The sequence below is a fragment of the Carex rostrata genome, chromosome 8 (genome assembly GCF_964058835.1).
Source record: "Carex rostrata chromosome 8, lpCarRost1.2, whole genome shotgun sequence".
NCBI classification, from domain to species: domain Eukaryota; kingdom Viridiplantae; phylum Streptophyta; class Magnoliopsida; order Poales; family Cyperaceae; genus Carex; species Carex rostrata.
The window spans coordinates 9,529,786-9,671,499 of NC_135925.1; the positions used below are offsets into that span (position 1 = coordinate 9,529,786).

Consider the following 141,714-nt stretch of genomic DNA (forward strand, 5'->3'; position numbering starts at 1 on the left):
TTAATGAAAATCGTAAGATGACAAGAAAAATACAAGTCTTGAAAATATCTCTTTAGATACATTTTTTAATTCTGGCGAGTAAATTTGAGAAACCTTCGGTTAAGAAATTTGACATATAAGATGCATGTGGGTAAAAACCGAAATTTTTATAAATATCCAAATCAAATAACAAATTACGGAGTCTACCCTGTTTTGAAATGAAATTTGAAAAATACCCAATCCGGTTATCCAATAACCGGATTTAATACAAATGTCCGGTTACCCACTCTCCGGACTCAGCAAAACAAATCCGGTTATTGGTTAACCGGATTTGTGCATTTTTTTTTTTTTTGAAAACAGAAATTTTTTATTATTTTTTATTTTTTGTATTAAAATATTAGAAATGTTGAATATACTTCTTTGAAAATAGATGGAATACAATATAATTTGATTTATTAGAAAGACTGCAACAAATAACTCGGATCAATATTTTTCAGATCGGATTTTTCGCGGCTGTAAGAAAAATTAATATATTTCTTTATGTGTTATTGGAAAAAAATAAAAATAATTAGATTCTGAGTTATTGATCCCGTTCAAAAGTCACTTCTAGGTAATTCAGAAAATATTGTGATCCTTCTAGTACATTTAATTTATAAAAAGTTGTATCTATTTTTGAAAAAAATCAAAAACTTTAATTTATTTAATGATTGTTTTTCAAAAAGAATTCTCAAAATAGATACAACTTTTTATAAATTAAATATACTAGAAAAGTCACAATATTTTCTGGATTACCTAGAAATGACTTTTGAACCGGGATCAATAACTCATAATCTAATTATTTTTATTTTTTTCCAATAACACATAAAGAAATATATTAATTTTTCTTACAGCCGCGAAAAATCCGATCTGAAAAATATTGATCCGGGTTATTTGTTGCAGTCTTTCTAATAAATCAAATTATATTGTATTTCATCTATTTTCAAAGAAATATATTCAACATTTCTAATATTTTAATACAAAAAATAAAAAATTTCTGTTTTCAAAAAAAAAAATGCACAAATCCGGTTAACCAATAACCGGATTTGTTTTGTTGAGTCCAGGGAGTGGGTAACCGGACATTTGTATTAAATCCGGTTATTGGATAACCGGATTGGGTATTTTTTGAATTTCATTGCAAAACAGGGTAGATTTCGTAATTTGTTATTTGATTTGGATATTTATAAAAATTTCGGGGGTAAAAATGGTAGGGTACTTAATTATAAAAGAGAAATACATTTGAGTGTGCGTTAATAATTCAGCCTCAAAAGCTTGTTTAAGTTTAATATATTCTTAATTTATGAACTGATAAGCTATACTCAACAGTCATGTCAAGTTCTATATGATCAACTTTTACATGGTAATATTTGAGATATTTGAGTTGATGCTGAATTAATTATGTCCTCCACGGAGTCTAGTCGAGGTCTGGAACATGCATGCATGAAATTAGCCAATCGTGTACGTAGTTGTTAAATGAGTCGGACTAGCATCGACATTGACATATTGAAGACGTACCATATGCATGCATTCAACTAGATGTCTTTGGTTTGATATATATATTCATCGTATGGTTGTGTGCACAATTTTCACATATTGGTCTTGGCATGGTCGGAGCATGTGTTTGACGCATGGGCTTGATTTCGATATAAGCTAGCTAGACGTTCGATCTGGCACGTCGTCTCCGACTTGACTTGATTTTTAACAGGAAGCTAGTACTTTAAGTTGACTAGTCGTGTTGGATAAATTTTTTAAAATAATTCAAGTTGAAAATATAATATCAAGATTTTGTGTCTTTAAGTGTATTTTATGTAATCGTGTAAGATAGAACCATAATTAAGATAATTCAAAATTGTCGCTCATTAGACACGACTATAGAAACCACTGAGATAATTTTGCAATATTCAATATAAGTCAGAATTTAATCAATTAAAATAAAAGGAAAATATTTTGTGAAAGTGAAATAAGAAAATAAAATAATATTGTCATACTCGGATACAATCAGAGAGGAAAGAGAGAGATTTTATTATTATTATTATTATTCTATCTCGGTGATTATTCTATCAATTAAAATAAAAGGAAATTTTTTTGTGAAAGTGAAATAAGAAAAAAAAATATTATTGTCATACTCGGAGTCTCGGATACAAACAAAGAGGAAAGACCGAAAGAGAGAGATTTTATTATTATTATTATTATTATTATTATTATTATTATTATTTTCTCGGTGAATCGAATCAACCAGTAGAGGAGAGAGAATATTTCATACAGAGGATTGCGCAAAAAAAAAAAAAGTTAATAGCGCCTCTTCGTTTTTTTTCCTTTATTTATTTAGTTTATTTATTAGTACTCAAGGATGAAGACGGTGATTAATGAAGAGATGCAATTTCTGTTTAATTTTTTTTCAATGGAATGAATTAAATGGATAATAACGGAAACAAAACTAAGTAACATAATTTTAGAATAAACCTCCAAACTTCAAATATCACAATTGATCCAAGATTTATATATCAATGATCATATTTTGTCTTTAAGGAAAAATAAGGATCTAGTTCATATTTGATTGATAATCACAAATTACAAAAAAAATTGTAGTTGCCTAAAGAGAAAGTAAGAAACAGAAAATCTCAAACATGCTTGACTTTAGAAAAAAAAAAAATCTAACGAAAGAAATGTCCATGGAAAAGTTGCCCAAAGACCAAAAGTAGAAAAGTTAAAAAAAGAAGAAGGAAAAAACAATATCAGATTTATTATTTAATCAAACTTCTTTCATTGGTTGGTCATGGCGATGCATCAGCTTTGACACTTCCTCTATTAACTATGCCTTTCTGCAGTCTTTGAAGATTCGTGTACACCTTTCTCTCCAAATTACAAACATTGCCACCAATAGAGTTCCCAATGCTCTTTTGTTGTTGTCCAACCGTAGTATGGCATGTATCCAGGGCAGAACTAGGAAATTTTAATAGGGGTGACTGAAAATTAAAATGCATAATTATAGTGAGTGAGATTTGAACTCAAGACCCCTTAACCACAAAATAGAACTTCAACCACTAGACTACAACTAAACATTTGTTATCTATTTAGGGTGACCAAACTATATAAAGAGTTAAAAAAAATCAAATTAAATTTATATACATATAATTAAAATTTTAAAATCATAGGGGTGGCTTAGGTACCTTTGACTAAGCCTTAGTTCTGCTCCTGCCTGTATCGGATTTTACCTCATTTGTGTTTCCATGTCCATCATTATGTACATCTCTACCGTAAACAGACACTTACCTACCATGTAGTTAGGGGTGCAAACGGATCGGATAGTGCTCAACCCATATCCGTATCCGTATTTTTTTTCGGATACGGATACGGATCAGATAGTAATCGGATACGGATCAGATATTAAACAGATACAGATACGGATCGGATATTTTCGGATACGAATACAGATACGGATATAATTCGGATTTCTAATTCAAAATATATATCTAATTAACTTGTTATACCATTACAAAATATATATCTGATTAACTAAAATTCATCAACATAACTATAACTTTAATTAAAAATACCAACACAAAATATACTCTTTAAAGATATTATAATACAAAAGATAAATAGACACAAAAAAATTCTTTCAAATCTTAACATATCCGAATATCCGAAAAATTAAAATATTCGGATCCGTATCCGATTCCGAAACTCAACCCGTATCCGTATCCGAATCCGCAACTATCTGTATTCGAATCCGCAAAAATTCGAATACGGATCCGGATTCGGACGAGTAATATCCGACCCGTTTGCACCCCTACATGTAGTCCACATTTCTGCGTCCCAGCAACACATAAAATGATAAAATACATGTTTGTGATGAGCAATTAATCATTTTTTTCTTAGATTGTCAATGGTCAGTAGTGTGTTGTTCACCAAAAGACAACCAAAGAATTTTGTTCTTGATGGTACTGTAGCTTGATATCAAACGAGGATAATTAATACTTGATATATACTGATCAATCAATCGAATATTATGAGCAAACATATTAAATTGAAAATTTTGAGCTTTCGAATTTAAGTTTCAACAAATCACTCAAACAAGTCGAGTCAGCATCGAAGTTTTATTCTAGCCGGAGTGCATATATCTCACTGAGGGTCTTCGAAAAGTATGAATTGGATACGCGTGTGAAATTATGGTTTTAGTCTCCATTGAAATCGAAATGTACATATTCGATTTATGTGATTTATGTTTTGATTTGGTTTGACATAGATCGGATCATTTTTGTTCTATCAGTATAGTTTTATTTGAATTTGATTAGAGTTATGGTTGGTTGTGCTTAATAATGATATTCTGATAAATAAAGAGATTTTGATAAATGTACTTATTACAAATTATTCTTACTTGTATTTCCTTCAAATAATTTTTATATTGCATTATCATCCTTTAATATTAACAAAAAGTTGCATAAATAATATTATACAGAATAATTTACATATTTTAAGAACCACGTCTAGCTCCTATGTTTGAAATTTCCGATTTTTTAATATCCTCCAATAATTAAACCTTGGTTGTCCTTAACAGAATAACCAAGAATCCTAGTGGTTCTTAAAGAATAGAACTGTCTAGAATTATGACAGTTCTGAATTTTTTCATTTTTTTTTTGAAAAAACTCAAAATAAAAATACTAAATTAAATTTTTGATAAAACACTAAATTATATCTCAGCAATTGTCTTTTTCTTTAATAGCATACTCTAGATTTGAAAAAGTATCAACATATTATTAGTTACAAAAATAACATTCTAATTAAAAAAAAAAAAATACAACAAAAACTCCTATATCTGAGACTCTATACATTTCTATGAACAATACCTAAGAAAAGGTAGTATAAAATCGAAAATTAGAAAGAATTAATTAGAAACTTCAACTCAATTTTTGAGACTCTTCCCTTTGTTACTTGGATAATTGTTGTAGATCTCCACGCAAGTTTTCTGAAAAGTGGTCATATGCTGAAATCAGACATTTGAGCCTCGAAATATGTTTGTTTGAAGTTTCTTTATCAGAGATCGTCTTCTCGGTGAAGATATCGTCTCTCTTGTCTTATCGCTTTCCCTAGTCTCGTTTGTTTACAATAGAGATTAATTCAGAGAAATACATGTACAACCTACATACGCTTTAGAAATGAGAGAAATGACTTAGAAAAAAATAGATAGATATGCATTATAGCAAGAAGACACAGATTGATAACATAAAAAGTTTGTATTTCATTTATCACACACGAATCATACAGTAAAACTGTGTACAATCGTTGGAGCATTCATATACGCTCGTCCGAAAGAAGGATGCTCATTTTTTTAATTGAACTAATACGGTATTTCTGTTTTGTTATGTCATTTAGCGATTTTTTTATTGTGAGATTGATATTAATTATTAAAAATAATAATTGATAAACAATTTTACTACTCAATTACTCGTCAATTTTAAAAAAAAATCTAAAACCGCTAGAAGTTTGGACGGTTCTATTCTTTAAGAACAAGAATCGTCAGGAATCCAAGAATCCTGTTGGTTGGGGTTCCTTTAATAAAAAAAAAATTGAAGGTATATTTGGAATTTTTAATTACTGGAGGATATTAAAAAAAATCGGTTGAAATTTGGTTGTGAAATTCTTGTGCATATTTAAAATTGAGTCTTTATTAAGAAAAATAATAATATACGAAAGAGCGGTGCTATTTTTAAGTTTCAAAACACTATATTAAGACCGGATATTACCTAGTTCTTAACAAATTTATTGTTTCTTTTTATTTTCTTTTTTGAAAGATTCGTATAATCATAATTTTAGATTATTTTCTTCTAACCAATTGTGCTATCGTTCTATCTCTATTGCTTCTTTGTATATTTTATATATCTTTCTTGCTCCTCCAAAGCTCAATAAATTTTAAAAATAATCTTTCCTCTCTTTACAAAATCTAAAAGTCATAATTAAGAAATTATGGTGAGTGATCAAACAATCCCAAATTCTATTCAAAATATGCTCAAAGCTTGATGAGAAATACCAATTTCCCTCAAAATTAAGATATTTATGTGGCTAGTAATGCATATATAACATGATTCTAACCAAAAACAATCTACACAAAAGAGGATGGCAAGGAGATTTAACATGTCTATTATGTCACAAAAAAAAGATACCGTTACTCATCTATTTCTTAAATGTTAGCTAAGCAAATTTGGTTCTGATTAGAGGAAAGTCAACAATTTTTTTGACAATGGAAAATATCTGGTAATATCTTTGACACTGCAGGGACTAGAGATAAAAAAAATAGCAAATTGTATTCTTAATTAGTAGTATTCAATGCCATGTGTTGGACACTGTAGAATCATAGAAATGCATTTATTTTTCGAAATACTACTGTTAAGACAGTTAGATCTCTCATTCTACTCATTATCTCTTTGTTTGAATATTGATCAGGACATATGGACAAAATGATGAAAAAAAGCTGTAGCTACCTGGCTCCTTGGTGACATCAATGCAATCCCCTTGAGGGTTTGGGACCCAGGTGACAACCATATGTTATTTACCAAGGAGAACCTGAGGAAGCACACATAGGAGGAGAAACTGGATCACCAGCAAATTAAAAACTCCATGAAATTCTCAGTTTTTTTGTATAAAAAATCCACTGTTAGAATTACATCTCAGCTCCAAAACTGTTGGTGGCTTAGAACTAGTTTTATTACTTTTTGTTAGAGAATTTTAATCGTAGAACTCATCTTTTATTTTGTGTTGGATATACAGCTAATATGGATTAGACACTAGTAGTATGTAAGTTACATATTATGTTTCATATACGAAACGAGCTTTATGCCTTTTTTCAAAAATATGCTCAAAGCTTCATATAACAAGCGACCAGTGGCGAAGCCAAATTTTATTTTTCAGAGGATCTGAATCTGATTAAGGACTTGTCTACTCTTAGAAAATGGTCTTGCTTATTTCTGAACCAGTTCTAACGATTTGTGGCGATTCTCTTCTGGCTAGGCAGAATCTACCATTTTTTTCATGGTGAGTCGATTGAATTTGGGAGAAAATATAAGTGTGAAAATGGTGAGCTGAAGGAATTTGAGGAAGAAGATAGTACGGCTCAGAAAAAAGAAAAAAAAGCTTTGAGCATTATAAATATTAAATGGACCCGGTGTATGTATGGTGTAGTGTTTTGCCTGAAAATATGAATTGATTCATAATGAACCATATCCGGCCGAATGTATAAATATTAATGTACATATCCTAACATACAAAAGAACAATTGTACAATTGTCCGTCCTGGTGTATCAATTAGGAAGTAGATTTTTGCTAGTTTAGGCTGATGTCCTTCTTATTCCTTTCTTTTATGAAATAATTTCATATTTGCACAATTCTTCCTTTACTTATCTTCATACTCATATAGTATTAATTTTGTAACAATAATAAACCAAAACTTTTACCTTTTATGTAAATTGTATGTTATTAAAACTTGAACCCGTCAATTTATTCGGAACTTGGACTTGATTTCTGTCTACCCCTGACTCAAATCTTAACTTCACCACTGCAAGCGACAATATCTCTTGTGCTGTCCTGTTCCCTCAACTTACAATTTATAGATCTACTTATTCGAAAATCTTTGCAGAGGTACTATGAAATCGCGAGGAGATATCAAACTCTCAGTTTTTGAGTAACTAATAATTCTAGAACTTTTTTTTCTATTCAATTATACTATCTTCCTTTCCTCTGGATCTACATTTTCACCAGACAATTAACACGATAAACGGAACTTGCAACGAAAACAACTGTATCGTATAACTAGACTACCAGAGAACACATTTGACTAAATGAAGAAGAGAAGCCGTCGCCGTAATTATAAACATCAAAATCAATGAGCATTCAGTCTGTCTATCATAAGAAAGTTTGTCTTTCCAAATCAATCGTTTCCGATTGGCTTATGTATATCATGCTTGATAATGAACTTATTAATTATTAACAGTGATATCAATATCACCTTAATTAATGTATAATCAATGTTGAAACGGTACGATGTTTCAAGTAGTAGGCAATATATACACGACATATATAGCTGAAATTTAAGTCCAGACACTATACGTAGTCTCAGTTAGATTTTTAATTTTTTGGGGCATTCGAAACCTAATTAATTTGTCGAAAACTTAACAGAAAAATGTTGATCAATTATATGAAAGTTTTTTAAATTCGTTTAATATTTATTAGTAGTTGGAATGAAAAGCTGGGAAGGAGTCTCATGTCCATCTTTTTTTTTCTTTTTCTTTTTTTAAAATTCATAGGCGATTGTATTGATAGAAAGAGTTACAAATGAACTATTATAAAATATGAGACAACGAGTGTCTGTGAAAGTATACAACTGTAAACAAACTAAAAACACACAAAGGCATGTGTATTCTGTGGACACATCATTGCTAGATTGTAATAGTAAGAGTCTAGAGATTGTTTCCGTTGTGTGCATATGGCAGCCGGAAAGACACTGAATTCAAATCGGACCAAGAATTGAATCAACCGGACCAGAACAGTCACCAGACAGCCGAGAAGTACTGAATCATCAAACCAGACCGAGAACTAATGTCCATCTAACTAGATAAAACCTCATCAGGTGTGCGTTAATTGTTCTAGCCGTCTCAATAACAGCCCGCTTAGATCGAAAGGATATTTCATGATAACTGTGAATTAATTTTCATTATTATCCAATTCCTGCCTTTTATTTTGGACTTGATATTATATTCTGTAATTAAGCTTTCAAACTTTTTTTTGCCTAAAATTCGTATACATCCAGCTCGTTGATCTTATTAGGAAATTTCTGAATTCACACGTCTATGATATCTTATAGGAAATTTATTAATTCGAATTCGCACCTCTGATATCTTATAGAAAATTTTAATTCTGGAGGATCTACGAAAATTGGATCCAGAATCCTGATCGGATGATTCAAATTGGACAGTCGAAAATTCATTATTCTGCTATTTATGAGATTAATATTTAATAGTAGTATGCACCGTAATTAGCAACCGCTGCAGAAACGACACGCGCGCCTTACTCCTGCTTACTAAATAATGAACTATATGGGAAAAAATGAGGACAAAACATCGTTTTTAATTTAACATATAGATTGCTAATACAATTTTTGTTGGCCCTTCACCTGGCGGATAGATATCTTTTGCTTTTCTTGTATTATAATTTACTTTTTAAGTAAAATGAAGAGGTGTCTGATTTTGAATTGTATAAATTATTTCGTACATGTATAAATACTTCGTAATCTTCAGTATGAATATTGTTCATGTCAAGTATGAATACTTCCTATATTACTAAGCTGTTGGGAATACTTCCTGGTCCCCAATCTGGGCAGGTGTGAATATTATTAGTGTTATATAGGGCTGTATAAAAAGCTCGCGACTCGTGAGTTACTCAAACTCAGCTCGGTAACGAACTCGCTAACAACTCGTTCGTTTAAAATTCGAGTTATTCTGACTCGAGTTGAGTAACTCGTGAGTTAAACGAGTTGAGTTTGAGTTGGACTGAACTCGCTCGTTACAACTCGTGACTCGTTTGATTGATGATTTTCTTCATAATTTTTGACCTATTTTATTTTCCCAACTAGATGTGACTGACTCAAGTTGACCCAATTCATTTCATTTAATCATTTTGTTGTGAATTGTTTGTTAATTCAATATTTACTTCTCATATTATTACATAACAACAATCATAAGTTCAAATGTTCAACATTTCAACACCTTAAACGAGTTGACTCACGAGTCACGAGCCAACTCGAGTTACTCGCGAGTTGAATTCGAGTCAGCGAGCCAGCTCGGCTCAATAATCTCAACTCGAGTCAACTCGACTCACTATCTTCCGAGTTGAATTCGAGTTGTCCATAACTCGAGCTAACTCGGCTCGTTAGCAGCCCTAGTGTTAGATGTGAATATTTGTTAGTGTCAGGTGTGAATATTTTACTAATTAGATATGAATACTTATATATATGAATATTCATTAGTTAAATATTAATATTTCATTTGTTAGATATTAATACTTTATTATTTAGATATGAATACTTCATTGTATAGATTCGCTGTAGTGGTCTCCAATCTTGGCAAATGTCGCTTTCAGACGGTTGTGATCCCCAATCTAGGCTGTCAGATGTCGTCAGCGGTCCCCCTGATCGTTACTGGTCCCCAAAATTAATGGTCTCCTCCAGTTTGTATTTACATATGACGAATATTATAGATAATAAGTATAAATACTATAAATTCGTAGGTATTAATACTATACGTTTTGATGATGAATAAAATTGTATTAATTCTGCTTATTAGCGGTAGTTATCACGTGCGCATCAGTTAGTGATCTCCCATTGTATTTATTTTTTATCTTTTAGCGCGGGAGACAGATAGAGATCTGTATAAAGTTACTGTTAGTCGTTCCCTGTTAATATATATCCGACAACATTCAGAAAATTAGTTGACACGGCTGCCTTTCCTCAACAGAAGTGAAGTTACCGGATCCCATCATGACATGCGCATCTTCTAATCTTTCCTATTTTCTTTTATAATTTTTTGTTTGCGTAAGAAATCTGTGACAGGTCCATATTAATTTATGAGTGAGTCTATGGTACTATGCATATTACAATTTGTTACTGTGTTACGGTTCTATATTTGAGTTTTCAAATTCTAACAGTTGATTCGAACCGTTCATCTTGTTCTCCATATTAATATGTGTTTGGAGACCAAATTTTATATTTTTTGAAATTTTTTACTATTTTTTAGATTTATTGAAAATCACTGTTTTTGGATGGCCCAGAATTTTCAGATCAAGTGATTTTCTAAATATTTAAAAAAATAGTAAAAATTTTTCAAAAAAGTAAAATTTGGTCTCCAAACACATATTAATATGGAGAACAAGATGAACGGTTCGGATCGACCGTTAAAATTTGAAAACTCGAATATAGAGCCGTAGCACGGTAACAACCCGTGATATGCATAGTACCATAGACTCACTCTTAATTTATTGTTAATTTAGATATCTGTTCTTTTCAGTTCGGAAACACGCACACTTCACTGATTCCTTGACATTATTTAAAATAAAATTTTGACAACGTCGACAGATTAATTAATCATATATTAATTTTAGATTATCAAATCAAGATATATATTGTGTTCTGACTTCCGACCAAAAAATAATAAGAGAGAACGAAAAATGAACAACTGAAAAAGCGCGTGCATGTTAAGGAATAGCTAGAATAGTGATATTTAAGAATAACAAATGAGAATAGAAAATAAATAGTAATTTTTAAATTAGTATAAAAATAGTGCTATTCGGATTAATAAAAATGTTGTTTGGATTGTAAGTTTGAAATAGTAAATAGTTGTAACTAATAAATAATAGTGTTAACAATGTGCTAATTAAGAGAAAAGATAAGCAAGTGGGGTCTCAAATGAATTGTCACGATATGAAAATAATAGAAGTGTCAATTTTATCTCTATTCTATTATTAAGCACGTTGGGTGTCCGATCCGCCAACGGCTACGATTGAGAGATGAAACTTCAGATTTGATCTCAGCTCTCTAATTACATATTTTGTCTTCTTTTGATTAAATGCATCTGTTTTATGTATAGAAGTCTAAATTTAGTTAAAAACATACCCACCACATATGCTGCCAACGTTCCAATTAAAATTGAATAAATTATGAAATTTAGCGATATATTTATTTGTTTCCTTATTTTTTTTGTTTCCATATTTCTCCTCTTCAATTGAGAAGACTACACCTTCTATTTTCTTATTTATTGTTTCCTTACTTCTTCGTTTCTATACGGATCACAATGAAAATCATTTTTTTTTATTTCCTTATTTCTCTTTCTTTGTTTCTATACATATTGGTGTGGGCAATTTATAATATATTTTCGATATAAAATATATCAATGTGTGTGTGTGTGTTCTAAATTGGAAACAAAGAAGAATATAAATTGGAATGTGTGTGTGAATATATATTTTTCTTATAATATGTGTGTGTGTGTATTTATGTTTTTTGACATTAGATTCGAAATAGAGCTATTATTTGATATCATTGGTACTTAAAAATAAAAAATCATCACATCATCAAATTGTTATCAGAGATCACGATTAAAGTTAATTAAAAATACAGAATCATATAAATTTTCTATTAACATGTGTTTTAATTTTTAGATAATTATTATTTTCATTGATATATTTGTTTCTTATAATATGTCCCCGTTGAAACGCACGAGTATAATACTAGTAATTTTGAAACTGTGTTAATGGAAATCTAAAAAGGAAGCATTTTTTTTTCTCTCTCTCTTCACACTTTTGAATAGTAACTATTTCAACATTTACAATAAGGAATAGTAGTTATTCCAACAAAGAAAAAAAAAAATAGCAGTTATTCTAACTATTCCAAATAACAAAAATATTATTTGAATGCACATTGCTATTCCGAATAACCCTTTATTCCCGCTATTTTCATTTCATCCAAACATACCGACAGTTGTTGTAACCACACAAATGCATCGAATAAATTAAAGTTCTTGTAACCACACAAATGTATCCACGAATCGCTTTCGCCAATTTTGTTTCTCGTAACCCTCCCTCTTATAGTAATGAACTTCTTTTACTTTTCTGTATGATGCCTCTGTCAATCCATTTCAAAAAAAAAAAAAAAAGAAAAAAAAAGAAAGACTTTTCTGTATGATATTTTTACATCAGGAGTCATGCTGAATTGCTGATACATATGTTAAATGTGTTGATTGTTTTGAATTTCTAATTGTGCGGTTCAGGTTGAAAGAATTTTGTTATCCATTAGTCCCTTTTATAATTATTTTTATTTATTTTTATATGCATAAAAATATATTAAAGCTACAGCATAATAATCATGTATTTTTTTCAGTCCAGAATAAACATACTCTTATGTGGTCTGTATATAATCTATTTTTTTAATATTTATCTTTTTAATTGTATAAATTAAAATATTTGGCTCTAAGACAATGTATTTTCTTATTTTGAACTAATGTTCTCTAAAATTAACAGAATAACAGGTACTAGTTCGCAAATTTCCAACCTTTTTCTTTAAATATGGATCGTCATATACATACGATAAAATCATATTTGAAAATACTGACCTGTTCGTTATAATATATTTTTAATCTAGTAATTAGTTTATATTTTAATATATTTTTCTTGTTTAAAATATTACTTTTTCCACGGCCTGGATTTTGAGTTTTAGTGGTGATCTATCGGTATTGATTGACTTTGCCCTGCTGGAATTTTTTTTGCCCCATCTGAATGTTTGATTTGTAATTCGGATTAAATTTAATATTAAAATCAAAATAAATTTCTTAAATTATGATTGGTAATTAGAATTATACGTTAAAACATCAGACATTACAAGTCAGAGCATTGAAAAATATAAGTTAAAGTATTATTTTTTTATCGAATATCAAATTAATTAATAGATTTAAATTCGATAAGTTATTTATTTTTTTGCATCCTAATGAAAATCCTGATCCGTCCATGTTACCGATGGTGGCGGCTTTGAACAAGCGGCGGCATTCATAGTTTAAAAATTGAAGGGAAGCCATATCTCAATCTGCATGGTGGTTTTTGGTCCCAAGTCAGTCAAGCGGCATATCAAATCAGACAGGTGTTACCCGTGAAATGTATTTCCAAGTTTCATATCAAATCAAGGACAATATATAACGATAGGTTGACAAAATTAGAAGAGCGGAGAAAACGGACATGTAATTAATTGAAATGATAAGAAAAGTTTACAGAAAATAGTGTTAGCTATAGTTACAGAAAGTTGAATAAAACAGCAAATCAAAATCATCATTTTGTCAAAGCTATGTTTGATAAATTAGAATGCTGATAAGACATCTATTGAAAATTTCTTAGTGAAGATGCATGTATCGTTTATGATGTGAATAACGTTGTGTACGTTTCTTTGAATTACATCTGAACTGTCGTCACTATCAAATAATTTGCAAATGCAAATTTGTTCGCCATTTTGTTAACTGTTGCATGTGAAATCCATGCTAGTTGTTGGTACTGATTTAAATCATTATAACTTTTATGACCGTTGATGGTAGGACTGTTCATGAGCCGAGTTGAGTCTGAGTTGTTAATTCAGTTTTGAGACAGAAACTTCAATTTGGAGACACTGAATTACACTCTCCATTTTCAAAGTTTTCAAATTCCAAACAGTTGATCCAAGCCGTTCAACATAATGTATATGTTAAAATGTGCTTGCAGATCAAATTTTACATTTTTTTGAATTTTTTTACTATTTATTAAGTATTTAACAAAATCGCTATATTCAGACCGTTGAATTTTTGTAACCATCTTAATAAATAGTAAAAAAATTCCAAAAAATGTAAAATTTGATCTGCAAGCACATTTTAACATATACATTATGTTGAACGGTTTGGATCAACTGTTTAGAATTTGAAAACTTTGAAAATGGAGAGTGTAATTCAGTGTCACCAAAAAAGAGTGTAATTGGATCCCTCCTCATATATTATAGTTATTATTAATATATTAATATTATGTAATTAGTATCTTATTAACCATATATAACTATATAATTAATATGTTATATTGTTAATATATTAAATAATTATTATAATAATATTATAATATTTTATAGTTATTATTAATATATTAATCTTATATGATTAGTATCTTATTATTAATAATTATTATGAATATATAATTATATAATTAATATCCTATATTATCATTATTATTAAATCATTATCATGTTAATATAGTAAATCATTATTATATTAATCTTATATGATTAGTATCTTATTATTAATAATTATTATGAATATATAATTATATAATTAATATCCTATATTGTTAATATAGTAATTATTATTAATCTTATATAATTAGTATATTATTATAAATATTTAACTAATTTAGGCTTTCAAAATTTTAGCCCTCCACCAACTCTAACCAAATAAGAAATACTTTAAGTTATAATTTAACTTTAGATCTCAACCAAACATGAATAATTTAAATCGGCCTAAGTTGAAATAATCAATTTTGATCTTCTTTAGATCACAATAAAACATGGGTAATTTTACTAATTTGACAAAAATTTCCTTCGCCATACCTTGTCATAAAGCGTATCTCCCAACTAATGCCTACTTTCAGTTTTTCTTTGGTACGGTGTCATTCAGTGTGTATCCAGAGGCATGTAGCTCATTGCGAAGCTAAATCTAGCGCAAGACGCCCATGTGTTTGTCTTTTTTTTTTTTTTTTTTTGGAATACTTGACTGATGCAGTCAAGTTGCCCATGCGTTTGTCGCTCTTGTTTCTTTGCTCAGTTCATTCATTGTTCCCAAAACATGCACATGTTGTTAGAGTTTTCTTAATGTCAATAATTTATTGTAGATAATAATTGATGGATAATTCTAGCTAGACTACATTAGTTTTTATAGTACATTTATTTAACATCTAGAAGACTGTGATTTAAATTAAATTAATTTAAATTAAATTATAAAAATAAAATGTATAAGAAACTTGGGTTAATTTGAAAATTGTTTAGCTTTCTATCAGATATTTACGATTGTATTTAAACAACTTTTGATACCTTACTAATTAAATTATAAATTAATTTAAAATCAATGCAAGCCTTAGATAATAGAGAATACATTTGAATTTTTTTTTAAACAATTTTTGTAAGAAGTAAGATGTATTTATATTATTTAGCTCGGATGTATGTATGCTAGAATTATATATTCATAATTAATATGACTCCGGAACAAAAAAGTTTGAATTTTTTTTTCTAATGATTTAATTAGCCAAACCTAAAATCGAATGGAAGTAAAGAAAACAGATACTGAAGATCCACGAATTTTCAAATATATATCTACAAAACCGATATCGTGTTGAAGGATAAATGCTTATTTAGTTTTATGACTAGCATGTGATTTCTGGAGGAGCAATGTCTGAACTCGATCTAAAAGGTCATCCATCACTTATTATGTACCATATACATATGCATGGTGATGGAGATCAGCACATGTGAAGTACAATGGACTTGGAGAGAAGAAGGGGGTGGTGCTTGCTATCTCTAGCACTAGCACGTCGAGTTTGGCCATGCTGATCGATGGAGACGTTTTGGTTTCTATTGACTAATTGGATAATTATAATCTTATCCGTTAGGATTCTATTGACATATTGGCATGCGTATCTTCCTTTGTTCTTCCTCTTTGTATTGCCAAATCACCAAATATGTTTAGGATACACTTATTATGGGCAACGAGGGCTGTATGTCTATAGTCACCTATAAGTCATGCGTGCGGTTCCCTACTATTTATTGATACTGTTGACTCAACCTAAATCTCTGTTGAATTTTCTCTTTTAATTTTCTTGTTCTGGTTTGGGGTTGGGAGATTGATGGAACATAAATGCCTAATCTTATCCTGTGCTAATTGTTGCATGTATCTGCAACAGCAACAGCAACAGCAACAGCAACAGAAACAGCAACAGCAACAGCAACTTGCTAACTATTCTTCGATTCTCAAAGTAATATAGCATTTTTAACCTATTCAATTGAAGATTGACGAATTATCTAATATGTTCACTCGTCAATGGATAAAAAGATGCCATTTCTATCCTGCCGTTATTCTCAGATTATTGTGAAAAAGTATTTCAAATTCCACCTTTTTAATCTTAGAATGATAATCTCGATCTTTGAAACATATATAGGAGAATAAGAATATTTTTAGGAGAGCACTAGCCTTAACTATGAATACCGTTCACTTCTCAGTATGCCTGTATGGATCTTGTTATTACATTAGTACTGAACCATGATTAAATTACCAAAATTATTTGTAAGCTTCCATAGTAGTTCTTGTTATATTAAATGCATGTCATCTTCATTCTTCTGTTGATGAGCAAAAGGAACTCATAATTCATTCTTACATAACCGAGCACTTGTGTGTATTTTAAGTATCCTGACCATCAAATGATCCAAGGTATAGAGCAGGTTCGATACCAATAGCAGCAGCTACAGTACTTTACTGGTCCCGGCTATCAAGAATGAAAACTAAATTGGAATAAGGAATATATACAAGCCAACAGTCAGACGGATTGTGGAATTTTCAAAAGAGCCCAATACAAGATATCACTAAGCCACCTTTTGTTTTAAGCATTTGAAGAGACAGACATACAACTTTTACTAAATTAAGTCTTCATTTATAAAGATTCATTGACATAAAATTTTCCAAGTACAATATGCAAATTAAACAGAGAGTTCTAGTGCTGGGAAGAAGTCAGGACTCAGGACTGTAGGTCATTTGAGCTATGAGCAAATTGTTCTTGTCTAATGCTGAATTATTTTGATTAATGCAAAACACAGCTTGATGGTCCTTTTTCTTCTTTCTCCAACAGTATATGCACTTTTCCAAATACTGAAAAAAGAAGGGGCCTTTCTGCAATTTTAATATCAAAGGCGTGAGTGAGCAAGGGAAGATGATAAACTCATACTGGTCAGCATGTCTGTGACTTGCTCCATGGCACTGAGTGCTGCTTTCAACACATCCTGTGAACCTCCAGACTTCACAATGTTATTGATCTATGATTTGAAATCATAAAAAAAAAAAAAAAAAAATCAAATTATGCAAACAGAATTAAGCAAGAACAAAAGGCTTAACACATACCTTGTCAAGATAATCCTGCACTAAATTTATGCTGCCAATGTAATCTTGCTCTTCTATGCATACATTAATGTGTTTAGGGGATCCCAACCTAGACTCCAATGAGTACCACTATTAGTTCTATGAAATTCTCAGCATGTCTAAATTGCAATATCTTCAGAATGAACATCCTTCTTATTTCAAGTAATAAAAACAAGAATGAATGGTATAATGCTTTGAGCATGACAACTAAAAATAATTGAAAAATTTGATGCTTTCAATTGAACAGTAGGAGGATACCCGGTTGCTTTCAAGAAATAGCATGAGGCATCATTTGATGGTCCATTCATAGACTCCATTCCCTAGCAAAACAAATCCAATATGAATAAGTTAGGTTGAAAAATAAACTGTGAGCCTCAGTTTAATTAAAAACTGGTGTTTGTGTCATGACTGGCATGGAAATTAATATGTTACCAGTCTTTTACATGTAGATTAGTAAGATTACTTCAGCTAATAATTTCCATGCTAGCAAATTAAATGTTACCTTCATTTTGATCAAATAAAGTGTTCCTCCTAATTTGTAAAAAGTTAAAACCAACCCAACAGTTGTACTCATAAGTATAGCCTTAAGTATAGAACAAAAGGACTAAAATAATGGAATACACTTAACAGAGTGCATTGCGACCAGTACTTGAACAAAATGATTTGGAGGTACTAGCTTTCTTTATTTCATTTTTAACGCATATGCCAAATAGATTAGATTGTTTAGTCACTGCTCTGCAATTAAATAATCAAAATTTTAAGAAGGTTCAAATCTGACAACGGATGGAAACTTATCAGTACCTTAGAATGAAAATCAATACTAGCAGAAGTGTCTGTAAGCTCATCAGCATCGGAGCCTACAGGCAGAAATCATAATTGCATACTTTAAATTTTTAATAAACAAGTAATAAATTCACTTTGAAATATAACTGCAAGTATTCTAGCTAGCTTGTTCTGACAGGTTAAAGCAACTAAAAATGCAAACTTATGTATCACTTAGCCTTCAAGAATAAATTATTTTATTAAGAACAAAAACAATCCAATAATTTTAGAAATTTTCATCCTTGACTCTTTCCATTAAATGGGAAAAGTACAGAAATAAAATCTATCAATATGAAAAGTAATAATTATTTGCAACTCCAGATGACAAATGAAAATAACATGCCATGCATATTAATTGCTCAACCTTTAGAATTTGAGAAATTCTAGGGCGCCTTGTTTTTCATGTACATACTTCAAATTGTACTACAACTGTGTTTCATCCAAATGTGCTTTAACAAGCTTCCAATTTAACAGCATTTTTTACTTAGGAACCTAACAATAATCTGAGCTAGTATACAAGTTCTTATTCAAATTAATTTCAACACAAATTCCTTTTTGCTATGACTTCCAACCTTACTACTCTTCACTCTGCGGTCAAGCATTTCTCCAAAAATCTACTAACCTTTCTGAAAGCAAACCAAGTTTTCTTCAAATTCAAGAGATGGGAACCAAACTAGCTTCAGTACATGAGCAGTGAAATCAATAATGAAAAGCAAGAGAAGGATGAAGCAAGCTTTTTTAAAAAATGTTTAACAGAACTTAATGGCAAGATGATTATTTAACGATTTAGCAATTGAGTGGGATGAAATGGCCGATACATTATGCTACCAGCATTTTTTACAAAGTTTTTTTTTTTTTTTCTAGTTTTATGTAAGTCCAAATTTTAAAAACACATTCTTGTTCTCAATAACATAACACCACCAAATTTAGATACAAAACATTTTACAAAATAACTTTTCAAAAATTGTGAGACCTCAAAATTGCATTTTAACCCTTGAGTAGCCTTGAAAAACCATAAAGAATAGTTTTTCAAATAAATCCAGCTTTTTGACACTTAATAGAGCCCTTGTTTCAATGCTTAATCTGATAAATTGTCCAAAATCCGGTAAATCCGTCTTTTTCAAAATTTTAAACCCAAAAGGTCCAAAATCCAATTTAACTGTTTAATCGGCATCTTTTAAAAATTTAGGATAAAGTAAGCAATTCTATGTTATTACACACAAAAGTATTGAGAAATTGGAACAATTAATTAGTGGGAAATGATGGACTCTAATATAATTATTGGATGCATATATCAATGAACAAAGAAAGAAGGGGACTTAAGGGAAGTAGATCACTTATCCGTCCTATTTTTTATACTTCGGCTTAATGATTGGAACAAATTATTAAGATGTGGATGAGGGGGGTGAGGGATCAGGGATTATGCTGTCAATCTACAGTTTCCAATAATACTGCACCTTTCTTACATGCTAAGGAAATAGTGGTACAAGCTCTAAAATAAGCCTTAGAAAGGTTTGATGGCATTTCAGGACTAAAAATATACTGTTCAAAGAGTGAAATAGTATCTTAAACTTATCCGTAAAGAGAGTGAGTGAGTTGGAGAATTAACCAAGAAATATCTTGGCATTATTAATTCATGGGAAAAAAACCTGAAAGAGAGGAATGCAGACTGACAAGCATACAAACGAAATTTGAAGGACACAAGGGAATTTTTTTTTTTTTTTTTTTTTTGGGGGGGGTGGGGGGAGGGGAGGGTTGGTAGGGGTGTAAACAGAATGAATATTATGTGTTCTGTCTGTGTTCGTATCAGCATAGTTAACTGTGCATATATTATCTATATCCATAATAAATCGACGATTAATGCTAACCATATTCACATCAATGCATATATGGATTAAGATTATGGTCCTTTTCAATGATGCTTTTTATTTGCAAAGAATTTGCCAAATAATCAAAATTTCAATCAGTGCATCTCAAATTTTAGTTCTTTCTTTTATTAACTGTATTAGATGATTGCAATAGTTCAAAAAGGAGAAGGGCACATCCAGAAAGAGACTTAAAATCAAATTCAACGCACCAAAACTCAAACACAATGCATCAAAAGACAATACTTACCAGCAGATCTGAGAAATGTACCCTCTCCAGGGGATTCTTTCCCACCAAGTGCCAGTCGAATCCTGCAACAAGATGGTTTAAATAGAAAATATGCAAGTTGCATATATAGGTGCTTGACTATTTGCATGAAGAAATGGATACTGATTAAAATTTCTTTACTACAAAAGTATCAATTTACATTTTTAGAACTGATCAGATGACATAAATTTGTATTTAATAGATTGTCTATTATGAGTTTTTGGTGTTAAGTTGCAATATAGACAAAATGCTCACACTAATTGGTCTTTAAACATCATAATTAACAATATAAAGTGGACAGACAGATCATGCTTCTCTTCTAGTTACGGAAAGGACTGGTACAGACCAGCACATAACTATACTGTAATCCTTGATCTAAGCACACTAACATGATAGAAAAGGCTAATTTGATTGCTAGGATCTAGTTTTATCTTATTGTAACATTTTATGTAACAGAAATTACAAGTACCTTTTTCGTGGATAATATCCATCAATATGTTCATCTGGCATAGTATTTAACACACCAATGAATCGAGGAAACTTGTGACCTATCTCCTCTGCTGTCTTACTGAATTCCTAAATTTGATTCAAAATGCATAAATAAGAACGGTAAAGATCTTGGTACAACTAATATCAACTATTTTGCATGGCACATTATAATAACCGATTTTCACTGGAAGTTAAAAATAAGAATTTACTGAGAACTCATTAACTGGCACTACAAATTTGGTCTCCATGCTAAGTATATCAGAGTAAATAACATCCCAACCTAGTACAATAGTTACTGGGATAATCTCCCAAAATTTGGTGTTGATCTAAAATATATTAAAGCAAATGGACAAAATTAAAGGTTCAACCAATGGATCAAATCAAACTAAATGAAATAATAGGAAGATTCTTTTGACGATCGGGGGTATGGACCTGAATGCACGCAGAAAGTTGTGGCTGATAGACCCCCTCCTCTCTACGAGAGAGGTCAAAGTCCATATCCATTTCTCCCGTTGATCTTTACCTGCTGATATTCTCTTTTCGAACCTCCACTTCAACACACTTTGCACCAGGTTATTAAACATTATATAAATAAAAATTAACTAAAACAATTAATATCAAATGGTGAGATGGCCGAGTTGGTCTAAGGCGCCAGATTAAGGTTCTGGTCCGAAAGGGCGTGGGTTCAAATCCCACTCTCGCCATATTTAATTTTTTCATTTTTTTTAATCAGTTAGTCCAAAAGTTTACAATCTGGCCCATTAAACTCATTTTCAGTCTGGCAGCACAACATGTGAATTTTTCTTTTTTGAGTATATTTTACAGATCAGGTTAGCCCAAAAGTTTAGAATCTGGCCCATAAAACTTATTTTCAGTCTGGCAGCACAATATGTGAATCAATTTTACGTCAATCTGGTCCATCAAACTTACTTTCAATCAAGCCCAACAATGTATAGATCAGGTTTAACGGAAAAAATGCCGATATAGGAAAGCAACCAATGCTGACCTCTAGAACTTTCTAGCGGTGCCGAGACAGGACAAGAAGCCTGCTGACATCAGAGTAATTCGGGACCTTGCTTGCCAAGCTTTTTTTTTTTTTTTTTTGAGGGGACTTGTTGCCAAGTTCTTCTGTCACTGCAGCGGTGAACCTTTTCTCCTTGTGGAAGCACTGTCGCACTGAACGAACAAACATTTGCTGGAGTGATGAGACAGGAACCCGTTACACAAATAATTCCTACTGTTAGATATATGAAATTAGGAAAATAAACCACCCAAACTATTTCGAATTCGTATCCTCTGAGATATCTCAAACTTTGCGTGACTTTCTGGAAAATCCCAACCGTTTAAATACGTTCTGCACGAATCTCAAAGCACACAGACCCCTACGTCACTCCCGAATAGACACCGGACACGTCGGTCACGCAAAAGTTGAGATATCTCAGAGGAGACGCACTCAACTATTTCCCCTTTCCCAAGCAATAAAACCCGTGCAGTCAACTGTGTTATATAAATACAATACAGCTAGGGTTTTAGATCTGTTCACTCGACCTCTTTCCAATAAAACCCAAGACCCATCCGGTTGTACCATTTCGATTTTGCCACCATTAGCAGCCTCCATTGATCGATAATGGCGATCGCTTCACTTCTTGCCACCAAGCTCGCTAGGTCGAGGTCCTTAGTTTCTGCTCTTTCTCAGGTCTCTCTTTCTACATCTCTTTTGTGCGTGGGCGAGTTTTTGTCCGTGTGTTATAATCTGGTATTTGCCTTCGGACGAGACAAGAGATTAGTTCGAACTCTCTAATGGAAACAATCCATAAATTCTATTTTGATCTAAAATGGAACATTTTGTAAATTCAAGTCTGTGTACTTTGTTGATATATGTTCATTCCAACTCCTTTTACTCAAGTCATAAACTAATCAGTTATCCATTTTTATGTATGGTTTAAATAAAATAGCTGCTTAGTTTTTGTATTCCATGACTAATGCGGTTGCCTCTTAAATTCTTCAGGCTAGCGGCCAGATTAAGGCAGTGAACGAGGCATCTCATTTTCCATATGGATTGTCACTTGCAAGAGCGTTGTGGTATTCTTTTTATTTTTATTTTTTATAACTATTAATGTTTCTTTTTGATTGATTGCCTTTAATACCTGTGTGATTTGTCTCATATTGTAGCTCAAAGCCGGTTGCCACTGATGTCATTGGTATTGACTTGGGTACCACGAATTCTTGTGTGTCTATTATGGAGGGAAAGGTAAAGCTTTGATTTGCTTTTCATTCTCAGAAATAATTTTGTTGCATCCATTTCTCCTTGGATTAAGTTATGTTAGTGACTTTGTAGCATTGATGTATCATTACAAGTCCTTTTTTATCCCTCGGACTGACTATCTAGAAGGAAATTTCGTTAAAGTCGTCTTGCTTCAATTAAACAGATATACTAGAATCAATGCATTCAAGAGGCAAAAGGTGCAATTAAGGCGCAAAGTGCATGAAAACATATGTGCGCGAGTAACAAGAGGCTTATAGTTTTTATTAGTATATTTCTGGATAATGAAAGCTCCATAATTATAAAATTGATAACAGAATTGACTTAGATTCCAAATAACTTTTTGGTTAACAAAAATCATATTTTAGATTAAAAATAATAATAATACGCATGAATTTGTTCAGAAAATGAATAATTTAATCAAAGGTTTGTTAGTATCTACTTATTTTCCAAAGGATTTGATCCCTCCCACATTAGTACCATCATTATCTAGACTTTAATAAGCATCTTGTTGTCTACAAAGGGGCCAGATATGAAACTGTTCATGGAGACTGGTTTTTTCTTCTCCCTTCTTTTCTGTGACTTTTCTTGTTAAGTTCATGTCAGCTCTCCTCCTCAGTTGCATATGAGTTTATAATTTGGATAGGTGAAAGATTTTTATCATAGGCTATAGTGGGTTTAGAATTGGGGCCAGCAGGTTTTGTATGTACTGGTGATCATCAGACGTGGGCTTTTTTTCACCTTGTCACTCATTGCTTTTTGAAAAAATGCACCAAGCGTGTGCTAGTTGAACTGTGCTCGCTTCACCATTTAAAAAGCGAGTAGGGCCTGGTGCGCATCTGACTGCACTGAATAGAATGATAATGGAATTAGTCCTATTTTAGGCCTCTGGCTGAGTATTTAGATGGAAGTTTTGTTATGGGCATCTTTGCTTCCTATCAAACAGATGTACTTCAATGGTGATGGAATTTGTTAACTATCCTTTTATTGCCTTGACGTAATTGATTTTAAATGTTTCTTTACTCTTTTCTAATTTATTTTTGTAAAAACTTGTTTGAAGCAGACACCAAAAGTAATTGAGAATGCTGAAGGTGCAAGAACTACCCCTTCCGTTGTAGCCATAAACCAAAAGAGTGAACTCCTTGTCGGTACACCTGCTAAGCGCCAGGCAGTCACTAACCCAACAAACACCCTCTTTGGCACGAAGCGTCTTATTGGGCGTAAGTTTGATGATCAACAAACCCAAAAGGAGCTGAAAATGGTACCATACAAAATTGTTAAAGCCTCGAATGGAGATGCTTGGGTTGAGATGAATGGCCAGCAATACTCACCTAGTCAGATTGGTGCATTTGTTCTTACAAAAATGAAGGAAACTGCCGAGGCCTACCTTGGTAAAACTGTGACTAAGGCAGTTATCACCGTGCCGGCATACTTTAATGATGCACAGAGGCAAGCTACAAAGGATGCAGGAAGAATTGCTGGTTTGGATGTTCAGAGGATTATTAATGAACCCACAGCCGCGGCTTTATCATATGGGATGAACAACAAAGAAGGATTGATTGCGGTATTTGATTTGGGTGGTGGCACCTTTGATGTTTCCATCCTTGAGATTTCCAATGGAGTTTTTGAGGTAATAATTATTTTTTGACACTTGAAATTTCTGATTTGTGGCAGTATGTTTGCACTTGTGCTAGTTCACGAATATCAATTGCATTTTTACATCTTGTATTGGTGGGTTGTAGACTAAAGTAATTTTGATTAATGTCCTATAGTTCACCTTAATGGGGAGATAGAAATGTTTGCTTTGAACTAAAAAACCTTGGTAATTTGTTGAGAAAAGTTGTAGATCGTAGTTTTTTGGAGAGATGTTGTTGTTCAGCTCTGATTTTTATCATATTTTATATGTATTAGGTCAAGGCTACAAATGGAGATACCTTCCTTGGTGGAGAGGATTTTGATAGTGCATTGCTTGACTACCTCGTCAGTGAATTCAAGCGTTCAGATGGCATTGATCTAACAAAGGACAAGCTGGCACTCCAGCGTCTCAGGGAAGCTGCTGAGAAAGCCAAGGTTGAGCTATCCTCCACCAACCAAACTGAGATCAACCTTCCGTTCATCACTGCTGATGCATCAGGTGCGAAGCATTTCAATCTAACCCTGACTCGATCCAAGTTGGAGACCCTTGTCGGCCACTTGATTGAGCGAACCCGCATCCCGTGCCAGAATTGTCTGAAAGATGCAGGCATAACAGCAAAGGAGGTTGACGAAGTTTTACTTGTTGGTGGCATGACACGTGTGCCGAAGGTGCAACAGATAGTTCAAGAGATTTTCAACAAGACCCCTAGCAAGGGTGTGAATCCTGATGAGGCTGTAGCCATGGGGGCTGCCCTTCAGGGAGGCATTCTAAGAGGTGATGTCAAGGAACTGCTCTTGCTTGATGTCACACCTCTTTCCCTTGGTATTGAGACACTTGGTGGCATCTTCACAAGGCTTATTAACCGTAACACAACAATCCCGACCAAGAAAAGCCAGGTCTTTTCCACTGCGTCTGATAATCAGACACAAGTCGGCATCAAGGTGTTGCAAGGAGAGAGGGAAATGGCGGCAGATAACAAGCTTCTTGGCGAATTCAATTTGGAGGGTATTCCCCCTGCTCCAAGAGGCATGCCCCAAATTGAGGTTGCCTTTGACATTGATGCCAATGGCATAGTCAAGGTCTCGGCCAAGGACAAACAAACTGGCAAGGAGCAAAACATCACTATCAAGTCCTCTGGTGGTTTGTCAGAGCACGAAATAGAGAAGATGGTGAAGGAGGCTGAGCTTCATGCACAGAAGGATCAGGAGAGGAAGGCCTTGATTGACATAAGGAATTCAGCTGATACAACAGCATATAGCATTGAGAAGAGCTTGGGTGAGTACAAGGACAAGATCCCAGCTGAGGTGGCAAAGGAGATAGAAGATGCAGTTGCAGATCTAAGAGCAGCCATGGGAGAAGAGAACGTGGATAAGATAAAGGAAAAGATTGATGCTGCAAACAAAGCTGTGTCGAAGATTGGGCAACACATGAACCAAGGTGGTGGCGGAAGTAGCAACAGCAGTGGCGGTGCTGCGGGAGATGAGACACCGGAGGCTGAATACAAGGAAGCTTCAAAGTAGAGTGGTCACATAACTTAATTTAGGGCTCTAGGATTAGATGTTGTATAATTTTTGAGTGAGGGGCAACCCATAATTTTGATAAGCAAACTATAATTGCAGTGGATTCTGCAGTGAAGAAACTATTATTACGGTTATCATTTATTTTTTATTTCTATTGATTGTATGACCCCCAGGCATATGTGGGAATTTGAAGATCATTTTTTGCTGAGGATCTGAGAGTAACTGCTGTTGAATTTGGATAACTCGTGGTTAATGTCGAAGATGCATACAATTAGAGGTGCTATCGGGTCGGGTCCGGGTACTATTATATTTGTACCCGGACCCTAAAAGTGTTCGGGTCCAAATTTCGATCCATATACTTATTTGTTTCAAATCGGGCCGGGTCCGGATCCGGATACCTATCTACCCGTAGATATTTCGGGTCCAGTCTTTCGGTTCCGGGTAGATAGATACCCGTAACTTGTTTGTGGATTATCGGGTCCGGTTCGGATACGGGGCGGTTCTGGATCTAGAGCGGGTATAGGTCACAACTCCAAAGTATTCGAGAAATTATTTACATTTAAATATAGTTATAATTTCTTAAACATCTCATATAATAAATCATTACAATATAAATTAAAAACTACTGCAAAATAAAAATTATACTATAAATCATGTTTATAAATAATAAAATATATCATGCTACATAGCAAAATAAAAATAATAACTCTAAATTATTAGTTGGTTGTTAGTTGTTTGGAGTACTCATGGTGTAACAAAAAATATTAAATTTAATTTTTTGTTAATAGCTTTTGAATTCAGGAGGATGGATGAGAGATAATTTTTAGAAAGTAAAATATTAGAGATGATGATTTCCTTTTCTATAATTAAAAAAAATCTATGAATTGAATGTAATAGAAGAAAAAAAGTATAAAATAAGTTGGTTATAGAAGAATAAATTTGACAATCATGTGTCATGTGTCACATGTGTATAATATAGAACAAAAATTAAAAGACGTAATTAAAGGGTAGTGTAAAACAGTAGTATAAATTTGGTTAAGTTTTATCAAATTATAGCTCAGCTGAAATATATTATCTAACACAAAAACTTGATGCAGAGTTATTAATATATATTTTATCGGGTATTTATACGGGTATCGGGTCGGTTCCGGTTATGGGTCGAATAATTAAATGATACCCATATCCTACCCATTACAGTATCGGATCCGAGTCGGATATTAAATTATTAATTTTGTACTCATACCCATAATTTAATCGGTTATATTTTTTAAATCATACTCTATTCAAATTAATCGGATCCGGGTCGGTTCCGGGTCGGATCCGGGTAATCGGGTAAAGGTAGCACCTCTACATACAATAAGACGCTGTTAAAATCTGCAGATGTTTGTAATGAGTCGTCTGCTGGTTGTTCTACGGTCATTTGGATCCACCTAATCTGCAGATGTGACGTAAAAGTTATTCACAGATATAAATATTTTTATGTACAGGTATAATACTTTCGTATATTTGTATTAATATCATAGAAAAAAAAAAATAGCGCTATAGTTTTTACAGTCCCTCAAACAGTCCGTTTTTTTTTTTTTTCAATCGCCACAAAATATGACTGTTTCAACGTCGTCTCACCTCTGTTTCAAATTTCCACTGCTCAGCAAGCAGGATTCTCTGCACTAAAATTTGTTAATCCAAAACACAATTTTTGTTTGTTTATCGTTGGGCTTATGGGCTATGGCATTTGAAATCTGTCTTCATTCTCTGACTTTAAAAAGCCTTTATTAACTAAGCATACTAACAGCTGAGAATTCTTATATGAAGTCAGGATCCGATTATGATGCTCTTCTGATCTGAGGCCTAATTTGTTAATCAAGGAGCAGCCATTAACCCACCAGTCCACCAAAGTGCAGTCCTGGGCTGATGTGTGCTTCTTTTATCTGAAGGAGCGAGTTGATCCTAATGGAAGATTCCTTCGTCCTAGAGATGAGTGGAGGGTGTCAGCCAACAGGTACAAAACAGGTCAAATGAAAACATTTTCATACTCTTCCCTATTATGTTAATGGAAATTTTTTTTTTTTACTTTTATCCATACCTGATATGTCTTGTCGGATACGGTTCCGATCAGATAAAAAGATAAAAGAGTGTTGATATCAATGGTTTAAATAGCGATTATAGCGGTATAGCGGAACGGTTAAAAAAATAAACAATTGCATTTATTAGCTAGCTATATATTGCCCATAGCGCCGATAGCTAGCTATATATCACCCATGGCACCATAGCTTTTAGAGTCCGAAAAAACTATAGCTAACTATTTAGAACACTGGTTGATATACATGAGTCATGAATAAAACTATATTTATTATTCATCATTTCCATATGAGTACCTTGCCCGTATCTGTCTAATCAATATGAATTGGGTAATAGAGTAATAGAGTGCCATTGATACCCCTAGTTTCAGGGAACAGAATCAGCTGTTTGCTGGTTGTTCTACGGTCGTTTGGATCTCCCTTATGCAGTAATGCTGAGAGCAATCTCATTTTTTTAGTTTAATGATCAGCAGATACGAACAATGTTCTTGTAGAGGAAATGTTTCACTAAAATTTCTTGAACTTCAATCTGTATATTTGATTTCATCGATTGTAATGATTCAGCAATTTCATTGACTCTATATAATATCTGGACGTCTTGACTCTTGCCCAGGCCACATACACCCGCATATCTGAACGAAAACAAATCCAACCGCATATCATGTTTCACTATAATTCTGCACATTCTAAAAAATCCAACCGCTCAAAAGGATTAGCAAATAATTAACAAATTAAACTACCCAACACAAATTACCAGTAAAATAGTTAGTTATCATTGATGTAAAAGTAGATGTTGTGATTCGATAAGACGGTTTCGATAAGATTACCCATACCATATTTCGAATACCTGATAGGTTATCATTGATGTAAAAAATCTCATCTTTCCGTATCCGCATGTCTTGTTTTCTTTTCGCCGGTTTCGTTCTAGTTTAACCTGATAGTATATGTTGTGATTTTCTTTTCCTTTTCCTAGATCTCATACAAGTATGGTAAGAACAGATATTTAATCAAACTTTAGCAGGACGTTCACCTAGTGACTAACTTTAATAAATAAAAATTAAATTAACGAGAAAGCTCAAATGAAAACCAGAATATAAAAGAACTCTACAATTTAAGACAAAAATCTACGAATATGTATCTAATCCTCAAATACAAATTAGTTTGAATTGTTTAACCACAATAAATTTTAAATCGAATTGGTTTGATACTGGATGCAACATGTTAAGATGCCTCAACCACATGTAACTCACAAGCAAAACCCAATGACATGATATTAGTCCTAATATCCTAATATTTTACCAATTAAGGACTACATAAACCACAACTAAAATACACTCAATGCAAGACCCAACACAAACCATGCCTCAGCTATTCCTGCTTTTGCTCTCTCTCCTCTCTCTCACGATTCCACTGCTCAATCTTAGCCCTCCGTTCCTCACTGCTCTCCCTAACCGGGCTTCTAGACCGTCCTTCGCTCCTTGACCTCTTCTCAGACCTCCTTTCATGCCTTTCCCGATCTCTGTCCCGCTCACTGCTCCTCCTATGATCACCTCTTTCGTGCGACCTCTCTCTACTCTCTCTATCCCTCCTGTAACTAGGGCTCCTGCTCCTGCTCCGACTTCGGCTATACCTTGACCTCCTAGACCTTCCATACAACAGCCGCCTAAGGTCACGACTTATCTCCTTCACGTGCATGAAATTGCAATACCCACCCCTATTACAGCTGTTCTCCTCATATTGCCGGCACGTCGCCTCACGAAAATCAGTGACTGGTGAGAAATCAATTATAATAGGTCGCCCTGAGTAAAACCTCCCTTGCAGACCTCGCATGGCAGCTGCTGCCTGCTCTTCTTCACGGAATTGTACGTATACATTGCCGATCATGTGGTCAGCAAGGTTATCACACACATTTAATCTCTCAATTTCACCATATTTACTCAACTCTTCAAAGATGTCTTCATAGAAGTCTTCAAAGTGTTCCTGGATCTGGTCCGGATCAATGGGATTGCCCTGGGCATCAATGCCAGGAGTGATCATGTCGGGACGTTGGTACATGTTGGAAAGGAGTAGTGTGGGCGAGATGGTGGGACGGTTATGAAGCCGCGAGCAACGATCCCCATGACGGCAAGCCCCGATTTTAAAGTAGAATGGGCAGTTCACACGGTCCTTCTCAGTGCCAAAAATTGATGCCAAATGCTCTGCCATTTGTTATGGAGATTCAAGACCTGAAATAGATAGATTAGAAAAGATAGATTATTAGTGTTTTAAGAAAAAGATGTAGAATAAAAAAAATTAACATGGATTTACATTGACAACCGACAAGACAGACAAAATTAAAATATGACTTCTGTATAGTTTAAATATTTTGTGTATCACACTTAATGCAATTTGGGAACAGTTTGGTTTGCTGACTACATGCAAACAAAACTGGACTGTTAATTTTTCAAAATGCTCGATGAATAACCAAAAAAATGTTTACAAATTACATCAAATTTGACACACAACCATATAAAAAATATATGTGTGTGTAATTTTACTCATTTATTTTAACAATTGATCATTGGTCAAATAAATTTATTATCAAATTTGATAGTGATCGTAATTGTTTACATGCATCATGCTAATTTACATATGCCCTGGCCAAAATAAAAGTTAAAAACCAGAAGTAAAACCAACAGGAACCGAACATGAAACTTCTTTAACCAGCAAGGCCAATTGGTTCAGTAATCTAACGGAATTACAAACAACAGATAAACGCATTTGGTGGAGCCAAGAAGTTCGGCTTCATTGTACCTTATGGCCACCTGACCTCATACAGAGAATTGGAGCACAGAACTAGAATGATCGACGTCATACAAATTTTAGTTTCTCACTCTGTTATGAAATAATATGAGATAAGTAAAAGATCAGTTCCTTGGACCTCAACAGGACTACAGGAGTGATGGACTAAAACATCATGTATTAATATGGATGTTGTTAAATGCACAAAATATAGCATCAATTCCTAAAAATATAACGGAATCGCATACTACTGTTATGATAGAAATAATCAAAAAGGAAATAGAGAGCATAAGCTGGAAGGATTTGTGTGAAATCTTACCTTGTCGCCGCGATGGAGCAAGAGAGAAGAGAAACCTCTAGAAGCGCAATTGGGAAAAGAGGTGAACGCCGAAGGCAAGCCAGAGATGGGATTAGTTGTCGTTTTTAAGAAACCAATTTAACGGCCGGATTTCTTTGATCTGAAGATCCGCAACTTCTTCTGCAAATTGAACGGCCATAGATATATTAAAAAACTTCGGATCCGGTCAGGTTTCAAACCGAACTCGATTTCTAGAACCATCTGTCCAAAGTATAAAAGTTTCCTGGAACAGTTTCACGTAGACCGTGAGAAGTGTGGATGGGCCTTCGCGGAGAAAGAAGCATTCATCGTAGTACAGCATTTCAGAAGAATTGAAAAAGAAGTTAGTTTTTATTGATAGTACAGTATATCTTTTCTACCCCGGCCACTATGAAGGTGTAATATTATACAAAATATTACATAAACCATTTAACTCATTTTTATATTATATTTATATGAGTAGAACTGGAGTGTTCTTAAATTTATTATGTATTTTTGTAAATTTAACTCTAAAATTTATCGAATTAGTTTTAAACGACGAATTTAAATTATTAAAACTTATCTACTTACTAGTGATGTGTCTACATGTGAAAAATTTTAACTTTCGAATTAACGTCATTTTTTTATGTTATTTTACCACTTGTCTCTATTCAAATGGGAATGGACGCAGGCACGGGATTTGAACTGAAAAACACTGTTCCCGTGAGAAAAAAAAAATTCAATTGAACTAAATTTTTTTTTTCCCACTTGAATAGTGATCTGGCCGAACAGGCCCTTATAGTTCCACGTCCATGATTGGCTGCAAACTCGTGGATCCCACCTGTCGGATTATATGAAAGACAGAGGGGGAGAAGTGCCTTGCTTTAGTGGACATGGATCCGGATCACGGATGCTGTGTGCATGTTCCGCGGTACCCACAGTGTTTTACTGGAAAACCAAAACGCTGCACCCCTTTTCCTCCATTTAATATTTCTCTCCATTCTATACGTCATTGGACACCTCCATATTTCTTCAATTTTTTTGTTTTCTCACTGTTTTTCAACTGTTTACTTCCTCTTCTTTTCTCCATATTTAACTCTTTATCTTTTTCCCTTCTTTTCTTCATTTCTCCTTTTTAAGGGATCAACACTACCTAAAACTTATCAATTCAATTACACTAAATTTGAATTTCCACTTAAAGGGAAATAAAAAATTAGAAAAGTTCAATAAAAATGAAAAGCAAGAAAACAAAAACAGTAACAAAGACACCCTGAATATATATTGACTTCGTTTTTTTTTTTTTTAATCAGACTCTGTTTCAACGTTTCCACCTCCGTTTTTGTATGTGCCACCGACGTCAGGTGCTAATTAAGCTATCCCTATCCTGCCTTTCGGATTCAGATCTCCATCGCTCAACAAACAGGATTCTCTGCACTCCAAAGTCTATGTATCCAAACTCCAAAGCACGGTTTTTCTTTGCTAATCCGCTTATGGCATGTGAGGCTATTATCGATTTTAAATAACTTAAAATATTGCATGGTATATATATGAAAAGAATAAAAAAATACACATTTATGTCTGTACTCTATACTTGAGATGACATCGAGTTGGTCAGCGAGACTGCTAGATAGCAAAGAAATATAGTGACAAGTGAATAGTTTGAATTCGGTTCAACGGGATAAAAAATTCGTAATTTGAATATAATTCGGAAATTATTCAGTACAATAAAGAAGCAACCCCCCCCCCCCCCCCCCCCCAACCCCAATAAAAAAAATTGCATTCTTATCGCGAATAATTTGTGACTAGCATTTTTCGAAATTCAGTTCAAAAATATAAAATAAAAAACAAATAAATGTAAATTATTTGTATATATTATTACTAAAATACACAACTGTATGTGCATCGCCACATAATGTTGCACGTGTTTGTGGCCACATGCAAACAGACGTTTCAATAGACAGCCCCACACAATAAAGGATCCCAATCTGCTGCTATTCATTTCCTCTCTATCTCTCTTCAAAGAAAAGAAGAGAGAGAGAAGATTACAGGGTAGAGAGAGTAAGAGGAGAGAGAGAGAAGAGTATGGAAAGAATAACACCGAATCTCATTCCCACAATAAAATCATGCCACATGTTCAACATGCTTGCACATATTAAGTCACATTTCCATTATGACCGTTGCTGAATTTTCCACCAGCATTTATATCTGACGGAGATCAGATGAATCCGACACTGATTAGACCAAAAATTAAGTGGATGGATACATTTCAACTTGGGTGAGTTGGTCCGATGCCATTTGGACCATATATCGTTCAAAGCGCTAGATAAACATGAAAATCACAATCATGAAAATTATCCTAATATGAAAAACAGGAACCTTTGAATTAGGTATAGTTCAAATATAAGAGTAATTTTCGAGTACTTCCACACTCAAATAATCTATTACTTGGAAAATTGTTTTTGTACTTTTAATATGCTTATAGATAGGGATAATATTAATAGGATAATTTTTTTTTTGACAAAAAAAAAATCCAATGGGATAATATTTTCAGAAGAGATAAACATATAATTTGAGTTAAAAATTGATAGGATAATATTTTTTTTTTTTATGGTTGACGGCAAGTTGCCGTCAACAAATTTTATAAATAAGAAAAGGTTATGATTACAGATAGCTATTTGTTATTTACCCTCCTACAAGCAAAAGAAAAAAATAAGCAAAATAAATGTATAAATATAAGCAATTAGAAATTTGTCATCCACAAATTAACTTCCAAGACCGTGTTTGCCACCAGTCTCTCCTCCTGTTGTCGGTTTCCCGCAAAGGTTCTCCTATTTCTCTCCCTCCATAGTGCCTATGATCCCGCCGCCCAAATAGTTGAGTTAAAATTCAATGGAAACACAAATAATTAAATGTTTGCAACAGAGTTAAATTTTCTTTGAATAGATGCACTAGATATGTCCAATATTTTAAGTAGTGGTGGACAATTAACAAACATAAAAAAGTTGCCTCTTCTATACGAAGAGTATAAATTAAATTGCATTTCTTTTCACCTGTCAAGTCGCTGAATTGAACCATTTAAAATATCATTTGGACACGAGATCTGTTCAAAGGGCATCGGGATCAACTCCCAACCCTTTCAACTTTTGATTAGCATATTTCAACATTTCATTCATACCATATCTATCAAAACACGTTAATCAAATTTAATTCATTAATTGGATAACTGGAGTGGCCATAGAACTCTTTAATTCATATCAAGGACCACAAGAATCTGTCACAATATGTGAGAGTAAAAGATAACTATCATTAATTAAAGATAAGTTGACATATATAAATTATTATTTCTGAGAGGAGCTATTACTAACTGGAGTGGCCATAAGGCCCATAACACTTTTTCATTCATACGATATCTATATTGACAGTAAAAAAAACACTTTTATCGAATAGTGAGAGATTCTTGTTATAACATATGCTTCAAATCTTACTACGATGAATGAACTCTGGTTTGTGCATACGAGACCCACATAACCACGTACTAAAGAGAGCGGATTATTAATTTAGATCTAATGTCCATCTGATCCAATTCAGATTTGATAGACAGTACTTTTGTCCGATTCGTTTCAATATACATGTGTGTCCGCTTCAACATTCATACAGATTAAATGCACACGCATCTTGAAACAGATCAAATATAACTATTATTCATATTCTAAATTTGAGTCCAATAGACATTGAACTTGTAATTTTCTCCATTCTAAAACACTGCTCCGATCCTCTCTACAACAGTGATAAATCAGCCATCCTAGCTTGAATAAAACGAAACCTAATAGATGGGAAACAAATCTGCTGTGATTCTTGAGAATTACAGGACCCTGCTTTTCCAAATCTACCCATTTATTTGTTTTGAGATTTGTGTATATAAAACAACAGATTTTGAGATTTGTGTATTTAAAAAAATAGAGAGGTGAATTTGGAAAAGCAGGGCGCTGTGATTCTTTTGAGAATCGCAGCAGATTTATTTCCAGAGATGATCTCATTAGCTCTTTTTACTTCACTGTGCAATGTCTCCATGGTGAATTGGTCTAGCTCTCTCTCTCCCTCAAGCGGTTATTTGGTCCTTGTGCAAAAATTGCAAAAATTGCATTGTATTTGGTCCTTGTGCAAAAATTGCATTGTTACGTTACCACTTGCCACTTATTAGCATATATCACTATTGCTTGACAGTTTCTATCTTACGTGAGCTTCTTTATATTCTTTATTTTTAAGTACCCAACGGCAACTGTGGTCTAAAAGTTTTTTTTTTCCTGTGCTTTTCTTCAAGGTAAGGGAAAAAGTTGAAATGCAAAAAGGGAGGAAAATAATAGTTCAAAAATGCAAAGATTTTCTGCTGCAATATTCTAAACTAGTGATATTTAGAGTGGAGAAAATGTGCCATGTCGTGTCGTGCTATGATTAACACATCGTGATTTTGATCTCGTGTTGTGTTGTGCTATGACCAAATTAATTTTTCATGTGCTGTGGCATGCCGTTCCATGAACCAAAATGTCAATGGATGGTCACGGCACGCGAATGGTCACGCCACATGAGTCACGCCGTGACCAAACGTGGCTCAAGTGACTCGCGTGACAATTTGATCATAATTTAGGGTAGTTTATTCAAGATTCACCATTTGGTCAAGATTTAACAGTTCTAATTGCACGTGACTCGCGTGACTACGTGTCGTGCCTTGCCATGTTAAATTTTCTAAAGATAGTCGTGGTGCGAACGGACACAACAACATGCGAATCATGACATATAACTGACACGCATGTTGTGACATTCTGTGTCATTCTGTAACGGAACCTGCTCCACCATGCCATCTTTCCACTCTAGTGGGATGATAATAAATTTTCGAATAATACTAATATTATATTTATATTAATTATTTGCTTTCAGCACATGCATCTTCTAACATTTATATGTATGGCTTGTGAATTTTACAAATATATGATTTATATATATACCTATAATATTTGTAAAATTGACAAAAAGTTTGTTTACTTCCAATACATATATATTAGTATTTGGTAGATTATTTGCATTATGAAAAATAAAAAGGATAATACTTTCACAACGTCTATTTGCTTTTAACACATCTCCTAACAACTATTGTTTGCATATATATATATATATATATATATATATATATATATAGAGTACGGCTAACGCGCTTCCTCTAGCATATGGGCCGAAATGCTTCCGGTGGAAATTTGAAATTTCAAAATCCAAAAAGTCGATCTGAACCGTTCATCTTCTTCTCCATATTAATATCTGCTTGGAGACCAAATTTTACATTTTTCTGAAATTTTTTACTATTTATTAAGCCACTTTGAAAATTGCTGATCCAACGGTGGCTTACCAAACAGTAAAAATCAGAAGCTACCGTTGGATCAGCGATTTTCAAAATGGCTTAATAAATAGTAAAAAAATTCAGAAAAATGTAAAATTTGGTCTCCAAGCAGATATTAATATGGAGAAGAAGATGAACGGTTCAGATCGACTTTTTGGATTTTGAAATTTCAAATTTCCACCGGAAGCATTTCGGCCCATATGCTAGAGGAAGCGCGTTAGCCGTACTCTATATATATATATATATATATATAATTAATTCATCTAATATCCATATCGCTTGCGAACTTAACAAGTTTCACAAACGATATATGATTTTGAATAATCATTTTAGTACCCGTGCTACAGTAATCGTGCTACAGTATCTATAGAGAAATAATATTTTATGGTCCCACTAATTATATAGTCTCAACTAATTATTATTCTAAAATTCCAATAGCATCATTTCTCTATAGTCTCCACTAATTATATAGTTTCCCTTTTACAATCCCCACACTCGTTTTCGCGTCAACCTTTCTCTAACAAAAATAGTTGACTTCATAGGAATAAAATACTTCAATGCATAGATATAAGATGAGGGAACGAGTTACAACACTTTTGAGTTACAACATCTATTTTTTTTATTTTCAAAGTCCAAATCATCGATCCAAACCGTTAGATATTCAATATATATTAAAATGTGCTTGGAGACCAAATTTTACATTTTTTGGAATTTTTTTGCTATTTATTAAGATGGATACAAAATCGTTGTTTTTTAATGGTGCAAAATTTTAATAAAAACAACGATTTTGTACCCATCTTAATAAATAGCAAAAAAATTCCAAAAAATATAAAATTTGGTCTCCAAGCACATTTTAATATAGATTGAATATCTAACGGTTTGGATCGACGATTTGGACTTTAAAAATGAAAAAAAAAATGTTGTAACTTTGTTGTAACTCGATCCCTCCTCATATAAATACTTTTAGTACTTAAATATTAATACTTTCAGTGTCATATGTAAAAAATACTTAAATATGTGTACCTTCGTAGTTGTAAAATATTTTCAGTGTCATATGTAAAAAATACTTAGATATGTATATCTTCGTAGTTATAAATACTTAGAAGATAAGATATTAACACTTAAAAAAATATTAATACTTTGATGCGTAACTTGTTAAGATTATTCTTTTTGGAGTTCTCTAATCATCCCCGTGTCAACCTTCCTCTAACAAAAATAGTTGACATCATACATATAAATACTTCAATGTATAAGTATAAATACTTTCAATACTTAGATATTAATACTTTCAGTGTCATATGTAAAAAATAATTGCAAGTATAGGTATAAATACTTGTACAGCGAGGTATAAATACTTGTGCGACAACGAGTCAGAAAGTCGTCATCATGAATCTCATTTGAAAGAAAATATTACGTAGATATTAATAATATAGAAAAAAAATTAAAACTGTGGAGATTTTGCAGTCCCAGCAGGATATCTTTCTGTATTTAATTTTCGGTGGTCCCCCCGCAGGTACAGTGATGCGGGTACTATTATCTTCACGTTACAGTACCCGCACAATAAATAATTGTTCACCTCATAGCTATAAATACTTCCGTGCATAGATATTAATATTTTAGGAAAAAAACTTGAATTGTGGAGTTTTTGCAATCCCCACGAAAGTTACTTTTTCACATTTAATTTTTGGTAGTCCCCCCCTTCGGATACAATACGGGTACTGTTATCAGCTTCCTATGATTTTTACCTATAATATTTGAAAAATTGACAATTTTTTTTATTTACTTTCAAAATGTATTTGGTAGATATTTGCATTTTGAAAAAAAAAAAAATCAAAATTATACCCGCATCATACTTAAATTACGAATTTGAATGTCACTTAATTATTTTCTAATTCCAAACTTATTATTATATACCTGCTAGCAAAAGCGAATTAAGTCAAAAGGCTTTTCGATGACATTAGTACAACGGTTATATTAAAAGTATAAAATTACAATTACCGAGGTCACAATGAAACAGCTTTTACATATTTAAAAGATCAAAATTGATTTTGGAAATAATTATTTATGTAACATGCATGAAAATAACCACAGACATGTACGTGTATAAGATATAACCAGAAAGAAAATGGAAAGCACTTTGATTACCTTGCATCCTCCAATAGCTACTAGATCTGATTAGGACTTAGGAGTGTTCATCAGTCCACATTAAATGGTTTAAATCAAACAGTTGAGTGTTCATCAGTCGGCATTAAATTGTTTGATTAATGGTTTTAAATCAAAAGGTTGAGTGTTCATCAGTCCGCATTAAATGGTTTTAAATCAAACAAAAAGAGTTCGGATTAAACGGTACGGTTTTCTGATTAAATGAATTGGTTTGGTCTATTTAATTTGAAAACCGATTTGATTCGTTGGTTCGGTTCAGTTTAGAAAATTTTAAAAACGAATAAACAAATCGAGAACAAAGAGAGGTATAATTTTTTTATCCTATAAAAAATTAACTATGAACGTTTTCTTTTTTAGTTTTCTTTTGTAGTATGAAAATCACTACACAGACACGTATATCAATTTAGTGTATTGAAATAAATAATTTTTTTTAGTCCATAAAAAAAATTAACATAAACACTTAATTATTTTTATTAATCTTTTTATTTCGGCTCAACCAAACAAACTGAAATTTGAATCGGTTTTAATTCAGTTAACAATTTTATTTTGATTGCTTAAGTTGTATTTTTGAAAATTGAATAAAATTTTAATTTATCTATTTATTTGAGTTCTAATTGAATTGAACCGATGAACATTTCTAGATAAGTAGATCCGATAACGGAATTCTCAAAAATAAACAACCTGTTAAAGCAACCTGGCGCCAGTGCTTTCGATATGTTCTTCTCCAAAAAAAAAAAAAATGGAAAATCGGGACTAATAACACGACCAGGGGCAGAATCAAATCTTCAAACTATAAGGGTCAAATATAAATGGGAGACAATCATATAAAAGTTTTATATCGTAAATGAGAATCAATTTACAGTATCTACAACAATTTATTGTAAATTATATAAAAAATTACATATAAATATGAAAAAAAAAATAGGGGTGAATTGCCTTGCTCCCTCCGTCTCTGAACACGACCCCTTCGGATGTTGAGGGATTTCACTAAGCAACGCAACAGGGACACGTACAGAGATTATTTTATAATTATATAATTTCACTAAGCAAGGCAGCAGGGCCACATACGTTTGATTAATCTATATTTTAGACTCCCTGGTCCCCAGTGAACCTGTTGTTTTCTTGAGTTGCGGCGGATATGCTCTGTCAATAATAAACGGGATGCCTACGTGAATCCAACGTGCGTGAAACATGCCCAAGAAAAAAATTAATAATAAACGGGCCAATAACTCCATAAATTCGTCTCTCAAATATTCTCCATGCGGCTGCGTCTTTATTATATTTATTTTAGCTATAAAAAAATATTTGTCTATTTTAATTTATTAAAAAATATTGATAACTATCTCTAAAATTTTAAATCATAATTATTGCTTCAGTTGTTACGAGACTTACAAATAAACTATTACGGATATTACATAAACTAGCTATTATCTTATACACTGAAAAAATACTATACGAATATTGCGAAAACTCATACAAAGAAGCTATTAATTTTTAACATTGTATAGGTAATATAGAATTAATAAAAGATAACAAAACTCAAACAAATTGAGTTTCTCAGATTTAGTTAATATTAAGAAAAATTTGAGAAAACCATTGGATACTTATCTTGATAACTACAAAGAGGAGTTGACAATGCGATGATTTTAAAGGAGATAAAACAAGAAAAAGAGCCATGGTGATTCAACAGAAAATAATAGATACTTAAAACTTGATAAAGTTCCACTAAGACTAGACTTTATTAGTTACACTTCTCTGCTGATCATTTTAACTATAAAAATGTGTTGATTTTTTCAGATTGTGAAGTATAAATACTTAATCTGAACTTAGCTCTAAAAATAAAAAAATAATCAAAATTATATTTAGTGTAATTATCAGTTATTCCAACTACGATTTTTTTACTGCAATGATAAAATAGGTCAACTATAGTGGTTGTAATTGTGTTTGTACAATTGTGAAGGATATTTTTGAGGTATGAAAAGAGAAAGCTATCTATAGCTAACTATTTAAAATACTAATTATTATGCAATTTGACCGAGTCAAAAAAGAATTTTACAACCGTCGTTAGCCACATTGAATTTTCAAGCGTATTTTTAGGTACCTCATAATGCACACTTGACTTTTATAAAATAGACATATGTAGAATTCACACGTTATTAATTATCAATGATAATACACTTGTTGTTAACTTTACAATTAAAATTGTCAATTGATATTGGGTTGGGACATGGGAGATATCTGGTGAAATTTTGATAGTTCGCTATAATAATGTAATAATAAAATTACAAAATAAAAACAGCTCTCTAGTACTTGACTGAGTACAATTGGCTCCTAGCCGATCGATTGAAATTATATATCTATTGAGATATAATATAGTAGGTTAGTTTTGAGATTCGTGTCAGATTAAAACTGACAACTCAGATCTCATTTCATTGTACTCAGTCTGGATCTGAATTCGGAGGAAATCAGAATTGGATTTTTTTTTTTTTTTATTGAAAATTGGATATTTTCAGAGCAGCGTTAAATTGGACAGCCAGGTCGGTACCGGATTCCCGATCCCATCCCTTTCTAAATATATCGAGGTAGATATCACGCACGCTTTTGTCGCTACGCCTCTCTTCGAGGATTCACTGACCCGTTCCTAAATTTCGCTCTCTTCAGAAAGACAGAGTAACCTTCTCACGCATCTCCGCCAGTTAGTTTTGAAGAAAAGCCCCACAAGTTTAGTGCATTGTAAGGGAAAAAAACAAAAAAAGGTATATAGAAAGTAATTGAAGGAAGAAAGAAGGTTTATGCCATTCTAGAAAGCAGAAGCTGCAAGCTGTACGTTATGTTTTCTTTCTTGCATTGCATGTCCGCCTCTATATTGCTCCTAGAATTGTGAGAAACAAGATGATTTTTTTTCTTTTTTGTCTCCTTTGTAGTTTTCTCTATGTAAGAGTTAAACGAACAGTCTTTAACTCTTATTTCTAATTAGTGCCTCAATTTTCAGGAGCCAAGTTTGTTATACTCTTTGTTGTTATATGTATGCAACTGTTGTTTGTTTTATTATATTATTTTATTTTTATGTACTATTTTTGTTGTTTCGAGAAAAGAGAAAATAGGCATTTGGTTTCAATCAAATCAATAGTTAAGGAATTGTGGACAAAGCTTTGAATGGTAGATATGTTTAAGTCTCCAAATAGAAAATGTACCAAAATAGCTACCTTTTATATGATTTTATCATTTAGAGTTTCCTTATGTTGAGTTATTTTTATGGGTAGTTGAGACCAGAATGTTAAGTTGTTAGCTAGATAAGGATCTTTACTTCCGAAGTCAGTTTATTTGTTCTATCAAAATTTAAATGAATTTTTATTATACAATTGGTTTGGTTTTCCTTCTCTTTTTCCTTTCTTCCTTCTGACACCCATACACGCATAATCTCTTGTACACATTGCATCAAACAACTAGTATACACCTCATGAGATGCAATACTGATCACTAAATTGCATTCAAATGCATCCAGAAAACAAATTAACCACAGATTATCAAACTGTCCAAAACAAATTAAACCCATTTCTTACACTTGCTTTGGGCGACTGAGTTGTTTTTGTTTTGGATGCAGAAACTTTGTTCTTTTGCACTAGCTTTCAGAGAGAAGTGCAGTAGTAAAAATTAATGGGTTTACTTCAACTATTTATTACGGCATCGATGCCGGTGCTTAACGTGTTATTGGTGACTGGTGTCGGGTCATTTCTTGCGATAGATAGCATCGGGATTCTGAGCAAAGAATGCAGCAAGCATCTCAACAATGTAGGTTAATTTCTTCTCAGTCTTTTCTTTTTTTATTGGCTTATACAATTTATTATTATTTTTTGCTGAAATAAAATAAGTCTTTTATATTGACCAAGAAAAACAATTTCCTGCGCAGGTGGTATTTTACGTGTTTAATCCCGCACTTGTTGCGACCAATTTATCGAAGACAATCACCATGGAAAGCATGGCCCTTTTGTTAGTCCCAAATCAGTCTTTCAATCCTACTATTGTGAAACAAAAGGAAATATAACCATTTAACAATGTAAATGTTGTCAAATGAGCAGGTGGTTCATGCCAGTAAATGTGCTTTTGACATTTGTCATTGGTTCAATTCTCGGATGGGCTGTTATTCAAATAACACGAGCCCCTAAGAAACTCAGAGGTCTAATTTTGGGTTGTTGTGCTGCTGGTAATTTAATCCTGTATCTGCCTAGTTTATAATTAATCAAGCATGTTGAATTAAGCATGCTAATTGATTTTATTCCTCAGAATAAACTTGCAGAAAACAATTGAACAGGTAATTTAGGGAATCTACTTCTGATTATAATCCCAGCCATATGCAAGGAACAAGGAAGCCCCTTTGGAGATCATGATGTGTGCCACACATACGGACTGGGATATGCCTCTCTCTCTATGGCTGTGAGTACTGAGCACTGTATACAAACCAAGTGAAAGTTATTCTATTTTTCATTTAAATTGTTTCCAGAAAATAGCTGATGCAATCTTTCTTTTGACAAAATTGCAAGTTGCTTTTTTATTTTCCTTATTTATTCCCAAAATGCATGTGTTTGATAATTACATTTTTATCTTTTTCTGTAGCTAGGTGCAATCTTTTTGTGGTCAATTGTGTACAACATTGTTAGAATATCTTCAAAAGACATAGAAGAAAATAATAAAAATGATCACATGCAATCAGAAGGTCATCCAATTTTGGGGGAAACCGACAAGTTTATTAATGCAGTGTACAGTGCTATACCTATACCTGATGCGGAGTCACCATCCTCATCATCTGAGATAAAGGTTCATTCATTTTACCCATGTTATATCATTTTCTTTATGATTTGACAAAATAACAACTTTTAACCTTTGTTCTGTATGCAATCTGGCTGTGTGAGAATTTTATCAATTGTGAGCATTGAGCATTCAGATCAAACAATGCTGTTCTTGTTAGTTCCCCTTGTTCATTTCTAAGGTCGCAAAACCTTTTGTAGGTTTCAGTATGGAAGAAAATAAGAGAAGTCGTCTCATCAGTTTGTAAATCAATAGACTTAAAGAAACTGCTAGCGCCTTCCACAATTGGAGTGGTAATATGCTCACAAGTTAACTTTTGGAACAAAGGGAGCCAAAGAACTTTCTCAGTGCTGACCTCTCAATTGTTTTTAGATAGTTGGTTTTTCTATTGGATTAATTTCTCCAATCCGAAAAGCACTGATAGGAGAAGGTGCTCCTCTTCGCATGATTCAAGAATCAGCTACGTTGTTAGGGTAAGTCAGCTATGGCACTATTTTTTGTACTTTTTCATGATTTAAACCCAGCTAAAATAAAATTTTAATGTTGTTTTGCACCTTGTATTGTAATCCAGTAATGGAGCAATTCCTTCTTTGACTCTTATCATGGGAGGAAATCTGCTCAGAGGTTTTTCATCTTCACCTTCGCTCTCCAAACCGTTGGTTACGTTACACAAGCAATTATAATGTAAAATAAATAATTGACTTGGTTAAATAATAATCTGTCCAGGATTAAGAAGATCAAGCATAAGTGGCTGGATTATTGCCGGAGTTATATTGGTGCGCTATGTAATCCTACCCTTGTTGGGTGTAGTAATAGTAAAAGGTGCGGTGCACCTAGGCCTGATTCATCCAGATCCACTGTACCAATTTGTTCTTCTATTGCAGTATGCACTTCCCCCAGCAATGAATATCGGTACATACTGATTATCCACCAACTCTTTCTAATCATATTATCTAAAAAAAGGATATTTTAGTAACCATGTTGCCTATTAGTCTTTAAATTATGCACTCAAGTTTCTGGCTGATTGAACATGCAAAAAATTAAGCACTGGTAACCAAATAAGTAGTTATCCTCAGGTAATTTATTTTAGATAATTGATTCTTACTAGTTGAATAATTTGCCTAATTGGCTCAGTTTTGCTAAATTTTATTGGCAGGCACCATGACACAACTATTTGGAGCTGGTGAAACAGAATGCTCAGTTATCTTTATATGGCTTTATGCCCTTGCTTCAGTCGCACTCACTTTGTGGTCGGCCTTTTTTATGTGGTCTGTTTCATAATTTTACACTCAATTGTAGAAGAATTCATTGATTGCTCTCAGCTAGTTAATAAGTTGAGTGATCTACAGTGTAGTTGACTTAAAAGTACTGTGTAGCTGGAAATTTTGGAAGAATCATAAGAGTGATTAGTGTCGAAGACTTTGATCCAATTGATTTTCAATTTTTAGAGAAAGAAGTAATAAAAAATATCAAACACTTTTATGAATAGCACTAAAAATAGATAGGTTCAATTATTTCAGTTGTTTTAGCTTTCAAATTAGGCTAATTAGCTACTACTATAATGGAGTAACAGAAGTTTGATTTTAATACATTTACAGTCCCAAACTCCGATTTAACCGTTTGTTTAATCGTCGTTATTTTTAAAAGCTTGAGATCTCACTTCTATGTTAAGATGCACGTACAGAAAAATGAGAGGCCTACAGGCAATTTGGTGGATTTATGGACTAATCGTGTTCAGGCCTAATGATTCCAACAAATGAAACGAGGAAGTTTGTTACCTATTTCCTCTGCTGTTTCGGTGAATTCCTAAATTTAATTCAAAATGCATAAATTAATAAATAAAAGATGGTAAAGATCTAGGTACTGCAAGTTAAAATAATTGATTTTCACTCGAAATCAAAAGTATAAATTTACAGGGAAGTCAATAACTGGCACAACCAATATGCTTTCCGTAGTTAAGTATATCAGGGTAAATAACATCTCAGCCTAATTTAATAGTTACTGGGATATTCCCCCAAACTTGATAACTATCTAAAATGAATTAAAGCAAACCTTCAAAAAAAAAAATGAATTAAAGCAATTCGACAATTAAAGGTTCGGTTCATTTGTAAGGAAACAAACGATAACAAACAGCTTATTCCAAAAAACAATTACGCTAAATAATATGACGATTATTTTGAGGTTCGGGGTATGGAGGACAGAGGTCAAATCCATTTCTTCATTCTACTGTAATATAATATTAATATAAATATAACTATTTCGGAAAATAAATATCAAATGGTGAGATGGCCGAGTTGGTCTAAGGCGCCAGATTAAGGTTCTGGTCCGAAAGGGCGTGGGTTCAAATCCCACTCTCGCCATTCACATTTTTTTTTTTTTTTGCAGTATATTTTATGTTTTAAGCAGCCCAAAATTTAACAATCTTCCCCAAAATTTAACAATCTTGCCCATCAAACTTACTTCAATCTGCCAGCACTGTGAATCTATTTTACGTCAATCTGGCCCATCAAACTTATTTCAACCCAGCCCAACAATGTATGGATCAAATATTTATAGGTCAGGTTTTACCGCTATTCTGTTCATTTACAATTTAAGGTTCTACAAAAATCTTCACGAATTTTGAGATCATATATTGGTATGCTGTGCGTATCAAGAATATTAATTAATCTTTTATTTTTCTAATACAACGCAGCAAGCATCTCAACAACATTCATTAGTCTTTTTGATATTGACCAATAAAAACTGATTCCTGTGCAGGTGGTTTTTCAAGAAGTTGATGGAGAGCTTGTCACGATCAATTTGTAACAATCAGTATCAGAAGAAACGGTGCTTCTTTTAGTCCCAAAATTAGTATTTCAAACCTACTATTATGAAAAAAAAAGGAAATATAACCATTGAAACAATGTAAATGTTGTTTAATGAGCAGGTGGTTCATTTTGACCAATAAAAACTGATTCCTGTGCAGGTGGTTTTTCAATTTGTAACAATCAGTATCAGAAGAAACGGTGCTTCTTTTAGTCCCAAAATTAGTATTTCAAACCTACTATTATGAAAAAAAAAAAAAAGGAAATATAACCATTGAAACAATGTAAATGTTGTTTAATGAGCAGGTGGTTCATTTTGACCAATAAAAACTGATTCCTGTGCAGGTGGTTTTTCAATTTGTAACAATCAGTATCAGAAGAAACGGTGCTTCTTTTAGTCCCAAAATTAGTATTTCAAACCTACTATTATGAAAAAAAAAAAAAAGGAAATATAACCATTGAAACAATGTAAATGTTGTTTAATGAGCAGGTGGTTCATTTTGCCAGTAAATGTGCTTCTGACATTCCTCCTTGGTTCAACTCCCAAATGAGCTGTTTTTTTTCCAAACAGAGCAGCCCAATTCAGGGCGGTTGTGATGCCCATAATTTAACCCTATATCCACCAAGCTGATAAGCATGTTTTATTAAGCAAGTTAATTGATGTTGTGCCACACAATAACACAACAGTTTGGAGATGGTGAAACAGAATGCTCAGTTAGCCCTTCAGTCTCGCTCACTTCATAGACAACCATTTTTACGTGGTCCTGTTTCAAGAATTCATTATACTCTGAACTAGTTAATGAATTTAGCTTTTTGGAAGATTGATTATAGCTTCCAGTACTTTGATAATTGATTTTCAATTTTTAGAGAAGCAATCAACTCTATCAGGCATACTTTTATGTACATAAGCACTTTGTGTCACGATTAACCACAAGGAGAGAAGTGAGAAAAAAACATCACACGTGCGATTGACAAGATATCCAAACAGTAAGATAATTAACAAAGCACCCACAACAGTACAAATTTCACACATAAATCCACAAAAACTAAGCAAAAGAGATGCTTGAAAAGATAAATGAAAACAACATCAGACAAACTAAACTAAAAAGAAGTGAGGATCTTCTTGCACTAGATGATGACTCTGAGGTCCAACTCTCTCAATAGGCAGCTTTGTTAAGATCATTGAAATACTGGTGATCCAGAGCATTCTTGGCTGATATCCTTTTGCTAGGATCATACTGTAGCATTTTCTGCATTAATTAAAAAACTGTATTTAATACCAGTGAAATGATAGGTACAGAAAGTAAACTGTAATAAAAACACTCAAGTAAGAGGCACTTACAGAAAGCAAGTCAATACCCTCTGGATCAAGACCTGGCACAACAGTGGCAATGTTTCTGGGGCTCCACTGAGGGTATTCATGCCAATTTGGTAATTTGCCCACACCAGGCCACACAGTCTCGTTTGGTGTACCCAGCAGCCTGAAATTGTTTACAATTTAAGAACTCGCCAGAATATAAATTAAAAAATAGATGGATTTAGGCCAATTTTTCAGTCATATCAAAAGGAGGAAACTTGCCTGAAAATATGAAGCAGCTGCTGGAGTTCAGAGTCTCCCTGAAACAGTGCTTGTGTTGTCACCAGTTCAGCTGTCCAAAGCAACCATGTTAAAAATATAATAGAAAAATAGGTTTTTATAGAGGTGGAAAACAGGCTAGATGAGTCCAGTCAAATTTGGGTTTGAATCATTTCAGTTTGGTGTTGTTCCGGATAATAGGCCAACAAGATTTATGTTCAGTTAGGTTTCATGTCACTCGAAATTAACAGACTCAGGTCTGATTAAGGTTCCATTGTGTCAAATCTAGGACATAGGACATCTTTCCTGTTATACAGCCAGTTTACCTTGAGGTTGTTACAGTTCAGGTCAAGTCATGTCTGGTCCAGCTAGAGACCGGTGGATTTTGGTTGTTTGACTTTTCGAAGCTCTGGCATGAGGTCAGGTTAAATTTCTTTCCCACTATAATTGTCATGAGAGAAAAGATAGGTCAATAACAAAGTTGCTTACCGAATATGCAACCAACAGACCATATATCAACTGGAGTAGAGTAGCGTGTGTCACCAAGGAGCACTTCAGGAGCTCTATACCAGAGGGTAAGAATCTACAAATAAGAACTGAGTTAGTTGTGTTAAAACATAGTCAAAACTAAAACAAATTTAAGTTAGATAAAATATACCTCATGGGTGTACTTCTTGAGGGGACAAATATAGGCCCGGCTGAGACCCAAATCTGCAATCTTTAGCATCATAGTCTTGCGATCCATTAACAAATTGTGTGGTTTCAAATCCCTGTTAATAAATAAAGTAAGACAAGGGAATTCTAAAATTAAACCAATAACAACTGAAAGAACAAGTATATGATCATACCTGTGGAGCACCCCATGGCTGTGGCAGAATGCTAGTCCCTTGCAAAGTTGATACATCAAGATCTGAATTTAAAGAGACAATTGTATAGTATGAGATAAAGAGTCAAAAGTTTTAAAACTCTTCAATATATAATTTGTTAGAAATGGAACCTTAGTGGTACGCGGTGGGATGACATCTTGGGTCTGGCGAAAGCTACGAATGAATTTCTTCAGATCCAAATCCATGTATTCAAATACCAGGTACAGTATGCTCTGGCCCTGCTTGTTCGTCCCTTGCTTCAGATCTAACAGCCTGGTCAAAGCTCAATTCAAGAACACAAATCAACATCTGTTTAGTTTTTATCTATTTTACTGAAAACCCTGAATTAAAGTTTTTTTTTTTTAAGGTTGAAAACCCTGAACTGAAGTTTCAAAAGATATCGTTCAATCTGCCCAAAAATGGGTCAAAGCAGAAAACCCTCAAAATCAAGATCCCTTTAATTTTTTCAATTTAACCTGCTAAGATATAGAGAACAAAACCTAGTCTTTAAAAGTACAAAACCTCTATAAGATAGAAAAGATCTCCTTTTTTAGTAGGTGGTTTTCCTTACTAACAAATAGATAGAAAAATCAAAGAAAGATTCAAGAAATAATGAAATATTTTAAAGAAATCGCAAAACATAAGAAAATAAAATGAGGTGGCAATTTCTCAAACACCTGACGACGTGTGGATCAGTAGAGAGCATGCGGAGAAGGGAGACCTCACGTAGAGTGGTGGGAGGAACCCCCTCATCATCCTCTGGAAGCCTAGTCTTCTTCAAAGCCACGATCTTCCCAGTGGATTTCTCTCTGGCCTTGTAAACCTTTCCATAGGTTCCCTCTCCAACCTTCTCCAATTTCTCGTACAGATCCATTGCCCGGGACATTTTTACTCTTTTTATCCTGTTTTATTTTTTTTTCTCTTGTTCTCTTTCTTTATCTTGTTCTTTTCTCTCTCTGTCTATGGTACTAAATGGTGAGATTGTATATATGGGAAGGGTTTGGCCTTTGGGGAAGAAAGCCGTTGGGAAATTTGGGGAAACGGCGAGATGGTTTGAAATTCGAATTTTCGAAGCACAAGCTTTCCGGATCCTCTCCATTAGTATTACATTAATTAGACCATCCTAGTATATCTTATCTGTTCATTTATAATCGAACGGTACAAGTAAAATACTGATTTTTATGATCTGGACAGTTCAATTAGAAACAGACGGTAAAGATTTTCTAGAACCTCTAACGAAATCCTTTTGATTGGAGAGGAGACCAACTCAAGTACACGGAGGAGCGCTCCTCAAAAACCTAGCCCATTTAGATTTGGGCTTGGGCTAGGCCTTCAATCTACTACAGATGGAAAACTTATATTAAAGAAAAAAATTACGAAGAAATTAGAAATATTTGTGAATGCCCCTGCAATAGTGATAAAAAAAATTAATAACTTCCGCACAGTATATGCCTGATTAATTTTGCTTTCATATCTACTTATCTAGTTACCTCCTTTTTGTCAGATATTTCTTTCTAATTCTAGATAATGATAAAGACCGAATGCAGTTTTGATACATTTTTCCCCTTTTAATATTTCAATGTTTATCCGAGGTATCAGGAATAACGACAGTCTGTTCAGTTGTACAATAAAATTCTAATAGATAATTTGATTTATATTAATTTTAATTGTTTACAAAAACAGTGAACTTCTTATTAATATTTTTATATGAAATGAGAACAAAAATTCTAGTAACTTTTTACATTGCGAAGTACCGTAACAAAACTCATTTTTTGAGAATACTATTTTTATCTAATTGCAGATTTTCGTTACTCAGGTTCCCGATTTTTTTATTAATATCCAACATTAAATAGAAAATTACACAAATATTCACGTTTTTTAAAAAAGTTTAAAAATTCCCAAACCACCAAGATTCTCGGCGGTCCAATTTTTTTCAGAACTGCCAAAATTCCTAATAGTTCGAGGTAATTTATATGATATTCTTATTCTATAAACCTTCAAATTGAACAGGTAATTATTGATAGTGTAGGTGGTTGGAACCTTTGCCTCATAAGAAGAGGTCCCTGGTTCAAACCGAGTCCACATCATCTGCATTAACTCAAAAAAAAAAAACCAGGAATAGCTTGGGCATTTTAACACAAATATATTAAAAGTGAACTGCCGAGAATCTCAACAGTTTGGGCATTTAAAAAAATAAAAAATAAAAAAAACGTGGACATTGTGTAATTTTCTATTTCATGTTGGATATTAATAAAAAAAATCGGCTCAGGTTCTAAGCAAAAGGAAAAATAAATAAATATTTTGAGAAATGTTTACAACTTGTCAATTTGTGGCATGCGTTGAGTCTCAAACTGATTATTAGGAATTTAATATATATAACACATATATTAAATACAGTCCAACAATACTTGTCCTTAATTTTTAAATTTATATTATTTATTGCCATTCCAACTTTGTTCGAATGGTTAATAGATTTTAAACACATCTCCAATTTTTGTAATTTTTTATACGTGTACTGAGCAATGAATGCCTTGATTACATTAAACACATTATTAGCAATATGCAGTCAGCAACTTAGTTGCATGAAACAATTTGATCTTATCAATTTCGATTAGCAGAAATCAGAACATTTGCATCAAGTTAAATAGTTAATTACATTTGAACCACATCTGCAACTTCTTTGTAATTTGATATTACCTTTCGAGGCATGAGCTGATTACTAAAACTAGAATATAATACGTAGAATACCGAAAATGCATTTTTAAAACTTTGTAGGATCAGATTTGGTCAAGTTCTGACCTGTATCAACGAGTACAAATCAGATTTTCTGCAAATAATAAAAATGCCTCACGCATCTATGGATTTTTTGTTTTATTGTTAGATTAAATTTTAATGTGTTCTCGGACAACATGTCTGCAGCAATTCATCACGGGAAAAAAAAAATTCTACAGCAAATTTGATCGAAGCAGTACAACTAGCTAAAATAATAGGAAACAAAACTTCTACACATTCTAAAAACCTGTGCCCTAAAATAAGACGTTATAGGTTACCCAAAACAACTTTATAGATTCTTAATCTATGCAAAACAAACCTGAGCAAAACAAGAAATATAAAATCCAAATAATAATAACCTAATTGCTCATTGTACCAGTACAACTTGCACTGAAATATATTACCTCGTAAGTCCAAACCATAATACTAAAAAATAAACTAACCTGAGTAGCTCATCAATTACACATATACAATTATATCCATAACAAAACATATCAAAATTATGCTCAATTTTGAGTAAAGCAAAAAAGAAGTCAAAGCTTCATTTCTATTCAATCCCATTTCAAACCCATTTGACCTAACTCCTAAGAGTATTCAAACAAAGTAAGATTACATAAGCACTTGGAATCAGCTACAGAATTTGATATATCTAATGAGATATGCAAATAAGAGATGAGATTTGCCAGTATCAAACTGGAATTATGCTCAATTTTGGAGGTACATTAATTGGATGGGAGTTGACAGTACTAAACCTTTTTGAAAAAATATCAAATTAAAAGGCTGTAAAACAAGTTACCCACAAACTGTTTGTCAGAAAAAATCAAGACACAAAGGATATAAGTGAATTTCTGACATGGAAAACCATAATGGGTTGCATTCAAATCCTATCAGTTTCCACAACAAATCCTATCAGTTCATGGTATAACCTTGATGGGTTGCATTCAAATCAAGTAGGCATTCCTTATTAAGCTCAAAAGATCCGAGTTTGTATTATTATCTTGATCCGTTGTTAAAACTAAGACCGGAACACAGCACTAAGCTGAAAACATCCTGTGAGGTCTCTAATTCTCTCCAAAAATATTATGAACTTGTGATGTTTCTATGCTTGTCAAAACTTTTCCAAATACCAAACTATTACAAAATTAAACCAAACAAATTAAATTATCTCAGATTTAATCTGAGTTCGCACCATCCTCACTGGAATCTCCAAGCTTCGTGCTGTGTTTTGGGTAGCTTTTGTGTAAAACTAAGATCCGAGTTTTTATTATCAGCTTAGAAACGAAGCAGCGAGACCGTCGACGATTGGCAATCTGACAAGGAGGCAAGCAGCTTGGGAATGATTCGACTCAATGGGCAACTCGGCTTGGATTGGATCAACTCAGTTAGGGATGAATAATTTTGGGTTGGGGCCCAGTTTGGGCTCGACTCGAATTGCACTCAGCTCAGTTTGCCTCATTCAAGAACCTAACTCGTTTGTCCATGAGCCAGCCCCGCTCATTAGTAGGGCTACCTGGGCATAGGTCAGGGTTGTTTTTCTCTTCCTCGTCTTCTAGAGAGTTGGGTGTTGTAAAATGGCACTGTGGGTATGAATTGGGTAAGGGCTGTGGTGGGATAAATAGCTTTTGAGGTTGGGGACTGGGGCGGTGATGTGTAGTTAGTATTTGGGGCCTGAGGGAACATGATGTCAAGGTAGATTGATGGGTCGTTCGAGTGTCATTGCTTAAGGTATCTATCGGTACACTGATCGGCGCCTTGCACGCCTCTCAACGTAAGTCATCCATCTGCCCCCTATTGGGATAGCAGTTCACCTTCTCATCGTCCCTCAAGGACCTTTTTCAGTCCTCATTAATGTTCTCGAGACAATCTCTTCAAGTGACATAATTTCTTCAGATGAATACCGAGGAATTCTTCTGACAACTAATCTCATAATTTCACGAGCATTTATATCTTTTGAGACCGCTATTAGTCCTTTCAGCAACTTCCTTATCGTAACCACACTGGGGTACCAATTCCTCTCCATACTCTTCTTGCAAAGTCTAAAAGCCAAACCAAAATCTCTCTCTTCACAAAGGTAATGTACCATTGTCTGATAAATCTTCCTATTCGGTTCACAGCCCCTTCTACTCATTGAATAAAACACATTGTTAGCCATTTTAACTTCACCCATTATAAAAAAACCCTTTATTATGAGATTATATGTCACCTCATCTGGCTTTATCCCTGATTTATGCATGCTGCGCACCAAATAATTTGCTTCAAAAGTTCTATGCCGATTAATCAAAAATTGTATTCTAACATTATATGTGGCAAGAGTAGGGTTACAACCTCTTAGCCTCATTAAATTCCATAAACCATCACCGATCTTGCGCAGGCTTTTCTTATAAAAAGCCGAAATCAAAGTAGTGTAAGTTACAACATCGGGTTTGACACCTGATTTACCCATTTCCAACATGACCCCGTAAGCTGAATCCAAACTACCCATCTCACACATGACCTTGATAACTGTATTGTAAGATATCTCATCCAATTGAATTCCATAAATCTGAGGGGCATTATCGAAAAGTTGGCACAACTCATGAAACTGACTGGCTTGAGAGAGAACCTTAAGTGTTGCATTGAAAGATTTTACAGTTCTTTTACAACCAAACAAATGCATCTCCTGAAAAGTTTTGACAGCATGGTCTGGCAAGTTGGCCCTGCCATACAGTGCAATAATCCTCATTACAAAACCCTCTCTTCGACCTTGGGGTAAACCTTTCTGGCACTCCAAAATCTGCTCAATTAGGTCCAACCGTTTGGCACCGGCTAGGCGGGATACCATATCCTCAAATATAAAACGATTTTCTACCACGATTCTGTTTTGGGCATTTGATTGGAACAAGGAAAATAGTTTTTCTGGGTCCCTTTCTTTCTTCATTCGTATAATTGCGGGCTCATTGGAGTGATCTTGGGGACCCAGATCATTGTTGGTTTTGAGTTTTGGGGCCTGAATCTTGCCCTTCTTTAAGAGGGCAGCTCTGCAAGATTCAATTGTGGGGAAGTTTTCGGGATGGTGATTTGCAGAGTGAGCGTAGTTGGCAATATCTCTTTTTTTCACTGATTTGGAGATCCCAGCAGCAATGCAAGTAATGGCAACTGCATCAATAGCTGCACAAATTCTTCGAACTGTGCCAAGGGAAAGCATCGTCTTGGTGACAACACCCTCACTACTCGTTCGTACCTAGAAAAATGTATTCAATAAATGGATCAGCATAGAGAGTTTGGGGCAATCAGGCTAATTTTGGTGAATGCACCAATGTCGAAATACAAAAACAAGATTAGCTCAAAAGTTAAAACAGAGAATGGAAATAGCGCAAGAACCTAGATGATAGATCCTCGGAGAAAAGGCGCTGCAGCGGGTTATAGCTAGTCGCTCAAATCAGAACTAAATTCCGGTTTTGACATTTTACTTTTCTTCTAATTTATTTCATTCGGATTCGATATCAGTAACGATTTGGGGTTCTCAGGTGGTTGCCATGCGGAGATTTTCCCAAAATGGAGGCTTGAAAGAAGAAGGAAGTAAAAGCTGCTGCGTAAGAGAAGCACCAGCCGAGAGAGAGGCGGAAACAAGAAACAGGCGGTCGTCCGTTTTACACATCGTAGCCGATCTCCTTGTGAGTCCATCTCTCAGGTACTGGATGGATAGAATGAAAAATAGAACGGCCCAAATTAATCCAACGGAGCCAAACTCAATCTGGTGCCAAAGGGTTCTGTTTTGAGATTTGTTCCAGATTAAAATAACGGTTCAGATCTACTCATTGCATCTCAGGTATTGCATTGGATTGGAATTCTCTCCGTGTAGCATCCCTGGCCGAGAAAAACAAGTGGCCCGATTAATGGGCCTTAATGGGCTGATATAAGGCACGGAATGTTTTTAGTGGGCTGCAAAAATATTAAACTACTTGTTAATATTTTTAGAGTGAGTCTATGGTACTATGCATATTATGATTTGGCACTGTGCTACGGCTCTATATTCAATTTTTCAAATCCTAACAGTCGATCTGAACCATTCATCTTGTTCTCCATATTAATGTGTTTGGAGACCAAATTTACAATTTTTGAAATTTTTTTACTATTTTTTTAGATTTATTGAAAATCACTGTTTTTTTATGGTTCCGAATTTTCAGATCAAGTGATTTTCTAAATATCAAAAAAAGTAGTAAAAAAATTTCAAAAAATGTAAAATTTGGTCTCCAAACACATATTAATATGGAGAACAAGATGAACGGTTCAGATCAGCCGTTAGGATTTAAAAACTCAAATATAGAGCCGTAGCACGGTAACAACCCATGATATGCATAGTACCATAGACTCACTCTTTTTTTTATATTAGATGAGGTCAAAATTCTCATTGTTCTTTTAATTTCTTTCAACTTCTTGTTATGCGATAGCTATGGATCATTGTTCTTTTGACTGATACACGAGTCAACACAAGACAAGTTAAAACTTAGTATTACAACTGTTTCCTTTAACTTCGGTATCTATTATACAGCGCATAGACTCATTCTCAAATCAACTACATTTGAAATAGTTCAACAAATGTTATTAAAACAAGTACAAAGAAAGACGACTACAGAGAAAAGAAAACCCTACCTAGAATGCCAAAACAAAGATACCACAACAAGCCTCTTACATTCAATTCTGATGTAAAAAATAATAAAATAAAACCTAAAATTCACGAAAACCAACTCCTTCAGTGAACCGCAGATGCAACCGACTCAGGCTGTGCTTCTGGCTCTTTGTTCAATGAATCCCAATCAACCTCCTTAAGGATTTTGAATCTCTCATCTAAAGAAACAAAACCCGATTGCAAATTTACTGCACCACATTGACCTGCTTTGTATATAAGAGATATACTGCCTCCCATGTCAGGACCATGGAGCTTTCCCGTCAATAAAACCCGAAGCGGCATAAATAGACCTTTTCCCTAAAAAAAAAATAAAACAGATTTACAAATGCTGCCAAAACAAAGATAAGGGGAACAATGCTGACAAAACAAGAACCAACCTTGCGTTTGAGAGATTTACCAAAGCTTTTGACCCATTTTTGCCAACCTGAATGCCCTTCATTTAATGCTTCTAAGAGTTCCCCACTATCGTACGCAGCAATAAGAGAAGCTGCCACCTCAGAAAGCTTATCTTGTACAATAGATTTGCCTTCGGCACTGCACATTAAATGCATGTTTAGGTCATATGTGGACACATTATGGGTAACCTATTAATAAATCCAAAACATTTTTCAAGGTATAATACCTATTAAGAGTAGAATGGAGTGGATAAGAAAGCATATTTGAGAGTGCCATGTCAGCCTCAGGTATCAGGTCAATCCCATCCATTAACAGTTCCGTTGCTTCCTGCACATGCATATAATTTGAGATAAAAAAAAGGAGAAAAAAAAAACATAAAGACACAAAAACATGTTCCAAATAGATAACAGCAATCTCATCTTTCAATGAACAGCTGCACAGATTAACTGCAATATTAAGTATACCTTTGCAAAAGTACCATCAGAATCAACAAGAATGCCAACAGATTTCCACCTATCTTCAAAAACCTGGACCAATTCATCCTGGGAAAGAGATCTCAGATGTAGCCCATTCATCCATCTAATCAATGAATTAAAAGGTTTCTAAATCATCACTCAAAATAAGTGGGCTTAAGATGAAGTTATCATGAGATAGAAGGTTTGTAGATCTTTTATTAGGTGGTTTGATCTATTACTTTAGCTTTACAATGTCGAAGACAGCGCCACTTTTGTTGACTCTTTCTAATGTGAACTTCTCTACAAGCTGATCAACAGTGAAGAATTCATTTTCTGTGCCATCACCCCATCCCAACAATGCCAAGTAATTAATCATGGCTTGAGGCAGATACCCCATTTCTTTGAACTGCGTGCCACATTACAACCAAAGATTTCAATAAGAATCAATTAAAGAAATTAAAGGTACCTGTAAAATCATGTGGAATTTTTTTAAATTACCAGGTACCTGACCAACTGATGTTGCACCATGGCGTTTTGATAATTTACTTTTATCAGGGGCTAGAATTAGAGAAACATGAGCAAAAGTTGGCATTGGAAACCCTAGCGCCTGAAAAGATATTTCAAATAGATTTAAGTATTTAAACAATGAAATGAAGCTAATAAGAATTGTGTGGATTTGAAAGGTCTGTTCTACTCGGGTATTGAAAATAATAAACTTCACTTTAATTGGTACTGACAGATTTGCACTATGCTGTTATAGGAGATTGGGACTGAATCAGTTAAGAGTAGAACTAGGGTGCTCTTAAGCTCACCAAAGTTTTGGTGAGCTTAACTCTAAAACTCATCAAATCGATTTCAAATGACAAATCCGAACCGTTGAAACCCGCCTACCTTACGTGTGATGCATCTACATGTGAAATTTTTAAACATTCGAATTAATTTAGTATAAAGTCAAGCGGTCAAAATTAGAAGGTTAATAAATTAATTTTAGTGCATTCATTTTTTTAACATTTTTGACCGCTTGACTTTATACTAAATTAATTCGAATGTTTAAAAATTTCACATGTAGATGCATCACACGTAAGGTAGACGGGTTTTAACGGTTCGGATTCGTCATTTGAAATTGATTTGATGAGTTTTAGAGTTAAGCTCACCAAAACTTTGGTAAGCTTAAGAGCACCCTAGTTCTACTCATCAGTTAAAGCTTCTTCTTTTTAGCTTTGTACTTGGTTATTTATTTACTGGCTGCTTATTTTCACCAGGTTTCGTCCATACTGGTTTTCTACAAGAGGTCACATCCACTGACACTATAATACACAAGCTTTCTTGTTCTTTATTAGATTAGTATTATTTCACATCCACTGACACTGCAAAATCAAAATTTATTGTCTACACTAGATTGACCAGATCGCTCTAATTCCTGCTAATTATTAACTACAGGCTAAGTGTTATTTGCAAACCAGTAAGAAAAATAAATACAATATATTTCAACTCAAAGAACTTTGCTTGCATTTGGAGCAACAATGGGGACAATGTTGGGGGAATAATATGAGAAATCTTACAAAATTGTGGAAAGTAAGATTCTTGCAACTAACATTATGTCCATATGGGACAGAGTTAAAAAAAAATTATTTAATCAGAATCTACCATACATCTCCAATTCCATAATCATCTGTGTTCTACTAACCATGTGTAAGTTAAATCAAAATGCAGGATTTCATGGGTTAACTTTAATATGTGACATCTGGTCATTCAAGAAGAGTGATTCATCCAGAAATGTGTTGTCAAACCTTCCAAAGAAAAAGAAAAAATCCTAGACATCTAAGTTTTTAATTTCAGATCTAGAAAGCTATACTTTTGGATATCAAATTCCCAAACTAAAAAATTTATTTATCTATTAGGAAACAAACAAAAAAAATTGACCTTGTAAATAAGTGCCTGTCGCAAGGTGTTAGGCAAATGCTCCTCAGCTCTAAGATAAAACAATCAACAGATAATATTAATAAGCACAATAATGGAGCTGAATTATATAAGCACATGCAAGTAAGCAGAGTATAGAAATTACTACCTTATAACGTGAGATATGTGCATGGTGGCATCATCAACTGTGACGCAAAAATTGTACACAGGCTGACCATTGCTTCGCATTATGACAAAATCCCCTAGTGTGTTCAAATTCCAGTTGACCTTCACGAAACTATCAACATTATCAGCTATTACTATAAATAAAGAGACATTCACCAGCAATACATCCTATCAAGTCATATTAAACAAGCTTTTGGACCTTAAAAATAGCACCCTTTCATCAAAACCGAGTTAAAGTCAAACAGAAGACAGTAATTTGCTGCTAATTTGCAAATCGAGTCAGTTCAACTAACTCTGTGTAAACTTATATTAAAATCTGAAAAAAAAAAATTGCATATGTCAATTTAATTTGTGCTAAGGGCAAAAGATTCAACAGAGTTAGCCAAATGGTCAATAATTAGCACCACAGTTATAGAACTGTCACAGTTAGTTTGGTAGAACCTATATGAGAACAATAAAGCTAACAGTTGCATGACATATACAAAATCTCAAATTACTTAATTTGTGAGCAAGATTAAATAATTGGCGTTACCTGCAAAAGACCATAATTACAAATAATATCATAATGCATATTTCTGGACTTTGAACGTTAAATCACAACAAAAACCAACTGCAAAAGGCCCTTGCAGGGTGGTTAGTTCTTAACTTGTGACTGTTTTATTGATATCAGAGGAAAAAAAAATAAGCATTATATGTTGTGGAATTGAAAGAAGAAAAATATACCTCTCCACGTATTAGGTCATTAATCTTGAGGAAGCCATCCGTCGGAACACGAAAGCGATACGTAAAAGGGGTCCCCTTTGCCAACTCAGCCTCTATTTCTGCCTCAGATGCTGTGGCCCACTTTCCCATGTATACAGGTGGCAGTTGCATCTGCTTTGCTCTTTCCTTCATTTCTTCCAGTTCCTTCACAAAAAATGGTTGTCATTTTAGGCAAAGATATTCAACACAGGCATCACGATTTGGAAAAGAAAATATGTCAACAGATAATCTCCAGAGAAACTCCCTGCTCTAACTTGCCAGTAACTTGAAATAGAAAAGTAAGACTAACTAATAACTGGAGGATGCCATTGACAACTTGAGCATTTTATAAGAAATCCTATACAAGAAAAAATCACCTCATTGGAACAAAAGCAGCGGTAAACAGCACCAGATTCCAAAAGCTTCTCAGCATATTGTTTGTACAGTGAATTCCTTTCTGACTGACGGTAGGGACCGTAATCTCCACCCACATCTGGGCCTAAAATAGAAAATGGTTCTTTATCTCTAATTCAATAGGCATCAATTTCAGTGTATATCTTGGCGCTAAACATAAAACTGTTCTAAAGAAGGAAGGAGCGTGTCATGATAAAATAATGAAAGTAAAGAGATCACCTTCATCCCAATTGAGACCCAGCCAAGTAAGATCGCTCAGCACTGCTTCCTCTGACTTCTTAGTAGACCTCTCCAAATCGGTATCTTCTATTCTAAGTATAAATTTCCCACCTTTGGACCTAAAGCACCCGTAATTGAATTAATTACATAAGACTGAAGTTCAATTAAATGTTGTCTGTAGAAGCTAGAGCAAATAAACAGACCTGGCAAAGAGGTAATTAAACAGAGCAGTCCTGGCGCCACCTACGTGGAGGTTTCCAGTCGGGGAAGGAGCAAATCGAACTCGGACCTCGCTGCTGGAGGGAGAGGCCGCCGCCACAGCGAAGCATCTCCGGCGAAAGGAGACGAAGCGAGAACGGAGGCAGAGAGACGGCGGCTGGGGAAATGTCCGGATCCTAAGCCCGACGAGACTTGCCATCTTTGTCAAAATCTCCCCGTTTCGAATTTTCTTAAACGACCGCGGGCCTAGTCTGAAGAGGTTAATCTATCTAGAATTCCAGACGGTGTAGTGAAACTGTGAAAGAGAAGCTATAAGACTATAAGAGGAAGGAAATTTAATGTTTGGACCCGGAGCATCGCCAGATGGGTGTATTGGTGCGCAAGTGCGCAACTGTGCACAGACCTAGTTCGCGCGTGGATTCGTATCCTCCCAGGTACTGGAGACTGGAGAGGATTACCCTCACTTTATGCTTTGAGATTAAATCTTAGCCGGTTTGAGATTCGGGCTAGCGCAGGAGGCATTATTATTGTGTTTTGAGATTCGTGCTAAGTTAAAATGAACGGTCCAGATCTACTGATTGTAAAAGGTTCCCGAACTGAAGTCTATACAGACTTGAGTCTACATTTCTTAAAGATCTAAAATTTAATCCGTGAAGTGCTAATTCTGAAAATTTCTTTCGAGGATCCAGATCCTAACTAAAAAAATTTGGTCTCTCTATAAATGCTTCAACAGTATTAGAGCGTCACTGCGTCAGTGCTGTCAATTAAACGGTAATTCAACAGCACTAGGTGCATCATGTTGCAGCTACGCCGCAGCCGTTATGGTGCTGCAGTGTGTGGATGTCAGTTTGATATTGATACTTTTCTTAATGGATGAGTACATATATGTAGAATAGATTATAGTGGAATAATTTGCATCTAACATTTATCGAAAGAGAAAGTATAGAAGAAATTGTGTATGTTTTTACAGTAACAACACAATTTGGAATTCCATAAAGCAGATGTGAAATTTTCCATGTAAACTCTATGACATCTATTTGTGTGTGTGTGTGTATATATATATATATATGTGTGTAAGAAAGAGCATTCTCAGGTTTGACTATTATGTGAGACTCATCAGATTAAATTTTGATCTTAAATAATATTTTTAGTTGTAATAACAAGAGTATAACTGGATGGCACTATAATCAGTTACAAATTATATCCCCTAGTCCCATGAAAAAGTGAAATAATGAATAGACCAGGCTTTTCCTCTTTCTTCTGGCTTTACCAGTTCCTCCTTCAATCTGTGTTTCCCTACATAGCATCAGATGAGATCAGCCAAGGCATACCATTTACACAAAATACTTACTCTGCGTTCTTGGAGTCGATGAAAGCTTCGGACAACGGAAATCTGCAAAAATATTTCAGAAAATTAGATGAAAATATTAAATTAATTTTTAAAAAATTGTAGTTTATATATCAGTTCATTGTCATTTATTTTTCACATAATTAAATTATTTCGCTGCATATAGGACCCACATTAACGGTACTATTCTTTATAATGTAGGTGAATAGTACCCTCGGATCAGAAAATAGATAAATTTGGAACTCATATTTATGCTAAAATTCCAAACGAAAAAAGTATAAAATTAGCTAAATTACATAGGATTGCTTCGACAAAACACATCTGACCACAGTCATTCCTTGAATTCACCTCCGCTCTCTTATAAAGCAAAAGCGACACAACCTGACACCAAAGATAACAAATTCACCAACATGAAAATTCAACGAAACAAAAGGTGAAAATAGAAAAGGCTCAATCTTTATAGGCACCTTAGTATGCCCCTTAGTTGAAGCGAAGTGCAGAGGAGGCTAGTTGAGACCAACAAAATTCAGTTCAATTCAGACCTCGTGAGATTGATATAATTGCCAATAAAGGTTGTTCTAATTTTAAGAAAATCATGTCGTAGGTTGTTATTTTTGGTGTCGTTTCCTTTTTAACTGAAGACACAGCGAATTCAATCTATTCAGTATATTGACATCCATATATGCAATAATCCCATAATTATTCAAAATAAAACTATAATCATTTAAGCTTCGGTACATACCTTTGTTGCAAGAAATATTTCTGTTTGAACAAATAAAATATAACAACAAAGAATGTGAACCAAGTTTAGTTCATTAAGAAGCCTATTTTCAGCCATTTGTCAAATCTAATTATAAATCAATAGAGAGATAATATTAAATCTGACATCAAGTTTTGTATCGATAGATGAAACTAAAATCTCACGAAATGTTGGACAGATATCAGTAATTATCATTGATAGTCGGAACTTTTTAAATACAAGGGCAAATCTAACTGGATTGAACTATATTTCAAGAAAGTACATTTCATAAAATCTTAGTTCAGTCAAACATAATAAAATAAGTACAAATATTATTGACTAAAAGATCTCAGCAAAACTTGTCATCAAATTGTTGGTTTCATTTGTTTTTAAGGGCCTAATTTGTATCTGTTTCTCTTTGATTAGATCGCTGAAGTGGAAAATTGGAATTTCAATCACATTTATTTAGAAAACAAACTCATGTTTTGCCTAGCAAGTTTCTTTGAGGCTTCCTTCTTCGACCAAGGGGGGAATTCCTACGCATCCACTGAAAGAGGCACACCGCTGGGCTCTCTTATCTCTCAGGTGCTGATGAACTTCCATCTAGTTTGGATTGGGGTTAGACGCAGGTGAAGGGGAAGAGGAATTAGTGTTGGGGTTGAGGGAAGGAGAAGGGAGAGTACTGGATACCGGGGCTGCTGGGGTCGATCGGATATGTTTAACAAGGACTTGAATACAGGGGTAGGCTCGTAAAAAAGTGCAGAATTAAGCACTTCTTGTATTTTTCACACAATTAACTTCAGGAGTCCATATCAAATGATGTTAATAACTGGAAAAAAAATTAAAAATATTGGTCTATGTGGTGTATTTTGAAGTCCTCTATGTAATCACAGTTTTACTTTTTCTAAATGTCTAGTCCAGATGTACCAGTGGAGTGAATGGTGTATTTGTTTCTCATCAGGGTGTTGTGTAGGTCTGTTGTCATGTTTGAGTGTTGGTTTAGAGGTATTTACGCCTAAGGTTAGTATTTGACAATAGCCAAGTCAGGTTTTAAGGTTTACATCTGGTTATTCATGTCAGGAAGCAATAGAAGATCTAAGAGAGTTATCAAAGAGGTGCAAGAAAATATATATCAAAGCTGAATCATAAGAGTTCACTGTCAGATAGGTAAGTAATTTTATGAAAATACCGTGTGTTTTATTGTATTTGGATGTTTTGTTGTATTTACATGAGGGACGGGACAGGTAGCGACAACAATATGAAAAGTAATTTTATGTGTTCACAGTTGCACGATTTTTTTTCTTTTTGTAAATAGCATTGTACAGCTTATATCTTATTCAATGTAATTCTTCAAGGATTTGACAATGTAGCATGTAATATAAGATGGAGAAAAATATTCAGGTGTAAGCTTTGGTACCCTTTTCCTGGTACCCTTCTATTGTTACCCTTCATCGAAAATGCATTTTTAGGCTATTTGCGACTAAAATGCGTTCACACTATGCTTCTCAAGTTGTAGATCTTCTTGCTAGCTTTTCAAAAAGTGGTCATATGCTCAAAACAGAGTTACGAGTCAAAAGTTATAACTATTTTAAGTACAGGCTCCAATTCTGCGTGTGCGTCCGCACTAGGCTCGCACTTTGCAACCAGAGTGCGGCTGCATCAAGATCCATGCGTCTGCATGAATTTTGATGCATAGCTCATTATACCTTTTTAAAATTGGCGCACATTAATAAGCATAAATTATATATGTTAGTGTAATAATTTAGAAGTCAATAATACGATAATTGATTATATATAAAGCTTTGTTCATGAATTGGATGATTAATATCATTTTGTTGCATTGAGTATTATTGTATTTATGAATCATTTCGAGTTCGTGACTGAAATTGTGAAACTCCATAATATAGATGATGGTTAGTATGTGGATTAAATGATGGTCAAGTTTTACAGACCATAGACAAGGAGTTGTCATTTTAATCACATAGATATATGTTCCAGGAACATGGTATCTGACAGACCCCGAATGAAACATTATACGGAATTGTGTTCGTGTTATTAATGTTTTCATTCAGTGTTAAGTTCTAAAGTATGAGGTATTCATCTTTCCTACTAAGAAATGTATATGTGTGATTGTTATCAAACGCTGTCGGTAAAATGCAGTTATAACGGTAGCTCTTCGGTATACACGGCTGATGTGATTTTTACTACACAAGTAATAAATCCTAATTTACACTCAATTCGGTTGCAAGTGTACAACCTTGTCAAGTAGTACTTAGGGATCATCTCCACAGGGACAAGTCGGAATATCAAATCTAACCTAACAATTTAATTTAGTAAAAGAAAGTAAAAAAGGTTTTTGTTTGTTCAAAGGTTGATTTGGTTTCGATTAAAATGAATTAAACTAAAGTCTTAAAGCAAAATCTGAGTTTTTAACAAGTATGAGAAATTAGGGTTTCTTAGGGTTCCTATCCACTAGTGTTATGACTAATTGGTTTATTAAATTTGTTCTTTTAGTTATGAAGGCACAGTTGGGTGTTGTAGGTACAAAGGGATATCTCTATATTAATACCATCTTTAAATTAGAATAAACGTCACCTCTCGGTACTTGGCTACCCTAATCTAAAGTCATTAAGTTCTTACTGTCCCAATAAATCTAGAAAACTATCTTTCACCTCTCGGTACTTGGCACAATTTTCTAAACTATTAGGTAAAGCCCGTATAAGACAAGCGTCACCTCTCGGTACTTAGCCTATCAAATACCCTATTCCTTATGGTCTGGACCTAATATTCAATTTCTCAATTGCAAATACCAAATCCCAGGGTTTCATGTGATTTCGATTAAGTCCTCACAATCAATTAAAATAAAGAATAGATCATAACAAAGAACAAGAATATATAAAATAAAACCAACTAAATTATAACAAAAGTTTCAAGTACAACCCTAATCAACCCTAGAAAAGCCTTTAGCCAGTCATGGCTAAAGCACAAATCAAATCAAGAGAATAAAAGAGTTCCAAAGGAAAGAAAATAATAAAACCGATTGATCAATGATCGCTTCTTCCTTCTTCTCTCTTCTAGCTTTTCTTTGCTTTTCCTTGTTGAAACCCTAGAAATTCTGCCTAAAAAACGTACTCAATCTGTTCTACAGGTCCCCCTTTTATACCCCTAGCAAAACCTAAAAATAACTCCCTAAAAATAGCAAATTCAGGCTCTGAACCGCCTTATTGCGGGCCGCAATGAGTGGAGGCAGTTAACATACTGCGCAGAAAAAATCTGGAGGTCATTGCGGACCGCAATGGATTTGGTTGCGGACCACAATGAAAGTGCTGGAATGAAGATGCTGTGCTGAGAAGTCATTGCGGGCCGCAATGGATGTGCAGAAATGCTCTGGCTTGCTTGGTTCTGGCTTGCTTGGTTGCGGACCGCAATGGATCCATTCCGGGCCGCAATGAATGTTGGCAGAAGCTCCATTCTTCGTGCTAACTCACCCGTTTTGCTTCGTTTAGCTCCAAACACTTGATTACCTGTAGAACAAACATAACTAGGGCAGTAACTTGAACTTTTGGACATTTCTAACCTAATTAAACCTAATTTAATCAAAACTTGGCTTAATTTACATAACAAACCCTAGGTTTCAATAGATACAATTTCAGCTTATCAATGGCTTAGCTGAGGTAGTGATGGTTTACCAAAAGTACTATTGTCCCTCGTATCTCTATACGAGCTATAGCATCACTGGGCCCCTTGATAGAGTAAGATTATCAGCGCGCGGTATGATTACAAGAGTAATCATATTTGATAATCTGCTCAAGATCAAGAAAAGATTAAGTTTACAAGGATGACACACACCTACCTTGAAACTAATCTGATAGCTATGAGACAGAAGAACAGACACAAGTAAATTGTTTACTGGATCATGATATTGTACTGTACAGCATCATCTGTGTAATTGGATGGTCATGATGTATACTGCCAGATACCGCTCATGATTATAGAAGTTAAAACAGTTTTAACTCTATTTACCAACATAACACAGATCCTATTGGGTCACACAATATAGGAGTTAATCGGAGAATTTTATTGTGATTGATTATAAATTGGTTATGATCAATAGTAAGATGGTTATAATTAATTATACGTGTTATAATTAAATTATACGTGTTATAATTAAATTATAAATGTTATGTAAAAATAACAAGCAAAAAACATTGGTTAATTTATAAACGTGTGTGACACGTTGTATAAAAGTTAACCAGTTAATTTATAAATGTGCAGGACACGTTGTATAAATTACCGAAACAATAACCGCAAGAAATATAATTGTTCAGAATAATTATACGAATATTATTTGTATTAGGGCCGAGGGCATTTTGGTCTTTTCACATGTCATCCTTATCCACATGACACGTCATCGATCTTATCCACATGACACGTCATCGATCTTATCCACATGACATGTCATCATCCTTATCCATTCAATGTCATATCTTGTAAATAGGCATATGTTGAGGGGTATTTCGGTCTTTTGCAAACCTCCTCAAAAACCTATAAATAGAGGGGTGCATGTAGAGAGAAAAACCACTAATTCACTCGTATCGTTTCGTGTCGAAACGAATCGGTATTTTCTCTCTTTCTCGGTTTCTCTCCTAAATAGTATTTCGGTTGAGAAAAGAAAGTTATACGTAGTTGACGTATAATATTGCGGGTTGTTGTGAAGTATATTTACGGGATTGGTGAATAGTGTTTTCCCGAATTTCGCGGTATGTCAGTTTTGCTTATTTGTGAAACTGAGTAGCTGAAAATTCGTGTTTACGGGTTTTCATCTTTTCCCCGTGAATAGTATTTTTACATAATTCCGCGGTTTACGGTATTTCTGGCAAAAGAAATAAACCGCTCTTTGGTTAGTCCTGGTGGATAACCTATAGAGGCACCATACGTTTGGTGCTCCGAGGAGAATCATTCCCGTGATGTAGCTCTACTCGCTCGGTCTGCATTCCAACTGTGATTTGGAAACAAGGTATAAATATGTTATATTAATCTATTTAATTGGTAAGTAGATTAAAGTTTTAGAAATCAATCATGGAGTAGATCTGTAAAATGATTAAATTGGGTTTTGATGCCAAAGGAATACTGAAGGTGGACCGCCTTGGAAAGTTTCCTGACATACCCTGTTTAATCCTTGGCTTAAGTTAGAAGTAAAATTTTTGTTTTACGTTCTTTCCGCAGCTTAAGCCTAAACGGGTTTTGGTTACCCCGAAACCCAACAATATACACATTCGATCTAGATTTTGGCAAATTCTAACACCAAATATCATGTATTTTAAATATTAATTGATTAAAATATACCTAGAATCAAGTTACTGCGGTTGTTTGACTTTAAATGCAGGAAAAGGTGAAAAACTGAAGAAAATGACCTCCAGTGCGGACGCACTCAGCACTTAGCCGCATTTCCAACATCACAGCAAACCCAGGAATTTTTCCTGAGCATAATGCGTCCGCACTTAGACACCAGTGCGGGTCAACCACTCGCACTCAACACTTAGCCGATTTTTTTCAAGCTTCAGAACAACACATAAATTTCACCAGTGCGGGTCGACCACCCGCACCCATATCCAGTGCAGATGCACTGAGGAGATTTCGCAGGATTTTTCCAAGTTAAATATGGAAACTCAGAATCCAGTGCGGGTCAGCCACCCGCACTCACCACCAATGCGGACGCACTGGAGCCGCAGAAAGCCAAAATTGCACATTTTCAACACGGTTTCTATTTTTGGCACTTCATGGACGCGTTTTACAGCCAATTATGGACAAGGCAACCTGAGAAATAATCCGAATATAGCACCCACTCACCTCACAACTATGCTTCTTAATTGGGCATAGTCCTTGGCTATAAATGGAGGAGTTGATTTCTCATTCAAGCATCATCCATTTTCATCTCTCTCTCCCTTAGTGCATATCAATTTTCATAAAATATAGCGATAAATCTGCGGTAATTCCTGGAGTTCCTGAAGCTTTTCTAAGAAGGAGAAGAAGGTTCAAGCAAGATTTCAGCAAGTTTGAGGTTCTTGATTCAATAAAGGGTGTAATCATTTCTTTATTTCATTTCTTCTTATTTTTGTCAATTTTTGTAATGGATCTCTACATGAGGGAGTAGATCTCTCTCTAGAGGTTTAGGTCAATGCATGAACTTGTTTAATTGTATCTTATTCGATTATTTGTTTTTGTTATGATTATTTTTATGGGATTTGATGTTAATTTCTGTGATTTATTATTTGTGTTAATTACATAATTAGTACTTGAATTGTAGTTATCCCGTTTTGGATTTGAAAGAACCAAAATTGACTAGGATCAATAGGATAGTACCAAATTATGAATGCAAATACCCTATATTTTGATTAGGATCTAACCAATTTGTAATCTAAGCCAGAACTACAGAAATTAAGGTTAGGAACTTGGTGAATGACCTAACCGTGAAGCCAAACCCTAATTAGGACATCTCAATTCGAATCGGGTATTGGTATGATGGACTTAAGTGTGAAGTACCAATATTTGAGGAGAGGAGATACTAACAAGAGCTCAATGGGTCTAGGTAGCTAGGGTGAAGGACCTAATCGTGAAGTCCAAATTACTTAGACACATCATTAATTCACGAAAGTGACTCTTAATGATACATTAGGTTAGAAACCTCATCAAATCATACATGAACTTAAACAAATACCGAATAGATAGAGTTAGCAAGGGATTGTAGACCGAATACCCCTAGATCTCCTCAACTAGAAAGCAAACTAATCTTTATTTCCTTTATTTACTTTAATTGTTTTAAATTCCTCTCTCTCGGGTATTGAACCCAAAACTTAGGAATTGTTAGAACAACCCCTCCCCCCCCCCAATTTACTTTTATTGCACTTTACTTTATTTCATTTTCTGAAATTAATTGTTAAAGTTTAAGCATAGTATTTAAACGTACTCCTTGTGGTTCGACACCCTAAGTACTACATCGATAGGTTGTGCGCTTGCAACAAACCTTTCTTTGGGTATTGAAGGTAATAAATTTAAAGGCATAAAAGAGTATAATCAAAGCATATTTCTATAGCCCCAAAATACTCATCACGCGTCCAGAAATTCATCTAAGTACTTAGTGCGGCCGTATCGAAAACCATGCGTTTGCACTGGATATTTTTCTTCATTTCCTGCAAATTAAAACCAAACAAACGCAGTAACTTGATTATAGGTGTATTATATTCTTTTCATATTCAAAATACAAGATATTTGGTATTATTTCGTGATAAAAATGAGATCGAATATGTATATAATTTAGACCTATCAACCGGTTGCTAGCTAGAAAAACATAGTACAACACGTAAATCGTCTTAATCATGACACAATACGAGAAACAACACATGTAGTAACGGCATGTTTTTTATAACATTAGTTCTTCATTTTAATATTTCAAACAATTCCACATTTTTTTAATTTTTTAATTTTTTTTTCAATAATTAAGTTTAAATTACTATGAAATAGTTAAATGTGATATAATATAACTAAAGTGATCAGTTACAATACATTTGATCACGTCACATTGGAACACAATATGTTTGATCACGAAGTGACTCATGCAGTGTAATCTCCGCTCAACATTTTGATCACATCACAGTACGATTTTTCAACTCCAGTGCATTTTTCAACTATAGCACTAGCAGCAGTGTAACATTCAGCATGTTAAAATGGGCTAGCGCATCAGGAATATTGTACCATGGCTTCGGGGATCAGTCTGTTACGGCGGCCTATATAAACCCAACTACCAGTCAAGCTCTCCTGTCTTGGCATGTCGGGTCGGGTCGGGTCGGATCGGATCGGATCTCAATAGGGAGTTCAAATAGAACTTCTCTAATATATGTCAAGTCAACGTACTTCGACCGCATAGAAACCCCGTCTTAAGGCCCAAGGACACCATTACTGCCTTCCACGTGGATTTGAACAGATCCAATCCGTTCACTGCGCTCTTATTAGTAATTACTAATTAGTAAAGAGGAAAGACATCAGCATGAACCGAATCGACTATCATATCAACCCGTTTAACTGAGTACGTTTCCGTCTGGCTTCGTCTCCTCCCCTCTTTTGTCGAATCCGACGAGCTTTCTCCGATTGATTGCGCGATCCCGGTGTCTTTGAGACTACTCCCGATCTAGGGTTTTTCCAAACCGGTTTTACATTGGATCGGATTCAGGTATGTTTGCGTCATCACTTCGATTCGTCCGTTTGGTCATCCAGCTATAATTTCTTCGCACCTAGAGAACAATTGTTGTGATCTGTATTTTTCTCTATTTCAGAAAATTCGTACTGACGCTCTGGTTAAGATTACGATTCAATCATGGTATGTACCGTCCTATTTCTTGCCGTGCATTAGCAATTTTAGATGTGATCTGTTTAGTAATTTTTGTGACCGCTGGTTGCCATATCGTTTTCTCTTTAATTAAGTAATTTGATGCAAATTGAACTTATTCAGACCAGGAAAATAATAAATGATTTAAGCCTTTTGCATAGAGTAAGACCATTCAGGCTACAGCGTAGATCCTATCTTTTAACTGTTTAGGATTGAGTTGAGGTGTATAGCATTTTAAATGATATGTTCATTTTTTGAGAAGTTTTACAAAGCGTCTCTTGTTGATGCATAATTGCTAAGCAGAATTATCTTATTGGAGCGTTCAAGCCACCATGCAACATCACCATCACATTTTCAGATGGGAAAAATCGAAAACAGGTAGATTGTTTATATCCGGGAGTGAAGTGTCAAACTTTAATTTTTGCTTTCATCGGCTTACCTTTCTGATATATCATAGGTATCAATTAAGAAAGAAAATGGCAAGACAACCATGGTCCCGGTTTTCCAAAGCTTGGAAAATGTATCTGGAGAGGTACTATCTGCTATTTTTGTGTTTCCTAATTTTTTTGGCGTTGTTTTTTGTGTGTGTGTTATTTACCAGTCAATTATTTCAGGTTTCTATTGAACCTGTTCAAGGCAAGAAGGTTGAACACACTGGTGTGAAGATTGAATTACTTGGCCAGATAGGTATGGCATTAATTACGTGCTAATTGTGAATCATTACTGTCTGCATTTGTTTATTCAGTTTTATTCTCAGTGAAGGTTTATTTGTTTTCTGGCTTATTTCTGAATTCTAAACTTCTCTATAGACGAATTAATCTCTAACTTTATTCTTTATACTGCAGAGCTCTACTTTGATAGAGGGAACTTTTATGACTTCACATCCTTAGGTAAATTATCTATATAGATCTTTAGTCTAGTAACTGGTCCAACTAAAATAACGAGTCAAAAGTACAATAGTTTTGCTTCATTCTGAATGTTATAAGTTATTTTATGACTTACCTAAGGGGTAATTGCGTATGCCCATCAAAATGTCCATAATTTGAAATTTGCTTCATCAAAGCTTAAATATAAGATACTCGTCGGTTAAAAGTTCATATTCTTTCACGTTTACCCTTTTGATAAAAAATGCAATTAAGTTATGATGGAAATTTCATTAAAGATGAAAATTGTAACTGTGCCTTCAGCCCCTAATCACTATAAAACTAGAAAATTCATATAGATACCGAGATCTCCTGCTTTTTCTGAGTACCACAAGTCCAGTAACTGTATTAGTTTCAACATTGACATAGGTGAAAGATTTCGTTAGTTCATAGGCAGGGGCGGAACATAATACTCTTCAGGGGGTGTTAAGCCACCCTTTCAAATTTTTTTTTTTAATCAAGTATATAGAAGTTTAAGTAAATGTCATTTTTTTGTACATAGCAGCCCACCCTATGTATAATTATAAACTTACAGGGTCTAAAAATAAAATTTAAGAAGCAAATTCTGTCTTTTTTATTTCCCATTTGCAATCTTGACTCCTAGATTTGCGTACCATTAATATTAAAAAATAGGTAACTTTTTGACTTCTTGCTAGAATTTGGATAGTTTACCGTATAGAGAAAATAAAAAAGGAAATGTCATTGAATGCTTAAAAGAAAGAAATCCCATAGCAATTGAGCATCTCTTTGGCTCTTCTAGCTCATCACCAAAAAAAAACACAAATTAATTAATTTTTTAAGAGGGCGGGCGAAATCCAACAGCATATGAAGAAATTCAGAAAACAAAAACAAAGTTAAAGAAGAGCTGTGAAATTTAATTTTAATTGAGGTTTGTATTTTGTTGATGTTAGTTATTTATTGCATCTTTTTATGAACTCAAATAGTGAAAGATTTTGCGTTATAATTTTTTTTTTTTTTTTGATATCTGGATAGAGACTATCCAGTGTACAAAAGGAGATTTGTTTACAACTTCAAAAAATCTAAATCACCACACCCTCCCGTTATAATTTTTTTTAATTGATGTTTAGCCCACCCTATATTCAAATCCTAGTTCCGCCCCTGTTCATAGGATATATGGTGATTTTGGTATTTAATCAAACTTTACTCTTAGATTAATTGTATTTTAACTAGGATCGATCTTTTTTGAACTAAAATATGTGTAAGCATGAGTATCTTAATTTTTGCTGGGGAGAATCATATTTTCAAGCTTTGGTGGATCAATTTGAAATTACAAAATTTCGCAAGAGTATACCAACTATTTAGCTTATAATTCAGTGATCATTGTTTGAATGCCTTTACGATCTACAATTTTTGTATACTATGGGACAATTTGTATTGGAAATCTTAAAGCCAACTATCGGTACAGATGTAATGTAGCCAAGGGTGTTCAGATTTTAACAACGATTGACAGCCTATCTTTAATTCTGTTTGTATAATATGATGTTCCAGTTCGTGAGTTGGATGTGCCTGGTGACATTTATGAAAAGAAAACATACCCCTTTGAGTTCTCATCTGTTGAAATGCCATATGAGTCATACAACGGGACCAATGTCAGACTGAGGTTTGTTTCTTTCTTTCTTTTTTTGGCTAGGGTATTCAACAGCACCTTGATTTGTTATATCCTTATAAGTCAATATTCTTTACTTTATGGTAGGTACATCTTGCGGGTGACGATAAGTCGCAATTATGTCAGCAATATAACAGAACACCGTGATTTTTGTGTAAGTATAGTGTCTTTTATATACTGAATAATACAAAAGCTGGTTTATGAAATTTGGTTAGTTCATATGCCAATGAGAAAAACATTATATTGTCATAAAATGGTGGAGTCGATTTGACTAAAATAGTTGGAATTTTTCTGTTGTTTTAATCAGGTGAGGAACTACTCTCCTGTGCCTACAATGAACAACAGCATCAAGGTCAGTTCTACATTTTAAGATAATCTTATAAATAGAATCTTAGTATTGCACGGGTATTGTGTTCCAGTGTGATGCAAATCTCTGTACTATATTGCTGTAATGCAATTATTTTTATGAACCTTTCAGTGCATTGCTCTTAATATATTGCTTAAACTTTTGATTGGTGATTGGATGACAAAAGTAATTGTTTATTTTGGTGGAAGCTTTGTTTCAAACTACATTTTCCATGGGATGGAAGAGTATGGACTTACTTTTGTTCAATTCTTTTTTTATTTAAAAAATGGTTAAACTATGCAGATGGAAGTTGGATGCAAAATTAATTGTTTATTTTGGTGGAAACTTTGTTTCAAACTACATTTTCCATGGGATGGAAGAGTATGGACTTACTTTTGTTCAATTCCTTTTTCATTTAAAAAATGGTTAAACTATGCAGATGGAAGTTGGAATAGAAGATTGCCTCCATATTGAGTTTGAGTACAGCAAAAGCAAGTACGGTTCTTCCCCATCTAGACTCTCTCTCTCTATTTTCAGAGCCAGCCATATTTTTCTCATATGTTTTACATAATGTTCTTGCAGGTATCACTTGAAAGATGTTATAATAGGGAAGATATATTTTCTACTGGTTAGGATTAAGATAAAGAATATGGAGCTTGAGATTAGACGGAGGGAGTCTACCGGCTCTGGTCCAAACACTTATGTTGAGACTGAAACCCTAGCAAAATTTGAACTAATGGATGGAGCTCCTGTTAGAGGTAAACCGGAAATTTAATTCTGATTATTCTATTATGTTTTTGCACTATTTGAATAGTGTATCTTGGAGATGATTAGCACTCTTTCGAAGAATATTTCTTTATTTTGCAATTACCTAATATGCCTCCTCATTAGTTAATATGAGCTGACATTTTTCATGCATGAAACGACTCGAAGTCTTTTGGAGTTGTTTACAATTAATACCTGTCTGTTAGGTTAAGTCAATGTAATGTACCAGAGTAAGGCTATTTTTCATTTTCATCAGGCTCTAATAAGAAGCATACTCTCAATGTTATTTACAGGAGAGTCGATTCCCATTAGGCTATTCCTTAGCCCATATGAACTTACACCAACTTATCGCAACATCAACAACAAATTCAGTGTGAAGTACTACCTCAACTTAGTTCTTGTTGATGAAGAAGACAGACGGTATTTTAAGCAACAAGAGATCTCCATGTACCGCCTTCTAGAAACTCCAGCCTCGTCATAAAGGAGAAAAGGAAAAGAAAAAAAAAGGTATGGTAGAAGCAGTTTGATTTTGAGGTTTTTATTCGGAAGCATCATTTTTCTGTTTTTTGTTTCGCCTGTTTGTGGAAATTCATCTTACTCTAGGCGGCTTCTGGGAAGATATTATTGAAGCCAGGCATCGTACTTGAGATGGATTGTTATGTTTTGCATGTACATATAAGCTGGAGGCCTCTCTTAGAAAGCTTATAATTCGTTGTGTTGTCTGGAAGTGATTTATTTCCTTTCCCAATTGAGTACTATCGTGCTGTACCTTCTTCTGTTCCCCTTCTGTTGTTTGAAATTGAGTTTTTTTTTTTTTTTTATGTAATTGTGTACTTCAAGCGTGACTGAACCATTCTTGTTTCTGTTGGTTATGCTTTAGCAAGTGTAGCCTAAACTAGTGTGGTGAATCATCTATGGAGAATGTCAAGCTTTCTTATCTTTGCAGAGATCAATGCTTGATAAGAGCATGTCAATACATATACAGAAAAGTCAAGATCCTAAACATGATCAGGCCATCAGGAGTACTATTTATTGTATTGTTATCGTTTAGATAGAAATCATCCTTTCTCTTTTGCATTGGTTGGGGAAAAAAATTGAATATGGTTGCTGTAATTTGCTTTATGTAAAATACAAATTGAATGCCCGATATTCCCTAGAAAAATCTCATGTCAATCTGAATGAAGAGACGGCCTGAAACAAAATAGAAATGCAATTAAAAAATTAATAAACATAAAGAAGAAACTTGATGCCAAAAACAAGTTACAGAACAACTTCCCAACATGAGATGGTAGCATATTAACACGAGTAACAGTATATTCAGGTGCCTGACCACACTATGACAAAAAAAAGGAAAATGGTATACCAATGCTATCCTACCGTTTAAAGAGGGTTACAATGTTTGTTTTGCTTGGGTCCTCATTTAAATTTTTAATGATTGGAAAATAAACAGCCAACAGAGAAAACAAATAATTGGTAAAACAGGGATCAAAGTAGGATTTTTTTTAAATAAAATTGATTTTTTGTGATTTTAACGGAATAAGCACAAAGCAACTGGATTTTACAAAAACAGCTTCACAAAGTAGTTGGATTCTCTCTTTTTTTTTTGGTTTCTACCTCCACCGATCTGTTTTTGTGCTTATTTCGTTAGAATCATTTAAATTAGTTCTATTTTAAAAAAAATCTAAAAGTAGGGCCTGCGTCTGCAGCCATAGTTGTCACCGTGGCAGAGCTATGGCATGCTATCCGAACAAGTTATTTTGATTCTACAGCACGCCAGATCACGATGTGGCATTTTCAGGAGATTGCTTTTATATTGTGCTATTCGAATTCAGTGGTTCGGTTCACATTGCAAGTCATAGTCAATAGTTATGCTATAGTTGCTACTGTGGCGTTAGAAAATTGATCCAAGTAGTCGGTGAATTTAAGTATACTAAAAGGCCCAACACTCACTTTTTCTATTTGAGATTGGTATTTCTCTGATTCAGCTTCAGTAAACTGCAATGAAAACAGCAAGTTAAATTTCAAGTTCATCTTGTCAACTAAAGATGAAATAAGCTATTAGAAAACCAAAGAAAAAAAATGAAGAAAATTAAAATTGAGGCCAGGTGAAAAGGGTGTACTTGTCCTGTAACTGTATAGAGCCTGTTATACCAGACATCTTTTGCCAATCCAACAACAGAGAGAATGTGTCTTTTCTTCTCACCAGGATCTTGTAGTGTGTATTCCAAGTAGTACAAACCTAGGCATATAAGAAAGATAAGATAAGAACTAGTAGTAATAGATATACTCAACAAGAGAACAGTTTATACTATAAATTACATTATGAAAAATTATTAGGAACAACTGAGCGGGTAATTAGAAAGAGACCGTTTGCTGCTTTTGTGTCGATTAGCTTTGCTGCAAGCCCTGGAGGCCTTTGCCAGCTCCTATCCAATCCACTTACCTAGCATACCAAAATTGTTCCCAGTTCAAGGATCCATTATTTCGAGTCTATAGGGTAAAAATTTCAGGTCTGGGTCTGTTTTGAAGCAAAAGCTTCTAATCATCAAAATAGTAAAATAGAAAGAAAAGGAAAGGGCAAAAAAAATTAAAGAAGATTGTCACCAGATTTTCTGCAAAATCATCGACAGAGCCGAAAGACTGCAGTCTGGTAAAATCAGGGCTGAGACTTGTTATCACAACACTCACTGCATATAAAAAAAAATTGGGCAAGTATATAACAAAAATGGAATAGTAAATTTATACCAGATATTTTATGAGAAGGGAAACTGGTACCATTTGAATCCGAGGCTTCTTCTGGATAGAATGCAGTAATTGACCTCACACCATCAGATTGACCAGCACCTACAGACCAGTCTGATTTTGAAAAGATAAAATCAATGCTAAAGATTATCTCAGCGCAAGCTTAAAATTTAGTGATATGAATGGTAGTAGTACAAGCTCAGCATTAAGCTATAAATTCAAATCACCTTGAGGGATCATAATGCTAAACTTAAATGTCTCATCTGCATACGGCTTGAAATTTCCCTGCACATCTAATTACCATTTATCGTTACATGATAAATCAATAAAAAGAATTAATCTACTCAGAGTATTGATAACTAAAGATGAAAAAAAAAGAGGAGCATATCAATTCGAACGAGTGATGTATACCAGTATCAGCAGAAGCTTCTTTAGTTAAAAATAACGAAGCAAAAGAAGCACCAGAGAGAAGAACTTGAAACAATGCCTCTCTTCTTTGAATTACAACGGACGACACGCCCCTGTATTATTTTCAGAAAGTAACAATTTGAATAGTCAGCAACCCCCGCCCAACTCTAACAAAAACAAACACACATGCGCACGCATCAAATGAGGTGGAGAGCTGTACCGGAGTGTAGCATTGGAGGCCACATTTCGGACTGAGGAGTGATCGTACCGGAGCCCTCTGGCCGAGGAATTGAGAGAAGAGGCGCGAGGAGGTAGAAAGGCGGGAGAGCGAAGAGAAGCGACAGTAGCCATTTCTTTTTCTAAATTTCCTTGATATTTTTCTTTTCTTTTCTCCCCATTTTTCAGTGAAAACTGTCCATTGGATAATCAGTGGTTACTGGTTACTGGTTAGAGATGGGAAAATTTCAGATTCTCTGTGTACGGATTCGGTGTGCAAGACCCATTCTCTGGGGCGTCACTGTCAGGTGGTCCCTACAGATCAAGAAAGTAGCCTTATTTCCTAGTACTGGTTAGGGCGTTCTTGACCGTCGACAATTATGTCTGTGAAACAATGAAATGAAAATATCTCTCCCAAATCATACGAATTGTTTACAAATTAGGACAGATCAATACATATTTTTCATTTATAATGCAATGTTGATTACCAAATGTAGCCAAACGTGCTTCGTATTTTGGGAAATGAGATTGACCGTGAGGAGAAAATCACCTATAAATTATCATACAAATATTAATATGGTGTACAAATTTCGATGCGGCAGAGGTGGTGTTTCTCTAGCACGAATATTCATGTGTCGAAAATCGAAAATGTAAAAGTATGTACATACATGATTTATCTTTTTGTGCGCATTCATATTTGTGAGCATGGATAAAAATTAGGAAAGCATATTTGTGATTTTCTCTTAATAAACGTTACAGTTTATAACATTTACCGACTAGCATAAATGTAAATCATGTACGAATTTAAATTTATACAAAGTTTAACGTTTCCTGTATCAAATTTGTGCACACGAGTAACAAAACGCGCTTTGTCGGAATTCGGGTGATTTTCTCTCGACGATGGTTATAATTTGTAGGTAAATATTAAGTATGAACCCTGTACACATTGATAGATTAGATTAAACTTGAATCATGTACAAATTTAAATTTGTATCTGTCTAATTCGAGTGTGTGCATCAATACGCATGCCGTTGATTCTTGTGCGATTATCTTCTGACCATAGTTGCAATCTCAATGTAATCAATATAAAACATTTCCATCCCACTTGCTGAGGAAATACAAAAGTTGATGCGATAGATGCAATTTTTAATCTAGAATATTTTACTAATACATTTTGAAATAGTCCTTGTGATCATTGACCTTGCTATCGATGATATCAAAACATTCACTCATGATCGAACTTTTTTAATGTAGATAAACGGTTAAACATGTACATGAAATCATCATTCTATCCTTAAGAGGACATGCGAATCCATCGTTTTGCCTATCAAAATTATCAAAGCTTGTCTTACACAATATTTTTTGAGTGAGTCTATAGTACTATGTATATTACGATTTGTTACTATGCTATGGTTCTATATTCGAGTTTTCAAATTCTAACGGTCGATCCGAACCGTTCATCTTGTTCTCCATATTAATATGTGTTTGGAGACCAAATTTTACATTTTTTGAAAATTTTGTACTATTTTTTTAGATTTATTGAAAGTCACTGTTTTTGAATGGTCCAGAATTTTCAGATCAAGGTATTTTCTAAATATCTAAAAAAAATAGTAAAAAATTTTCAAAAAATTTAAAATTTGGTCTCCAAACACATATTAATATGGACAACAAGATGAACGATTCGGATCGACCGTTAGGATTTGAAAACTCGAATATAGAGCCGTAGCACGGTGCCAAATCATAATATGCATAGTACCATAGACTCACTCATATTTTTTTATTTATTAATTTATTAAAGAGTCCAATACACTACAAGTCTACAACATCTCTTATATGTTATTTTTTTATAATTGAACCTGCATCTTTTGAAAGAGAGACCAAAACTTGTGCTACTGTACTAAGTCCACAATTCTCTCTTCGTACACATTATATCTAATTTATTGTATACAATTAATTTATAGCAGTTACTTGATCTTTGAATTATTTTATATGAATCTGCTTCTTTTAATTTGGTTTTGATTATAAAATTCTATTAGTTTAAAAGCCCACATAAATACAATTATCAGAATAAAAATATCCAAGTCCAATAAAATCTGAACGGTTGTAAAGTGCGGCAGATATTTAAGATACGTATCTAATTCAATAAATTTCCGAAAGATATTTAAGAGCTTCAACGACAAGTTAAATTTGTTTTCCAGTGTAATTAAAAAGTGGGGCTGTTTACATTTGTTCTCATCTTTTTGGCGCAATAGGCCAATGGATGGCAACAGAAACAGAGAGAGGGGTAGAGCAGTCACATGGGAAACGGGGGGCACTTGTCTTTTCATTATTTCCCTTCTCTCTTTCTTTCTGACCCTTTTTCTTTTTTTCTTTCTTTTTTTTCCTTTTTTCTCTTGCGTCTGTCTCATTCAAATTATCACTTTCACTTTTTATTTCTCAACCCAAACTCCCCCGACATTTTTATTAATATCCAATTTAAAATATAATTTATCACATTTATTCAGATTTTCAAAGTTTTATTAAAACTACCCAAACTGCTAATTAAATTGGTGGTTTGGAATTTTCATTCTAAACCGCCAATTTAATTGGATGTTTGGAGATTGATTCTCTCTTCTTCTTTTTTAAGATTATGAAATCATGTAGTTTGAGAGAGTTTTGAATTTTTAAATCATAAACATATGCTTTCCATGACTTTTGAATCATAAATGAAACCATAATTCATTAAAAACATCAACATCGACATCAACAAAAACACAAAATACTTTATAACTACATTTTAGAAGATTTGCGTACATAATTCTTGATATATCTCTTTGTATTTTGAAAAAAAAAATTACCGTGTAAAGAACATATATTAAACAATCATAAATAATTTCAATAATCTTTAAATAATAAATGAAACCGTAATAAAAAAATAAACAAATGCACACAATAAATAGTAAATGCATTTTAAAATGATTATATTGGTAATTCTTAAATAACCTCTTAGTCTTTTGGAAAAAAAAAAAAACTAACACCGGTTGTTGTATGTCTTCCGTTGATAGAAAATTTAAACCGAATTTTTGAAGCATTAAACGACTTTTTTTTGCAATTCTGGTTCCGTCGGATGCCCGAGAGTACTCCCGAGACAAAATCCATATTCATCTCGTCCCCCCTTTCCGAATTTGGGTCATACGAGCAAATTTGACTTTTCTAGCCAAAATTATGATTGTTTAATATTTAAAAAAAAAAATCAATGCTTCCATGCAAAAACACGGATAACGCACCGATGCTTTATGCCCGGCTTAACGACGGCGGAAGTGCATTGATATTTCATTGTCAAAACATCGATGACGCACCCATACTCTCTAAACGGTCATAACTTTATTATTGTTAAAACATCGATGACACGCTCATGCTCTCTAAACGACCATAACTTTAAAATGAATTTACTATTTATTGTGTATTTTTGCTTATTTTTTATTCAAAGATCATTTAAATTATCTATAATTGTTCAATATATGTCATTTACACGGTAATTTTTTTTTTTAATTCAAAACCATCCATCTTAGATTTCACAATATTGTTATAAATTTTTTGTTGATGTTTTCCATGAATTATTGTTATATTTATGATTCAAAGATCATCGAAAGCATGAATTATGGTTTTATTTATGATTCAAAAATCATCGAAAGCATCTTGTTTGGAATAAAAATAATAATGATGATATTTATGATTTCAGAATCTTTTCTAAAAAAAAAACCAAATCACACACTCCTTTATTCATACCAGTTCCAGATATTTATGATTCAAAAATCATCGAAATCATACATCTTTTTTAATGGATCATGTTTTCATTTATTATTCAAAGATCATTTAAATTATCTATGATAGTTCAATATATGTCATTTACACGATAATATTTTTTTTTCAAAACTCAAAGAAATATATCAAGAATTATGTATGCAAATCTTCTAAAATGTAGTTATAAAGTATTTTGTGTTTTTGTTAATGTTTTCAATGAATTATGGTTTCATTTATGAGTCAAAAGTCATTGAAAACATAAATTTATGATTCAAAACTCTCTCAAACTATATGATTTGAGAATCTTAAAAAAAACTTTGAAAACCTGAGTAAATATGATAACTTATATTTTAAATTGGATGTTAATAAAAATGTCGGCAAACTACGTAAAACTAAAAGCTTAATGCATCTTATTGCTTCTCGACCTAACTTGCGTTGAAAATGTACACATAGCCCCCTTAATTTCCCTTTTTTTTATTCTTAGAAAAAGTACCAAAATGGAGAAATGTCAAGATCAGCTATTGATTTCTACCCATGCTTTTCCCACCAGTTATTCGTTTTAACACTTTTTCAGATATATCCTTTCTAATCTTTAATTAAGAAATTGTCCGACACATAAATATAGTGTGTAATATTAAGGGCAATTACAACACCTTATCTAGAGTCTAGACTACTGTAGAGATCTCGATTTTATAAACTTTTTTTTTTAAATGGTATATGTATTATCCAGCTGTCACGTTGGGGGAAGAGGATCTACTGCTTTTCTAATAAGAAAAGTATATATTTTTTCTCTATATCTCTCTTCAAAGAAGATGAGAGAAAGAAGATCACATGAGAGAGAGTAGGAGAAGAGAGATAGAGAGAATAGCAAGGAAGAGCACCCGATCTCATTTCCACGTTGAATACAGAAGCAACATTTATCTAAGATAAAAATGAAAATGAAAATGAAACTACACAATTAATTTTAAATATCTAAAAAAAATACTTAATCAGATATTAAACCTATAAACAAATGTCAATAAATTTGACTCTATATATAGATCCCGAGTTTTTCAAGCCTTAATAATATAGTAAAATGATCGATGCATTGGATCCATATGCAAGTCACGTGGCATTATTTTTGTATTAATAGCTAACTAATATTTATAAAAAAAACGCAGTAAAAAGTTTATCGATTGCATCAGATATTCAGATGCCCATAAGAAAGTCACATGACATGATTTCTGTGTTAAGAGCTACATTAAATAAAATACAAAAAAAATATTGACCGAATATTTATCAATATGATCTTGCTCTTCTTATTATAATCAACAACAACTCATTTTTTTTAATAGAAAATAAATATAAAATATAATCATAAAAAAAAAATCACTCCACAAAAAAAAATTAGAACTTCCAGAAAAGTTCAATCTCGACATAAGAATATTAGTTGCCAATCCGACACAATTTAAAAATCAAATAGTTGCCAATCGAACGGTTTGAGAAATTAAAAATTCAATTTACGGCACTTTACTCATGACTCATGAGTCCGATTTTTTTATTAATATCCAAAAAATAAATAAAATTTAAAAAAATATCCAAATCCCGAACAAATTTCAAAAACTACTCAAACCGGTTATCCAATAACCGGATTTGAGACAAATTTCCGGTTAATGGTTTCCCAAACTCAAAACAGTATATCCGGTTAACCATTAACCGGAAAGTTATATTTTCATTTTTTTTTAAATAAAAAAATCCGGTTAATGGTTAACTGGACTTGTATTTTTTTTTTTAAAGTTGTGTTTTTTTTTAAAACAATTTTTTTTTTGTATTGAAATATTAGAAATGTTGAATATATTTCTTTAAAAATAGATGGAATACAATATAATTTGATTTATTAGAAAGACTGCAACAAATAATCCGGATCAATATTTTTCAGGCCGGATTTTTCGCGGCTATAAGAAAAATTAATATATTTCTTTATGTGTTATTGGAAAAAAATAAAAATGCTTAGATTCTGAGTTATTGATCCCGGTTCAAAAGTCACTTCTATGTAATCCAAAAAATATTATGATCCTTCTACGACATTTAATTTATGAAAAGTTGTATCTATTTTTGAAAAAAAAACTAAAACTTTAAGTTATTTAATTATTGTTATTAAAAAGAATTATTAAAATAGATACAACTTTTTATAAATTAAATGTCCTAGAAGGATCACAATATTTTCTTGATTACATAGAAGTGACCTTTGAACCGGGATCAATAACTCATAATCTAAGCATTTTTATTTTTTTTCCAATAACACATAAAGAAATATATTAATTTTTCTTACAGCTGCAAAAAATCCGGCCTGAAAAATATTGATCCAGGTTATTTGTTGCAGTCTTTCTAATAAATCAAATTATATTGTATTATATTCAACATTTCTAATATTTCAATACAAAAAATAAAAAAAATAAAAAATTTCTGTTTTTAAAAAAAAACACAACTTAAAAAAAAAATACAACTCCGGTTAACTATTAACCGGATTTTTTATTTAAAAAAAATGAAAATATAACTTTCCGGTTAATGGTTAACCGGATATACTGTTTTGAGTCCGGGAAACCATTAACCGGAAATTTGTTCCAAATCCGGTTATTGGATAACCGGTTTGGGTAGTTTTTGAAATTTGTTCGGAATTTGAATATTTTTTTAAATTTTATTTATTTTTTGGATATTAATAAAAAAATCGGCTCATGAGTCATGACCCAAACATTTTTCATATTGTACCAAATAAAAAACTCAATTTTTTTAAACCGGGGAGAAGAATTTGACAATTCAATTTTTCTTTTTTTTTTTGTAATACCATAGGTGGTACCATTTTGAACGCTTTTTTATGATTTTCTATAATGAAAAATCGGTGGGTGTCCCACTTCTTTAAAAAAAAAAAAAATGGCGTTTGCAACGATTTTTTTTTTAAACATTTTTGGTGTATATTGAAAATTTTGTCTGTCAGTTTCCGGCTATTTTTATTAATATCCCTAAAACAAATCAAAATTTTAAAAATGTTCCTGCTCCCAATTTTTTTTGAAAAATGCCCTGACCGCCTGGGCTTCGGGCGGCCCAAAAAAGCCTGTGAGGCGCCGGCCCAAATGGCGGCCCACAACACCAGTGAGGTGCCCCCCCATCTGGCGCCCCATAAGCCAAGTGAGGCGCCCCCCCATCTGGCGCCCCACTGCCCATCTATAACCCCCCCATCTGAGCCGCCCCTCCTCTCTCTCCCCCATTGTTTCTGCCGAAAGAAAAAAAGAGGAAAAAAAGAGAAAAAAAGAGAAGAAAGAAGAAGAAAGAAGCCGTTCCGAGCCGACCCCTCTCTGCCTCGCGCCTCGATTCGCTTCTCTCTTGATCGAACAAGTGAGTTTTCTTTTTTTCGATTTGATTAGGGTTTAGGGTTTCGGTTAAATGTGATTAAATGATGTAATGTGATTCGGTTTTGTTTGATTCGATGTTTAGGGTGAAATGTTAGTAATTAGTTGAATTGATTGAATTGGTCGAATTGGTTCGATTGGATGGTTGAATTAGATGATTGAATTGCTTGATTGCTTGAATTGCTTGATTGCTTGAATTAGATGGTTGAATTGCTTGATTGCTTGAATTGGATGCTTGAATTGCTTGAATTGGTGCAATTGCTCGAATTTAGGATTATGATTTATGGTAAAATTGCTTGAATGACATATGGTTGAATTTAGGGTTTGTAGTTGTGAATGGTGAATTTTTTTTTAAATTTAGGGTTTATAGTTAAATTTAGGGTTTATGGTTGTCAATTGTGAATTACTTACAAATTTAGGGTTTACACTTCAATTTAGGGTTTATGATTTAAAAATATGCATATTTATTTTTTGAAAATTATTTTTGTGATAGTTTATAAAAAACATGTATATATGAATATAAAAGATTTGAAGTAAAACTAATTATTTTGAAGTATATCAATATTTGTTTAAAAATGATATATATATTTTTTTATTGTAAGTAAATTGCATCTATATCTCATTTTTTTTATTGTAAGTAAATTGCATGCATTTGTTTACCAAAAAAAAATGCATGTACATGCAAAATTAATTTTGTAAACAAATTGCATATACCCCCAAAAAATAAACCCAGAATTGTATATGCATTTTTTTTTGTAAAGTTTATTTATTTTCAACAAAATTAATTTTTGTAAAAAAAAAATGCGTATGCATGCAATTTACTTACATGCAAAGTGTAAATTAATTGTATATACATGCAAATGCATATGCATGCAACAAAATTAATTGTATATTTTTGAACATCATATAAATGCAATTTATTTACATACAATTATTTTTGGATTATATACATGCAATTCTTATTAAAAAAGTAAACCCATAATTGTATATGCTTCTTATTAAAAAAAATTTATATAAATTGTATGTTTTGATTAATATTTTTTGGCAAATGTAGTATGCCTAGAGTTAGACGGTGGGGAGTACGAGCTGAGCCTGCAGAGGGTGCAGATCCTGTGGATCCGAGTGGAGCTGGCACGTCCTCGGTGGATCCGACTGGAGAGGGCCCGTCGTCGTATGATGATACGACTGGCAGGGGTTTTGAGGATCCGACTGGAGCGGATCCGTCGTCTCAGGCCGATTTTCCAGATGGTGTGCATGATCCTGACACATTTAGTCCTCTTCTATGGACCCATCATGTTAAGCACCGCGTCTCATTGGCATCTCTTGAGGTACGTGAATTTTATACTTTAAAAAATGACATTCTGTTGAGTTATTAAAAAAAATGCACGATTTGAGTCTGACAAATTGATAATAAATACAGGACGATGTCATGCTTACGGTGAGGCACCGCAGGTCTGAGATTCCGTACGTCCCCCATAAAGAAATGCAGCGATACATCTTGAACCTCGGCTTGTATCAGCTTGCCACCATGCCGCAGAGTAGGATCGATGTGTCTCTGATGCAGGGTCTAGCGGAGAGATGGCGACCTGAGACTCATACATTTCATCTCCCGGTCGGGGAGATGACAGTCACCCTTGGTGATGTGAGCGCCTTATGGGGTTTACGTATCGATGGCGACCCCATAGGCGGCATCTCAGACCATCCAGAGCTGCAGAGGATGATACCGGAGTTGTTAGGGTGTGATCCGAAGACTCTGCAGAAGAAATATAAGAAGAAGAAGGGGGAGGAGGAGGAGTTTCGTTATTTCGGGTACTGCATTTCTCTAAAGGCACTCCGGTCTCACTTCTTCCATAATCAGATAGATGTTGATACTGATGACATTGAGGCGGTCAGGAGGTACTATTACACTCTTTAAATTAACTTAGTAGTTGCTCAACCGTCTCAATTATTTACATTGATTATTTTATATTGCAGGTATACTAGAGCATATGTGCTGGATTTGTGCGGTGCTGTCATGTTCGAGGATTCCAGCGGTGACGCGGTTCCGATGATGTACCTCTCCCTGCTGAGGGACCTGGAGAAAGAATCGAGATGGAACTGGGGTGGAGCTGTCCTCGCCCACTTATACAGAGGCCTCTGTCATGCTTGTCTGGTAAGTCTGTATTAATATACATTGTTATTGAAGGATGGATAAGAAGCACCCAGATTGAATTGTAAGTTAAATTTTCAGGTCAAGAATAAACAGCTCTTTGGACCACTGCTTCTGCTTCAGCATTGGTCGTGGTCACATCTGCCCATAAACCGGCCAGTCATACCATTGCCGCATCCCGATTGGGGAGGCCCTGAGCCAGCCAGATGCCCCGCATACGCCGCCATATGGGGCAGTCATCACGATCATGAAGAGAGGGGCAAGGAGATTTCTTATGTCCGGGGTCAGCTCCAGATGCTCCGAGATGGGAATATCGATTGGTTTCCGTATCGTGCATGGTATCAGCGCAGATGGCTGAGCCCGCTGACATTAGAGCAGACACATCTATGGTATTATCGGGGACCGGTCGTCTGTTTCTGGATCGTGGAGTACCATTACCCCGATCGGGTATCCCGGCAGTTTGGCTTGGATGCTTTCATCCCGGAGCACCCGTTGATGGGCAAGGATGCTACCGACAAGTTCCACAAGTAAGTACCATCTACTTAATTAATTTTTAACTTTAATATATCCACTGTTTCTCTACTTTCTAATTAATTGCACTTGCAGAACGGCGCACACTAAGGCTAAAGTTGACTGGAGCCAGCATTTCGTCATGCAGTACAACTGGGCTCGACATCCGGAGCAGCACTTATGGAGCCCGCCAGATACTACATCGTTGGGTGCTGGTCCCGGGGATCTGAGATATGCCGTATGGTACCAGAGATGGGGCATGCCGTCAGTCTACCTGACAGGCCATTATGGCGAGACCCTACGACGTAGGCTGATGGATTCATCCAGCAATTATATGCCCTGGGGTCCGATCAATGCTCGCGCGGTAAGTAAAACCGAAACATACTTTAATTTTAAAGTGCAAATCCAGATTACTTACTGTAGGCATAATCATGTTGTGTGCAGCTGTTGACCGCTATGAGAGGAGTTGGACACAGCTTGGCGTGCATGGCGAAGGATGCTTGGCGATATATAGGATGCCAGATGCTCGAGCACACTGCACCAATCGTGGAGACAGGCGGTTTTGAAGGCCGCCTCGTTGGCATGCTGCGCGATGCTGGGGAGAACATCAATTGGCGGGAGATACAGTCTGCACCGCGAAATCCAGATTATCAACGAGTCCCTGTCTACGGCGATGAGATGCCGCAAGCTCCTGCAGGTAATTACAAGTTAATATTAAAAGTACGACACACACAATATTCTTATTTCCGTTGAATTGTTCGTTCTAACTCAGTTAACTTCCAATTATGCAGCTGATGACTCAGGTTGGGCGTTCCACGACTGGGTGCTGAATACCCAAGGATGGGATGCTTATAAAAATAAATACGGAGTTGCAGTAGAGCTTGACACGGTCAGTCGTCAATTATACCATTATTTGTTGCAGAGTTCTTTGTATGTAGCAAAACTAACATTATTTTAATCTAGGATGGAGCACCTCGTTGGAATGCCGATCCCATATTTAGCATAAATGAGCTGGACCCGGCAGATACAGATGCAGAGGCGTATGGCTCCCACAGACCACGATATGGAGTGGAGATGGAGGATGACTTTGAGGCTGGTGGGAGTTCATCTCAGACTGCAGATGGCTTTGTCTCTGCATTATTTGGCGCACCGCCTCCTTCCACGTATTCTGCAAGCTGGGAGCAAGATCCATGGGAGCTGCGTACACAGCCCGCCAATGCAGAGTCAGCTGCTGGATTTGATCCACGGGCAGCCAGGACAGGTACGCAGCACATGTATACGGGGGACGAGGATGAGGATATGGGGGACGATGAGGAGGATTTGGGAGAGGATGCACTCCGAGATGTGAGTCCGCAGAGGCGCGTGCAGCCGCACAGGCATGGCAAGGGCGTAGCGGCTCCTAGGTTGTCTCTATCCGGAAGGAGACGAAGATGATGATTGTAGAGTTTTTGTTTATTGTGATATATTTCTGACTGTAGTATTTTGACTATGGGACTGCTGTATTATGTTGACATTACGTTTTTTTATTTTATGTTCATGTTGGTATTATGTTGTTTGCACTTTACATTTTATTATTATAACACAGTTCAACAATACAATTAAAGTTCAACAATACAATTAAAGTTCAACAATATAATTAAAAGCAGCACATGTATACTTCAAGTAATTACATTCAAACTAAGAAATTATAATTTCTTCACTATTTGCGACCCACACTCCCAGCAGACCGCCTGTGACAGGGGCGGTTTGCTAGGGTCCTGACCGCCTGGGCCACGGGCGGTCCACTAGGGATGCCTATTTATTCGTTTTTTCTCTCTCTCTCTCTTCTCACTCCAACATCAGTCTACCTTCCACCTCAAAGGCAGAAAGAAGGGAGAAAGCGCTCAAGGCGATTTCGGGCGATTTTCTGGGCGACTACAGCCACAGGTAATTTAAATAATTTTTTAATAATTTTTTAAATATTTTTTGTAATTATTTTTTAAATATTTCTTTTAATTATTTTTAAAATATTTATTTCAATTATTTTTTATATATTTTCTAATTAGCCGTTGATTACTGTACAGTTAGTATTTAATTACGCACATAATTAGCCTCCTAATCAATTGCTGTCACTTGAAACCCTAGTTATAATGGCACCCAAAGTTGGAAAAAATAGAGGAAGAACTAAAACCGAACGCGAAGCAAAAAGAGCACTCATTAATAATTTTTGGACGGCTGAAGCCTACGCGATGAGGAATTTGGAAAGATTGTTTTCACCCAAAAATAATGAAGAATTTCTGAGCACTCTTGATCCATCAATTAGAAAATGCTGACGGAAGGCTGGGTGGACAGGGTCCCTCCACCTGGATGGGGACAGTGCTGCTTATGTGAGCTGAACGGAGATATGGTGGATATGTTCTTCTGTTATAAATGTGGCAAAGCTGTTCATCCCAATTGCATGGACCCGCATGCAGATCTGCTGAACGACGCTCGTCTCACTACGTGGGAGTGTCCTGCGTGCGTCCGTCGGGCTGAGGAAAAAAAGGGAGCAAGCTCCTCGTCTCGTAAGGCTTAGACCCCAATTGTATGTTGTTGTAGTATTTTATGTTTTAACTGTAACGGTTTGTATAATTGATATTTGAACTGGTTGTTGCTGTATGAATTTTATGTTACCTTATTCTATGGACTCGACGGTACTGTATTATTTAGTAATGTATTTGAATTTTAAATTCCTAGATTTATTATGAATTTTAATCCGTTTTTCTTCACAAAATTATTCAAATCAAAATACTAACATTTCTCTATAAAAAAAAAAAAAAAAAAAAAAAAAAAAAAAAAAACACACACACACCCATGAGGCGCCCTGCTGTGTGGCGCCTCACTTGTGCTTTGGGCCGCCCCAGGGGGTGGCGCCTCACAGGCTTTTTTGGGCCGCCCGAAGCCCAGGCGGTCAGGGCATTTTTAAAAAAAAATTGGGAGCAGGGACATTTTTAAAATTTTGATTTGTTTTAGGGATATTAATAAAAATCGCCGGTCAGTTTCTCTATTGTCTTTTTCTGAGCTGCTTTAAGTTTATCAGATTCCTCTTCGCCAAATTAGGCTTTTTTCCTGGGAAAAGGGCCCACCTACTTGTAAAAGCAAAAGAAGAAATTAATTGCATCGTTCTTATCTTCTGCCAGGAAATCTTTTCAAAAAAATTGGATTGTTATAATTTTCCAGGATAAGCTTGACTTGACACGAGCATAGTGTCATGTTTGAAAAGTCATACCTGAAATCACAATAATAAATTAGATATTTGTTTCCATCTGCTAAAATTTGAAAAATGTATAAGACAGTTTAGATGATGCATTAGGGTACGCATTTTCTAAAATTAGGCACTGTTTAATTATTGTTTTTTACGAAGCGATTGATGGCGAGTGATATATATGTGCAATGTCACGAAGAAGAGATCTAAATTAAAAGCGGCAATAATTGTACCATGACCTTTTCAACGGGGAATGTATATTGTGGGAATATTGTAAAACCACAGCATTTTTTTTTCCTATAAAATATCAAATAATTTTATATTTTTTGAATATTTTTGTTATTTTTATTTAGGTACAAAATCGCTGTTTTGGATGATTCTGGACTTTCTGAAAATGATAATTTTATACTTAACTAAAAATAGAAAACAAAATAAAAAAATATAAAATTTGGTCTTGAAACACATTTTAATACGAATATCATGTTGAGCGGTTTGAATTGATTATTCGAATTTTGAAAACGTAGATAAAAATATAGAACATAATTGGAGCATAAAATTAATAGTGCTTTTTAATTCTAATATATATAAATATATATTTCGATAAATATTTAACGATATTCTGCTTTAGCTTGCTCTTTTATAATGTTTTCTGGGTTTTTTTTTAGGAAAAATTGTGAGATTGCCACTACAAAACTTTGAAATTGTGAGATTGCCACTGTAAACTTCAAAATTGTGAGAATGCCACTATAAAACGTCCATAATTGTGAAAATGCCATTAACAATGTATTTTTATAATATTTTTATCAAAAATTAATTTGAAGAGGCGATATCAACTGGAGTGTTACTCTTTGTATGAAGGGTATAATCGGAATACATAATTATGTATATCAAAACAGTATTTTTCAGTTATTCTTTGATAAAAATATTATAAAAATACACTATTAATGGCATTTTCACAATTATGACCGTTTTATAGTGGCATTCTCACAATTTTGAAGTTTGTAGTGACAATCTCACAATTTCAAGGTTTTGTAGTGGCATTCTCACAATTTCCCCTTTTTTTTATAAGCCGTATATAAAAAATAAAAATTTATCAAACAAAATTTGTTTTTTACAAAAACTATAAGTATTGAAATGGCATCTCAGTACGAACTATTTATTTTTTCTTGTGTTGAATTGGCATCTCAACCCGAGCAATTTGCAGCAGTTTTTCTGACAACAACCACAAAAAAGTTGTTATTTTTTAGAACCAAAATGCCAATTCAGTACATTAAAAAAAAATTGTGCCAAGATGACATCTCAATACTTGTAGTCTTTGTAAAATCGAGATCACTGAAGTTGGTTTGGTATATTTTTATTTTTTATTTATGATAAAAAAAAATCCTGTTTTCTGTGCAAATCACCCCCTATGACAATCTCTAATTTGCATAATCATAGTATATTCCGCCTAGAGCCCCAGCTAGTGGGTGCGTATTCCTCTGAGATATCTCAACTTTTGCGTGACCAACGTGTCTGGTGCCTATTCGGGGGTGATGTAGAGGGTCAGTATTATTTGTGCTTTGAGATTCGTGCAGAGCGTATTTAAATAGTTGGGATTTTCCATAAAGTCACGCAAAGTTTGAGATATCTCAGAGGATATGAATTCCCAGCTAGTCGCAGCGATGTTTGAAGAGGTCAAAACCTCTGCAATCCTACGACTGCAAAAAAATATTATTTATTCACAGGATGTCATAATTGTATTGGAAATTTTCTTTTATCACATGCCGTAGGCAATTAGTTATTTGGATGCATATGCATGCATCGATTTAGCAAAGTTTCCGTTATAAAATATAGTAGGTCGATTATTTAAGTATCTGAGTCACTTTGAGATATTTTTCACAGCTAAAAATGTTTTAATAATGGGTGACCCAATAACCCAACTAAACATATCCGGTCTTAAATTTTTTTTTTTTTTTTGGTTTAAAGGTCTTAAATTCAAGAACAAAGAATTAGTAATTGGCATCAAATCATGTTAACGTCAATTTCCTATGTGCGCAGATAAATAAATATTATATAACTAAGTATAATTCTAATGCACCTCTAAGTATAATCCTCTTATTTATAAGGACGTATATTAAATTTTAATTAATTTGAAATCCAGTTCATAATCCATCAGAAAGCCATTTCAATTAAACCATTTTAAATATTAAAATGTTTGATGGAAATTAAGAACGACTTTTAAGTTGATCCAAATTTGATACACACCCTACTTCAATGATGAAAAGAAATCAACAATTTTGTTTTTTTTTTTAAGTATACACAATAATTTCTAAGATATTGAATAGATGTATTATAAAAGTTGGATTTATGCTATTCCGATGAATAATATATTAAATTGTATGGGATAATACAGGGTACAGTACAACCAACTTTTATGGTACATTATTTGAAAAAGAGGAGGGATCTGATTACACTCTTTTTTGGTGATACTGAATTATATTATTTATTTTCAAAGTTTACAAAATTCAAACAGTCGATCCAAACTGTTCAACTTGTTGGATATGTTAAAATGTGCTTGCATATCAAATTTTACATTTTTTTGAAATTTTTTTACTATTTATTAAGTATTTAACAAAATCGCTATATTCAGACCGTTGAATTTTTGTACTCATCTTAGTAAATAGTACAAAAATTTAGAAAAATATAAAATTTGATCTTCAAGCACATTTTAACATATCCAACAAGTTGAACGGTTTGAATCGACTGTTTGGACTTTGTAAACATAAGGTGTAATCCGGTGTCACAAAAAAAGAGTGTAATCGGATAAATATTATCAAAAAAAAAAAAAATTTGTTTACAATTTTAATTTTGATACATCATTCATCATACATAATTAAAACTTCAGCATATTATTTTAAATTGTTTGATGGAATAACTGGACGCCTTTTAATTCGACCAAATTAGTACATACCCTATCTAAATAATTGAGAACACGTCTCCAATTTTAATTTTAAATTTAATAATACTTTTATATATATATGTATCATTAAAGTTTGATGTACGCTAGATATACTTATATACTTATTGTTTTATAATTAGTGTTTAATAAAACATATTTATTAAATAGGCTGAATTATGACAAATTTATTTGACAATCATGACAAGTTTTTAACCGACAAATTGCTCGGCAATAAATTAAAATTGTTAGATGCGTTTTCCATCACTAACATAATTATACATTATGTTTGGTGCAACTTACAAATCCATTAGTCATTCATTATGCAATTTTTTAAAAAAAAGAGGATTTTATTGACGTTTAATCGGTTGATTCTCAAATAGCACTGTACGTACTTGATTGAAGAGTACCTATTTTGACGATAACAGATATGTGTAAACCTTTTATTTTGATGAACTTTGACGAATATTACCTTGGTTTTCAATAAGTTTGGTTCTTAATTTGTTATGTACCATATTTTGTTATCATCCATGTAACTACCATTTTTATAAAAAATAACAATAAGAATGTTTATATTTTTTTTTTTATAAGTCCGTAGATATTTTTATTGATCAGGACAAACTAGTCTCACATTTTAGTGACAATTTGAATGCAAAAGTAAATGATCCATTATATTTAATTAGAAACTAAAGTTCTTCGGTATAATAAATATGATTTATTTTAAAATTTGTAAAAATGAAATCTTAACTGACTTAATGACTATTTTATTAGTCCAATTTTTTTTTTAGTTATCATTTTAAAAACATTACGAAGAATTGACATTTTATTTTTGAAAGTTTTCATTCTTATCTCAAACACAACTATTATTTACGCATTCTCAAAGAGAGACACAAATATTATCTGTGCATATCAAATGGTTGATTTGGTTACAATACGTATGTACCACCTCTGTGTGGTGCGCACATAGTAATATATATGTACCGAACAAAAAATATATATTTTTTAATTATGGTGACTTTATATATTCTTTTCTTTTTTTAAAATGGCAACTAAAAAAATTCGGTTTTCTAGTTTTTTTTTTTTTTGTTGGAGAAGAATTACAGGACTTTGCAAGAATTGCAGATGAAGACCCCTGTAGATGAGGATGATGTCCCCTACACGTGAAGTACAAGTTAAATAAATATAATAAAGGAATTTTAAACTTTATTCGATTTGCAAGCGAAATCTTGTTCTTTACTCAATTGATAGCACCAAACCTGGCTAGTCTTTCCGAATAGTTACATCCCAGTGCTTGCAATTATCAGACAGCAATCATCATGCTTTGGTTTATATACTTAAGAAATTAAATCAGGCAAGAAAAGAATCAAATGCAACCATTTGTACTGAATTATTAACATAATCATTAAATACTTCTAATCCAAGCAACAAAAATATAAAATATAATGTAGATGCAAATTTAAAATTTAAAATTTATAAATAGTAAAACTTACGTTAGATGATTTTATCTTTCTTTATATGAGTACATAGACTATAGACTGCATTTTAAATATTGTATTTCAATTTTCTAAAATTATTTTGGCAATTATCACTTTTATATATAAAATTAATTTATTATCAGAGAATTTTAACTTGAGTATGCTGCTATTAATTTTTTTTTTGCAAATGTTAGAGCTCAAGCCATCTAACCACTTAATGATCATAAAAAAAAATATTCATCTGAATTTCGAACCTACGACCTTTCATACGGAGAACATTGTTTTTGTCATTATATCAAAGACGGGTTCTCATATTACTATTAAAATTTGAAAGTTGTCGGCTTGTTACATATCATAAAGCGAAAAAATAGCACGTCGGAGTTGGCTTTTCACGAATATCGGTTACGTACCGTGATTCGTGTGTCTAGTGACCACTAGCGTGCCGTGACCAGTCTTTGAAAAAAGAACACGGGACGCACAAGAATCGCTATGGTCATGACATAGAACGGTGACGAAACGCCAGTCAAGATTCGAAACGCACCGTGAGATCTTGATCGGATGGTCGAGATTGAAATAATTTAGAAAAATAAATCGATTGCAGCGTGTGTGTTGGGCGACGTGCAAATGCAGAAAATTGACTGATGCAAACTGTAAAGGTCAAAATTTGCAAGGATAGTTATGCATCTCCGAATGTGATATGTTCATATTTTAACTATATCCAATAATATAGACCCAAATGTCTACGCGATAAAAATATAATCATACACGACTAACGCGACTCGATCACAACACATTGGATGACAACATAACTCACGTACGTGTAACTATTCACGTGCCGTAACCACTCTCACCATTTTGATCACGGCCTGATATTGAAAAAATAACTCGGTACACGAAGTTACCACTCTAGCATGCCACTATATAACTTTGGAGCAATTTTTAGAATTCACATCCTCTCCAATACCTGATAAGGGAATCTTTTACCATTACTAGATCTGAACCGTTCTTTTTAATTCTGCACGAATCTCAAAGCCCAGTAATATTGCCTCCTATTGTAGTCCGAATCTCAAACCCTAAAGTGAGGATAATCTTCTGCAATATCTGAGAGGATACGAATCCCAATTTTTTAAAATTCACATCCTCTCCAATACCTGATAAGGGAATCTTTTATAATTACTAGATTTGAATCGTTATTTCTTAACTTGGCACGAATCTCAAAGCCCAAAAATACTGCCCCCTATTGCGGCCCGAATATCAAATCGGTTGAAATTTAATCTCAAACCGTAAAGTGAGGGTGATCCTCTGCAATACCGGAGAGGATAGGGATTCAATTTTTTGGGGTTCTGTCACTAAATTTATCTCATTTGTTTTGCAACTTCGTAATAGTAGTTTCTAGTTTGCAATGGGTTTATATTTTCGCGTGTCAAAGCTCCTTCGAGAAGAAAAATGATTTGCTTGACATCACCATAATATCTTTTTGTCATCGGTACAAAATAATTTGAAGTGGATATTTAATTTCAGTAGTTAATAAATTTGACTTGTAATCGGGGAAAAGAATAATAAAACATAAGTCCTTTTTCAAAATAACCAATAAATTATACATAAGAAAACAACAGAATGAGCGCCAAGAATAAATCTCTAAGATATGATTATAATAAACGTAAAGGTTTACAAAAGAAAATTACATGCATAAAATAAAAATTAAAAACTATAATTTCATTAAAGCAAATTTGGCGTGCTTTACCAAACAGTGTCTTACACGAGGGATAAATGGAAAACATCGGAGTGGGTGAAAAAGAAAAAAATAATATAACAAAAGGACCTGCAAGAAATATTCAAGGGTCCTACTCCTACACGAGAGAAAAATGAAAAACATGAAAGTGGGTTAAAAAGAGAAAAAATAGAAATATTTAAGGGGCCGGGTTTTTTCCCCAATTTCTATTCTATCTGACTTTCTTTTGCTTGTGAAACTCTACAGAATTAAAAAAGGGCAATTGGGTTTCTCTGTTTCATACGTGAAATACCTTTTTTTTCCCTCACTTTTTTTTGGGTTTTATTTATTTTATAAGAAATTTCCTGTGATTTACTGGATTTTCTGTCGAAATTCGGAAGAGGGGGGGAAAATTGTGCATGATATGTAGAGTGAGAGCTGTAATTTCTCTGGTTTTTTTGCCTCAAAATTGGGTGAATTTTGGGTGCTTTCATCTTATTGATTGCGTTTGTGTAGCAACAAGATAAGGTTTTTAGTTGTACTATTTAGAACTTTTGGACTCCCTTTTCTTTTTCTATTCCTCTATTATGTTTCTGTTTTCCTCTTTTTCTGTTCCAAGTTTTCTCATACCACGAATTCTGTGTTGCTTCTCATAGTTGCATGAGAAATTTAGAGATTTAAGAGCTTAGGTGTTTCCCAACCTCTCACTTGAAGTAGCTTAGGTGCTTTCATCTTACTGTAGTGGATAACTCTGTTAAATGATCCAGAATTTTTCCACTTTTTAGTTTTTTAAAACTTGTTCATATATAGTGCGCGGCTTTATACCGTTGATTCTAGAGCAGAGTTCCAATTCTTTTGGAGGTTAGTGTCTCTCTAAAGCCGAATTATCTTTTCATCACAAGTGAATTTTTCTAATGGAAGTGAGATCTGAGCAAGGGATAGTACCGGGTTCGGGTCGGGAACACTTTACCATGGCCATGCAAAAGAATCCGGCTCAAAGCCAGTCACCTTTACAGAGCATGAGGCTCTCCTATGCACCAGATGGTACTGCCATTTACAAGCCAGTTTTATCCTCATCCCAGATCCCTCCATTCCAACCCAGCACTGGAAGCGGCAGTGCTGCCGCTCCCTCAAGCGGTCCCACGACTGTCCCCTCCAGTGGCGGCGGCAATGGGACCTCTTCACACGGCTTGAGTATCAGCATGGGAGGAGAAGTGGTTAAAAAGAAGCGGGGACGGCCAAGGAAGTACGGGCCTGACGGGGGCATGTCACTTGGATTGGTGCAACAACAGAGCGGGTCGGGTCAGACTGCAGAAGGGTTTTCTTCTCCTATGGCTAGTGGAGCGGGTAAACCCGTTTCTTCAGCTCCACCTGACGGGATGAAAAAGAGGGGTAGGCCTCTGGGGTCTACTAACAAGAAGCAAAAAATTGCCTCCCCCCTTGGTATGCTCTTTGTATGTGTAATATAATACTTTTTGTTGGATTCAGTATTTATTCTACTGTTATAGCTTCGTTAAGTAGTTCTTCATGAGTCTGAGAAATGTAGTTAATTAATGTTTTTTTTACTGATCTAACTTTTAATGTGATAAATATTAATAAATTTGATAACATAGTTACCTTTTATGTAAATATTTTAAGCCTGCTGAATTGAACATTTGAATTTTCTAAATGAAAATGTTATCGCCTACTTTCAGGATCAGCTGGAATCGGATTCACACCACATGTTATTACTGTCAAAGCTGGAGAGGTACTCTTTTCTAATTTCTGAAATTAATGCAATGTCAAATCCACATGACAATATCAATATTTCCATATTCAAATTTTCATTCTGGCTTTGTTTGAATTTTTTGATAGGATGTGTCGTCAAAAATTATGTCCTTTTCTCAGCACGGACCACGAGCAGTCTGTATCCTATCAGCAAATGGTGCCATTTCAAATGTAACACTCAGACAAGCTGCTACCTCTGGTGGAACTGTAACTTATGAGGTCTCTACTCTCTACTTTAATTTTTGCATTTATGTCTGATGTGAGGAAATTATGTTTTGATTTTATCATAGGGAATTCTGATTGATTTGTATGTTTGATTTGTGGAATTTGTAGGGTAGGTTTGAGATATTGTCATTATCGGGATCGTTTCTACTGTCTGAGAGTGGGGGCCAGAGGAGTAGAATGGGGGGTTTGAGTGTCTCATTGGCAGGTCCCGATGGCAGAGTCTTAGGTGGTGGTGTTGCTGGCCTTTTAACAGCCGCTTCCCCTGTCCAGGTCTGTTTTTCTGTCTTTTCTTCTCTTATTTAGCGTAATTTATTTAGTTAAAATGTATGTAAATATTATTAGTGCTACTTGGTATGCATAAAGGTACTATGTGTGCGTGAAGCTTTTTATATTATGCTATAATTTTTGCATGTTGCACTGCATGAGGGTTTCCTTGTATATATACTATTCTTTGTTAGGCTGATAGAGTTTTGTCTTGTACATGGAAAGGAAATCTTTTGGAGCAATCACATACTAACGAAGTGGTCAACAATGAATAAATGTTTCTGATCTGGTCAACTAGATTAATTATTGGGTTGTGGCAGGACTGTTAATGCGTACAGTCAAGTACTTCATACTAGTTTTGTTATGAATTTATAATTGGGGTCAGCATGTTTCAGCACATGCCAGAAGAGTAGAAGACAGTGGACAAATAACTTTTGTTTGTCATTAGCTTGTTGTTAACTTTGTATCAATCTGTTGAGCTGTTGGCACAATGAATTATCTTGTTATTTTATGCTTTCATTATTATTTTGTCTTAAGCAAGATCGAGATTGCTGATAATTAACAATAGGCCTGACATGTGCATAACAGGTTATAATTGGGAGCTTTTTAGCAGATGGAAAGAAAGAGAAGAAAAAACATAGCGCCATCTCAGAGCCTGGATCCATGCCTAATAAGCTTGTGCTGGGTGGGGGGCCAATGGGACCCGCAAGCCCGCCTTCTAGGGCTACTCTCAGCGAATCTTCGGGTGGACCCAATAGCCCGCTTAACCAGAGCAATAATAATAGCCAACCTGCCTTTTCTAGTATGGCCTGGAAATAATTTGAAGTATAAAGAGTAGAATTCAGTGGGTATGTCAACTTAGGTGTAGCAGTAGATATGCAGAGTTGTTTAGTTTGATCTGCTTAATATATTGTGCAAACTAGTGAAAACCTTAAGTAGCTTCATGTGTCTGTAGGTTAATTAATCAATGTTTATTAATTAACCTTGTTGTATGAAGAATATTCTATTTAGCTGATTATAATAAAAAATAAAAATTCTTGTATTTGCTCATTAGAATTTCTCGAGTTTAGTTTGTTGCATAGAAGACTGCAATTAAAAGCGCTCTTATTCTTTATGTATCATTAGTGATGCATATCATTTTGCCAGTTACTATATTCAATTGATCAAGGAGTTATTTTTTTTGAAAACATGACAGAAGCTGTCATGGACTTGTATTAAAACATAGCAAACGAAATATATACAATCCTTAACACAGGGGATCTAGCCCCTCAGCACAGTAGCATGCAGTGAATGCTAAACACCAAATCACAATCCCTTGTTTAGCCTAACAATACTTATGCCAATATCTCATATCATGAATGCTACGGTGAGCAAATTGATCAAGGAGTTAAACTGTTGCCTCAAGGTAAACATTTTGCACCCGTTACTATAATTTTTGAATGTGATTGGACAACTGGCAGAGGAAATGTTATTTCCAAATAAGCGAATCATTGTAGCAAATCTGATTGTTCAAAAGTCAAAACCCAGCAGATGAATAAATGATGAAGCTTTCAAGGATCCCAGCATACCAATGCTTCCTTCCATCTTCCATGGACATCATAATATCAAAGAGAAAATGTTCAGAAGGCCAACCGCATGAAGAGACCAAAAGTCGCCAAGGAAAAATTCCGCAAGTAGCCAATACAATGTTGATAGTGTCGATCTGAGTTGCTTAAAACCAATAGCTAAATGAAAATTATACCAAAATCAATGTGCGGTTAAGAAATCAAGGAAAAGAAAAGGAATTAAGTACGTGCGACTGAAAATTTTCGTGTTCCTGCTGTTAAAGGACAAGCTATTAACGAAAGAAGTTCTACTGCGCAGACAGTTCACTCTGACGGATTCTACTTGCCCCCTTTGCAATTCAGGTGAGTTGGAATCGGCAACACGCCTTTTCTTTCATTGCCAACACAGTCTTACTATTTGGTCCAAAGTTGAGCAACTGGTCAACTTTAGTATACTGGCACGAGGGGGTTCTGTTGAACAGATTTGGCGTAGGTCCTCTCGAATTTTTACAAGAAGTTTAATGCTGAAAAAGAAATGGGAATGTTTGTTTACATCGGTTTGTTGGTCAATCTGGAGGCAAAGGAACTCTTTTCTGTTTGAGGACAGAAAGGATCCAACGGACTGCGTCGTGGATTGGATTGTGAGGCAAGCGACACTCTGGGAGAAATGTTGTTCAACTAGGAGAATTGTGTAATGAGTCTTCCTTGTTTTTTAGTAATCTGGGGGGTTTAGCAGGCTTTATCTTTTCTGGTTAAGATGGTTTGTCAAGGGGCTAGATATTGGATGCGGATTGATTGCTGTGTTGTAATGCCTGTACCCTCTTCCATGATTTGCTAATATAAACTGACCTGGCAGCCACTGCCTGGTTCCTTTTCAAAAAAAAAGTACGTGCGACTGTATCTGCTTAGTTGAAATCATGTGTGAGTGTGACCCTCACCTAATCCAGAGCTTTGTCAGGTTTACACATCTTATCAGATTGCATTGCTAATAGATAAAACAAAAGAAAAAGCATAACTAATGGCTAGACAAATATAATAAAATCAATCTTTTTGCAACACATCTCTCGTGTTAGTTCCAAGACAGAGAAGCATATAAAATATTATGCATCTCACAATTAATTATCCTCCTGCGCTTTATAGTTCAGAAACCTTCCCACCATGCAATATAATTGTACAAGAAGAGAGCAGAGCCCGTTCTACTTCCGAAAGAATATGCGATTAACGACATCAACTGGTAGAGCATAAGCCGGATCGATGGTCTTCAATCCAGGGTATTCCATTAGTGACAGCCCTATTGATCATCTTTAATCAGAAAGTTTGATCTCTTATTCACATGAAAAATAATAACAAAAAGCATATGAGAGAGCACCTGCAACCCCAAAAAAAGTATGAAAGACGTCAACAGCATTATCTGGCCTATCTGAAATTCCACCATTTTCCAAGTCCTGTGATAACATAGTAATAATAAATATTGTAAGTAATTGCTGCTATATAATACAAGGTACAGATTACCATACCGGCAGGTACAGGTGCATGCCAGTATCAGGGCCAACAAGTATGGTAACAAGCTGCAGCACTGTAACAAGTTTTTCTTTTTGGTTGGCTGGCATCCCACGTCAAAGGGTGGAGAAAAAGAATAACTAAATAAAGCCTTACTGCTAATGGTACTGAGACGTTCCAAACTCAAATTCATGTATGATATAGAGCTGAATACAGTACTGATCAGTAAAAAACCATGTCCCAGACCTGGCAGTTCAAAATAAACTTGGAGAGCTTATCTTTGTCGATCCAATGCACCCGGTCAATCATTATCAAGCTGGTCAAAACCCACCAAGAGTAACACACCTATTTATTCCAAAATTCAAATATAATCCATGAAATACAGTAAACCCAACAAGAAAGAGTACCAACAGTGGAAATAAAAGAAATGATTACATCAGTGAGTTTTTCTGGGCGGCCGTTTAAACCACCATCTTTACATTGGCGCTCACAGAGCCACCAACCGAGCAGATCTCTGTCTATGCGATGAAGTGATCCTGTTATTGCAAGAGCACCGACACAGCAAAATACTACAATGCCACCAAGAAATGCAAATTTAAGATAATTAAGACAGGTCTAAATTCAGTTTAAAGAACACCCATGATTTGTAAACTGATATTATCTGCATTTTTAAACACCCATGATTTGTGGCATTTCTGAAAGGCACCATAACTATATCAGCAATAAATTGCAGCCTAAATTCAACACGTCCTGACTTCATATTAAGGTTGAATGAAATAAATCTATTTCTAAATTAAGACTCATCCCCCTCTCTTCCTTATCCCCTCTTATCCTTTGTCTTATTTTCCAAAATGCTAACCAATTTAAGTGTGACATATTTTACAGAGAATAACGTTTAAAAAATAATATTTTTTGTACAAATATAAGGATCAAACTAGTCCAATAACAAATATAAATACTTTAATGTATGGAAAGAGTATTTTGTTAGATTCATTATATACTGTTCCCCATCCCACTCATATTTTGCAAATACCAAAATTCATGGGTGCTATACACAAAAGCAGAAAAAAATAGTGTGTGTTTTCGGCCAAAGATCTTGAATAGTTAAAATAACGAAGAATGGAGAAAAGGCAAAGATGGAAACATACTCTGTCCAGCATGAGACTCTCCACCAGGTATACAGCCGAATCCACCGTCCAAATTTTTGCAACTAACAATAAAATCTACAGCCTTTTCTACATTTATTTTCCTTAGCCGGTGCAGCAAGGATAGACAACATATTGCAACATACGAGAACCTATATAGAGGGAAATATTATTATACAATGTACCTGGTCTCATACAAATAACGACATTTGATACCAGACCTGTACCAGTCTATTACCAGTCAACTTTTTCCTGAAGCTCTAAAATGGTAATTTGGTTTAGCACTCTTACAAATGAACTGAAAGGAGGTATACCGGCTGGTACGGTAATCTTTGGATACAATACAACTAAAAAAAAACAAATAAAAAATCGATAGCCTACCTAGTGTCAATCTCCCCCCACATATCTCCAGAAAATGAGCCATCTTCGTTCTGAAGCCCAGCAACATCTTACTTTGTCTTAAGCAAAACAGGAGCTTGGAATAAAGAATAGGATGCAACTATGTGAACACAACAACCAATTGCGATTCGCCAAATTTCAATATTATTTCACTCAAAAAGGATACAATCTGACACCTTTTCTACATCAAGGGCGTCCAGGCGATCAAAGATGGCCAAAACCTGCACAGCACTTAGCGTATAAAGAATGTGCGGATCATGACCAATATTCCCACCGAATCCACCTAAATTCAACAATTCAACAAAAAAGTTTACACCTTTAATTATGCCAAATTATTAGGCAATTAAGCTGAGAAATTAGAAATTTCAGTTTAGTCACCAGAATCTTTGTCCTGACAGCTCATGATCCAGGTTACAACATCGTCAGGTTTAACAGATCCGATTTTGTGCATGAGGTCAAGAGCAGTGAGGCCCCAGTAGGCACCATTCAATCTCAGATGCTCCATCACCAATGATTCAAAGTCATCTTTCCTCTGTAAGATTTGCAGAAAGCGTTTCAGTTTGACTGCTACTAGATCAAAGAGGGAACAACAAGAGAAGGAATTGAATTTGAAGCATAGAGCTAAGGGTTTAAAGAGCAATTGAGCAAACCTTTTCAATGGAAAGGATGTATTCTGTGTGCTTCTCTACCGCCAGTTCTCCCATTGAATCCAAAAAATGGAAGTAACTCAAACACAATAAAACTCCTACTAGCTAATCTCTCCTAGCGCTCTTACTTTCTCCCTGCAAATTCTTCTTCGCAAGTCTTCACCGAAATAAATCTGCTGTGATTCCAATGGAATAACAGGGTTCTGTTATTCCGATCCCAACCATTCAATTCGTTGAGATTAGTGTATGAAAAGTTTCTTCTTTGAGATTCGCGCATGCAAAATTTGAGATTGGAATAACAGGACCCTGCTATTCCATTGGAATCACAGCAGATTTATTTCCAGTCTTCACACCACAAATCAAAACAAGTAGCGATAACGGATTGGGCCTACGGGTCAAGAAGCTGCATAATTAGTATTATTATATTTTTTTCAATATCCTTCTTATCATCGAACCGAATTGACATAGATCATAGATGCCACCATGAGACTTATGGATCAACGTTATGGGCCTTTTTTGATCCAAGGTGGTTGACTATTTGTTTTAAGCCCTTTCCGACCAAATTAATTTGCTACTAAATTTTTAAGGCTAATTCGGTGATTCCCTTTCTTTACGGGTTGGGGTTTTTGTCCAAAGAGTTTTAGATAAGACTCCAAATTGTCCGATCAGTATTAAAATTACACAGACGATTTAGATTTACGAAACCATTTCAATTTATTAAATTTTAAACTGTTTGCGCAAATTGTAATGCATATTTTGTTATCAAATCTTATATTACCTTCTTTGCCCTAGAATCATTATTCTCCTTTTATTTTGTTAACAAATCTTATATTACCTTCCATTTGTCCTAGAATCATTATTCTCCTTGCAAGTAAGAAAGCAAGTAAAATAAAATTAAAAATCATTAAAAAGAAATTTTGTTGCGGGGATCGATAATGAGGTGCTCCTATATTCTTTGCATAAACATGCTCAAAGCTTCGGAAATCAAGCCAGAGTACCATAAAACAGAAACTGATCAAATTCAACTGGCTTACTCAAACAAAGACTAACAAAAGCTATACTACAAGCTACATATCTGATTATTGAGTTAAAATTGTATGGCTATTTGAGAATCAAATTTTGATCCAGTGGCAAAAACAATAACCTCCGAATAAGAGGTTACAAGTTTCAAACTCGGATGGAGAATTCACAGTGAATATTATAAACAGCTGAATGACTTGATCCTAACCTAATTACTTCAAAGAAAAAAAAATGTATGTTTATTCGTTTTGCATTATTGGGTACTTTAAGAATTATTTTCAATGTTTTTTATGTCTATAGAGTGACGATAATTGAAAATTTGTATGCAACTTTCAGCAACATGTTATACTATGTAGTCAAATTTACTTGTTTTGTTATTTTTATTTGTTGTGTGATTTAAACAAAAATAGTTGTATGATGATATTTGACTAGTAAGCATTGTATAATGCTTGAGTTTAGTAAAAATATAATTGATAAATGAAACAATAATTAACTTGCAACACTAAAGCGATCTGTATGTAGGTATTTGCATGCTATTAATATTTCTTTTCAGGTTGCTAGCTAATGGTTGGTTGTTTTGATCTACAAAACTTTCCTTCTCAAATAATGATTCGAAAATAAAGACATTTTGTTTTTTCATTAAATGTATTAAATATTTTCTTTAAAGTGTATTGTAATTTAAAAATTAAGCTATTTTTTTTAAATAAGGATAAAATAAGTATTAAGAAAAGATACGTTGAATATTACCAATTAGATACTAAAAATAGGAGCATTTTTTTTTTCGGAAACCAAATCTCCTACCCACCTGTGGTAGGTGGTCTGGAAAATTCTGAATATGGTTCATCTATCTATCAATTCATGATATGAATGGTCATGATTGAAGTTTGAAGAGTATGAGTAGTGTCTTCTTAAAATTTAAATACTCTTCGTATTCATTCATGATCTTCTAAATTATGAATGGATGGATAGATGGACCATGTTGATAGGATTTTCCTACTCATAGATGGACAGGAGATTTTTTTCTTGGAAATTAAAATACTCTCCATATTTGAATTAATCATGATCGTTCATTCAAATTATAAATGAATGGATAGATTGACCATGTTACGCAGGATTTGATTTTCAGGTTGGCAGGAGATTTGGTCCCTTTTTTTCGTTGATTTTCAAGGGATGCGAACTGTGGTGTTACATTTGATATTTATACATTTCAATTGAAACGATATCGTCATTCATCAATTATGCAACCAAGAAGAACATTATCAGTTTGAACAGGAATTCGCTTTCCTTTTTCTTTTTTCTCAATTATTGAGGAAATAAGTAAAACTCATCTTGTGTACGTTTCATTAGTAAGGTTGGATCAAGTATTCAAGTCTCTCAACTTAAACATTCATTTAAAAAATATTTGAATTTCGACACGTGACATCTCATATTTTAGAGTTAGATTTTTGAACTATGAGTAAATTATATAGGATCAATTTTATAAAAAAATTATGCAGAAAATGAAAGTCAATTTTATAGTACAATGATATTTTACTCTGAATTATATAAAAAATCATACATAAATACAAAAGATAAATAAATAAAAATAGAAATCAATTCACCTTGTTACCTCTTCTTAAATCCCTTCTTAAATCCGCTCTTATCTCATACAAAGAATTTTGTTTTTACTACTAGATCAGAGACTAATTCTCTCATTTTTTTTGTATGTTGCATAAACTTCTGATTGATGATTAATTCTCTTCTTATATTAAGCACATAGATGTCCTGATCTATCAATGACTGTGATTAAAGGATGAAATTTTACATTGAATATCATCCCGTCAATCAAACAATTTACCTTCTTTTAATTCTATGCATCTTTTTTTATGTTTGTTTATGTGTAGAAGTCTAAAATTATTTAGATACATACTCATCACACATACTTGTCACAAGTTTATTTTGTTGTTATTCAATGATAAACATGATTTTATTTTCTATTTTAGATATAAAGATACAGATGTATATAAATTATAGGGAGAGGTGGATAACTCTTATAATGATAAAAAGAGTCGTAATATGACAACAAAATGTGTAATAATACGACAACAATAAATAATACAATTTATTTTGATAATTTATTTTTCCTTTTTTTTTATTTGTTATGAAACATAACAAAAAAAATGCTATGTATCAGTAAAATAAATTATCCGTTATGCAACATAACAAAAAAAAATGCTATGTATCAATAAAATAAAACCTCATAAGTATGCTATTAAAGAATGAGTTTTACATTTGTACGAGATATGTTGGTTTATTATTTTTATTGGGAATAATTATTTTTTAATTTCATTGATTTTTTTTTAATGAAAATATGTCAATTTTATGAGAATTTTTTTTTCTCTTATAATATATATCCATGTTGCAATGTACGGGCACAATACTAGTATTTACATATGTTCCTTGCATATCTAACGAAGGCTCTGGCTCTCATACAAATAATAAGAAAACAAAACAAAAAAAAAAAACTTAGTACATAAATAAAGCAGAGTAACTGTAAATCCTCTTGGTCATACCGAAGGATTTTTTTTGCTTGTTGCGGTGCTTCATGTCTAAACTCAAGGAGTTCATATTTTAAGAAAAGAAAAGAAAACAACCTTCAAAAAACTTATGAAGGTAAATCTATGTGTGATATATATGTGATATAGGTCTTTTAGCCTTTCTTAAAAAAAGCTATATTGGTGAAACATGAAACTTGTTGATGCGTATGTGCTTAAGATTTCATTGTGTGGAGACCATGGCTCAGCTCTTAGACCAACTCTCCTCAAAGCCTTCAATATTTTGTTCCTGTTTGCATATCCAGTCACCACCACCTTTTGAATGCTTCCTTCTATTTCAACTCTCTCTATTCCTGTACATTAATTTCCAATCACAAATTGTGTTACAATTATATAACCTTTGTTTGAGTTATTAATTGTTTTCAAGGTGGATATCAATTAATTACGAATTTGAGAAATATTGGGCCTCCATTAGGACTACTGGACCGTGTGATTTGTGAAAGCACCAAAAAAGGATGGCAAAAAGAAGAAGAGGAGATTGGTTAATACAAAAGATGTGTAAGGCGTTGAACGATTTACTTTAGGTCATTTCATTGATATCATTGGTTCCAGCCATGTTGGTCTTTGATAAGAATTAAAAAAAATTAATGTTACACATCAAACTTTTGGTACTATGAATTGTGACAACCCCTCTTACGTTTCAGAATTTTAAACTAAAAAAATGTTGGTAAAAAAATTAGAATATTTTGTGTAGAATTAAGAGGTGAAAAAAAATTAATGTATCACCAATTTGATTGCATAAGATAAATTTCAATATGTTAATTTTACATCTTGTAAATTTTGACAGCTCTTATTTTTCAAATTTGAAGCTCAAGCAAAAAAGTTCGAGAAGTTCTTAGAATATATATCTGTATAAATTAAGAGGTCAAACTAATATATCACCAATTTGATTGCATAAGATAATTTTTAACATGACTTTTTTTAAATTTAAAATGAATTCTAAGAATATTGGGTGTAATATTGACATTTTGAGAAAATGTATCATCAATATCTTGTACAAAATGAATTTTAAGAATATTGGGTGTATTATAGAAAGTAATTGTTTGAATTTTACAATACGGATGTGAATGAGTTGTGCTATGATAGGAGATAATTCATCATGATAAATTTAAGATGAAGTCCTCATTACTCATGAATACTAAGTTGCATGCATATGTATCATGTATGTAGTTAGATGACATTATGAGGTTTTTTTTTTTTTTTTTTTGAGATTGAAGACATTATGAGGTTGATATCTTTTACCTTTAACTTTGGAAAGACATTTTCTTAGCCTCTTCTCATGGAGGGCCACCATCTCCACCTTCAACTCAATTGTCTGCAATTACAGAGCAATGAGATTTCATAGTTTTTTTTAGAGAAAAATCTAAAATTAAATCATTAGCATTTGCTGAAACAATAGTCTTCTTAAAAAATATTCTGAGTCCCATCTTGTGTGGAAAAAAAAGAGAATCCTAATTGTATGTTAGAAGAAAAGGATGGTATTAACAAAAAAAAGAAAGAGGAATTAATACTAAGAAGGTAATGATAAGATGCTCAATTTATCAATTATATATAGAAATTCAAAACAATTATTTACAAAAACATCGCCATAAAAGGTTATAGCGTTCTAGCATAGAAGAAGATAAATTAAGAAAGGTAAAATTAACTATTGATCCCTACGCTTTTTAATGATAAAACGTAAAAAGAAAATTAATGACAAAACCATACCTCCATATGTACCTTGATGCTGTGTTGATTTATCTTTGTCTTATTTTTTGGGGATTTGATGCTGTGTTGATTTGCTTGTGGGGAGAGGAACGAAGAGGAAAGCAAGTGACATCAATAGATGAAATGCACAAGCAAGTGCTTATATAGTACCTTGCGAATGTAAAGAGACATTTGGAGCGTGTTACTGTTACTGCCTTAGTTGGCACTGGCACAGGGGTAAAACTGAAAAGAAATGGGGGAAATGTCGGCAACAGATCATCTCAAAATGGTGGAGAACAATAAGAGCGTCCGAACAACTTTATTTGAAACAGATGGCCGAAACTGGTCTAAATCTCTTTGATTGATTTCAATTGTTTCCGTACGACTGGAGAGGAGCCGAACCCAACAAAGCGGGTCAATCAGATTCGATCGGAATTCCGCCAGGTGGGTGCGTGAGATCTTTTCCCTCCTTTGCTTTCCCAAAGAGAGAGCTACGTACCTATCTATATACAGACAAAACAATTGTAATTTGCCTATTCGAGGTCTAGGCGATGCTGTTGAACTCGATTCTGTAGTGCTTGCTGTACATCCTTTTGTAGTGCAGATATCCACAGTACTAGTACATAAGGGTAAGTAACAGTGTCCTTTTTTTTTTTTAAATCTTGATTAGTTGTTGTTGGAGAGCAGAATAAAATACTACAGTAAAATATTGTGCAAAGAGATTCGTATTCATCTCCGTTATATTTTTGGTAAATTTTTAGTATAATTTAATGTTGTTCCATTGTATTTTTGGTACAATTTTTATATAATTATTTCTGTATTTAGTGGCTAAATAATAAAATAATGTTAAAGCTACGGAAAATACAATTATTTTTAATTAATATAACAATATAACAATACAACATAGAAATGATATTTAGTATAAGAAAAAACAATTTAATATTAATAAATGAAAAAATAGAGTTTATGCTTAAAGTATTGATAAGATCTTAGGTTCATCTTGTTCTTCCTTTTTTTTTTTGAAATCTTTACAGAAGCTGTGAAGTTGTGAGCAGAGTTCGAACTCTTAATCTTTAGGTAGCTATAGTCTTAGAATCTTTTTTGCTAGCTAACTGTGCTACCGTCCCATTCTTTTAGCATCCTATATTATCTTATTTTATTTAATGTGTTACATATTTGTCTATTAACTATTAAGAAACATATTAGTAAATAATAGTTTAAATGTTATTTAATATTTTGCTCTACATGGCATAATTTTCAATATGATCATCATAATTCACTACAGTTTTGATCATACTTTACACACTATAAATTGCTAACCGCCATTTAAAATATTGATTGATGATTTGTTAAGTTGATATAGGTGAGATGACTTTTTGCCATAAAAGTTTTTAAAACTACTGATGTTTTCAACAATCAGCATAGTAAGATTGTTGGTGTTAATCGTATTGATGAATACCTAAAAAAATAACATATTACAATTTTATCCACAAAATTTAATACACATGCAACATCAATTTAACATTTTTTATATGGGGAACCATAGACTTAGTGCAGTGGTACAAATTTTGTCTCTCTACGAAGAGGTCGCAAATTCAATTCTCAAAAATAGCATTTAAAAAATGCTGGAGTGTACCGAGACCCTTCAATAAAAAAGGGAACATTCTTATATGGAATTAACATAAAGTGAAACTTACTTGAATTATAAGAATACCATCAATTTAACATAATGCATGTAGGCATAATGAAACTTTTGCTAATGGTTAACATTCTTGTGCACATCAATTTAACATTCCTATACGATGTCTATCATCAGTAACCCGTAACAGGAACTTTAAAACTGAGATGGGTAAAGAAGATCAAAGTCCCAAATAATTAGCATGAAAAGGGATGATAAGGGTTGCGAGGTGGTCTCGTGGGTTGACGAGTCCAAGAGGATCTTTGGTGCATGGAAGTCAGGAATACAGTTAGGAATGTCGGGTGTTTTCAGCAATTGTTTTTATGGTAAATTGTAAAAGAGCAAAAGGGAAAAGGGCAAAAAGAAAAGAAGCAGCAAAAGGAAAAGATAAATCCAGTCCCTGGAAGACGCTCCTGGACCATTTGGCAAGTTTGGTATTTTTTTCTTACACATTCAATTCAACCTAGCTTTGTTTCTTTAACTAGTCCATATATATTATTTCAGCCAAATTAGATTTGGAGATATTTGAGTTATATACTACTCAATTAATTTGCATAAAGCTAGTGATCAAGGTATGCAATATGATTACAAGATGAATAATGATGTTTAGTTATTTTTATTTATTTCAGTTTGATGAGATCATTCGATAAACGTGTTAACTATCCCAATGTCATTACTGTTCATTTTTTAGCCAGAAGTTGTAACAGGAATCGGAGATGAATAAAGGGAAAAAGATTAAAATCCAAATAATTTTTTTCAAAACTTACAGGTACCAAACATAATATCTATAATAATTTTGTGCCATATACGTGCCTTTGGGTAATTCGTTGCTCGACCAAATTGCTCGTAATTCAGTACATGAGCTATTTCAGTTTCAAGAAATAAGCACAGGTATTGCACAATGTATTTTGTAAATTCCTTTTTGAGAAAATTAATTTTTTTATTTGTCCTCAACGGGCGGATTCAGAATTTTAATCAAGAGCATGTACAAAATATTAACAAAAGTATAATTTTTTTCTCTTGATAAATCAGAGCAAAGTACTATATAAGGATCTAAAAAAGTCACGGCATGATACAGTTCCATTAAAGCACATGTGCTTGTTACGTGCTATGACTCGCTTGTCCTGTGTCATAACTACCTTTCAAAAATTTGACACGACAAGGCACATCACGCAAAAGATTTAGTCACAACACGTGTGGTCACATATAATTAGGATCGTTAGATCTTAATCGAATAGTGAATTCTGAATAAACTAATTTAAATTATAAAAAAAAAGTTAAACATGACCAAACCTGACAGGTCATGTTTGGACACATTACGTCATAGCGTGATTAACGTGCTCTGATCATTCACGTGTCATGACCATCCTTCCAAATTTAGTCACAATACGACATGACATGTGATCCAATTCACGGTACATATTCATACTACGATTCTTCTAAGTGGAGTAGCGAATCAGACTTTTTTTTTAATTTTTTTTTATGCGAATTAGTGTTTCTTTTTTATGGTTTAATTCAACATCTTAAAAGCTAACTAATGTATGAGGAAAGATGTTGAGAACAGTTACCAATTCTATTATCGGGCTTTTGTATCACCTCCGAAAGAATTTAACATGAAATACGAATCACATAATAAACCCCATACAGCCATCCTATTATGAGGCCTATGTAGATTATATGGGCCTAATCCAGGCCCATAAATCACATTGAAAATTCCGAGTTTAAAGTGGAATTTAAATAGAAATCCATGTCCTTAGTCTGCTGTTTGTATAATGAGAAAAATTAGGCGCCAGTAACGAACAATTAAGGCACATAAGAACATACTGACACTGAAAAATTTACTATTCAAAATTGCCTCAACATACAATTCGATTCGGTTGATCCTGAAACTCAAGTTCAAAAAAGCCTTACTGGCCTCACTAGCACTACGTTATTAAACCATTTTTTTTTCTTTTCCTACAACTGTTCTACCAACAAGATGCTCAACTGAAGCTAACAATATCTGTACTTGGGAAAAGATCTTTTAAAGGAATCAGAGAAGAGCAATCTGGAGAACCATCATTGCTAGTCTCGTTTTGGTTCCTTTTCTTGAGACCACCTTCGCTCTCAGTGCAGTTGGTGGAAGTGCTTGTGCTGTAGGTGGAGTTGCTGATAAGACTGAAACTGTTACTGTAACCCGATGCAGCCTTGGTAAGGTGATCCAGTGTGCCTTCTCTGTAAACAAAAATGCCTTCTTCATCTACCCCGCAATCACGCATTGGCCGATATGATTTCTCCAGTGCCATATCATGTTTTTTGGTCACTGGCATTGCCCTACAACCAAAGCTGTATCAATAAACTAGGATACATTTGCTAGATGAAACATCTTATGAAAATGACAACATGTAGGCTGTACTTATATATATAGAACAATGCATTAATTGGTTAGCATGACAAGCCTAGTGTCTTTGTAAGCTGCTATCATATATAATAATCAAACTGGTATACAAAGATACCTCACAAAGGTGGAATAATTAAGCTGTACATATACGTATGATAACCAACGCCTTTGTAAGCTGCTAGCATGACAAACAGAAGTCTATAATATCACATCTCCATTGAAAAAATTAACCATGAAGTTGAAAGTTGAGACTCTGAGCATCTCCACTTGGATCTAATTGAAAAATGACAATCATTTCTAGAGAAAGGGGTTGATGGATTTGGAGCTTTTGTGAACTTACAGTAAAATAGTAAGATACTGTTTGGTATTAGATTGTACTTTCTAAAATATAAGTAGAATTATGGGTACTTCGAATTGCAATAAAAACCATTTCTATTCCATCTTTTAAAAGAGCATATTACCTAACGGCTGCCCTGATACCACCAAAATTACCTCTTTGTTTGTCAAGCATAAAATTTTTAATCTCAGTCCATTATTATTCCAATTTGTATGAAGGCTTCTTACCGCATTGATATTTCAAAAAAAGTATGAAAAACAATTCTTTTTTTAAGTAGGATTTAGGAACAAAATATTAGCCTTTATGGTGGTGATGAGGGATAATTCGTTTTCACAAGTCATATAAGCCATAAAATATGACAAATTACAAATGAGCAACTGAGAACTGAATTTTAAAAATAAAATATTGAATGATTCTCGAATAGCATTTGCCCCACCTTTTCCTCTCCTATCCATTTTATTATACCGATGCTTTAAAATATTATGACCAGGACCAGCTTTTATTTAGTATTTTGCTTTTATAAATGGATTAGGAAGACTCTGTTTTTCTTTAGAATAATGTGGGTAAAAGGAAAAAAGAAAGAAAGAAAGTTGCGGAACTTGAGCGACCAAAATGAACACTAAGGGATGCTTGGGCCCAATTTCGTAATTACATACCGGCTAAAAATAAATTTTAATCTAAAAAACTTTGCTTTATTTGAATAAAGGTTAATAGCTCCTAAAGTCCTAACTGCGAAGCATTTCAGGGGCAAAAAGGTAAAACAAAACACGAAATAGTAGGAATCGACGCCAGACGCCAGTACGTCTTTTTCCCTTTTCTGTTTTCTGTCTTTTGCATTGCAGGAAGCACCTGGGCAATGAACTAATAAAAGAGTTAACACCGTTACCTGACGTGGAAGAGGTTAGGGACAAGGTGGGGCCCCAGGTAAAACTCCAGCGAGATCAAGAACGCCTCGTAAGTGAAAAGATGCAATCCATCGAGCCTTCCCCATGGCAACCTCGGCCTCGGTCTCCAGCCCTTCGCCCTACCCTTTCCCGTGCCGTTGCAATACTCGTACTCCCGCCACGTTACCACTGTCGACGAAGCACCATCTCCTTTTATTGGAGGAGTTTGCGACGGCGCGACGGCGCTCCGGACTGGACAAAATCCGGCGGAGGCAAGGATTGGCTCGAGGTCGTCGTGGGTTAGGATTGGGCGGAAGGTGGCGGTGTGCCAAAGAGATAGCTTTTTCGCTACCTCCTCCCAGCTGAACTTCGAATCCTGCGCCGTTGTAGGCGCTTTCTTCGCCATGGACATGATCGCCGCACAAAAGGTTTCTCTATCTCTATTTCTATTTCTTTCTCACTTTTTTTCCTTTCTTCTCCCGTAATCCCGTTTGTTTTTTTGTTTATTTTTGTAACTTCCTTTTTTTCAGTTTTAAGCAGAAAAGAGAACGAGAGGGGTGGGAATTCGTATCCTCTGAGATATCTCAAACTTTGCGTGACTTTGTGGAAAATCCCAACCGTTTAAATACGTTCTACACAAATCTCAAAGCACACATAATACTGACCCCTACATCATCCCCGAATAGGCACCGGACACGTCAGTCACGCAAAAGTTGAGATATCTCAGAGGATACGCACTCGAGGGGTGGGAGGTGAGGTGGACAGGGGGCGTGCATTGTTACCAATTTAGGAGAATGAAACAAAGGACGTCGCACCTTTGCTGCGGGTCACAGACGGTATAATTAGACGTTATAAACTTATAATTAGCGTTTTACACCGTGTGAAATAAATGTCTATGTTTAGCCACACAGATATGTGCAAATAATTATTCAAAGAAGATCCTAAATAAGGATGAAGGTGTTGGTGTAACTAACCTCGAAGAAAGAGCAAATTGGAGAGGCGTCAGAAGTATGCTTCCCTAGTCTGTAATTTGAATTTGCGCAGCCAGGGGCTTTAGCATGAATCTCCCCTTGAATATAAAATGCGTACAAGTACAACTGGAGCTAACATTAAACACAAACCACGTTCACGTATATCTGAATTTTGTTACTAATGTAGTATGTGCAATAATTGTCTGGAAAATGTAGTATTGTAGTAGTACTGATGTGAATTTTGTTACTATATTGTAATGTGCAATACTTGTCTAGAGAACAAAGTAGGTTTGATGTGAATTTTGTTACTAATGCAGTAATGTGCAATACTTGCGAGGAGAACAGAGTAGGTTCCATAGGGATCAGATCTACTTTTAGGTTCAATGAATTTCAAGACCGTCTAATCCACATTAATATCTGTGCTTACGAAAATTGAAGTAGACAAGCATGTATTTTAAAGCAGAACACACGCATCTTAATGCGGATTAGATGGTGATTTAGTCCATCGAACCAAAGTAGATTCGATGGGCATCAAACCTATTCTTTTTCAAGTTGTCAGAATTTATTGTTGGAATTAATTTCAATTATTAACAACATATATGGGCTTATATGTGATATAAATATATATTGAATAATAGACTGTCAAATATCTAATTAGACCCGTTATGAAGTGATCAAATTAAGAATTATTTATCGGGTTCAATATGTGTCACGAGAAGTGGGGCCTTTAATGTGTAGAATACGTATTAATAACTTTATGATTTAGTGATGGTCTAAATTATATAAAGTTTGGCAATAATACAATTATGTCATTGGTCTCTGGAGAACACAATAAATATGGCAATATTCTGTAAATAAGGAAATACTCAATTATAGACAAGTCCTGAATTTAGATCATCTAAGGATCCAATAAGGAAATAGACTACATATCACTTCTTATACATAAGAGTCTTTTCTCGAAGGGGTTTGTTGACATCTCTCTCTATTCTGTCCCCCCCTCTCTCTTTAATGTCTCTCCATCTCTCTCTCTCTAAAAAAGAACATAGATTGATCTCGAGTGATTGAGAAGGGATTTTCGAAAAAAAAAACTTGCGATTCGGGTATCCCTCCTTGTGCTAAACAGAGTGTTGCCACTGCCGCCTCTCTCGCTCTCTCCATTGGACTTGAGAGGGATTACTTAGAAATCTAAAGACTTCCGGTGATCAACGATGATTGTGTCTCTTTGAAAGATCATGGCTATAAACCAAGGTAATTTATAATTTCATATTAGAGGTTCACTAGATGATCACGGTAAATCTAGGGTTTATGTATGCAGTATAGTTTTGCACAAATAAATCCTTCATTTACATGCTCATACACCGGTTCAGCTAATGTGGATTTTCAGAAATAAATCTGTTGTTATTTGAAAGGAATAATAGAAACATGTTATTTCGATTTCAACAGTTGAATTTTGTTAAAATTCATGCATAAAAAGTTCCTTATTGAAATTTGCGTATAGAAAAAATTTGAACGGCTGAGATCGTAAAAAAAACATATTTCTTTTCGATTTCCAATCGTTGAAGATAAAACTGCGCATCAAAATGTTCATGCTTTATATTGTTGGAAGGCTTAGTACATTTGAGCCGATTTTTTTATTTATATCCAAAAATTAAATCAAATTACAAAAACTAACCGAAGTATCGTTGAATTTCGATTTCTACCCAATCCGGTTATCCAACAACCGAACTCAAGAAATATAACCGGTTATTGGATAACCGGAAAGTTATGTTTTTTTTTTTTTTTTTTTTTTAAAGAAAACCCGGTTAATCACTAACCGGAAAGTAAGTTTTTTTTTTTTTTTTTTTTAAAACCAGAAATTTCGAATTTTTTTTATTTTTTATATTAAAATATTAGAAATGTTGATTATATTTCTTTAAAAATAGATGAAATACAATATAATTTGATTTATTAGAAAGACTGCAACAAATAACTCAGATTAATATTTTTCAGGCCGGATTTTTCGCGGCTGTAAGAAAAATTAATATATTTCTTTATGTGCTATTGGAAAAAAATAAAAATGCTTAGATTCTGAGTTATTGATTCCGGTTCAAAAGTCACTTCTAGGTAATCTAGAAAATATTGTGATCCATCTAGTAAATTTAATTAATAAAAAGTTGTTTCTATTTTTGAAAAAAATAAAAACTTTAATTTATTTAATAATTGTTTTTCAAAAAGAATTATCAAAATAGAAACAACTTTTTTATTAATTAAATTTATTAGATGGATCACAATATTTTCTAGATTACCTAGAAGTGACTTTTGAACCGGAATCAATAACTCAGAATCTAAGCATTTTTATTTTTTTCCAATAGCACATAAAGAAATATATTAATTTTTCTTACAGCCGCGAAAAATCCGGCCTGAAAAATATTAATCTGAGTTATTTGTTGCAGTCTTTCTAATAAATCAAATTATATTGTATTTCATCTATTTTTAAAGAAATATAATCAACATTTCTAATATTTTAATATAAAAAATAAAAAAAATTCGAAATTTCTGGTTTTAAAAAAAAAAAAAAAAAAAAACTTACTTTCCGGTTAGTGATTAACCGGGTTTTCTTTAAAAAAAAAAAAAAAAAAAACATAACTTTCCGGTTATCCAATAACCGGTTATATTTCTTGAGTTCGGTTGTTGGATAACCGGACATTTATCCCAAATCCGGTTATTGGATAACCGGATTGGGTAGAAATCGAAATTCAACGATACTTCGGTTAGTTTTTGTAATTTGACTTAATTTTTGGATATAAATAAAAAAATCGGACATTTGAGCCTCTATAAAAAGAGCATTTTACAAAATATCCTTTAAAATTAAAAGTAATATTTTACAAAATATCATTTCCTTTAAGTTCAACAAAAAAAATCATTTTGTTATAAAAAAATCAACAAAATATCTTATAGATCCCATTAACTAGATTTACCCTTCTCTCCCGTTATCTGGTTCCTCCTCATTTCAACATAATTTTTCATACTTTTACAATTTAATTTTAAATTTTTGCTGTAAAATTTTATAATATTCCAAATTTCATAATCAGAAAATTAGCTTTTGTAGAGTATCATTTCTAAAGTATATATTTAAACAAAACACAATTTACATGAATGATGGTTCAATTTTTTTAGCATAAACTATTGAATTTGCATCTCTCAAATTTTGAATATTATTTAATTGCATTATGATTACTGTGTTTATAATTCAATCGACATTATATGATATTTAGAACATATATAGTTCTTGATAGCATTTTTATTTCTAAGCTGTAAATTTCCGTATTTCTAAATTTCGTTTTATTATTATTTAGTTCTATAAAGATACATTTAAAATTAGGTATTTATAATTTCAAATTGTTGAAAATTTAGAGGAAATAATATTGTATAACTTTTTCAAACCCTCATTAAGAAGATCTATCTGGTTAACTAAAAGACTGGACAACTAATGATGCGTTACTGATAAGTGATAACGAAGCAGACAAAGTAAGATTATGACAAATAGTTACCTAGAGATCGGAGAGTTGTTGTTTTAATAGTCTGGTTTTTATGGCACTGGCAGAAGCACTACTAGTTTAATTATAATCACATCCACTCAATTCATATTTTATAGCCTAAACAAATCCCCACGCCGTTGCGCTTCCAAATTACTATAATTTATAATCGCATCCGCTCGATTAATAATAACACAAAAAAACAGTTTAAATTAATAGGTTATAATCAGACCTCCCTCGGTATTCCAACTATTAATGTGCGCTTGGCGTAAAGATGGTGATTTTGGACCAATATGGAAATTCTTCTGAAGGAAAGATGAGGTAAAGAGGCATTGTGCCGAAATGTTTATTCGTGTCCTAAAAAAAATGAAATTCCAAACCAATCCTCGATTTGCAAAATACGAAGAACATCTGTGCGAGCGGTAGATTTTATAGAGTATAGACTAGATTTCAGGACTTCTAGAATAGAGGTCAAATGCTCTTCCTTTTTTTTTTTTTTTGATTAAAGCCGTTGGGCACTCACACCACACACACAATATTCGAATCCGTGTTCTCCCGTAAGAGAACATATGTCTTACCCAACTGCGCTAGGCAGTGTTGGCAGCATTCTTTACAACCGCCTGCATTGCCAGCGCCCAGCCGTAGCCGGTAGAGCTGTTTTCGAAACTTTTGCAAATCAATAGCAGGTAATTTCATTATGTTTTTAGAAATATGAATAAAAATTTCGGACCATTATGCATGCTATTTATGTCATGTTTTATTTGAAGCCCTTAGCCCGCAACTATTTATGTCATCTACCTGTGAGATGGGAAACGAGATCTCCTGTCCCCCTGGCGGTAGGAATTCTGTCCCTAGAGCTACTGTTGGGTGATACTGTGATCACTTTTAAAATTTAAATATTTGATATAGGGCTCACCTCGGATCCACCAACAGTGACTCTAGGGACAGAAATTTCACGCCCCCAGAGATGCAGGAGATTCAATTCCATGAGATGACGTGATTCTAAAAATAATTTATGTCATCTGCCTATGAAATGTCATTTCATAGGTAGAGCTTAATTGTCATTCCATTGCATCAAAACCTTTTACAGTTGTCATGATTCTAAATTCTAAAAACGTTCCAGAGTTGGATTATCAAGTCAAAATTATCCAGTTAATTAATTATTAATGCATGAATGCATCCCAAACCTTTGAAGTCTATTTCTCTTCAGGCTATTATAATATCTTAATTTTCAATGAGGTGTGAGGTCAGCGATGAACAGTGCGTCCCTTCTAATCTGCTCTATGATTTAGCATCAAAGGCTCATATTGTTTTCATCTTATGTCACCTGGCGTCATGGCCTCATTTCTACTCAATTTCTCAATCTGGGCTATCGGTGCGGCATACACCAAAAAAAAAAAAAATCAAACTGCCTCCTTAGCTTCTCACGATCGCACTACGGCCACACCTGGCTATCCATTTCTCCCCCCTGCGTTACACGTAGCACGACCTCGCCATGTGTTGTTCTCGCTATCACCGCCTTCTTCGGTCGGCTTATAACTGGCTGCTGTCTGCCTTCTCCTGTGCTAGCCCATCTCCTCCTGACCCTAATCTGGGAGGAGGCCGCAATTCCCACTGTCGTAGTTCCTCGTCGCTGCTCCGAGGTACAGTACTACTCTCCTGTATCACTGTTTCAATTTTTTTCAGGTTCAGGTCCCAATTAATATATCCATAGACTATCACTGGGTATTTGATCAATTTCGTACTTCCCTCCCTCATGAAGTTCATTAATTTGCTCTTCCTTGCTATTATTCGACTCTAAATTACTTAGTTACCCTGCAACACCAGTAGATTTTATTTGCACTTTCTGACCATTTCAGGCTTCATGGAAATTGAACTCCTATATTTTGCACTAATTAAAACCTATCTTATTTTAATTTTTTCCCTCTCCTTATTCCAAACAGATTTCACTTCCACATTCCAGGCAACAGTTGCTCCTGTAAACTTTCTCCTTTTCTGTTTCCCCCAATGTGTCGTTCTTTTTTTTCCAAAAAAATCTATGAGCTAACATTGACTAAGGCATTACTGGTCACTCTTACCGAGGTACTTCCTTCCCGTTGCACCATGTATTAAGCCATATAAATTAGCAATCCACATTTGACATTTAAGAAAATTAATATTACAATCACGGGTCACAAGCTCAAATCTTAATTACAATCATGGCTTCCACCTCGGTAGTGTATTCCTTAATACAATGGTAATGTTAATATTGGGAAAATTATTTGGTACTGTTACCAACAATGCACATAAATAGAAATTAGAATGAACAAACTAAGAATCCTAAGAAGCCTATAAAACACATGTTTCCTATACAAAAACATAAAAAGGAGGGGTCTGCCTGCTAAGTAAAGGAATGAATAGGAACCAGTGATCTTATTACATAAATACACAACCAAGGAATGTAAGTAAGGCCACTGTTTCATGATTAATCATTTACTGGTAAGGGTAACCAGGGACTCATTTGGGTTTACATCAGTTTTAGTGCTTGCATATAACCTAGATATTGTTCAGACAGTGTCTGGATATGAAATAAACAAGGCAAGTGCTGGTGACTAGTGCAAAACTCAATTGATACCAATTGAAATAAACAAGGCAAGGCAAGTGCTATTCTAAAAAATGCCAAAAATGCCCTCTCTGAGAAAACAAACAAATCAGAGGGCATAGGCCACGTTTTTGTCGAATCCAAGTTCACAGACAGAAATAAGGCTATTTTCCAAGTAGTTTAGACCCAAGTTTTGTATTATTTGAGTTTTTGTACTATTTTCTAATAATTTTTGAATCTCAGCTTTTCAATTTGCTTGTGAAGGATGTGTGTTTTGAAAGTTATCTTTTAATAATAATTTATGTGTTGTTCATGATTTTATTACGAATATTATTATTCTTGTTCCTTGAGATTTATATGTTATATCTTTGGAAGTATGCAAGAAGATGCTCTTGGTCTTGAATCATAGAACTCCTAAGATGAGAAACATTTAATCACTAAATAAGTTCACGATCGTGGTAATTAAGAAGGAACATTAATTACCGAGGAAGATTGTCATGTAGATTAAAGTACATTGAAGTTCTATAAACATTGATAAATGATTATCATTTAATTACATGAATATATAAAAATGTGTATTTTATATATTGAACATGACCTAAATGAATGAAACATTATATGGATTGTGTTTTGTGTCATTAATATTTTTATTGTATCTTTAGAATCTTAGATATGAGATGTGTAGGTTTTTCACATGAGAAGTATATAATGTGATTGCTATTTAAATACTATCTTATGATAGGAATAAAATAGTAGTTCGTTGTGTACAACTTGTGCGGGAGAAATCTATATGTTAATATTATCATTGTCCCTCAATTTGAGTTATGATATTACTGGGCCCCTTGATAAAGTGAAATTATATCGCATGCAATATAACTAATGTAGTTATAATTATAATTCACTTGAGAGACCAAGAAAATGAATATAATGCAAAAATGACACGATCCTATTTTGCATATTATTCATAATATCATGTGACAAGGATAGACACAAAATTAGTGGATTGAGTAAATGATTACTATGTTGTTTGGATAACTATAATGTAAATATAGAACTCCTTATAGTCAATAATATAAAGTTTTATATTATTGCCAAGATGACATAGATCCTCTATATGGTCACACCAACTGAAGAGAAATAACAAGTATTTTACATTTCATAATGATGTATAAGATAAAATTATTAGTTTGTAATAATTTAGAAGTCAATAATACGATAATTTATCATAAAGTTTTGTTCATGAATTGAATGTTTATATATATATCATTTTGTTGCCTTGAGTATTATTGAATTTATGGATCATTTCGAGTTCATGACTGAAATTGTGAAACTCCATAATATAGATGATATATACTATTAAAAAGTCACTGACCAAGGTAATTAACAGGAACACTAATTACCGCGATAAGGTTAGTATGTGTATTAAAAGATGGTTAAGTTTTACAAACCACCTGACACGAGATGCCATTTTAATTACATAGATACATGTTCTAGGAACATGGTATTTGACAGACCTCGAATGAAACATTAAATAGAATTGTGTTCCTGTCATTAATGTTTTCATTAAGTGTTAAGTTCTAAAGTATGAGGTATTCATCTTTCCTACTAAGAAATGTATATGTGTGATTGTTATCAAACGCTGTCGGTAAAATGCAGTTATAACGGTAGCTCTTCGGTATACATGGCTTAGCTGAGGTAGTGCTGGTATACTAAAAGTACTATTGTCCCTCGTATCTCTATACGAGCTATAGCATCATTGGGCCCCTTGATAGAGTAAGATTATCTGCTAGTAGTATAATTACAAGAGTAATTATATTTGATAATCTGATCAAGATCAAGAAAATATTAAGTTTGCAAGGATGACACACATCTACCTTGAAACTAATCTGATAGCTATGAGACAAAAGAACTGACACAAGTAAATTGTTTACTGGATCATAATATTGGACTGTACAGCATCATCTGTGTAATTGGATGGTCATGATGCGTTTTGCAGATGCCTCTCATGATTATAGAAGTTAAAACGGTTTTAACTATATTTACCAACATAACACAGATCCTATTGAGTCACACCATATAGGAGCTAATCGGAGAATCTTATTGTGATTGATTATAAATTAGTTATGATCAGTAGTAAGATGATTATAATTAATTATACGTGATATAATTAAATTATAAATGTTATGTAAAAATAACAAGCAAAAACATTGGTTAATTTATAAACGTATGTGACACGTTGTATAAAAGTTAATCGGTTAATTTATAAATGTGCAGGACACGTTGTATAAATTACCGAAATCAACAACCGCAACAGATGTAATTGTTCAGAATAATTATACGAATATTATTTGTATTCGTGCCAAGGGCATTCGGGTCTTTTCAGATTCGTTCTTATCCGCATGACATGTCATCGATCCTATCCAGATGACACGTCATCAATCCTATCCACATAACACCTCACCCCCTAGGTGGCATGCCTTGTTATAGGGGTATTTTGGTCTTTTCACACCATTTTAGAGACTATAAATAGAGGGGTGCATGAAGAGAATAAAATACTAATTCACTCGTATCGTTTCGTGTCGAATCGAATCGGTATTTTTCTCTATTTCTCGGTTTCTCTCCCAAATAGTGTTTCGGTTGAGAAAAGAAAGTTATACGTAGTTGACGTATAATCTTGCGGGTTGTTGATTAGTAAATTTACGGAATTGGTGAATAGTGTTTTTCCAAATTTTGCGGTATTTCAGTTTTTCTTATTTATGAAACTGAGCAATCAAAAATTTGTGTTTACGGGTTTTCGTCTTTTCCCCATGAATAGAGAAAATCGCTCTCTAGTTAGTCCTGGTGGATAACCTATAGATGCACCATACGTTTGGTGATCCGTGGAGAATCATTCCCCTGGTGTAGCTCTTCTCGCTCGGTCTGCATTCCAACTGTGATTTGGAAACAAGGTATAAATTGTTATATTAATCTATTTAATTGGTAAATAGATTAAAGCTTTAGAAAATCAATTATGGAGTAGATCTGTAAATAGGATTAAATGGATCTTCTTGATTCATTTAATCCGTAGCTTAAGTTAGATGTAAAATTTTTTGTTTTACTCTTTCCGCAGCTTAAGCTAAATTAAGGGGTTTGAATCGTCAAAACCCCAACAAAAATACATGTGATGAAATGCTGAAATAAAATGTCATAATATGACATGCTTATACCATAAATAAATTTATGAAGTTATGCAAATATTATTTGGTATAATGTTTGAATACATCATAAGAATAATATAAATATTGTATAATAGAATAATATGAATAATATTATTTGTTCATAAATTAATTTATTAAACCAATAGTAAGATGAGATTATAGAGAGCATAAAATGGCTAAATAAGGCTAGTGGCATTTGTGTAATTGATTCAAACATTACACAAAGAGTTGCCCTAACCCTTGCCTATTTAAAGAGGCTCATTTGGGAGAAAAATAAGCTAATTTTCTGTCTATAAACCTTGCCAAAATCAGCCCCTTTGAGCAGCCACGTTTTTCCTTTCCCTTTGGCCGAAACTTTGAAGGGAGGCTCTCATCTCTTCTTGCTAGGTAGTTGGATCTAAGCTCTAAACTTCACATCCATTTATCTAAGAGGTGTGCTAGTTTGTTGTTTAGGTTCAAGGTGAACCAAGAGGTGGAGAGGCGCTTCAATTAAAGAGGTGATTTCCAAGAGATCTAGAAGGGAAATTGACTTCCCTCTAATCAAGAGATTTGATAATCTCTTTAGGTATAAATTATTATCTCCTCTTGTGTGAGAAATGAATAAATTTATTTGTTTTTATTTAGTACACATTAGGTGCTTGGTGAAACTATTAACAAATTTCTTGTTTGCTATTGTCATATAAATAACGTCCTTTGTGTATTGAGCTAAGTGGTGATAGAAAAAAATTTAAATTCTCACCACATAGGCACATACCATCTGGTTTTAATCCCTCTACCAGACCTTTGTAGAAAATTTCTAAAATCATGAGATAAATCACGAATGTAGTATAGGCTTAAATAAACATTCCTATATAAAGAATTAAATTTCCATGTAGCCAATTGTCTTAATGAAAATGACAAGATGGTTGACAACAAAATTTGGACTGATAATCTTGCTACAAAATCACAGTGAAAATATAAATAAATTGTTAAAATTGTAAAATCCACATGGTGACTACCTGATAGGGTTTAGAAGACTTTGGTACATTAAAATCATATCTCCTATATTCAAAATCCTAAAAAGGGGATATTCAAGGTGATTGGTACAGAGCCCATATCACAGTAGTTCTGCATGCTATGGACTGAAACTAGGTCTTCCCCTTGATGATTAGGCATGAAATTTGACTTGTTTGTCCCTCTAACAAATTTTGTAAGGTTTCAAAATTGAATTTATGCACCTTATAGAGAAAAATGTAAGAATTAATGAAATCATAATCTCCAGCCTATAAACTATGATTCATCAAAATACTGACAAGTACTCTTCTTCCAAATTCGACAAAAGGAAGGGTAAAAGTGTAAATGATCCGAGACCACTTCTCAGATACCCCTTGTCATTCCTTTTGCAAGGTTATGAACTCAAACTACCCAATACCAATCTCTAAGTGCTTCAAAATCTTCTTGCAAAATCCAATTTTCTGTTGAGTAGAAGGAAAATGTCAAAAATGTTAGATTTGTGTTCTAAAAGTTATCATTTGTTGATTATCTTTTATACATGTTATATTTATGAATTGAATGTGATTTACATTTTGTTCCATGAGTTTTATATTTATATTTAGAAGTGTTCAAGAAGATGCACTTGGTCTTGAACTGCAGGACTTTAAGTAAATAAATATACAACACTAAAATGTTCACAGGTCTTGCATATTAGCAGGAACACTAATATGACATATAAGACTGTCGTGTTGATTAAAAGTACGTTGTAGTTCTGCAAACGTTGATAAAAGATTATCATTTAATAACACGAATATATGAAATGCTTCATATATTGAACAGACCTAATAGATGAAACATTATATGGATTGTGTTAGTGTCATTAATGTTTTCATCGTGTCTCTGATTTCAAGATTGAGACATATATTGTTTTCACATGAGGAATGTACAACGTAATTATTATTAAAAGCTACTTGCAAGAAGTGGTGATAAAAATAATAGTTCTTTATATGTAACTCGTGCGGGAAAATGATATATGTCAATAGCATCATTGCCACTCATTAATAATGAGAAATGATATTTTGGGCCCCTTGGTAAAGTAGAATTATAAATGGATCCAATATAACTGAAGTGCAGTTATAACTTTATAATTTGCTTAATAGAGATCAAGAAATGATTATAATACAAAGATGACACAGTCCTACTTTGTATATTAATCAGAATATCATAAGGCAAGAAATGGACACAAGTAATGACAAATGTTACATTACTGTAAGGATCGCGTTTCGTAAAAGGATTACTAAACGTCTATGTTATTTGGGTAGCTGTAATGTATAGCTAGAATACCGCTTACAGTTTATGAAATTAAATATTTTATTTCATTGCCAACATAATATAGATCCTCAATATAGGTCACACCAATTGAACGGGAAACAAGAAATAAATATTATGTCACATGATGTGACTGACTAGCCGGGAAATAAATATATATTGTAATGTGCATATTATGAGAATAATATTCGTTGCACATATCATAATATGTGAATATTATGAAATATAAATTTATTTCAAGCCCAAGCCCAAGCCCAAAACATATTTTAGCAAATTGAGAAGAGAATAAGCCCAAACAAATATTGATTATAACCATTAAATTCGGATTACAAAATGGACAGATTTTAAGGCAACTTTGAATGAGCATTTGAAGGGGCAAACATTAACCAATCTGGGCGTATGATCTATGAATTCTGTAGCCCTTCGAATCTAGAATCCAACGGTGAAAGTTTCAAGTCGTTTGGAATTCCCTACAGAAAGTTATGATAGTTTTAGTAACGAAAGGTCAGAAGTTGATGTGCTGTTTCGAATTCTGTTCATGTTTTAATACGAATTTAAAGAGTCTAATTATATTTTTAATGGCTGTAAATAATAGAACAAAATATATACATCTGGTATGGCTTTTCTCTCTCTCAAGTGAGTTTAGAGTTTTTCCTCCAAAACATTTTGCTAAAATATATATCGATTAATTATACAATCGATTAATAGACGGGTGAAAAGCTAGACGCGGAAGAGAGTTCGCTAGCACGAATTCGACACCGTTCTTGTTTCGGATTCAAGGTGAACCTCAGAGGAATCAAGCTACGTTAAAGATCATAGGTATGATATAAAATTCCCTCTTGTAGGAATATATGTATATGATTACGACATGGATAAATTAGCAATAATAGAACGATCTTAGATGTTATCGGATTAATTTTTTTTTATTTTATCCGATTCGCATCATGAAATCCTGCAAAAAATTCCCCAAGCATGAAACTGACACAAAAGTCAAAACAAACATCCATTCATCAGCAACAATTGTGAATTTGCCAAAGACCTCAATTCAACGATAATAATTGTTTACTAACAATCATGTGCATTGAATTATTTCATAAATTTCCCAAGTATGAAACTGACACAAAAGTCAAAATTGAAATGAAAATGTTCGTGTGTTACACTTCTTTCCATATATAACTTCTCTGTCTAAAGTGGAAAAATGTAAAATTGTTACAATATAATAGACTTAGTATTAAAATAGCAAATCTATGAAATAATTTCTCCTGTCTACTCATTGAAGTTACTCTTTTGTGCCTAGCTGCCTCTGCGAGTCCTAAGGTCATTTTTTTTTATTCTTATTAACTTCAGCTAATCAAATTAACAAATCTGAGAAAATGTGTCATATAACTTCCGTACAGATATACTCTTCTTGTATATTTTATTTAGTTTTATTATCATTTTTGTTGTCCCTCTTTTTGCAAACACTGCACCATTCGTAGTCTTTCTAGGCTAAAACTGTAGCAATGTAGGCTTAAAAATTGAACTATGACAATATAAATGTCTTACGAGCTGATTAAGACAGAAATTATGTCAGGAATTGATTGCTATATTATATTAAGTTTGAATGAATCATATTCTTTTCGTAAATATGACCAGCATAAGGTTATATTCTTAACAATATCAATTTTTTTCCACTAAAAAAAATAATCTTGATGATATGAGGTTCACGCATTCTCTTGGTGTTTTACCAGGGCCCACATTCTCCTGGTCGAGCAGCTCTGACACCTTTGGTGCTGATGAGAGTAAGTTGTGCAAAGAAATATGATTTCCAAAGAACATTACCCTAATGTCGTGACCTACAACACTCTTATAACTTCGATGTGCAAAGAAGGTATACCTGACAAGGCAATGGTTTTTCTAGATCTAATAATCTGTAAAGAACTCAAGTTTGTTATGGAACTTACAAAACATTGGATTTTGTAGTTATAATTTGCAAATAGCTTGAGCTTAATATGATGATCTATGGCACTCTTATGATTACATGATTGTTGAAGGGCATGAGCCTAAAGTTGTGACATATAGTACTCTTGTAAATGGACTGTGCAAGAAAAGTGAAATTAATAAGACATTGGATTTTTTTTGTATGTCATAATTTTCATATGGCATAATATTAATCTGATGACATGTATCACTCTTATAACTGGGCTGTGCAAAATAGGTGAGTTCAGAGGGCATTTGATTTTTTTCTAAAAATTGTGAATATTTCTAAATTGCGTCACCCTTAAGTTGTCACATAACAACATTCTCATTGCTGGTATACCCAACGGAGGTGAAATTTAGAAGGCATTGTATTTTTTTGCATCTCATCATTTGAACATGACGCATAATTTAGCGATTGAGAAACTTTTGAAGGGTTATGTGACACGTCCTCACTTACTATGCTGGTATTTTAAAAAAATGCGCCACCAATATACGCCAACAAGCATTAAAAAAACGCATCAAGAAAATGGTTGCGGCCAAGCCACAATGATGCGACTAGTGCATCCCAAAATTTATATCACCCGAGTTAAAAGAATTCATGCATTCTACCTCAGACGGATTAGTCAAAATTTTGATTGAATGACTCAGATTTAAACTCAATATTTGAGTTACTTCATAGGATCCGAACTCAGAATTCGTGCCCATTGAAGTAATTCAAATTTTGAGTTAAGATATGAACTAGTGTTGTAAATAACAGTATGCACTCGTTGAACAGATGAGATATCGTCAAACAATTAATCAGTATGCGACTGATTTTTTGAATTGCAAATATTTTTATGTTTTCATTAAAGTTATATACATATACTTGTAAGTTGTAATTATTAAAATCGATTAATTTAACTCATCAAACTTATTAAATAAATTAATTTTGAGTTATGTACATACACTTATAATTAATAAAACTTTATAAAATTACATTTAAAAAGACTCAAATAAGTTAAAATAAAATAATACAATAACAGAAAATAGACGATTTCATAATGATTTGATCACAATCAATAACTAATTGGCTGTTTAGATAGACTAAACAGTTGTTTTTTACAACACTAATATGGATTGTTTAATTTAAATTTACACTAAGACCTGTTCGGATTTGACTATTAATGTGAAAAACAAAATTCACTCAACTGTAAAAATCAGTTCAAAAATTTTGAGGTTCCATTTCTATACCCATTCCTGTACATCCGTGGCCTGAAGGACTCCGTACGCTGTAAACATGGGCCGGAGATTGGCATGTATTCTTATCATAAGATCAAAAAAATTGTACGTTAATGCTGAGCATATGGATTATCGGACATTCGGACTCATGGATCCCAATTCTCAAGGATTAGATCTGCTGCTATTTCAATGGAATAATATGAACCTGTTATTTCGATCACAACCGTTAATATTTATTGAAATTCATGCATAAAAAAGGATTTTATTAAGATTCATGTATAAAAAATTTGAAAAGTTAAAATCAGAATAACTCAATAACAGCATATATATTTCCAATTCCCAAACTTTAGATATGCAGTTCCCTTCTGTTTTTCGCATCATATCTCCTTCAAAAAGAATAAACTATAACATATCCTTACGATTTGGACTCTTCAATTTATCTGAATTCATGTATGACTACGATTAAAATCCAACAGAGTGATACGGATCTCATCCGTTGTTTTTAGGTTGGACGGACCGGATAAACATAACAGAGTTCTGCTTTTCTGGGTGAGAGCAGCAGCAGCAGAAACGAACCCCACGATGCCACGACAAATTACTCTCTTTTTTTCTGCTGGGATTATATTCAGTCCACTGCTGACGCTTCCAACTCGCATCTCTCTATCTCACCCACAGAGACGATGAATTGGTTCCTACCTCATCTCGCGTTCCTTCTCCTGGCCACGGCGCTTACCGCCGTCAAACCCAGTGGCCTCACCTCCTCCGAGGCCGGAGCTGCCGTTTCGCGCTTTCAAGAGTACCTCCGCATAGACACGGCGCAGCCGTCCCCCGACTACGCCAAAGCCGCCGCCTTCATCACCTCTCAAGCTGAATACATCGGGCTTGAATCGCAAACTCTCGAGCTGGTCGCCGGTAAGCCTCTGGTGCTTGTCAAGTGGCCTGGAAGGAATAGCGCGCTGCCTTCTCTTTTGTTGAACTCGCATACTGATGTCGTCCCCTCTGAACCTGACAAGTGGGACCACCATCCATTCTCTGCTTCCCTCGATTCGTCTGGCCGTATCTATGCTCGGGGTTCTCAGGTATGCTAGAGCTTGAATTTAATAGAGTATAGAATATAGATGATAATTAACAACCGAGTTGTTGTTTCATTGAAGTTAGAATTAAAAAATAATAATAACTACAGCTCAAATCCAGCACTTGGCGCTAAACTTGCAACAGAAATGAAGATATTATTAATATATTATGACGGTTAAAACCTTCCATCCAGCTCTTATTTTTTTTCTCCTTTATTTATGCAAAGATCTCAAGGGGGGAGAGAGATTTAGAGGACCTGTATGATTATATCACCAGGGTAATACACATCTTTTATTAAAAAAAATGTTCACATACTCAGGACATGAAATGTGTGGGGATGCAATACCTAGAGGCGATTCGCCTTCTGAAAGAAGCTGGGTTTAGACCAGACCGAGACATCTACCTCACTTTTGTCCCAGATGAAGAAATAGGTGGCAATGCCGGCGTAGGTGCCTTTGTCAAATCCGAAATATTCAAAAAGTTAAACATTGGTCTAGTGCTTGATGAAGGCCTTGCATCACCTGGGGATGAGTATAGGCTTTTTTATGGTGAGCGGAGCCCTTGGTGGACTGTGATCAGGGCTAAAGGCATGCCAGGTCATGGTGCCAAATTGTATGATGGGAGTGCCGTGGAGAATTTGTTGAAGAGCATCGAGGTTATTAAGCGGTTTAGAACAGCCCAGTTTGATTTGGTTAAGGCAGGGGTTAAAGCTGAAGGCGATGTTGTGTCAATCAATTTTGTCTACTTGAAGGCTGGCACTCCTACTCCTACTGTGAGTTGTTGCTTTGTTTTTCTTTGTTATTGTGCTGCTTCAGTTTTCTTTTATTTTTCATTCTACATGGGTTTGTGGAGATTTTGTTTCTGGTTTTCCTGTTCTGAACTGAGGCATATGTTACGATTAGGCAACTTTTTGTATGAACAGATCATCTTAGAGCTAGACAAGTTTTCAATGTCAGTATGTTACTGTGCTGATGGTATAGTTTTTGCACAACTGTCTGGTTCAGAACTGAATTGCTATGCTTTCATTAAGCAGTTACAAATTTGTTAATTCTATCTTCCAATTTTAATCTAATTATTGCTTTGTGGGTTTATTTCGTTTGTATTTGCAGGGGTTTGTGATGAATCTGCAGCCATCAGAAGCAGAGGTTGGTCTGGACATTCGGGTACCACCTAGTGCTGACCCTCAAGCACTAGAGAGGCGTATTGCTGAGGAGTGGGCCCCTTCTTCACGTAACCTGACTTATGAGGTAGTTTTTTTAGCACACCTAACTTGCTGGCTTTTATTATTTTGTTTAGTTGTCTTATTGACTCATGAAAGATGCTGATTTAGTTTGACAATTGAATTAATGGGTTATACTTCAGATCATGTGATCTTGCTTCTCTTCAAGTCTTTCTAGTTTTCATTATATGTATGTCATTTCTCTTTTGTGATTCATTGTATAAGCTTTCCTGTAATAGATCATATCAGAATAGCATTAACTAAATTAAATTCATGCATTAGTGGTTAGGTATGCATTGCTTTCGCAGTGCATTAGTTATAAGTTGTCTAATATTATACCGTCATTTTGTTGTTCTATTTGGTCACTTGTTTCATTTCTTGTCTACTTTAATATTGCATTTAAGTTCGTTTAGAAAGTTGCTACATTCTAATTCTTAAAGTAATTTGCTTTCTGTCCTAATTTTAAGTATTTTCTCATTGACATGTAGTTCAAGCAAAAAGTCCCTATCTTTGACATATATGGAAAACCGGCAGTAACGGTGGCTGACAGTTCGAACCCTTGGTGGAACCAGTTAGGGGAAGCTGTAAAGAAAGCAGGAGGCAAACTTGGAAAACCCGAAATATTCCCAGCCTCAACAGATGCTCGCTACTTCAGGGAATTGGGAATCCCTGCATTTGGATTTTCACCTATGGCTAACACCCCAATTTTACTCCATGACCACAATGAGGTGAATTTTCTGTCCTTTTACTCTTCTTTGGTATCTAACTGACTATATGTATTTCTTATGCAATCTTGTTTATATCACAGTAGAAAAGAAATATTCCAAAACACCAGACACACACTTCCATGATTTATTCAAAATATGTCCTAACTCTTGATTCTCCTGACTACCCCCTCTATGCCCATGTTTTAGCTCTGGTTATATAGGAAGAAATCACGGCCTGTTAGGAAGTTCTCCTGGAAATAAGAGAGGGATTCCATGTGATATAACCAATATTTAAAGGGGCATAAATGGAACTGAATTTGTTTTCTACAGGTGTGTGTGTTATTCTTTTAGGTTTGTGGGGTTCTAGACAGAAATTTCGCATTATATTTTTTTTACCTCGTTGAAATAACCAATTAAACAGTGCTGTTCCTATTTGATGCCTTTATTAAAAAAAATGCTGTCAGTACTTGGATTTTGGAATTGGCTAAGATTGAATTTGATCTCAAGCTATTGAAACAAGTTAATGTCTAAATAAATCAACAAGTGAAAAGTGAGAGAAAATATTTTTGACTTTACATTAATGAGTTTTATTTCTAGTTTTCAGGAGCCTTGTCTTTTCTTTTAATAAAACCTTGATTTGTTATCCTGGCAGTGCAGAACTAAAGCTTTATAACAATTTTTGGCCACGTTGCAGTTCTTGAGCAAAGATGAGTACCTCAAAGGAATAGAAATTTACGAATCCATCATCAAGGAGCTTGCCTCCCATAATGGGGATACAATTGATGAAGAAACCAAAGCGGAGTTGTGATAAGTTACAGTAATCAGATATTTCTTGCAAAATAATACAAGGCGGTCAGATGCTTAGCATGATTTGTAGTATTGCACATAACAATGTCATGGATCCGAAGGATGTTAAGCCCCGTTTTTACAAACTTGTAGCAAATACGAGAAAATAAGGTTTTCCTAGATGTTAACTCTGTGAATGTAGGTCATTCTAGACTACTTGTCTGAGTTATTGATCATCTTAATACTCTTGCTAGTTTAATTTCAACCAGCTTGATTTAACAAAGTATGTTGAAGATCGTTGTACCCCTTTTGCTTTTAACGCATAATCAACCACATGTTACCTTGGTCTTCTGTCTAAACCAGTGTTGTAAATAACGGTATGCGGTCGTTGGACGGACAGAGTATCATCAACCAATTAACCAGAATTATGCGGACAATTTAACGTTTTTATTAAATTTACGTATATATATCATAATTTATTAAAAATAATTTATTTAACTCATTAAACTTATCAAATAAACTTAATTTTATTATTATAACATGATATTATGCTTATTTTTTCTTTACGCATAAGCATTTTACATGTATCAGTAACACATTTATTTAATGAAAAAATAAATTTAAGAGTTAAACTTTTTTCAAATACTAATAACATATTATGTGAAAGAAATAAAACATTTTAACATAAAATCACTAAATTTAGTTTATGATAACAAGAATATGTCATACTAATTGAAAAAATTACATCAGTAATTAGTAAGAAAAATATATGATAAATAAATAGAAGAATAATTAATCAATTTTAAAGTAAGTAAGAAGAAAAAACATATATAAAAATATTGAATATATGTTCAAGCACAAATAAAACTACAATACATGATTTATAAAATTTATTATCACACACTATCACATAAAAAAAAAGTCAGTGTGAAATTTTTTTTTACTGAAATAAATTAGAATAAACGAGAATAAACGGACGATTAAACGGTAAAACAGCCAATTAATTGTTTTCATTCGCAAACAGTCATCTGTTAAGTGTGTTCGTAACGGTTTGGCCGCCGTTAATGATTAAACGGCTGATTAAACAACCGTTTTTTTACTCTAAACAAAATATTCACTCGGTTAGTGTGCGTGTGCGTGTTGATTTTCATATTAAATCTCTCTTGGAATTGGAGGTGTTTTCAATTTAACCCCTTGAAACGGGACCCATTAGGATCGCATCTGGAGGGCCAGCATAGCTTGAAGTCTTGACCCCATTTGGGCCGACTGAGTTCAAGACTTCAAACTATGCTGCATGCGGGGAATTTAAAGTGCAAAATATTATAGAAATTGTGAAATTTTTGAATGTTGGGTCTTGCCCATCTAAAAAGAATTTTTTTAAATGGAGGCATTTGACCCCTCCTCATAAAACAATTACACCAACATAATTTTCATTGTAGCAAGGATTTATTTTATTTCATGTGTATGGAATTTTTTTTGCTATGATCTAATACTAAAATGATATTTTCTTTACAAAACCAAATGATTATTTAGATTTTAAAAGGTAACAATTAATAGAGGAGGGTTCAAATGCACCCAAAATTTTGTGCACCCAAATGCACCCTATCTTTCAAATCTTTTTTCTCCATTTTCAAAGTCCGAATAGTCAATCCGAACCGTTAGATTCGATCTATATATTAAGATGTACTTGGAGACCAAATTTTATATTTTTTGGAATTTTTTTACTATTTATTAAGCCACTTTGAAAATCGCTGATTTTACATTTTCTGGACCATTGGATCAGCGATTTTTCAAAGTGGCTTAATAAATAGTAAAAAAATTCCAAAAAATGTAAAATTTGGTCTCCAAGCACATCTTAATATATATATCGCATCTAACGGTTCGGATTGACTATTTGGACTTTGAAAATGGAGAAAAAGAATAGGGTGTATTTGGGTGCACAAAAATTTGGGTGCATTTGAACCCTCCTCCAATTAATATATAGATTGATTTTACAATTTGTCAGACATACATATACTACAAAAAATATGAAACTGAAAAAATGTCAAATTTGCTTCTGCAAATGACTCCAATTTAAAGTAAATGGAGTTGGGCTCTTTTGGGCCTATCAATTGTCGACCTCAGCCTTGTAATTTTAGAAAGAGCAAATAATGAATTAGGTTTTCGCCTACTCTCCATGTTTGAATAGAGGGTTCCCAACATCTGTTTATAATCGTACGATACAGGTTATAATCTATTAATCTGGCAGAATATCCTCGCAAGCACCGCATGAGATGAACTGACGGTCCAGATCCGTCTAGAACTCACCCTTAACGTCCATACGAAATTGGAGTGGATCCGGACCCGAAAGCGAGAGGCTATTCGATACGAACAAAAAAGGGAGTGCACATCCTCTGAGATATCTCATATTTTGCGTGACCGACGTGTCCGGTGTCTATTCGGGGAAAACGTAGGGGCCAGTATAATCTGAGCTTTGAGATTCGTGCAGAACCTAGTTGAACTGTTGAGATTTTCCAAAAAGTCACGCATCATATGAGATATCTCAGAGGATACGGATTCCAAAAAAGGAAGGAAGAAAGAGTCGGGCTCCAGGAGACGGGCGTTGCGGGGCTCAAACCACTACCCGCCTCCAATTCCATTCCTTCTTCCAGTCAAACACTCCTAATCAAAGCTTCCTTCACGGCCACCTATTCTTCGGAGAATCACTGCCATCGTCGTATGAGCCGGGCCTCGTTGACGACTCATGCAATACGTCCTCTCAAATTGAAAATTGTACCTAGGGTTTGAATTGGATTAAGAGAGTGAGATGTCGCTCCGCATAAAGGCGGTGGTTGAGAAGTTCGTACGAGAGCTACAGGAGGCTCTGGATGCGGATATACAGGATCGGATTATGAAGGAGCGGGAAATGCAGAGCTACATCCAGGAGAGAGAACGAGAAGTTGCCGAGAGAGAGGCCGCCTGGAAGGCCGAGCTCTCCCGCCGTGAGGTAATTTGCGTTGTTTATTACTTCATTCTTAAACTATTTCTTTTTGTAATTAGAGAGTTTTGGAAGGTTTGTGGTACTGGTACAATGGACGGGGAAGTGATAAATTATGAGGATGGAAACCTCGAAGAAGAATTACGTAGATTTTATACTAATATGGATGTGCTGTATTGAGATACTTGGTAATCAATCGAATTTCTGATTTTATTGTTGAAAGTAAAATAAATCAAAGGGGAAGCTGATGTCTAATACTGTGTGCAATCACAGAAAATACTATTAGACGTTTAGATAATACTCAGTGCACGTGGAACTGGAAATTATCATACAGATATACAAGTAATTTCGTTAACAATTTGTGTTGCAAATCTGCAATGATAATTCCATCAGGAGAATATTAGTCTTCTTACTAAGGATATTACGAGTTAAAACTTTACTAAAAAGGTGAATATTTAGTTTGTTAATTGTTTCTATTAGCAGCGTTAAGTTTTTAGGCCGGTCTAGCTGGTTTAGTTAGCATCTTGGTTATCAAAATTCAAAATTTGTATGATACAAGATGCAAAAAGCTAAATGGTGGCACAGTGGGGTTATTGATTTTGGTCTGGCACCTATTGCCTTTATCCTCTCTTTTTGTGTTTGTTGTGGGTGGGGGGAGTTGATTGCTTTTGTGCATGGAACCATGTTGGCTGCTGTGAACAAGCTAAACAAAGGAATAATATGTGGAAAAAGAGAATAAAGAGATTGCATCAGTCAAACCTTTCTTTTTTTCATGTTAGATAAAGCATAATGTTCTCATATTGCTTAGTCTTGTTTCTTCACGAAGGAAAAAAAAAAGCTTAATGTTCAACTCCTTTAGGTCTTTATCAAAATTTGACATTTGCACTTTTTCCTTTTGTTTATTTTATAAATAAAGCAAATCTAAATGCACAAGTATGCTTTGTTTGCATAATTTGTAATTATCTTGGAAAATAATCCTTAATGATTTGAATTAGTGCACAGTCCAGCCTTGGTGCAGCAGCAATTTATCATTAAGCTTACCCCCTTTTCTTTTCTAAAGAGATGATTTCTTGAACTCTTTGTAGGCAGAAATAGCAAGGCAAGAAGCAAGGCTGAAGATGGAGAGAGAAAACCTAGAGAAAGAAAAGAGCGTGCTAATGGGTACAGCATCCAATCAGGACAATCTTGACGGTGCTCTTGAGATAACAGTTGGCGGTGAGAAGTACCGGTGCCTTCGCTTCTCCAAGGCCAAGAAATAATACACTTTTTTTTTAAACCTCACTTTGTATTTTGGTTGGGCAAATTGTATAGGAAGAAATGCCGATAGAAGTTATCTGTCGGGTTGTTAGGATTCTAGTTTCACTAATTCATATATTGCAAGTTTGCAACTGATGTTCTCCTTTATTGCTGAAGTTCCTATTTTTCATTCTTCTCCCAGTTGCCATGTGCTAATTATTCGGGAACTCGTAATTTTACAAAATGATGACAGCTATCATTGTTACTGATTTATTGTGTCCCATTGTAAGCACAACAAAACTACTACATGGTTCATTCATCAGGGTATGGTACAATAATTTTGTTGATTTGATGACAGCTATCATTGTTACTGATTTATTGTGTCCCATTGTATGCTATAACATTGTATAGTTCCTTCTCATTGTAACTTCCGGTTGAAGCTCTGCTGATTTGATGTACAATTGAGGAGATTGAATTAGTCATCAAACTTGTACATTTCGAACTACTACAGGCTTACAGTTGATTACGAGATATTGACATTTGCACCCAAGAAGTCCATGAAATTAGCCCAGCGTGCAAAATTATTGTTGTCATTGAATAGCAGGCTTAGTTCCGAAGGGACCTTTAATTATTGTTGATAAATTCTTGTCTAATTCATTCACTTTTCAACTCAAGAAATTGACTCCTCTTGTGCTTGTCAATTGCTCTATCAGCATCAGTATGATATACTGATATTGCAATGAAGTTTTGAATCAGAGTTATGTACATGACATAGCACAAGGACTGAAAAGGAAAGGAGAAAACTACTGATGGTCTTGTTCTATTCTCCGTTTTCACAGCTATAACTTCAAACCATATCTGAGCACAATTCACTTGTGGCTCAAAACCTACGGGACCAGTATAACATGAGCGTGCCTTTTTTTTTCATTTTAAAATTTGGGATTAACATCACTTGTCTGTCTTGAATTTGAGTAATCGAATAATAAATCTCAATGACAAGATAAATGTGGATCATTGTAAAAGACGAGGGCCGCAGTAGCCTTTAGCATCCTCGAGATATTATCACGAAATCTCTCTATCTCTCTTCTTGTTTGGTTATGTGCATTTGGATTACTTGTTCGATTATTGTTTGACTTTTGTGAATTTGAATACTGTTCTCTTGTCCTATCTTTTGAAGTAATCCGTAATGGTAGAGAAAAAGAATGCCATATATTCTCTCTTGTTGATTGTGAAGTTCCAAACTAAGTTTGAATGTATTTCAATCACATGAATAACTTGCCATATTAAAGGAGATTATAGGCAGACTTCAAAATAATATACACCACAATTCACAATTTGCGGATAGAAAATTTTACGGTGGGGATGCTTCGTGTCATTCTCAAGTTTATTTTAGTTGAAGATTGAATGTTGTTTGCATGCCAAAACAGAATTGAGTACTAAGTAGAAGCTCTATGCGGAAACAACAAGAACCGATCCCGTAAGTCCGTAACACTATTCTTTGTCGTGCACCTGCCAGTTGATTTGACCATGCCTTATTGTCTACCATAGTCAGAAGCAGAGTCAGACTTTCAAGCTATTGGTCAAACACATTGGAGATGAATCATACAAAAATTTCATACTGAATTTGGAGGTTAATTTTACAGTACCCATATAATTTATTATATTATATAGAAAATTATGTATAATCACGAAAATTTTGGAAATGAATGAAAATAAATTGATCTCATTCACTCCACTTAGATCTGTCTCTAACCTTGGTGATCAAAGATGGAGAGAGGAGGTGAAAAGGAGTTATATAAACACTATCTAATTATAATTACCTACTATATATTAGAAATTATGAATCACATTACTTAAAATAAGTTACAAAATAATAGAATGTAACTT

The 141,714-nt window shown here is 33.9% G+C and overlaps 15 protein-coding genes, 1 long non-coding RNA gene and 2 other non-coding genes across 25 annotated transcripts; 9 read left to right on the forward strand and 9 right to left on the reverse strand.

Moving 5' to 3' along the window:
- Positions 1–17,156: 17,156 nt before the first annotated feature.
- On the reverse strand, positions 17,157–21,740 carry LOC144558590 (uncharacterized). Of its 2 annotated transcripts, none has more exons than XM_078307434.1 (7): positions 21,612–21,740; positions 21,160–21,266; positions 20,673–20,734; positions 18,537–18,592; positions 17,994–18,055; positions 17,718–17,805; positions 17,157–17,632 (listed from the first exon to the last, which is right to left on the reverse strand). In XM_078307434.1, the coding sequence occupies exons 1-7, from the start codon at positions 21,681–21,683 to the stop codon at positions 17,504–17,506; spliced, it is 576 nt and encodes a 191-aa protein (XP_078163560.1). In that variant the 5' UTR covers positions 21,684–21,740; the 3' UTR covers positions 17,157–17,503. The 2 variants fall into 2 exon arrangements, with proteins under 2 accessions (XP_078163560.1, XP_078163561.1); XM_078307435.1 differs by lacking the exon at positions 21,612–21,740 and adding an exon at positions 21,389–21,585.
- Positions 21,741–21,802: 62 nt separating this feature from the next.
- Positions 21,803–21,883, forward strand: TRNAL-AAG (transfer RNA leucine (anticodon AAG)). The gene has a single exon. It is a non-coding gene; the product is annotated as a tRNA-Leu (tRNA).
- Positions 21,884–22,677: 794 nt separating this feature from the next.
- On the forward strand, positions 22,678–26,806 carry LOC144557958 (heat shock 70 kDa protein, mitochondrial-like). Its single transcript, XM_078306632.1, has 5 exons — positions 22,678–22,875; positions 23,188–23,261; positions 23,352–23,430; positions 24,506–25,072; positions 25,354–26,806. The coding sequence occupies exons 1-5, from the start codon at positions 22,807–22,809 to the stop codon at positions 26,596–26,598; spliced, it is 2,034 nt and encodes a 677-aa protein (XP_078162758.1). The 5' UTR covers positions 22,678–22,806; the 3' UTR covers positions 26,599–26,806.
- A 2,942-nt stretch (positions 26,807–29,748) lies between these two features.
- On the reverse strand, positions 29,749–31,903 carry LOC144558518 (splicing factor U2af small subunit A-like). Of its 2 annotated transcripts, none has more exons than XM_078307360.1 (2): positions 31,777–31,903; positions 29,749–30,901 (listed from the first exon to the last, which is right to left on the reverse strand). In XM_078307360.1, the coding sequence occupies exon 2, from the start codon at positions 30,879–30,881 to the stop codon at positions 30,045–30,047; it is 837 nt and encodes a 278-aa protein (XP_078163486.1). In that variant the 5' UTR covers positions 30,882–30,901; positions 31,777–31,903; the 3' UTR covers positions 29,749–30,044. The 2 variants fall into 2 exon arrangements, with proteins under 2 accessions (XP_078163486.1, XP_078163487.1); XM_078307361.1 differs by lacking the exon at positions 31,777–31,903 and adding an exon at positions 31,380–31,587.
- A 9,965-nt stretch (positions 31,904–41,868) lies between these two features.
- LOC144557959 (protein PIN-LIKES 3-like) lies at positions 41,869–45,541 on the forward strand. 5 transcript variants are annotated; one of them, XM_078306636.1, is made up of 11 exons: positions 41,869–42,205; positions 42,930–43,117; positions 43,236–43,315; positions 43,405–43,529; positions 43,638–43,759; positions 43,940–44,140; positions 44,332–44,424; positions 44,504–44,604; positions 44,703–44,755; positions 44,858–45,043; positions 45,288–45,541. In XM_078306636.1, exons 2-11 carry the CDS (start codon positions 42,983–42,985, stop codon positions 45,410–45,412), a joined length of 1,221 nt encoding a protein of 406 aa, XP_078162762.1. In that variant the 5' UTR covers positions 41,869–42,205; positions 42,930–42,982; the 3' UTR covers positions 45,413–45,541. The 5 variants fall into 5 exon arrangements, with proteins under 5 accessions (XP_078162762.1, XP_078162761.1, XP_078162760.1 ...); XM_078306635.1 differs by having other exon boundaries at positions 41,869–42,081; positions 42,961–43,117; XM_078306634.1 differs by having other exon boundaries at positions 41,870–42,148.
- Positions 44,147–44,800, reverse strand: LOC144557960 (uncharacterized). The gene is made up of 3 exons (XR_013512822.1): positions 44,686–44,800; positions 44,487–44,591; positions 44,147–44,322 (listed from the first exon to the last, which is right to left on the reverse strand). It is a non-coding gene; the product is annotated as an uncharacterized LOC144557960 (long non-coding RNA).
- An 869-nt stretch (positions 45,542–46,410) lies between the features above and the next one.
- TRNAL-AAG (transfer RNA leucine (anticodon AAG)) lies at positions 46,411–46,491 on the forward strand. Its single transcript has one exon. It is a non-coding gene; the product is annotated as a tRNA-Leu (tRNA).
- A 1,426-nt stretch (positions 46,492–47,917) lies between these two features.
- LOC144557961 (cyclin-dependent kinase B2-1-like) lies at positions 47,918–50,358 on the reverse strand. The gene is made up of 8 exons (XM_078306638.1): positions 50,055–50,358; positions 49,509–49,650; positions 49,360–49,421; positions 49,170–49,281; positions 49,001–49,094; positions 48,515–48,584; positions 48,278–48,416; positions 47,918–48,185 (listed from the first exon to the last, which is right to left on the reverse strand). The coding sequence occupies exons 1-8, from the start codon at positions 50,261–50,263 to the stop codon at positions 48,093–48,095; spliced, it is 921 nt and encodes a 306-aa protein (XP_078162764.1). The 5' UTR covers positions 50,264–50,358; the 3' UTR covers positions 47,918–48,092.
- Positions 50,359–53,116: 2,758 nt separating this feature from the next.
- LOC144557964 (uncharacterized) lies at positions 53,117–55,704 on the reverse strand. The gene is made up of 2 exons (XM_078306640.1): positions 55,510–55,704; positions 53,117–55,369 (listed from the first exon to the last, which is right to left on the reverse strand). Exon 2 carries the CDS (start codon positions 55,331–55,333, stop codon positions 53,972–53,974), a length of 1,362 nt encoding a protein of 453 aa, XP_078162766.1. The 5' UTR covers positions 55,334–55,369; positions 55,510–55,704; the 3' UTR covers positions 53,117–53,971.
- Positions 55,705–56,637: 933 nt separating this feature from the next.
- ERS (glutamate tRNA synthetase) lies at positions 56,638–61,684 on the reverse strand. The gene is made up of 12 exons (XM_078306639.1): positions 61,332–61,684; positions 61,129–61,247; positions 60,873–60,994; positions 60,478–60,660; positions 59,738–59,856; positions 59,593–59,641; positions 58,175–58,276; positions 57,909–58,075; positions 57,679–57,793; positions 57,441–57,541; positions 57,196–57,352; positions 56,638–57,115 (listed from the first exon to the last, which is right to left on the reverse strand). The coding sequence occupies exons 1-12, from the start codon at positions 61,544–61,546 to the stop codon at positions 56,882–56,884; spliced, it is 1,683 nt and encodes a 560-aa protein (XP_078162765.1). The 5' UTR covers positions 61,547–61,684; the 3' UTR covers positions 56,638–56,881.
- Positions 61,685–71,433: 9,749 nt separating this feature from the next.
- LOC144557774 (vacuolar protein sorting-associated protein 26A-like) lies at positions 71,434–76,423 on the forward strand. The gene is made up of 12 exons (XM_078306350.1): positions 71,434–71,661; positions 71,765–71,808; positions 72,121–72,195; positions 72,275–72,349; positions 72,432–72,504; positions 72,663–72,707; positions 74,250–74,361; positions 74,455–74,521; positions 74,675–74,719; positions 75,153–75,208; positions 75,296–75,471; positions 75,772–76,423. Exons 2-12 carry the CDS (start codon positions 71,806–71,808, stop codon positions 75,957–75,959), a joined length of 915 nt encoding a protein of 304 aa, XP_078162476.1. The 5' UTR covers positions 71,434–71,661; positions 71,765–71,805; the 3' UTR covers positions 75,960–76,423.
- A 101-nt stretch (positions 76,424–76,524) lies between these two features.
- LOC144557775 (Photosystem II reaction center PsbP family protein) lies at positions 76,525–79,062 on the reverse strand. Of its 2 annotated transcripts, none has more exons than XM_078306351.1 (9): positions 78,849–79,062; positions 78,632–78,741; positions 78,448–78,513; positions 78,254–78,334; positions 78,083–78,165; positions 77,846–77,921; positions 77,599–77,717; positions 77,429–77,473; positions 76,525–76,669 (listed from the first exon to the last, which is right to left on the reverse strand). In XM_078306351.1, exons 1-9 carry the CDS (start codon positions 78,977–78,979, stop codon positions 76,643–76,645), a joined length of 738 nt encoding a protein of 245 aa, XP_078162477.1. In that variant the 5' UTR covers positions 78,980–79,062; the 3' UTR covers positions 76,525–76,642. The 2 variants fall into 2 exon arrangements, with proteins under 2 accessions (XP_078162477.1, XP_078162478.1); XM_078306352.1 differs by having other exon boundaries at positions 78,897–79,034.
- Positions 79,063–87,068: 8,006 nt separating this feature from the next.
- Positions 87,069–92,572, forward strand: LOC144557939 (uncharacterized). Its single transcript, XM_078306611.1, has 7 exons — positions 87,069–87,341; positions 87,434–87,655; positions 88,244–88,438; positions 88,923–89,036; positions 89,117–89,369; positions 89,464–89,561; positions 92,561–92,572. Exons 1-7 carry the CDS (start codon positions 87,069–87,071, stop codon positions 92,570–92,572), a joined length of 1,167 nt encoding a protein of 388 aa, XP_078162737.1.
- Positions 92,573–98,241: 5,669 nt separating this feature from the next.
- Positions 98,242–101,322, forward strand: LOC144557951 (AT-hook motif nuclear-localized protein 10-like). Its single transcript, XM_078306622.1, has 5 exons — positions 98,242–99,459; positions 99,711–99,763; positions 99,871–100,002; positions 100,117–100,278; positions 100,861–101,322. Exons 1-5 carry the CDS (start codon positions 98,931–98,933, stop codon positions 101,089–101,091), a joined length of 1,107 nt encoding a protein of 368 aa, XP_078162748.1. The 5' UTR covers positions 98,242–98,930; the 3' UTR covers positions 101,092–101,322.
- Positions 101,323–102,825: 1,503 nt separating this feature from the next.
- LOC144557965 (geranylgeranyl transferase type-2 subunit beta 1-like) lies at positions 102,826–105,664 on the reverse strand. Its single transcript, XM_078306641.1, has 9 exons — positions 105,511–105,664; positions 105,239–105,392; positions 105,027–105,143; positions 104,843–104,909; positions 104,465–104,613; positions 103,752–103,885; positions 103,563–103,661; positions 103,186–103,261; positions 102,826–103,107 (listed from the first exon to the last, which is right to left on the reverse strand). Exons 1-9 carry the CDS (start codon positions 105,562–105,564, stop codon positions 103,013–103,015), a joined length of 945 nt encoding a protein of 314 aa, XP_078162767.1. The 5' UTR covers positions 105,565–105,664; the 3' UTR covers positions 102,826–103,012.
- An 8,643-nt stretch (positions 105,665–114,307) lies between these two features.
- Positions 114,308–116,563, reverse strand: LOC144558339 (tubulin-tyrosine ligase). Its single transcript, XM_078307164.1, has 2 exons — positions 116,089–116,563; positions 114,308–114,798 (listed from the first exon to the last, which is right to left on the reverse strand). The coding sequence occupies exons 1-2, from the start codon at positions 116,496–116,498 to the stop codon at positions 114,468–114,470; spliced, it is 741 nt and encodes a 246-aa protein (XP_078163290.1). The 5' UTR covers positions 116,499–116,563; the 3' UTR covers positions 114,308–114,467.
- Positions 116,564–132,444: 15,881 nt separating this feature from the next.
- Positions 132,445–135,856, forward strand: AQI (Peptidase M20/M25/M40 family protein). Its single transcript, XM_078306390.1, has 5 exons — positions 132,445–132,907; positions 133,222–133,674; positions 134,012–134,149; positions 134,610–134,849; positions 135,523–135,856. Exons 1-5 carry the CDS (start codon positions 132,509–132,511, stop codon positions 135,634–135,636), a joined length of 1,344 nt encoding a protein of 447 aa, XP_078162516.1. The 5' UTR covers positions 132,445–132,508; the 3' UTR covers positions 135,637–135,856.
- Positions 135,857–138,162: 2,306 nt separating this feature from the next.
- On the forward strand, positions 138,163–140,021 carry LOC144558644 (beta-mannosyltransferase-like protein). The gene is made up of 2 exons (XM_078307494.1): positions 138,163–138,600; positions 139,677–140,021. The coding sequence occupies exons 1-2, from the start codon at positions 138,421–138,423 to the stop codon at positions 139,848–139,850; spliced, it is 354 nt and encodes a 117-aa protein (XP_078163620.1). The 5' UTR covers positions 138,163–138,420; the 3' UTR covers positions 139,851–140,021.
- Positions 140,022–141,714: the final 1,693 nt, after the last annotated feature.

What these genes read in the sequence shown, in the direction of transcription:
- LOC144558590 (XM_078307434.1), bottom strand. Translation starts at nt 21,683, where the DNA reads ATGGATATGGACTTTGACCTCTCTCGTAGAGAGGAGGGGGTCTATCAG. An exon ending in GTATTGATTTTCATTCTAAG is followed by an intron (nt 18,056 to 18,536) that starts GTACTGATAAGT and finishes TTGTTTTGCTAG; the next exon opens with GGAATGGAGTCTATGAATGG. An exon ending in TATTTCTTGAAAGCAACCGG is followed by an intron (nt 17,806 to 17,993) that starts GTATCCTCCTAC and finishes ATTGGAGTCTAG; the next exon opens with GTTGGGATCCCCTAAACACA.
- LOC144557958 (XM_078306632.1), top strand. Translation starts at nt 22,807, where the DNA reads ATGGCGATCGCTTCACTTCTTGCCACCAAGCTCGCTAGGTCGAGGTCC. An exon ending in TAGTTTCTGCTCTTTCTCAG is followed by an intron (nt 22,876 to 23,187) that starts GTCTCTCTTTCT and finishes TAAATTCTTCAG; the next exon opens with GCTAGCGGCCAGATTAAGGC. An exon ending in TGTCTATTATGGAGGGAAAG is followed by an intron (nt 23,431 to 24,505) that starts GTAAAGCTTTGA and finishes TGTTTGAAGCAG; the next exon opens with ACACCAAAAGTAATTGAGAA.
- LOC144558518 (XM_078307360.1), bottom strand. Translation starts at nt 30,881, where the DNA reads ATGGCAGAGCATTTGGCATCAATTTTTGGCACTGAGAAGGACCGTGTG.
- LOC144557959 (XM_078306636.1), top strand. Translation starts at nt 42,983, where the DNA reads ATGGGTTTACTTCAACTATTTATTACGGCATCGATGCCGGTGCTTAAC. An exon ending in ATGCCTCTCTCTCTATGGCT is followed by an intron (nt 43,760 to 43,939) that starts GTGAGTACTGAG and finishes CTTTTTCTGTAG; the next exon opens with CTAGGTGCAATCTTTTTGTG. An exon ending in TCCCCCAGCAATGAATATCG is followed by an intron (nt 45,044 to 45,287) that starts GTACATACTGAT and finishes TTTTATTGGCAG; the next exon opens with GCACCATGACACAACTATTT.
- LOC144557961 (XM_078306638.1), bottom strand. Translation starts at nt 50,263, where the DNA reads ATGTCCCGGGCAATGGATCTGTACGAGAAATTGGAGAAGGTTGGAGAG. An exon ending in GTCTGTTGGTTGCATATTCG is followed by an intron (nt 48,585 to 49,000) that starts GTAAGCAACTTT and finishes TGCTTTGGACAG; the next exon opens with CTGAACTGGTGACAACACAA. An exon ending in CAGCTGCTTCATATTTTCAG is followed by an intron (nt 48,417 to 48,514) that starts GCAAGTTTCCTC and finishes AAACAATTTCAG; the next exon opens with GCTGCTGGGTACACCAAACG.
- LOC144557964 (XM_078306640.1), bottom strand. Translation starts at nt 55,333, where the DNA reads ATGCTTTCCCTTGGCACAGTTCGAAGAATTTGTGCAGCTATTGATGCA.
- ERS (XM_078306639.1), bottom strand. Translation starts at nt 61,546, where the DNA reads ATGGCAAGTCTCGTCGGGCTTAGGATCCGGACATTTCCCCAGCCGCCG. An exon ending in GCTGCTTTTGTTCCAATGAG is followed by an intron (nt 60,661 to 60,872) that starts GTGATTTTTTCT and finishes TTTTTTGTGAAG; the next exon opens with GAACTGGAAGAAATGAAGGA. An exon ending in CACATATCTCACGTTATAAG is followed by an intron (nt 59,642 to 59,737) that starts GTAGTAATTTCT and finishes GTTTTATCTTAG; the next exon opens with AGCTGAGGAGCATTTGCCTA.
- LOC144557774 (XM_078306350.1), top strand. An exon ending in CAATGAACAACAGCATCAAG is followed by an intron (nt 74,720 to 75,152) that starts GTCAGTTCTACA and finishes TAAACTATGCAG; the next exon opens with ATGGAAGTTGGAATAGAAGA. An exon ending in GGATGGAGCTCCTGTTAGAG is followed by an intron (nt 75,472 to 75,771) that starts GTAAACCGGAAA and finishes TGTTATTTACAG; the next exon opens with GAGAGTCGATTCCCATTAGG.
- LOC144557775 (XM_078306351.1), bottom strand. Translation starts at nt 78,979, where the DNA reads ATGGCTACTGTCGCTTCTCTTCGCTCTCCCGCCTTTCTACCTCCTCGC. An exon ending in AGAAGCCTCGGATTCAAATG is followed by an intron (nt 78,166 to 78,253) that starts GTACCAGTTTCC and finishes TTTTATATGCAG; the next exon opens with TGAGTGTTGTGATAACAAGT. An exon ending in ACCAATCTCAAATAGAAAAA is followed by an intron (nt 76,670 to 77,428) that starts GTGAGTGTTGGG and finishes ATTTTGTTTCAG; the next exon opens with GCCGTCTCTTCATTCAGATT.
- LOC144557939 (XM_078306611.1), top strand. Translation starts at nt 87,069, where the DNA reads ATGCCTAGAGTTAGACGGTGGGGAGTACGAGCTGAGCCTGCAGAGGGT. An exon ending in TCTCATTGGCATCTCTTGAG is followed by an intron (nt 87,342 to 87,433) that starts GTACGTGAATTT and finishes TAATAAATACAG; the next exon opens with GACGATGTCATGCTTACGGT. An exon ending in TGACAGTCACCCTTGGTGAT is followed by an intron (nt 87,656 to 88,243) that starts GTGAGCGCCTTA and finishes TTAAATTTTCAG; the next exon opens with GTCAAGAATAAACAGCTCTT.
- LOC144557951 (XM_078306622.1), top strand. Translation starts at nt 98,931, where the DNA reads ATGGAAGTGAGATCTGAGCAAGGGATAGTACCGGGTTCGGGTCGGGAA. An exon ending in GTGGAACTGTAACTTATGAG is followed by an intron (nt 100,003 to 100,116) that starts GTCTCTACTCTC and finishes TGGAATTTGTAG; the next exon opens with GGTAGGTTTGAGATATTGTC. An exon ending in CAGCCGCTTCCCCTGTCCAG is followed by an intron (nt 100,279 to 100,860) that starts GTCTGTTTTTCT and finishes TGTGCATAACAG; the next exon opens with GTTATAATTGGGAGCTTTTT.
- LOC144557965 (XM_078306641.1), bottom strand. Translation starts at nt 105,564, where the DNA reads ATGGGAGAACTGGCGGTAGAGAAGCACACAGAATACATCCTTTCCATT. An exon ending in ACATCCTTTCCATTGAAAAG is followed by an intron (nt 105,393 to 105,510) that starts GTTTGCTCAATT and finishes CAAATCTTACAG; the next exon opens with AGGAAAGATGACTTTGAATC. An exon ending in AGTTTATTTTGAACTGCCAG is followed by an intron (nt 103,262 to 103,562) that starts GTCTGGGACATG and finishes ATGTTATCACAG; the next exon opens with GACTTGGAAAATGGTGGAAT.
- LOC144558339 (XM_078307164.1), bottom strand. Translation starts at nt 116,498, where the DNA reads ATGTCCATGGCGAAGAAAGCGCCTACAACGGCGCAGGATTCGAAGTTC. An exon ending in CCTAACCTCTTCCACGTCAG is followed by an intron (nt 114,799 to 116,088) that starts GTAACGGTGTTA and finishes CTTTGGTTGTAG; the next exon opens with GGCAATGCCAGTGACCAAAA.
- AQI (XM_078306390.1), top strand. Translation starts at nt 132,509, where the DNA reads ATGAATTGGTTCCTACCTCATCTCGCGTTCCTTCTCCTGGCCACGGCG. An exon ending in TCTATGCTCGGGGTTCTCAG is followed by an intron (nt 132,908 to 133,221) that starts GTATGCTAGAGC and finishes TCACATACTCAG; the next exon opens with GACATGAAATGTGTGGGGAT. An exon ending in CACGTAACCTGACTTATGAG is followed by an intron (nt 134,150 to 134,609) that starts GTAGTTTTTTTA and finishes ATTGACATGTAG; the next exon opens with TTCAAGCAAAAAGTCCCTAT.
- LOC144558644 (XM_078307494.1), top strand. Translation starts at nt 138,421, where the DNA reads ATGTCGCTCCGCATAAAGGCGGTGGTTGAGAAGTTCGTACGAGAGCTA. An exon ending in CCGAGCTCTCCCGCCGTGAG is followed by an intron (nt 138,601 to 139,676) that starts GTAATTTGCGTT and finishes AACTCTTTGTAG; the next exon opens with GCAGAAATAGCAAGGCAAGA.